Raw genomic sequence first — 112400 nt, 5'->3', positions numbered from 1 at the left:
CACCCCGGGTGAAAAATCTAACACACACCCAAAGCCATGACTGCTGCGCCTCTTGCTTTTCAACCTACCTACAGGACAGATCAACGCCGTATGCACGGCGTCCTACAGCATCTGTGCAGCCTGGAGACTTGGGCCAGGCTCGGTGCTTACTGAAGTCCTCTCTGCATTGAACACTACTGTACCAAAGCTCTAGCAGCCATGCCGGTTACAGAAGACACACCAAACAGCCATTTCCTCAACATTCGGTCATTTATTTTGCATCATTGTCATTAACAGTATAGGACTGTATAAAACACTGTTGCTGCTACGTGAATATAGATACAAGCCAACATGCGCCAAGGCACCAAAAGCTCTATAAAAAAAAAAAAGAAAAAGAAAAAAGGAGAGAAATTAATGCCAGACTTAACTGAAACACCAAAAACCACATATCACATCCATCAGTACTGCAGTCAACTACGTCAAAGTAAAATCTTAAAAATCAGCTGGTTTCTTTTTCAAGCTTCTGTAATTTCAAGTCATTTCAGAAACAGTCTGTCAGCTCACTTGGGGTTCCATGTTCCAAGGCCCTCAACGGAAAATAAAAACATTCTCTATCAAAACGGGTTTGAATATTGTGGCATCAACAGCAAGTGGCTGATAGTTACATATAATCCCTCAAACATTTACATATCAACTACATATTTAAATAGTAGATAAATGTTACTATTGGCCTGGTAAAAAAGAGTGACGTGTAATGTGTGTGTGTGTGTGCGCGCGCGTGTGCGTGCTAAAGGTCAAGAGATAATTCCTTCATGTGACACGAGGTAACTGATGATTATGATTTTAACAACCCTGGCTGTGAACCAACACTCCACCACACTACTTTCAAAATAACTTGGACCATCCAAGACGCTACAAGATCCTAAGAAATCCCCGTCCCGACCAGGCTGTGGAATCTGTTTAGCATAAACAGCATCTGAATTTGTGACAAAACATCTCACGGAGCAAAATAATCCAGATGTGTAACGGATCAGTAGGCACAGTGCAGGCTGGGAGGATATGGATGAGTGCGGAGGGGGAGTGGAGTACAGGAACATGTGTGATATCAGACCAGTCCATTAGTGTGTTTCTTCATTTACGCCAGTCTTATGGCCCCCAGTTGTAGCTCTGATCACGTCCCTAATTGTTGCCTTGTTCTCTCTCGGCCATTCTGGGTTGATCCACTTTGGTCCTGTCCCTTTGCGACGCGTCCAGGGCTAGCTGTATGGCCCAGACACTGAGCGGTCTCATGTAGGCCAGGGAGCGGTAGATGCCCTTCTCGCAATAGGCCTCCGGCGTCTGGAACGCCATGCCCAGTCTCTCCCACACAGTCCGATAGCAGCCCTCCGCTGTGCGTAGGCCTTCCTCTACCATGTCCTGAGAAAAAGACGTCCGCAAGAGTGTGCAGTGTTACAAACCACAGACGTACCCTACTGCCGTCTCTCAGTGTAAGTTCAACCTCATTATTGGTGTCATACAGCACACATTAAAAAGGAACACTTGTACCATTTACATCATATGAAAGAAACATGGTTTGATGGTGAATGTGCCGTAATTATTGTAACTACTGAGTGCAATCTATAACAGCTCCATAAACATGATGAATTCTGATGCACAGCAACATGCTTGCGTCTTCTGGACAAATTCAAATGTTAACTGGGGCAATGCACGCTGTCATTTTAAGTGTCATGTTAAATTATATTTTAATATGCAAGTACACCGACCATTTTCAAATAGGTTCTGATTGAGCACTCAAGTAATTGGGGCCATCCCTTCTGTGAGTCTGGCACTTGGTAAGAATCCTTACCAAGGTAAGAAGCATCCTTATCCGATGAGAGGGTCTAAGGACAGGATGTTGTGTTGCTGTAAAGCCCACTGAGGCAAATTTGAAATTTGTGATATTGGGCTACACAAATAAAACCGACTTAAGAATCTGAGCCAGCCTTGGCACACAGACGGCTGCCGCCACCTAAAAGGCTCCAGCATCTTATACGCACCCACGATTAACACCAGGGCATGCCCTGTGTTCCTACTGTCTACTAGACATGTGCAGGTCGACCCACAACGGGTTTGGGTCGGCTTACTAGAAAACATCACGGGTTCAGAAGGGTGGGTCAAAAAATGACGAAGCAGTGTTCCAAGTAAGTTATAGATAACTTCAAATTAAAAGAAAAAAAAAACGAAATTCGTTTGTAGACCCAGACACCATCAGGCTGAGCTACAACAGGATGTGCCTTGCAATCAGTGTATTATTATGTATAACTGCCGTGGCCCAGGCTTCATTTGGAGGTTTCCAGGTTGGGTTTGAGTGGTTAATTAACGTATATTTTAGCGGGTTGGGCGGGGCAGACTGGCTCTCAAAACAGGTCGGCCGGGTATGGGCACTAAAAAGAAGACCCTACCCATGGATCACCGAAGTCTACCAAATTCACGTTTAGGTCTAATGAAAACCGTAACTGATTGGTGGAGGGTTGTTTAAATGACGGCAGGATACCTGTGACATCCCCGATGTGCTTTGGTTTGACTCGGTGCAGTTATTCATTTACTTATTGGCTTTTTTCTTCTCATTTGGACTTGGCCATTTACCCCACTCTTCCAGACCGTCCCGGTCGCTGCTCCGCCCCCTCTGCCAATCTGGGGAGGGCTGCAGACTACCACATGCCTCCTCCCATACATGTGGAGTCAGCAGCCGCTTCTTTTCACCTGACAGTGAGGAGTTTCACCAGGGGGACATAGCATGTGGGAAGATCACGCTATTCCCCCTCAGTTCCCCCTCCCCCCCAAACAGGTGCCCTGGCTGACCAGAGGAGGCGCTAGTGCAGCGGCCAGGACACATACCCACATCCGGCTTCCCACCCACAGACACAGCCAATTGTGTCTGTAGGGACGCCCGACCAAGCCGGAGGTAACACGGGGATTCAAACTAGCGAGCCCTGTGTTGGTAGGCAACGGAATAGACCGCCACGCTGCCCGGACGCCTTGAGTGCATTTATTATTCAGTTAATGGTTACTGTGATGTTACAGGTTATTAAAATAATTGAGACGCATTATTTTTTTCTATCCATCAATGTTATGTTAATACTCTTTCTTCAGCATACACACTCCATTACTGAATGAATGAATTTGGCGATTTGAATGGCAACATCCCCAATTCAAAGTCATCTGATCATAACAGCAACTGCTCACCATTACCCCAATTAACCCAGCTCTAACACCAGCAGATTAGATTGTCTCACACACACACACACACACACTAACCTCATGAATCATGGTGGCTGCTAAACCATACACCACTCCAATCCACACCTCGTCCGATTGGACACTGGAGTGATCAGGTACTCCTTCAGGACGCATGCCGTTGACTGCCCCCATCTGGCCTCCAGCAAAACTCATCACATTCAAGTCAAATATGGACTTCAGCGCACTACGGATCTTCTCCTTTGGAAAAGCCTTGAAGAGAGACAACGTTCTGATAAAATCCAAGTTCAGAAAAATCCATCATTACTGACCAGTAATGTGCAGGTACAGCGCCCTGAAAGTATTTGCTTTAACTCTTGTTGGTACCCTTCAGTCACAAATCACTCCTGACACTCTTCTCCGCCCACTCCACCCTGCCTGCACTCTCTTCTTCACCTCTCTTCTGCACTCCCCGTTACTTTGGACAGCTGACCCCAAGTATTAAAACCCATCCACCTTCATCACCTCCACTCCTTGCATCCTCACCATTCCCCTGCCCTCCCTCTCATTCACACATAGGTATTCCATCTTGCTCCTACTGACTTTCATTCCTCTTCTCTCCAGTGCATACCTCCACCTCTCCAGGCTCTCCTCAACCTGCACCCTACTCTCGCTACAGATCACAATGTCATCCACAAACATCATAGTCCACGGAGACTCCTGCCTGATCTCATCCGTCAACCTGTCCATCACCATTGCAAACAAGAAAGGGCTCAGAGCTGATCCTTGATGTAATCCAACCTCCACCTTGAACCCACGTGTCATTCCAACCGCACACCTCACCACTGTCTTCATACATATCCTGCACCACTCCTACATACTTCTCTCCAACTCCTGACAAAACCCAGCCCCCGAGGATGCACAAGCCAGGACATTCTTAGTGCTGTTCCATAGCCCGGATAAACGGGGAGGGTTGTGTCAGGAAGGGCATCCGGCGTAAAATCTTTGCCAAATCAAATATGCGGATCATAAATCAGATTTCCTTTGAGAGAGGGAGGATAACTTACCTTGAATTCTCCTTCTCCCAGCCCGGATGCCCTCAAGAACCACTGGCCAGCACACTGATCGGACATGACGCTATTTGAAAGATCTCTTCCACTGCTGTCGTAGTTATAGTACTTGCCTGAAATGAAAGAGAAAACAGGAAAAAATCGCCAATTTTAAATGAAACTAAGGATGAATTAGCATTTCTATTTTTCTGTAAGAATAAAGGCTGAAATGCTTGACAAGCCATTGGATTTGACATTATTGTGAGTTTGCCTCTGTAAAAGGTTGTAAGCAGAGTTTGATTTGATAGTCACATTATCACAACCTCGGGAATGGTCTCCTTGAAATACAATCAGTCTTCTTGGTCAAGTTCAGAACATTTGTGTGAATGTACTTTACTAACCAATTATATTGTCACACTTACCGTTCCACAGCAGTTTGTCAAAGGCAGCGCTGCCTCTGTCGAGGATGTCTCGGTAATGCTGGTGGGCAGCCTCATCGTCTACCAGCTGAGCCATCTTACACATCACACATACTGACGCTAACCACAGTCCCCCACAGTAGGCGCTGGGACACAGAGCAGAGGAGGCAGAACACATCAGCACAACCAGAGCTACTTTATATGACCACATCATACATAAGGTCAAACAGTTGTTCAGGCTGAATGCTCAGCAGTTGCCATATAATTTGTCTTTTTCACATTCACACTACTTATAAAACTTAGTTATGTCCTGTCACCTTTCATTAGAAAAGATTAGACATGGAGGAATTACCTCCATCCATTATCCAAACCGCTTATCCTGCTCTCAGGGTCGCGGGAATGCTAGGGCCTATCCCAGCAGTCATTGGGTGGCAGGCAGGGAGACACCCCGGGCAGGCCGCCTCACACACACACACACACACACACACACACACACACACACACACACACACACACCCACCTAGGGCCAATTTAGTACGGCCGAATCACCTGACCTACATGTCTTTGGACTGTGGGAGGAAACCAACGCAAACACGGGGAGAACATGCAAACTCCACACAGAGGAAGACCCAGGATGACCCCCAAGGTTGGACTACCCCAGGGCTCGAACCCAGGACCTTCTTGCTGTGAGGCGACCGTGCTAACCACTGCGCCACCGTGCCGCCCCTAGAATTAGAAGTTGGAATTTTGGAATTACCTCCAATAAATCCAGTTATAAGCAGAACCAGTTGGGGCAGACAATATTATCAACAGGTAGGGGTCAGAGTGCAGGTGAGAAATTGGCCTTCTGTTAACCTGCTCAGATTGTATAATGGCTTACTTATAATAGGAACTGGACTGAAACTGGAAAAGTCTAAACCACAGAATTCATTCATTCATTCATCAGCCGCTTCTCCGGGGTCGGGTCGCAGTGGCAGCAAGCTAAGCAGGGCACTCCAGACGTCCCCCTCCCCATCAACGCCCTCCAGCTCCTCCTGGGGGATCCCAAGACGTTCCCAGGCCAGATTGGACATGTAGTCCCTCCAGCGAGTTCTGGGTCTACCCCGGGGTCTCCTCCCAGTTGGACGTGCCCAGTAAACCTCCAAAGGAAGACGCCCAGGAGGCATCCTAATCAGATGCCCGAACCACCTCAACTGGCTCCTTTCAACGCGATGGAGCAGCGGCTTTACCCCAGAATTTAATAACTTAAACCATAGATTACTTCGAAGGTTTCGACTTCGGTGGAGCCTTTTAGCAGAGTATTTTACAAAACACTCAACAAAGTGTGAAATCCCTTGATGGAATACATTCAGTTTATTACCACACTAATGCCTTTTGGGCCGTTTAAAAGTAAAGCACTTTTACTTTTAAGGCAGACCGTCGGTTTTAGTTAAAACGGGTTAAGAAGAAAAATGTAAACAGGAAGTGTTCGTTTCAAGGGGCCAAGGCCTGGCCTCTTTACTTTTAATGCACTCTCTGCTTCCTGTGAGGATACAGAGAAACTAAACAACTCTCAGCATCATGGAACAAGCCCACTTCCAGCTTTTCTTTGATGCTCTGGACAAACTAATGTCCTGCTCCTTCCATTTCTCCTTCCTTTTCTTGCAGTTGGCCTGGACATCCTCCTTTCCCCTCATCATCCCTGCAATCCAGTTCAGGCCACAACGTTTTTTGTTTTTTGTTAGTGTCATGTGACTTGCATCTCACCAGAAGTTATCCCCTCTGTCCTTGCTCAGAGCTTTAATAAATCCCTTCCATCTCTCTTATTCCATTTGTTTTCTACCAGTATGACATGAGGTCACAGCCACTTGACTGCTGCACTCCCCAAGTTGGGTGGCCAGGTGTAATTTCCATCATAATGGGATGCAAGATCCTTTCACAGGTATGCTTAGCGTAATTCACTCCAGAAATGAAGAGCGGGTGTGCCTAGCATGCAAAACTTATGTTTTTTTTGTCTTTTGGAATTTTCCCCCCCAATTGTACTTGGCCAATTACCCCACTCTTATGAGCCATCCCGGTCGCTGCTCCACCCCCTCTGCCCATCCAGGGAGGGCTGCAGACTACCACATGCCTCCTCTGATACATGTGGAGTCACCAGCTGCTTCTTTTCACCTGACAGTGAAGAGTTTCACCAGGGGGATGTAGTGCGTGGGAGGATCACACTATTACCCCCAGTTCCCCCTCCCCCCTGAACAGGTGCCCCGACCGACCAGAGGAAGCATTAGTGCAGCGGCCAGGACACATACCTACATCCGGCTTCCCACCCACAGACGCGGCCAATTGTGTCGGCAGGGATGCCCGACCCAGCCGGAGGCAACACGGGGACTTGAACTGGCGATCCCCGTGCTGGTAGGCAACGGAATAGACCACTACACTACCCGGATGCCCCCTGACATGTAAAATTTAAATGTACAAGTACAAATGTCCTTTCTGTCATTCTCCCTAACCAAGGTAATAAGAGTATTGACATTAGTTTATATTGGGGAAGAAGGACCTGCCACCCAGTGGCTGCTGGGATAGGCTCCAGCATCCCCGCGACCCTGAGAGCAGGATAAGCGGATTTGGAAAATGGATGGATGGCTGGATCTTGAAGCCTATTCAATAGGGCGTGAAGTCACTCATGTTGAGCAGTTTTCAGATATTGGCCTTACACATTATTTAAAAAAAAATTAAGATTACTTTTTTAGCATTTTCTGCCTTTCTTTGACGGCGATAGTCAAGAGAGAGGGATGGCATGCAGCAAAGGGCCCGGGCCAGATTCGAACCCAGGCCGCTGCGGTAAGGACTCAGCCTTATGTGGTACGCGCTCTACCAGGTGAGCCACTGGGGCGACCCCGTTATTTAATTTTTTACCATATTTTTTGTCATTTTCCCCACATTTTCCCCACTTGTTAAATAAAATGATTTTCTTCTTCAACTTCCCCGTTCATTCCCTTTCCGATCGGTATTTTTGCTTACCCTCTTTTTAAAATTCTCACCTAGGTCCAGTTACAGTCCAGCCATCATAAGTCTGGTCAGCATAGCCAGAGTTCTCTATCAGACCGTCTCCGTCCAGGTCAAACTTCATTTCTGACTCCATCACCGCCTTGTTAAAAGTTTAAATGAGACGGAAAACATGGGTTCACCACAGCATAAAAACAAAAACCAACAATAGATAATAACCTAGAAAACATAGGATGCATGTCAAAAGAAAACACGAAGATGTCGTATATTTAGCATATATAAATGCTAAATACACGGCTAAATATACTCGGTAGTGTTGTATAGTTACTATTTCATAGTAACTATACATCACTACCGAGTACTTCTTTGCTTTTCGTGTTCAGATTGCCAAACCAGGCCAAGGTAGAGAAAGACAGGCAGAAGATCTTTGCAAGGCAACAAGACCACAAGAAGATGGCTGACACTGATAACAGGTTTCTAAGCAAGCCATTCATAATTACAGATCTCCTGAGGGCAAATCTTCTCTTACCTATACATACAATTGTAAAAGTTATTTATAACTTTATAACATGCAGATGGCTGTCACACCAGCCATCTCCATGTCCTCCCTCACCACATCCATAAACTTCCTCTTTGGCCATCCTCTTCTCCTCTTCCCTGGCAGCTCCATATCCAGCATCCTTCTCTCAATATACCCAGCATCTCTCCTCCACACATGTCCAAGCCATCTCAATCTTGTGTCTCTCGCTTTGTCTCCAAACCGTCCAACCTACTCGTTCCTAATCCTGTCCTTCTTCATCACTCCCAGTGAACATCTTAGCATCTTCAACTCTGCCACCTCCAGCTCCACCTCCTGTCTTTTCATCAGTGCCACTGTCTCCAAACCATATAACATAGCTGGTCTCACTACCATCTTGCAAACCTTCCCTTTAACTCTTACTGGTACCCTTCTGTCGCAACTCACTCCTCATACTCTTCTCCACCCACTCCACCCTGCCTGCACTTTCCGCTTCACCTCTCTTCTGCACTCCCCGTTACTTTGAACAGTTGACCCCAAGTATTTAAGCTCATCCACCTTCGTCACCTCTACTCCTTGCATCCTCATAATTCCACTGTCCTACCTCTCATTCACGCAAATGTATTCCGTCTTGGTCCTGCTGACTTTCATTCCTCTTCTCTCCAGTGCATACCTCCACCTCTCCAGGCTCTCCTCAACCTGCACCCTACTCTCGCTACAGATCACAATGTCATCCACAAACATCATAGTCCATGGAGACTCCTGCCTGATGTCATCCGTCAACCTGTCCATCTAATCTGCTATCAAACAAATATCAAGACCTGGCAGATGGGCCACATATCCTGTAGGTACTGGTTGTCCTGGGTGAGATGGAAGTCCCTGTACACCTGGAGGACAAACTTCAGGTTCAGGTCCTTCCAGTCTGCAGTGTCATGGATGAGGTAGGCATTCACCCGTTGCCACGGTTCATCATCTAGGTGAACATAATATTGTGAGATAATGTGCTGAGGGTAAATTAACTATATTTTACAAATATATTGTGGGACAGTTTAAAATCACACTTTGGCAAAACTACAGTCCAACCACAGAAAAACCATCTTTATTATGGGTGTAGATAGCCTTTGGAAGTATGACTTGAACCCGATTTTACTGCTTCAGAAGTTCCTGAGGTAATTTCTTAATGGGCTGAGTTATTCCACTGAACCGTTGACAATTGCGGATAAGAAAAAAATGTGTATAATCCTACCTGGGTCTCCTATGTCATGAGGAACCACATTTTTGGCCTTGACGGAAGAATACCGCCCACTCATCAGATGGAGCCTCTCTGTTGGGTCATGTTGAACCACACAGCCAGCTGAGAAAGAACATTAAATTAAAATTAAGCCCAGTATTACTCTTTCCCCCCTCTTTACCTACTGAATGTCAGCAGGTTGCCTTGAATAGTATTATCTAAACTCAAAGGTCCAGGAAAAAGGTTAAATAAAGCATTTTTCAAACATTTTTCAAGAGTCTTAAAATGGCTATAGTTTTTTTTTTTTTTTTTTTTGGGCCACTGCAAACTCAGGTGAGAAATGGGCCTCACCACTCGGAACTATATTTTGATGTCATTAAAACTGTCTTACAAAAGTCTTAGATTTAACTCGGCAAAACTTGGAGGAACCCTGTGTCTCCTGACAAAACATGCATGCTTTAACATGCTGCTAAACAGTGAGATAACTGCATTTCACTCACCAATGTCATACTGCAGGCTCAAGGCTAGTTTTGGCCACAGCATGATAAGTGCAAAGGAAGCATAAAAGTGCACATCATAAGTATTGTACATCCTGTACTCCTGACCTAGAAAAGAATTAAGAACAGAGTCAAGTGTGGGTGATATGAATTTAACAGTGTCACATTTACTAATATCCAGAATAATGTCATACTCTATGTGCCATACTCCACAATGAGCAGTCACGCTGAAAAGCAATTCTGACAACTTAATGTATTAATCCATGTCCTGGGCCAATGTTCGAATCTGTCAGTGCTTACATAGAGGACTTCAGGCAACTCTGTCAAGAATCTAGTGGTCTAGCTCATAAGCAGTATCATTTGTTAAATTGATTTTAAGAGGGTGTATACAAGTATGTCACTAGGGTTATGAAGTGGGCATCTTCCCTCATTGTCAAAACCAATTAATTCCACAGCTGTTCTCCCTTTTTACTCTTTACACGTAGGGGAACTGTTTAGTGAGGGTGTGTTAAGTAAGCACATAGAAGCAGTTTATGTGGAAAACTACATAATAAAAGACAGTAAGTCCATGTGTCCAGTCTCTGAGCTGGGTGCCTCCCTTTCCTCTCACCCTCTAGGTAGGCAAAGCGGCCATATTCCTTGATCACAGCAGGCTCAGCTGGCAGCCCCCCCTCCTCACTGCGCACCCCCCCGCTGATGTCGCTGTCCTCCGGTAACTCCGTCCACACCGTTCCTCCATCCGCGACAAAGTACAACTCATTGAAGAGCGCTGACTTGTACCAGGAGGGGAGGGAACTGAAAAAGATACAAGTGGGAGTCAGACCGGAAGGATGGAACGTGCCATTACAGGGCATGTAGAGTTCTGTTCCAAATGACCCCACCATTTGAAGTTATTGATCATTTTATTTTAGCAGCTGTAATTATTTTCAAAGTTAAAGTTGCTATTCAATAATAATTGAAGTTATCAGATATTTTCCGGACTTAGGACACTAATAGTTTTTTACCAGTTTCCAGTCTGGTGTTAGAACACTTGATAGTACCGAGGCAGCTCTAGTTAAGGTCACTAATGACCTACTGCTGACTGCAGACAGAGGCGACTGCTCGATTTTAGTTCTTTTAGACTCAAGTGCTGCCTTTGACACAGTCGATCACAGCATCCTCCATCGCTTAGAGACTTGAGCTGGCATCAAGGGCTCGGCTCTTAGTTTATTACGCTCTTACCTCACCAACAGAACTTTTTCTGTGGTTCTGAGTAACTACTTCCTCGATGGCTAAAGTTGAGTTGTGGTGTCCCTGAAGCCTCAGTTCTTGGCCCCCTTCTCTTTTCTATATACATGCTGCCTCTTGGCCAGACCATTCAAAATCACTACGTGTTTTACCCTTTTCATGCCGACAACACTCACTTATATATGCCACTAAAACCCACAGATCCTAGCGCCCTAGCAAATCTCACAACTTGCTTCTCTGACATTAAATCCCGGATGTCCGAAATGTTTCTTAAAATTTAATGATAACAAGTCTGAGGTCATTCTATTTGGTCCCCCAAATTCCATCAGCCCTTTTGGTACTAATCTTGGTGGTCTGTCAGGCAGTCTTAAGCAGGCTGAAAGGAATCTTGGGGTAATAGTCAATGCTAATCTCGGTTTTGATAATCAAATTAAACATGTTCATTCATGCTTTCTCCAGCTCAAGGTAATCTCCAAAATTAGGTCATTTTTATCAGTTGCTGATCTGCAAAAAGTACATGCTTTTATCTATTCTCGGCTTGACTATTGCAAGACACTTTACTCGGTTATCAGCAAGCGCTCCCTCCACCATCTGCAGTTGGTGCAAAACTCTGCTGCTTGGCTCATTACTGGGACAAAGGGGCATGACCATATCACTCCTGTGCTGGCCTCTCTACACTGGCTCCCTGTTATATTTTGAATTGGATTTAAAATATTATTGCTGACTTTTAAGGCCTTAAACGGTCTTGCTCCTACATACATTTGTGATTTACTGACCTGGTATACACCCTCTCGACCATTACGATCCGCAGATGGAGCCCTGCTGGTTATTCCCAGGTCTCGTTTTGCCACGAAGGACAATTGGGCTTTTGCTGTTAGAGCCCCCACACTATGGACGTCTCTTCCTTTAAATCTCGTCTTAAAACTTTTCTTTTTGTGAAAGCTTTTAAAATGTTTGATATTTGTTTTTATGTATTCATACTGTTTTTTTTTTAGTCTTACTTATTTGGTCTTATTTTTGCCTTGTCTGGTTTTATTTCTTTGTAAAGCACTTTGTAACAATGTTTTAGAAAAGTGCTATATAAATACAATTATTAAAATGGTAATTTTTACAGGATAGGATTAATCCTGATTTTAAATTACTCAGCATTGCGGTAATTTTGTAGATTACAAAGTCATCCAAGCATTTTTTCATTGTCTTACCAGCCAAATTACCTTTTGACAAATGTACTAGCTATTGCAATTACAGAATTCTCTTTATGCTCTAATGTTCTTTTACATTGTTTACCGTCCCCAAAACTCAGTTTCCCCTTAGACTACATAAAAGTACATATTTATGTCCATGCGTGCATATCAAAATCTACATTACTGGACTGGTGGTTTGTGTTAATTTTCCAGATCTGAACATGTTTCAGAGCTATTGCGGAATCTGTTATTCACAAATGCAGAGGGGGATGAAGGTGTACCTGTCCTGTAGCACAGGTCTCTGCCACTCCTCGATGCTTCTCTCCCACTGTTTGTAGTGCGTCAGGGCGTAGTGACTGAGTGACGGCGATGCATCGCCCTTACACCCAAAGTAGCGAGCGTATCTCCTGAAAACACAGAGACGAAAGCTTGCCTTTCACACTGCAGCGACACACATGAAGGACAAACGGCAGGATAAAGAGTCTGTTTGGTTTGTCGTAAATAGTAACGAAGACGGGCCTTTTTAATCACCCGTGGTTGGGGCGAAGAGTCAACCAACTATGTAACACACCCATGGAGCAGGAAGTGGCTAAATGTCTTTCTCAGAGATATATTTCAACAAATATAGCCACAGGAAACAGAATTAAGCTTCATGGTTGAGCAATGACCGCAAACCATCAGAAAATCCTGCTCCGCTGTCACTTGGTAATAACGAAAGTCGATGTGTTGTGGATTACATGTTTGTGGGTTGTGCCGTTGAAAAGTTCCCTTGCCATGTTTGCGCAACATGCTTAAATGCTGCTGTTGTACACACCATGAGTCTTTGCAGTTTGATTACCCTGGTTGTGTTGTATCTAATGTCCCAAGTCTTCTTCTGTTATACATTTCTGTGTTTACATTTTTCCTCAGGTTATTTCATTTATCCAGCTGCAGTGGTTTAGTTTCCCCATGAAAATATCTGAATTGAATATTTCAATAATATCAGCACAATACTGGTGTTAGGTTAGATGCCATCAAAATACAGTGTATGACCTGATTAAATGTGCTACAAAAATACAAGAGATATCACTTTGCGGAGGCACCTGACAAGTTTTTAAAATGCCATCCAAATTTTTCTGATAAACTTCCCTGAGGGCGAAATTTGTCTCGTCTTCCCCTCCCGTCCAAAAAGAAAACGGGAGTGCAGGAGACCGAACAGTACTCCTGGACCCGATAAGGATTTATTGTCTCACTCAGGGACCAATGCAGATGCTACCTAAGTGTCTTGGTACCACTCACAGTTTAGAGGACAGGTGAAAGGTGTCATCCTAGGCCCGTGGCAGTGATATATTACACGTTTTATGTGTTTGTGCGTCACCTGCTTGAGGGATAACCTCTGCTATATATAAAAAAAACTCACATTGTCAACATAAAAACTAGGCGAGTATGTGTACATTCATTCAGCATTATTTGATCACTACAGCAAAGAAAATGGCCACCATTAGTGGAGAATATGTACACTGGTTAAAAGCTGTAAAAATTTTGCCTAAATCTTCCCCCAAAAATCAAATTACTATTTAGGCAATATGTACCAATAAGGCCATATTCACAACAAAATGTAAATTGTACATACAACAAATAAGCATTCAAAATGCAAAATTTTCACAAATTCAAAGAACAATAAAACCAGGAACAATTCTGGTGCTGCAAATTAAAGTGGGTTAAAAACAGGGATGGGTTGGAAAACTGATATCCGCCTCCATGACTACTGCCACAGAAAGACCATGGGGGGGGGGGGTCTAAAGACAGTGCAGGAAGGAAGAGAGAAAGGAAGTGGAGCTCAAGTTTTGAGGCATATGGGAAAAAAATAGTATGTCGAGGGAGAGGAAAGCTACGGCGCTCTACAACACAAACGCGCAATGCACAACAAAAATAACTAGATCACCCGATTTTGTAAATGTTGCGCAAATATTAGATGATTACAACATTCAGCGTAGCTGCAACCAGATGTTCAGCGTTGCCTTTCAGGGGCTGCAAGTGACACTACACAGCAGTTGTTAATAAGATAAGATATACTTTATTGATCCATCCATCCATCCATCCATCCATTATCCAAACCGCTCGTAGGAAATTCATCCTATGCATTTAACCCATCCTGGCCAAAACAAGGAGCAGTGGGCATATAAATTATATAAACTGTGACAATGTCCAGTCAATACTAAATAAAAGTACTGTTAAAAACACAAAATAAGGGTGTCCGGGTGGCATGGCGGTTTATTCTGTTGCCTATCAGAGATCGCCGGTTCGAATCCCCATGTTATCTCCAGCTTGGTCGGGCGTCCTTACAGACACAATTGGCCGTGTCTGCAGGTGGGAAGCCGATTGTGGGTATGTGTTCTAGTCGCTGCGAATCTGTTTGGGAGGGAGGGGGAACTGGGGGGAATAGCGGGATCCTCCCACATGCGACGTCCTCCTGGTGAAACTCCTCACTGTCAGGTGAAAGGAAGCAGCTGGCTACTCCACATGTATCGGAGGAGGCATGTGGTAGTCTGCAGCCCTCCCGGATCAGCTGAGGGGGTGGCGCAGCGACCAGGATGGCTCGCAAGAGTGGTGTAATTGGCCAAGTACAATTGGGGAGAAAAAGGGGGGCCACAAAAAAAACGCTAAAAAGGATCCCATTTGGTTCTATATAGGCTTCTGAGACGGGAATTTGACTATTCCTCAAATCATCTAAATCTCCTTTGCTAGTTTTCTTGTTTGTGAAAGGCTGTGGTAGTGTTGAAAAGTCTACCTTTAACATCTACAGTCATCCTAAAACGAAGTGACACGTGTTTTCCCTTGCAGCCAGCATACCTGAGGTGCTCCCTCTCTTTGGAGCCGAAGGTGATCTTGGGCATGTCCCAGGCCAGGCAGAACTCCAGCGCATCATGGCCCTGAGCTGGCACCGAGCAGCCCACAGCCAGGGCTGCTGCCACCTTCTCCCCTTTAGCTGTGGGCGGACTGGAGCCTAAGGGGTTAAAAGAAAGGGATGAAAGGATGGAGAGGAGATTGAGATGGTTAGAGGATGTGGTTAATTTATCGGTGCGGCTCATCCGTTTCCATCTCTTCCTGTCCTCTGCATCTTCCTCTGTCACACCAGCCACCTGCATGTCCTCCCTCACCACATCCATAAGCCTCCTCTTTGGCCTTCCTCTTCTCCTCTTCCCTGGCAGCTCCATATTCAGCATCCTTCTCCCAGTATACCCAGCATCTCTCCTCAACACGTCCGAGCCATCTCAATCTTGTCCCTCCAATATACTCCTTCCTAATCCTGTCCTTCTTCATCACTCCCAATGAAAATCTTATCATCTTCATCTCTGCCACCTCCAGTTCCACCTCCTGTCTTTTCATCAGGCCACTGTCTCCAGACCATATAACATAGCTGGTCTCTCTACCATCTTGTAAACCTTCCCTTTAACTCTTGCTGGTACCCTTCTGTCACACATCACTCCTGACACTCTTCTCCACCCACTCCACCCTGCCTGCACTCTCTTCTTCACCTCTCTTCTGCACTCCCCGTTACTTTGGACAGTTGACCCCAAGTATTTAAACTCATACGCCTTCGTCACCTCTACTCCTTGCATCCTCACCATTCCACTGTCCTCCCTCTCATTCACACATAGGTATTCGGTCTTGCTCCTATTGACTTTCATTCCTCTTCTCTCCAGTGCATACCTCCACCTCTCCAGGCTCTCCTCAACCTGCACCCTACTTTCACTACAGATCACAATGTCATCCACAAACATCATAGCCCACAGAGACTCCTGCCTGATGTCATCCGTCAATCGGTCCATCACCATTGCAAACAAGAAAGGGCTCAGAGCCGATCCTTGATGTAATCCCACCTCCATCCATGTATCATTCAACCACCTCATATCCCATTTAAAATCCAAAATCAGAAAACCAATAGCAGGCTGTTTTTTGTTGTTTTGATTTTGTTCTGAAGTCGAAAATACAACATGGGGAAAATGGGATATTTGTTGTCTTCGATTTTGTCATTTAACACTTCTGATTTGTCGTGACCAGTCAGCTATTGGCTTTTTTTTTTGCGTGCCTGCACAGGCGTGAGGGTTCAGTAAAGCTGGAAAAATATTGACAGATTTGAACTTCCTGGATCAATACATCCATCAATACCTTTATTTCTGTAGATATGATTCCTTTGTTTTTTTTATAAGGTTCATATGATGTCTGAATTCGTAGCCTTACTTTTTCCCCAGCTCTCTGTCCCCCAGAAAATCATTTTGCTGGTCTGTGGAGCTGCTGGGGTAGTTTACTGGATAGGGTAGGGTAGCGTGATGGATAGCGTAGTTTGTTGGACAGGATTTTTATTGTCTTTCTTCTGTTAACAGGGTGTATCTCTGGTCCCCTGGTTAAAGGGCCATCTAACTACTGAGGCTAACACCGGACACTGACCAGTCGGAGAGTCCAGACGTCCGTCAGTGATGAGGTCACTCCACAGACCCCCACAGGTTCCCTTTGGACTGAATGCTGTTTGGTGACTAACCTCCCTGTTGGGCTGTAAAAAAAATGTGCACACACAAATCACCAACACACACACGCACGCACACACACACACACACACACACACACACACACACACACACACAGAGTTAATTAGCCTAATCCTCATTAACGCCACAAATTTCACAATGTCAGATGAATGTTCTTATATGCTGTCTACATATCCCAGACCATAGTTACACATTATGAGATTACTGCTCGCTGGCACTTGTGCGACTGTACAATCTTTTTCCTCAGTTAACACGAGCACGTAAGTGGATGTAAAACCTGCTCTCGCGCTGCCATGCAGAGGGTGTAGGGATTCACTGCGGTGCAGTGATGAAGCAAGATCCCCGATACAGCCTCCCCTTCTTTCTCCAGGTGGAATGGTTCATTCCAGTGTCCCCCGCTTTTGTCGTCCTTCTGGCCCGACCCGTTGACCATGGTGAACATGATGGAGATGTCTAAGGCATAGTCGTTCTTATTCTCTATGTCCCACACAAACACTGCTACAGGGAGACTCGAATCCTGGGAGAGAGAGAGAGAGAGAAAGAGAGAGCGAGAGAGAGAGAGAGGAGAGAGTGAGAGAGAGAGAGAGAGAGAGAGAGAGAGAGAGAGAGAGAGAGAGAGAGAGAGAGAGGAGAGGGGGAGAGAGAAGAGAGTGAGAGAGGGGAGAGAGAGAGAGAGAGAGAGAGAGAAAGAGAGAGAGAGCGAGAGAGAGAGGAGAGAGAGAGAGAGAGAGAGAGAGAGAGAGAGGAGAGGGGGAGAGAGAAGAGAGTGAGAGAGGGGAGAGAGGAGGGGAGAGAGAGAGTGACAGAGAGAGAGGAGAGAGGGAGAGAGCAAGAGAGAGAGGAGAGAGCGAGAGAGAGGGGAGATTGGGGAGATTGGGGGGGAGAGAGCGACAGAGAGAGAGGGAGAGAGAGAGCGAGATAGAGAGAAAGCGAGAGGGGAGAGAGAGTGATAGAGAGAGAGATAGAGAGGGGAGAGAGAGAGTAGTGCAGACAAAAGTTTTTCCAATGTGTCAATTTCAGTCATTGTGGTACCAAATCAAGTACATACAATTAGAATTTAGTAAAGTAATAATACTCGATGGCAGTGTTTACTTGGTTATGAGTATGAAGGATTTTGTAGTTTTTTTTAGTATGGTTACCAATGTATTGTCTACAGTCTAAAAAATATTTTTTTTACCCCCCCCCCTTTTCTCCCCAATTGTATCCAGCCAATTACCCCACTCTTCCGAGCCATCCTGGTCACTGCTGCTCCACCCCCCTCTGCCAATCCGGGGAGGGCTGCAGACTACCACATGCCTCCTCTGATTTGGAGTCATCAGCTGCTTCTTTTCCCCTGACAGTGAGGAGTTTCGCCAGGGGGACGTAGCACGAGGGAGGATCATGCTATTCCCCCCAGTCCCCCCCCCCCGAACAGGCGCCCTGACCGACCAGAGGAGGCGCTAGTGCAGCGACCAGGACACATACCCACATCCGGCTTCCCACCCTCAGACACAGCCAATTGTGTCTGTAGGGACGCCCGACCAAGCCGGAGGTAACACGGGGATTCGAACCGGAGATCTCCCTAAAAAATTTCTTTAAAGGGCTGTATAAGAAATTATAAAATATAAACATGGGAATTTTTGTCCAGATCAACCACTAACAGGTTCCCTTGTTACCACAACTGACAGCATGGCAAAATGTCCACATTTCTTAAAGCAGGACTGTCACTGGGGCACATGTTTGATCCATTGGAGTGCTTGGCTGCGAGAAATCAAAACATGGTACTAACAAAGCATAATATAGTGTCATGTTATCTTTCCATTTGCCTCAGTTACCTGGTAGTCATGGGGGATGACAGGGGACACCTGTCTGCAGGTAAGGGTGACATTCTGCCCAGGCAGGTGGTAGACAGTCCAGGCACGGGGGTACAGGGCGTGGTAGAAGGCGTACTCTCCGCAGTAGCCCCAGTTCCAGCCTTGCATTGTGGGAGGGCGCTCCACCGACAGGACCTGCTGGTAGACGGTTTGGCCCCCTCGGCGCAGGCACACTGTGAACTAGGAGGGGAGGCAGTGGAGGAAGTTTGCGAATGAAGAGGGGGATTTGAAATGGGCCAAGTTACAGACGAGACGTGCTTGAAGCCAGCAGGCAGACGTCTCAGTGAGATAAGTACGACCGTACACAGAAAGATGTGTTTTAAAAAGCTACGTCCGTCCCACAGTGGAGGCAGGCTTGCTTTTAAACTACACTCTGAACAATGACCTAGATTTGTTTTTTATTTTTTGGAAATTTTCCCTTTTTCTCCCCAATTGTAGCCAATTACCCCACTCTTCCGAGCCATCCCGGTCACTGCTCCACCCCCTCTGCCGATCCGGGGAGGGCTGCAGACTAGCACATGCCTCCTCCGGTACATGTGGAGTCGCCAGCCGCTTCATTTCCCCTGACAGTGAGGAGTTTCACCAGGGGGACTTAACACGTGGGAGGATCACACTATTACCCCCAGTCCCCCCTCTCCCCTGAACAGGGACCCCGACCGACAAGAGGAGGCGCTAGTGCAGCGGCCAGGACACATACCCACATCCGGCTTCCCACCCGCAGACACGGCCAATTGTCTGTAGGGACGCCCAACTAAGCCGGAGGTAACACAGGGATTTGAGCCAGCAATCCCCGTGTTGGTAGGAAACAGAATAGGCCGCTATGCTACCCGGACGCCCTATGACCTAGATTTCTTAGTACGACTTGGCGCTAGGTTTTTATAGCATTTGCCAGCTACAGTGCAAACCTTGACTGAACCGATTGTAGATTAATTTGTTGGACTTTGCATTGTTTAGTGTCATTAAAATAAGTCAAAAGCCTTTTGTGCACTACCCAGGAGCACTGGAATCCACAAAACCAGACTTATTTTTTCCTATTAACGGAAAACCCTTCATTTTCAATCGTCTTCCCCAAAGATGCTACACACCTGGTTGGCTATGACAGTTTTGTAGTGGTACATCCCAGGGTTGAGTTGCCATCTGCAAAACTCCCCCCTCCAACCTCTTGTAATGGTACCTCCCCCAATACCTCCAAGTGGAGCACCTGCAAAGCAGAATACAATCTTTAAAATGTTTATTCATCACACAGCATGAATGAATAACGCTGCTACGTCCTGATCTCCCCCACGTCTCACCCCCAGCCAACTAGTTAGCCCTTCACTCTGCTCCATAGAACAACAGCTACCGGCCGCTCTGCATAGAACTTGTCTTAGACCGATTAGGGAGGGAGCCGAGGTGGCCGAGTGGTCAGATGGACCATCCCATAACTGAAAGTCTTTAAGCTGAGCCCTCGCAAAAGCCCATAATGAGTTCATCAGTATCAATATGTCCTTTAGATAAGAGCCTCAGCTCAGATATCTATACATCGTAACTGAAAGGTAAACCTACCGTATATTTGACGCAATGGTTGTGCACGGAACATATCGATGAACGGAGCCTTCTTTTCCACCTGGGTTTTCTTGTACCACCATTTGAGATATCTGTAGAAACATGCGTAACCATACACTGATCATATCGAGTCTCAAAACCAGAAGGAAACATTACAGTGATGAAAATGAGCAAGAATTATTCAGAGAACATAAAATCCAAAACATCATTCCTAGTGAGCAGCTATAAACACGCACTGGATCATACAACAGGGTGTGCCTGCTGGTGTCAGGAAGGTAGACCTCTCCACAGACACTTTTATTTCCTTCCACTGAGCTGTGAGGTGGTGCCTTGCACAGGTGGGTGAAACTTTCAGTCAAACCAAGACACTCCATTGATTACATGAAGGAGGTGAAAGCCCTCGTTCCCATGCCAAGGAGAACAAGCCCAAACAATGAACAAAAAAGAACAAATGTGTTGCACAGTGGAGACCTTGACACAAGACACACAAATACATTTCAAGTCAAGATATAACATGTTTTGAATCCGATGAGGCTGTGTGATCAGCTTTACAGGGATCAGGACCGCTGATCCCTGTAAAGTTGGGTGAGGCCGCTTTTTGCGTTTGTGGCGGCCCCACCCAGTACCGTCCATGCAGTGTCTTTGTCCACGTCCAAGTTTGTTTTGTCTTCATTTGATGGCTGGGAGAGCTGGCGCTGGATCGGCTGGGAGAGCTTGGTCTTCTACGTCCTGTGGGCCCAGGGACCACGGCCCTGCCTGGAGGTGCGCCCGAAGAGAAAACACCAAGGGTGGTCTGACAGGACGCAGAAGCCGGGTAGGCTAAGCCAACGGCAAGCCCAAGCAGACCGGCAGTTCTGATAACACCGAGGGTGGTCTGGCGGCAGCCTCACCGAGTGTTGACTGTGTTTTTAGTGTCGTCATGTGGCGCGAGGGGAGATGTGTTGAAGGTGTCTGGCTGGGAGAGCTGCGCTAGATCGGCTGGGGGAGCCTGGTCTGTTGCATCCTGTGGGCCCAAAGACCACAGCCCTGCCCGGAGCTGCGCCCGAAGAGGAAACACCGAGGGCGGTCTGACAGGACGCGGAAGCGGGGCAGGCTAGGCTAGGCTAACTGCTAGCCCATGCAGACCGGCAGTTCCGACAGTCACCCTGGCTAGCGTCCACTCTCAGGACAGTGGAATTTTTGAGTTGAGTTGCACTATGTTGTTAACCGTTTGTGTTTTGGGGTTTGTTTGTTTTTTTGTCTCTCTTTTTGGTGGTGTCGTTTTGGGGAAATTTGAAATGTTTGTTTTTGTCTCGTGTTGCACTGCTGTGAGCTGGGGAAACAGAATTTTGTTTCTTTTGTGTACGCAAGGTACATGAGATAAGTGACAATAAATTGTTCCTGATTCCTGATTCTTTTGCTGTGTATGCAGGAAAAAGACAGCGTACTATTCTTCAGGGCCAAGTCACATTTAACATTGTGCAACCATTAAATACAGTTTATCGGTTATGATACTGATGAACATGAGATGTTTAGGGTTTTTTGGCAAATGAGATCATATACCTTATAAATGAGCTGAGATTTTTTTTTTTTCTCCCTCAGACTGTTTCGTACCAGGGTTAGGGTGCCTCTGGAGCAGGGATGGTCTCCGTATCTTGCTCAAGGATCCTTCAACAAGGATGGGATCTAACTTTGTCCTTTGAGTAGATATTGACCCCACTAATCACCAGGACATCCTGAACCCAAGGTTACTCATAGATGGTCATGTGGGAGGGGTTAAAACCAGGGATGCTCCTACGATCACTGGCTATCTACGTTCGTTTATAATGGTCCATCAGCAACACAGAAGCATGTTTGAACACAAATGTTCTTTCCCTGCCTCTCGCATCAGTCTATTCATAGTCCGTTAAATGAAGTCACAACTGTTTCCATGCCTTTAGCACTCCGAACCAAAGCTGGAGCCAACAACGGACAATTCACACACACAGACTGACACAGAAGCAGGGAGAGAACAGGGAATTATGGGATTGCTAGATAAAGGCAGGAATTGTCTCTTGTGTTATGTGGGGCGGGTGTCACAGGTCTAGTAGCATGGCCTAAACAAACGAGTGAGTAGTGCGGGCTGACACACCAACGGTCAAGTTTGAATTACTGAGGAGTTAGTGTAACAAACTTGCCAAAACAACTTGTGAGCCCTTAGAGCTAAACCAGAGGTTGATAGTTCATGTTAAACCCACAACCCCGGTCAGTGTTCATACCAACAGCACGCTATAATAACATGTCTTCTCTGCCATTTGCCCAAACTGCCAATACCACTTTTTTTCCTCTCTCTAGAGGAGCGATCATAATTTGACAGACCACAAAATCTGTTCAGAAAATGTGCACTGCTGATAATGTCTAAGCAATGTAATTTTAGGCATCTAGTTGAACATTCGTAATCAGTGCAGGCAGGGTGGAGTGGGTGGAGAAGAGTGTCAGGAGTGATTTGCGACAGAAGGGTACCAGCAAAAGTTAAAGGGAAGGTTTACAAGATGGTTGTGAGACCAGCTATGTTGTATGGTTTGGAGACAGTGGCACTGATGAAAAGACAGGAGGAGGAGCTGGAGGTGGCAGAGTTGAAGATGCTAAGACTTTCATTGGGAGTGATGAAGAAGAACAGGATTAGGAAGGAGTATATTAGAGGGACAGCTCAGGTTGGACAGTTTGGAGACAAAGCAAGAGAGGCAAGATTGAGATGGCCTGGACATGTGTGGAGGAGAGGTGCTGGGTATACTGGGAGAAGGATGCTGAATATGGAGCTGCCAGGGAAGAGGAAAAGATGAAGACCAAAGAGGAGGTTTATGCATCTGGTTAGAGAGGACATGCAGGTGGCTGGTGTGACAGAGGAAGATGCAGAGGACAGGAAGAGATGGAAACGGATGATCCAACTGTGGCAACCCCTAACAGGAGCTGCAGAAAGTAGGAGTAGTAGTTGAATATTTGTAATCCAGAGTGGCATACAATGAGTTCATCAGCAGAACACTGGATCAGTGTTCGGGCAAACAGGATGCTGTAGGGCGTAACCAATAGGGAGACAGGCTTTCAAACAGAGGAAGCTGGTTCAAGCCAGCATTTAGGTGAGCATCCGTCCTGCTTGAGGTTGGGCGGAAAATTGAAACTTATATTTTCTGACATCACTTATTACTTTTAATTGTCATGCATTTTCTACTCTCTTCATACTGAAAAAAATTACGTAGAAAAGGTGGAATTTGGTTTTTCTATTTTTCTCTTCTTAAAAGGGCTCCCCTAGTTCAGCTACTCTCAGCCGACCCCACCCCCACCCCCGATACTCATGATGTCATCAGACACCATTTACATACAGCCAATCGAGTCAAATCATCAAAAATATGAAACACCACCCGCCCTTACTGCCAACCCCTGCTTGTACTTGTCACGCAAAGGTCAGCTCATGAATATTAATGAGGACCAGGCCACTCCCTCCGTACTTGAAACAAATGTGAACAATCATGGATAAAGGCACTAAAAACATTATTGACGGGCTCCGCGGTGGTGTAGCGGTCTAAGCATCGGCTTTGTGTCGATGCAGTTGCCCACTGGGGACCAGGGTTCGCGCCCCGGTCTCGTCAGAGCCGACTATGGCCGGACTCGATGATGCAGCAATAACTGGCAATGCTGTCTTCGGGAGGGGGGCGGAGTCGGCTTGTGTTCATCACATGAATGCGTCTCTGCATGTGTCGGAAAAAGCAGTGGTTTGGCCTGGAGTCGCCATGTCACGAAAGTGGGGAGGCGTCTCCTTCAAGACTGCCGGCCGGAGAGATGCAGTTGGCGAATGCATACAGTACGAGAGTGGGTGTTTGAACTAAAATAGGGATCGATCGGCCACTAAATTGGGAGAATCAGAAATAAATTTTGAAAAAAAAAAGAAAAAAAGTTATTGACAAACTAAAAAGGTTGTTGCCGAATGTTTTATTATGCCATGTTCCAGATTTCAAGTATACCAGCCAGTGACGACTGAGACATTTCACACCAAATTAAAAATGGCAGTAAACAACAGGTATCATATGGTGTCAGAACACACGCACCTGAAACAGGTAATGTTCTTCTGAGAGGAACACGGTTCGATGCTGTGGATTACAGCATCTTTATCTAGCGTTCAGAGTGATGAAAAGTGATGCTTTAATACTTCCTCATACAGTTAAGGTAGATCATGTTTAACCAAAAAAACAAAAACAAAAAAAATGTATAGCCCACTACTTGCAGATATGGCCAATATTATTATCATGGTAATTATAGGGGATTTAACACGATATTGATGTATACCACAATATCTGCTTACATCTCCAAAAATAGCAAACTTAACAATCCAACTGAAGTGCAGCACATTGAACTCTTTAGTAATTTTAAAGTATAATATCAAACCAAAACTAGTTTTCACATAATACTTCATCGAATCCAAAGGAGTTGAATCAAGTGCAACTGGACTTGGTATACATAGATGTAGATGTCAGTCCAGTTGCACTCGATTCAACTCCTTTGGATAACCATGACCTGGATGAGTGACAACATTCAGACACTTCATGGAATATTTCATACCTCGTTTCGTGAGGAATTTTAGGCAACAGGTTCTCCTTATCTTTAATTTAGACCACAAAACTGCGTAATATGATATTACAATATCTGAACGTCATCGTGATACAATTGAAAGACGATAAATGATAATATTAAAATATTGCCCAGCCCCACAACTACTGCTATGCACGGAAAGTAGTGAGAGCAGTTCTATTGTTTTTGGTGAAATACTGAATCTGCAGTCCAACCAATCCCATCACAGAAACACCACGTCCCAGACGGGCCACACGAGCCTTTAGTTCCAGCTTCAATAGAGGATCTGAAGCTGAATAGAGCCTGTTCGACTGTGCTCTCTGAAGCCATTACAGGTAAACCACTTCTGCGAACCTTTTTGTTCAGAAGTTCAGCCAGAACGTCAATAGTGGGCTTGGCCTGATCATGACCTTTGACTCTAGGCCAAGTCTTTCAGTCCAGGGTGCAAACGGTTCACGGCTGATTCAGTGATAACGTAATTTAAGTTCTGCTTCCTCATTTAATGTCCCAGTTTATCTTCTCTGAATCAGTTCAGAGTCCGGTTGTAGTCTTGAAATAGCTTTTATTTGATGACTTATTTGATGCTGCCATTTTTTTCCCCCACTCTGAAATCCATTTCTGTGATCTATCAATATATCTGCCGATTTGTGATCGGCATATTTGATTTGGATGCTCCGGTTTCCTCCCACAGTCCAAAGACACGTAGGTCAGGTAAATCGGCCATACTAAACTGTCTTTAGGTGTGAATGTGTCGGTCCTGTGACGGTCTGGCGGCCTGTCCAGGGTGTCTCCCCGCCTGCCGCCCAATGACTGCTAGGACTCCAGCATCCCCCAGCCCCAGTTGGGATAAGCGGCTTGGATAATGGATGTTAGAACATAGATAATGGGCTCCAGCTCTCATAGAGTTTACCTTTATTATAAACACACTCTGTGTCTATCGTAACACATCAACACTTGTACCCCAGTAGATGTCCGTTTGTTATGAGACATGGTCTATATGTCATGCTATATGGATGCACCCTCTGTTATAATAATGCATATAGGAATGCACAGTTTGACTGCAGCTTATAGACCCCTTCTACTCTGACATATTGGCTGGGCTTCTATCGTGACATACACTTCATTATCACCGTCTTGCAACTGATAGTACGTTATGTTATTGTGGCATATAGACATTTCTGGTGGTTAGGTAAAGCAGTTTCATATTGGAGATCTTTACATTTCTCTGGCAATGTGGTCAAATGCCCAGCAGCTGCAGGAGGGGGGTCACTGTTGATTCAGCGTAGTGTACAGCCAGGCCTCCAATAACTCAATAACTATGGGACATAACACAATACACAATATCGTAACGCCCTTTTTTTTTTAAACCTGTCATTCTGCCAACATCACTCCCAGTGAGCAAACACCAACACGTCCACCGTAACCATGTTTACTGCGGCGGAGGGGCGGGTCTACCGAGTGGCTGGTAAGAGCTGTAACTTGGGCAAACAAGGTGGGAGGGGGGGGGGAAAAAAGGACCACAACTCATTTGCCCTCCACCATTCTTGGTTACATGACATCTCATAACCGTTCGCTCGTTTCAAGAGAAGCCTCTGGGTCCGAGAAGGGCTGTGGGTAACACATCAGCAGACAGCTTCAAAACCACACATTGTAAGGTCCAGCCAAAGCGGTCAGGGTTTACGCCGCTGCAGCGCCACACTTTGAGGCTGTAATACAAACAAGCGGGGGGAAATGGTATCAGCGATCCGCTAATCCTAAAATAAACGAGCTAGCCTTCAGAAGGCGCACACGTTCAGGTTATTACGCAAGATCCAAAAAAGTAACCAGACTGGTCGGACCGACCGAGCTGCTGCCGTTGGTTTCCGCTTCACGAGAGGCCTAACCACTTATTCCTTACACTTGATCTGTCATCTTTGCAACACATACACCCCCCCCCCACACACGCTTCCAAAAGCAGGCATACGTCATGACAATTCTCTGATGAACAGTTTGGCCAGAGGCAGCCCAACATGGCTGTCTATGATTTCTCACTAACAGCACACTGGATGCAGTGAGCAGCTGCCTACGTGGCTGCTGAATGCACTACTTTACATCTCAGACGTGAACAGGTTGTTGGGGGAAACAAACAAGACTGGGACAATGGACGTTAGATCTGGGCTCGAGTTTAAAGCTGTGGTCCGACGATACAATAGCCAGAGATTTAGACAAAGCCACAACTATGGCAGCTACACAAGCAAATACTGGGATTCCTGTCACGTCAGTGGGACTGAATCACACAGATATCAAGAGCCTTTTGGGGCTGCATTTACTTATGGCTGCCCGGGCTATAGCTTGTCCGGGCTACATTTCACACCCGTTCTCCGGTGGGGGCTGAGAAACATGAGCCGAATGCAAAACTCCCCAGTTGCTGCTCCATAGTAACTATAGGGTTGCTATGAGATGTGTAAACTGCGACTTCGGAACGATGGGAGGAAAGAAACAGGTTATGCACACGGTGTACAAAACATCAGAAATGCCCTCAAAACATCTGGCTGCACCCATTTCACGAAATCCTGCAATAGTCACACAATGATTTTCTAACCGCCCCCACCCCCCTGCAGAAAAGCTTAAGAAGAATCAGCTGCAGACATTAACACGGGGGCATCTCCGCCCTGCCTGCCTGCACTGACTTGAGCAGTCAAGCATCCTAACAGGTCTTCCTTATACTGTGTCTATTCTGGACTGTGACTCTCACCTGATTCCCAGGCCGATGTGTTCCAAGACGTTGGACAGAGAGACGTCTTTTGCTTGAAAAGGCTTTCTCTTCTCCTTGAACTCGTGCGCCAGACAGATCCTCCAGCCCTCTGCGGGCACTTCATAGCCCATTTCCTTGGACACATACCTACTCATGAGGTCTGCCGTTGATCTCTCGCCCCACTCCATTGTTGTTGTTTTTTTTCCAGGCTGGTCGCCAATGGGGTAAATTCAAAAGGAGGAAGGAGATCTATACTTAAAAGTCTGTGAGGGGACAGTCACGGCGACGAGGGAGCGGTAACCATCTATTATGACACAGTTCATCTATTCAGCTCCAGCCATCAGAGTGCAAAAACTGAGGTTGCCAAAGGTTACCTGCAAACCTCCCCCCCCCCCCTGGATCACGAAACCGAGAAGTATACGTGGACAACCGGTTCTTGCCCGACTAGATCCGGATACCTGCGGCGGCAACACCAGCGGAACGAGTGGCAAGCAAGTAAACGATATCTCGTCAAGTGGGAGGTGCCAGTGCCATTACACTACAGTCCGCGCAAGCAACTCGCCGACGGAATTCCGCAGGTACATGGTTTGCATAGATAAGGTGAACACAACCTCTTATAACGCTTCACCATATGGATGCCCGCTTTAGGGAGGCCGGTTCTCTCAAATCCGCCGTGCGCATGGCACGGGCTGGCTGGCTTGCATGCGCGCCAGCGTCAGGTGCGAGCAACAGGAAGTAAGCCGAGGATGGAGATCTCCCGAAATCGACCGGATAACCTGCAAAAAAAAACAAAAAAAAGGGTTCATACTTTACTCGCTTATATGATCCGCGTTACACAATCACGCAGATAAGAAGAGGCAGAAATCCATGTTGCACCTGAAACGGTCATGCAAACGTGTCTCCGAGCAGCCTTCAGCCGAGCATAGTTCCGCAGCCCAGATGACCGCTGCATGAACGCCGCTATCTATTATTGAACGCCAGCTGAAGCTGTGTAACGTAGAGTCGAGAGCTTAAAGCTGCATTTATTTCGGACAAAGGCCGGCGAACGGTAACTCACACTACACGAATGATGGGGGGTGTGCAGCGAACGGAGATAGAAGGCCCCGGAGATGACGGTAAATATCGTACACCCCTGAAAGGACGTGGTTTTTGGGGGGGTCCAGCTCCCCCGCAGCTCCGCTGGCACGGCGCTCGATATGTCAATTGGTTTCGGTCGTCCGCCGCTCTGCGCCGCTAAGCCTCCTACCGGAGCGAACCATCTCCCGCCGAGAAGAGGGGGGGAGTCTGTCATGAACCCTCGTTCGATGTTCCCGCGAGTTAGGGGTACTTTACTCTTCGAATGTCACCTTTAATGTTTATATACGACGATGTGTGGAAGGTATGTCACATAAATGGCCAAAGACAAACATTATCCGTCATTTGTTAAGCGACCCCCCCTTTTACGGATTACCGTTGTTACGGTCCGGCCGGCGTCACGTCTGCCACGGAGCGCTCTCTGGGTGGCCAACCATAAAATGGTTGCGCGTTTCCAACTCTTCACGTAATTCCCCATTTTTCACATTTATTCTTTTATTTCCCACATAACAATCAAACTATATTAGCGTCGCTGCGTGTTTTGCGATCACTTTATGACAATTCGTGACAATTTATCGGCGCTTCGTTCAACCCGGGGTTAGTCATTGGTCGTGCAGCGCAGGACGGCGGCGTCTCGGCGATTATGTGTTGTATTGGACCAAGAGCTCGGGTATCGTTTTTGTCTTTTCCAAAAAAAAAAACAGATTTAGCTTCGCCTCGGCTTGACAACGGAGCGGGGATTTATACTCGGAAGTCGAGGTGTGTACTTACATGTTCGCAAATCGGCTGCTAGCAGGGGGCCAAGCAGACGAGTTGACGTTGACTCATGTCTGCCCCTGCTAAGCCAGCGCCTGCCGCTGTACGTCATAGGTGCGGTGGATGCATGCGCCTTATGCGTTCTATAAGAAAACGAACACGTTTGTTGTGCCAAGTGGCTGCTGTGACGCAACAGCTGAAACTCTAGTCTTGTTCTGTTGCGGCCTGGCTGCGCTGTGATGAATTGTCCACCCACCATAAAGGTTTTCTAGTGGCAGTTGTTGGTATCTTACAGATGATTGAGGTGGTGGCCTCCATGGCCCGAGGCCCTGTCTTCCTGGCCGGGGAGGTTATGGAGTGTCTCATAACCTTCACGAACCCCATGTCCCACCTCTCTACCTCTGCAACTAGGTACGCTTACTATTACACTTTTATGTGCTCTGTTCTTTCTCTCAACGCCTGATCCCATTCACACCTTTTCTAAAATGCGTGAGTCGTTTTTGGCTTGTTTAAGGGCTCTGGCGTTAGCCCTTTAGTGATCTTGTTGACTGCATTTAGACACGAGCGTCCCCCCCCCCCCTTTATGACAGACAGCACCTGAGGCATGACTGTCCTTCTTCTGTTTGTATCACAAGTGAGATGCTGGCGTGGGCAAGTGCCCAGATCCACTGCCAGTTTCATGCCAGTGAGAGCAGAGTGGCCCTGCCAGTCCAGGGCAACAAGCAAGACATCCAGGCTGAGAGTGACACGGTCCTTATCCCAAGCAGAGGTTAGTAGGGTTGATAGGTGGATTGCAGGAATAAAGTGCAATAAAGAGAGAAAAATTAGCAAGTTGAAAGAAATGTCAAGGAAAGGTATGGGACAAAGACATAGAACACAGTTGGATGGGATGATAACAATAGAACTCAATACAACAAACAAATCGGCTTCTGTTCTCTGCATTTAAACAACTAAGCACTCTATATGAGACTTGATTCATGTCATCAGATCACATGGCACGCAAGAGTCAACAAACAGCAAATCAATTTTGTCTGGCCTAGTCTTGCAAATATCCTTGTGATGCAGGTTAGATATACAAAGATTTTCCATCTAGCGAAAGGAATATTGGCTGCATGTGTGGGCCTTGCACCTTAAAATTTGTTTAGCTACCTATTACAGTGGCTAGACTTAAAATAGCATATGTGTCGGACAAACATTTCATTTTGATTTGGTACGATAGACTTTATTTATATCCGGGAGAGAAAATTCATTTTTTCCACATTTGTCCTGGGCAGGGGGTCAGTTGGCAAGGTCGTAATTGGATTAGGTAAGGGTATCTTTCTCAAGGATCCTTGAAAACTCAGGGTCCCCCGGTTGGGAGATGACCTCAGAAACTACAAGGCCTTTCTGCCTACATTTACTTTTTTTTTTTTGTCTGTTGTCATGTTTGAAATACTAAAAGTATGGTAAGGAACACAAGGCAGCTGTAGCATCCTAACAACATTCCTGTGATTTTAAAACTAAGGACACAGAATGAGAGCTGAGTGGTGACTTAGAAAGAATATAAAACCATACAGTGTTTGTTTAAGCACCTTTTTTGGGACAGAACAACATGGAGCCAGGAATTATTTTTCACAGTTTACTTAAGTTGGGCTTTTCGGGGTCAAGACAAAATCAAAATGTCTGTAGTTTTATGTTGACAGAATCATCTATTTATCTTTGAAGTAATGCAAAAGAAGCACTAAGCGACTTTGGAATTTTGGTCACATAGTGCAAACATGGGCGGGCGGAGCAATGTAGACAGTCTGGCTCCATAGTTTATTATGTGTGATTTTCTTCCATGGTAGTATAGCATCTGAAATTTAACAGTAATTTTTTGATGCTTTGTAATACTGAAAAAAATAAATCTCAAATGCGTGCTGTCACTGAAAATGTTTAACATGCAAGAGTCTGCATTTGATGTAAGATGTTGGTTCACGATTATTACTTCATTTTAGTCCTCAGTTCATCAAAGATAATAATCAGAACAAGCTATCTAGCGTGGTGGTCAGGATAATCACTTTAGCTATGGGTGTTGCAGCCATGTTAAACCATGAGTGATTCATTTCCTAAAGCTAGTGTAACTGTGTCTTGTAGTACAAGCTAACAATGCTTGGAGCAAACAGTGAGCATGATGGGTAATATGACAACCCGACCTCCTTAACGCACACGCACCCTTCTCGTCACCAGGAGAACGAGGCCAGTGCATGCTCGACACGCCACCCAAGATACTGTTCTGTGACCTTCGCCTGGATCCTGGAGAAAGCAAAACCTGTACGACACTAATTTCTCCCCCCCCCCCCACCTCCTCCTCTCTCTTGACCACAGTTTTATGCTGCAAGACACTAAACAAAGGACTTAACTTAATGATCAACATGACAGACTAGGTCCATTTAGTATTAGATATTTTAAACGATGAAGTTGCATTGTTCTTTTTTTTTTTTTGAGGGCTGCTATACAGGCGTATGTAGTATTAGAAATTAACTCAATGCTTTTCTGTTTGTGCCTTATCAAAGTCTTATTTAGAAATAAACTCTCGTCCTCAGATTCATATAGTGAGACCGTGCCTGTAGATGGCCCACCTAGCTTCCGTGGTCAGGCAGTCAAGTATGTCTATAAGCTCACAATCGGCTGCCAGAGGGTCAACTCCCCCATCAAACTACTAAGAGTTCCCTTCAGAGTGCTGGTCCTGCAGGGTGAGGTCTATTTCTCAATTTGTCTCCTTTACCAGTCATTTTAAGAAGTAACGTTATTTTGATGTGCTACTTAAGCTTTTAATGGTATGATATTATTTTGATGTCCTACTTAATCCTTAAAAGCCATATGGTTCAAAGAGTAATTAAAATGACTTAATTTACAAGTCAGGAGAATGAGGGGGCCCGTGGACATAAATTCATCTTCCTGCTTTACTTAAGAAGGGCATAGCAAATGGATTTCAAACACATGGCAAGAAGTATAGAAAAATCCTTTCATTCTATGCCCATCATATTTCATATGATGTTCAAGGGTGAGACAGCTGCCTGTCTGGCTTTATAGGCATGCTGGAGCAGCCATTTCCCCAGGACGAAGAGGTCTCCCCCTCCAACCCTTTCCTGGAGGAAGAGGAGGGGAACCGAAGGGATACCAGGCCCCTGGAGAGAGCTCTGGACATGTTGATGGCCACCACCTCCAGGCGCTGCCCTCGTGAGTTCAGTTCCTTGTCTGGGACTCTTCTTCTGAAGTACTTGTCAAAATCAGACCTATACGCAACATAAATGTTCAAATGTTCACCTCAACATTGCGTTATACCTTAAGATCAGTCAGACCTCACATTGAGACACACTAAAACAATTTACATAACCACAGCAAACTGGTACTAAAATGTGAAGCTGTAATGAAACAAAGCAATGGAAAGAGCAATAGAGGAAGGACCACCAACAAGGTGGAAAATAAACAATGCAGGAACACATGACTCCAAACAAATCTTTACCAAAGTGTGAATATAGCCTCGGTAGACCAGGAAAATAGCTGCTGCAGGCCTCGACACACCTGTTTATCTTAAATAAATGAATAAATAAATTTGTTTATCGTAGCAGTTACGTGGATTATGACAGAGCTTCTGATGCCGGACCATGAGACCCATTGTTCTCCTCCTGCTCTGATTCTTTACCATTCGAGGCTCTGTTAATTTTCTCACCTGCATTGGCACATCTATGACCTTTGAACCTTTTTCTCCTGCAGATATGTTCAACATCACCAACATGCGGGGGAAAGTCGCAAAGTTCTGCATTTTTAAGATTGTGTACAGGCTAGGGGAGGACATCATTGGCACTTTTAACTTCTCAGAAGGCGAAATTCCCTGCCTACAGGTTTGTGTGTGCATGTGTGCGCTGTTTGCAGTCATAGCTTTTGTTTCTGAAGCATTTGTTTATCGCATTGCGTGTCATTTGAAGAGCAGTATTCCAGGGTCAGTTGTTTTATATTCCACCAGTGTGAGGGAGGACACCTGTATCTCTCTGTATGTGTCACAGTACTCCGTGAGCCTCCAGAGCGAAGAGGAGATCCAGCAGCCATACCAGCGGCGTCCCGGCCAGGCAGTCAGCGTGACGGGACACGGCCGGCACATGGAGTCCTGCCTCCACACGGCCTCCAGCCACTTCTCCCTCCCTATACCCCTCAACGTCACGCCGGGGTTCAGCACAGACATAGGTCAGTGCCCACTGGTCTCTTTCAGGGGAACCTCTAACCTCAGGGATCAAGATTATCAAAACCTTTCGGCATGGAAGGTGAAAGACTGACCCCTCATAGAAGCAGTGGGTTCAAGATAGAAGTTAGCATAGTTCATGTTGGTTTTTATTTATTGTTTATTTTTAGGATTTCACAAGTAAAAATTAACCTTTGATTCTGTATAGTTTGCATGCTTATTGGCAGGCCTTACTAATAACCTTTCATAAAATCGCTCATAAATGGAGGCGTTAACCAATTTAGACAGTTTAGGTGCCCAAAGTTTGCCTGCAGGCCTGACTTTGGACTCAGATAAATATTTGTTGCTGAGCCCCTTGTCGATTACTGTCAGATCATTCTGCAACAAGAAATATCTTTCAAAATGGAATGGTTTTCTAAATGTTATGTTGGTACTAGCAGAGGTACCCGGTGTTGCCTGGGGAAAATGTTTTCACCAGAACAACCAACACGATGGGATCTTTACGATATAGTCGATGATGAAATATAGGATAATTTATGCTATGATACATGTGATAAACGAATGTCAAATAAACGAATCTTATTAACGAAAATGATCAAATGTCATAAGTTTCGCTCCATTCATCAAGCTTCTTTGCCAGTGTGTGTATTAATCACTCAGTGCTCAAGCGCCTCAGGGTAAACCACGTTGCGTGCCTTCAGGCTAGCATTGACAATGTTAGGCGTAGTGCCTCCTTTGACCACTAAAAAAGATTTGTCGGAAGTCTCCACAAAGCATCATTGGAATGCCTCTTTTTGCAAATAAATGTAAAAAAATTACTTGGTTTTTGAAATATTTTTCGAACTGTGCAATCCTTGGAAAGTGCTGATTTTAAACATACCTTTCTTTTTGTTCTACAATGAGTATTTCTGGAGTTTTAAGCGAACATACAAACATATGCTCTTGCTTTATATATATATATAGATTATCAAAGACTACTGTTTATGATGGTAGCCTTTATCAGAGAGTAAAGTAAAACTTTGAAATTGTATTTAATCAGGAGTTGATGTGTAATAGACTTGACCTGGATGTACAATCTGACTCTGCTTTCACAGTTTCTCTGAGATGGCGCCTGCACTTTGAGTTTGTCACTACCCGGGAGCCCATGGAGCCGCCCGTCGTACTGCAGACCCACTCAGAGGTTACGGTTTGGACAGGGGCAGAGCATGTTGATGTTGATACCTTCAGCTGGGACCTGCCAATCAAAGTCCTGCCCACCAATCCAGCCTTGGCATCCTACGTGTCCCAGTTTACAGGGACCAACAGCATCAGCATTTGACGGCCTGTTGAGGAAACGTCATGTTTCTGAACTTATGCATAGATGTATGTGTTTGCCCTGACGTGTGTGTGTGTGTGTGTGTGTGTGTGTGTGTGTGTGTGTGTGTGTGTGTGTGTGTGTGTGTGTGTGTGTGTGTGTGTGTGTGTGTGTGTGCGTCTGATTGAGGCGAGAGAAGACAGAGAGCATTTCTACCATAAAAGAAATGTTAGCTAACAAGAGATGTGTGCATTTCGATAACAAAGAAGTGTATTTTCTTTTTGAAGATGCAGCATTATCGGCAGACTGTATGTAAAGTATGCAACTATTTTTTTTTTCTGTTGATTTAGCATTTGACATGCATTTTGCAGTGCATCCTAACTCAATACATTCTTCCTTTTTTGGGAGCCTGAGTAATGTTACCTTTTGTAAAGCACGGCTAGCTACGTTGTTGTGCCTTTTTAAATATTTATTCCAGCGGTTGAGCCTCGTATCCCGAAGCCCTCAGCACGTCAGTTCTTATCTAAAAACTCTTTCTTATGCAAGACATTTATAACTGTGTAACTGTAAAAAAAAATTTCCCCCCCGGCATGAAAAACGGCTATACCGAAATGTGAATCATGAATTAAATGGCGAGTATTCATATTCGAGGGAAAAAAAAGTGACTGCCGTTTTTTTTTGTTTTTTTTAAATCACCCACAAAAAAACAACAACACAACCTCTGTTTTCACACAAACATTTTAATCTGAAGATTAAATGAGTTGCAGTATAGAGCAGAACGAACAAGAGAAATCGGTATATATTAATATGCGAATATGTGCTGATATTTACAGTTGTGCATTGGCTGGTTAGCAGGATGTGTATGTGGTGCTGGCTTGATATGAAGACCTTGGCTATAGTAAAGAAGGAGTGGCGCAGCTCGCTGCGTTCTCCAGAACTCTCTGAGGAAACGTTTTTTGTGGAGACTTTTTTGAAATAACTTTTAGATCCTGCGTGTTAAACGTAGAGCCAAGGTGTTTGCCGATGAGCCTCTTACGTTACTAAATGATGTACTCGAGAGGAAAACTATGGGATTCTGCTTTCAGTTAACAGATTAGGGCATGCAAAGACTGTCGCGTAACAATGGATATTCGTCATATCTCCAAAAGGATGTTCAGACTTGAAATCAAACGGATTCGCTCGTTTCTGGGCTGTGTCATCCTTGCCTCAAATAATTTCCAGAGGTAAATAACGCACTTCCACTTCAGCAGCCTTGTCATACATTGCAGCATCATACGGTATGCAGTTTTATGCTTTTTCAGAGAGCCTCTAACTTCATTACCCCTCCACAGATAAATGTCATCTTTTGCGGCTTGTTGCCGATCCCAGCTGTTAAGTTTTGATATTGTCGTGCTCTATATGTAAAGATGGTTATTGGTATTCATCGTAACTCGAGTGTTTGGATGCACAGGTAAAATGGACTGATAAGTGTGTTGCCCACTGTTGTCTCCCTGTGGCCCCCGCTAGCGGGCTACCCCTCCAGATGATGCTGCAGCTTCAGCGACCCGTGGCTGGGGTCGTTGTTGCCCTCCCCGGGAGAACAGGGCAGACGAGGGTCGGCCGTCTGGACCAGGGAGACCTTGCAGGTCACGGCCTCCACCCGCACCTCGCACCACGGTGGGAAGTCCACCGGCCGATGCACCCTGGACCGAGGGGGAAGACGGAGAGGGGAGCCTGAGGTTAAGCTCTGTTACAACACTTCATTACCACAAGTACTCATCAAACGGTCAGACGTGTGGGGGCAGAACTAGTTGGTCTATATTTCAGTAATAAAGGTGTTAGTGAAGTTGGCAAGCAACAAATAGAGAGACGGGGGGTTAGTTTATTTTTGAAGGAGAATTTAATTACTCCAGCAGCAACACATGCAACACACAAAACTACAAACACCCGTCCAATAAACCCATATATGCCCAGTAAGCATGGAACGATAGAAGTTCTCTGCTCTGCGTGCAGTATTAGTCTGAAATTTTGCAGAAACCCACATTGGCGTAGCATCATATACTGATGCGTTGACATACTAAGTGTTTTAAGTCCAGTTATGACTAAAGATGATGTCCTTAACACCGTCTTGGCTTCGAAATATGCTCTGAACCTTCGCTGCAAGTCAATCTAACAAGGCAAAAATCAGCGCTGAAACTCGATGTACTCACGTCTCGCAGCATCCGACACCAATGGGGTGCAGACAGGTGCACTGCAGACAGGCGTTGTCCATCCAGGTTTCTCCCAGCGAGTACTGCCTCCCCTCGTACACGCACAACGCTGCCATGCAACACATCCGTCAGCAGGCAACTCTTGACACACTACACCTCCCGGCTCTCACGAGATTAAATATATATGTATTCTGAGCAAAATCTGATGCCTTTAGCAGCCGAATCCTCACCGTCCGGGCTCAGAAACCGAATGAATAAATCTAAAATCTGACTGGAAGTACACACAGTGCATGTAGTTCTGCACAATTAAGAAAATGTTGGATTTTGCACAATATCAATATATGTATCACAATATCTGCGTACATATGTAGAAATGCCATGTTTAAGAAGCCAACTGAGGTTCATCACATTGACCTGTTTGGTAATGTAAAGTAGAACATTAAACCAAAACGAGTTTTCAGGATATAATCCCTATGTTTCAGAAAAGTTGGACTATAGATTCTCGTGATTAATTTCGACAACAAAATTGCATATCATAAATATGTCAGTGTTAAAATTTGATCCAAGTACAGTACCACTAGAAGATGATCGTAGATCATCGCCCAGACTTACGTGCAGTAATACGACAGAGAGCGAGTAGCAGTGACCCTTGCGCTCTTTACTATTGGTCACTTGTATTGTTTGATACACGTTTTTGGTAAAGTTTTTGCAATTGTAATAACAAAATACCTAAAGCATTTACTCTGAACAACAGCAACTGAACTCAAGCACAAATATAAAATGCAGTTAATTGCCGAGAGGGGTTCCTTTGTAGGCCTAGCATGGTGCTGGTAAGGACCATGTAAGGACTACTGGAGCATGCCGTGGCTGACCTCTGGAGTTGAAGTGGCACTCGGTGGGCGCCGCTGAGCCGCCGGCGGTCCACAGCAGAGCCCCCGTCAGGATGGCAAGTGTCCAGTTCACCCTGGTGGATTCCATCATCCTCTGTTTCTGGTCAGCCTCTGGTCCCTCCTCACCAAACTCACCTCCATTTATACCTCCGGAGGTTTACGAGCCGGCGCGGGGGTGTGGTCAGCCCTGGGCGTCGGGGATGCCACTGGGAACGAGGGAGGTGAAAAAGGGGGGGGGGGGGAGGAGTGTTTTGGCGCTCCGGAGATCACCTCGCCATGCTTCACTGGGCATGAACCTCGAAAAGCGATAGAAACAGTGACACATCGGTGTAGTGACTAAGAGAGCAGGGTGAGAGGGAGGTGAGGAGGAAGGGCAGAGAGAGAAGGAATGAGAGAGGTGAGGTCCAAGGAGAGGAGGAGAGGGAGGTATGGATTTGTCCAATATGATTCATTCAAGCCTTGTTGGCCCTCGCACGACTTCGGGTGCCAGGTTGCTGTTTAGTGAACGAAGCAGTGACTAATACGGACATAAAACATGGCACAGAACCTTGAACACAAGCGTCGCTCGATACGTTGAACACCGCGGAGCCCGGAAGAACGAACTGCAGGGTGTTGGAGGGTATGGTGAGCTTTTACTCTTTCCTGGATGAGGTACCAGATCAGCTGGCTAGTTTTATGAACACCTTAAGTCTGTGACCACATGCCGACACACACACACACACGTCCAGCAACACACACGTATTCACATAAACACATTCATGCAACGCACACGTTCACATAAACACCCACACGCATACAAATACACGCGTCGCTTTTGCAACAGCACCACATGCCTCCCCTGATGCCTGTCTACCTCGGTGGAATGAGTTGAGCTCATGTTGGTGATGTCACATCCTCATCTCCGTTCTGTGACCTCATGTGGGCTCTGCCCAGCCGGCCTGTCCCAGAGGAAAGGACAGAGACCCGCGATGTTTGGGAAAAAAACAGTCCTTTAGAGGAAGATAGGACTTGTCTTTTATAGTTGTGTTCTGCAGCTGTGTGTGCGTGTGTGTGTGTGCATGTGTATGTGTTTTAGATGGAAATACACTCAATGAGACAAAGTTGTACTTTTCCATGTGTTTTTATGATATTGAGAATTATGGTTCTGCATGTTGGCATGCAGATGTGTGTGTGTGTGTGTGTGTGTGTGTGATACAGAGCAATGGAGAGACAAATATTCTTCTTTATGTGTGTGTGCTTGCGTAGTCCCCCTCATATGAGCATGCATGTGAGTGTCAAGTTTGTTACCACCAGCGATAGAAAGAGCTGACCCTTGACCTTTGTTAGCTCCCACCTCACCCCCCTGCAAACGGGGTAATGGGGTAGCCTGTTTGAAAAAGAAAAAAAGGATTTGCTGGGAGGGTCGGAGGTAGCATGGTTACATTCCCTGGCCCAGAACAAAACATTAGCTCATCTCCTTCCACTTTCGTTATCTGAGTTCTGAGGCACAAGATCATAGGAAAATTCCTCTCAAGCCTCTCTGAGTGGGCCCCGGGGCCTCACAATGTCCTGTTTTGCCTGCCTGTTCTTGGGTTCTGGGGTACCCCCCCCCCACAGTAGTCGGAGAGTGTTGATACTGCTCCGCCGTCGGCCAAGGGTGCTACCGCATTCATTTTCTCGGTTATATGACTCACAGTTGCCTCTCTCGCTCTATCTGGACAACATCTCCATGAAGACTTCTTTCATTTCGAGGTCTCCTGTCTACAGCGTTCTTCACTAATCCTCTTACCCTATTACTAACACCGGATGCCTGCCAAAATACACTTCGGCTAATGACAGGGGTCACTTTGCCAGTTTCAGTTTGGACGTCGAAGGGGTCATTTTTGCTTCCTTCCTCCCTGGAACCGTTTTTCATAACTGGGTTGCATAGCTCTGTTGGCCTCATGTTGAGACACCGAGCAAAAAGACTCCCGAGATTCCAATGACCAGTGTTCTTCCATGTGTTCAGACAGGGTGGTCAGAGCCTCCTCAGAGCCTATGGGTCCTATACAATCACAATGATGATGGGTTCACACCCCGATTTGATGAGTTAACGACTTGGGAGGCGCTCTTTAAAACAAAAGGATGAGGATTTTCCTCTCACACGCCTATTGTCCTTCATGGATGTGCAGTTAATTGGAGACAAGTGGATTTTAATTGGGGAAACTCTGTTTGGGAGTCGAGGCATTGCCATCATGGAATCCTTGTTCATATCATCTCTAAGCATCTGATAAAGGAAAATGGCTGTGTTGTGGTCCGGCAAAGTTTTATTTCTCAAACTTGTTTTGAGCTGCCTGGGTTGCTCTTAGAATAATGTCTAAATAAGGCCGTAAGGACTCGCTGCAAATTTTAAAGAGTTCTGGCTGAAAACCTGAAAGACATTAGTCCTGGATGAAGTCTCAACATTTCTTGCAAATATGCCAATGTCCTCATTTCCTAGTAAATCTTCAAACATTGCGCCACTGCTGATTGAACTCTGCTGTCATTGTGTGGTCCCAAATACTTTGATTGATTGATTGATTAACTTTATTGATCTCCTGAAGGGGGAATTTCTTACAGTGTCCAAGCACTTGTATTGCTAGACACACACATTCACGTCACTCCACAGCCTTTACCAACATGTCCTATTACCAAGCCTTTAACATTTTATAGTGCTCTGAAATATTTTTCCACCATTTGATCCCCTACTAATAAATACTGATGAATGAGAGTAAAGGAGACATTTAATCAAAGCTTTTCTGTAAATTGGCATACCTGTCATGGGTCTACATGTGAACTTTGACCTTCCACCTTCCTTTGCCAACATACAGCTTGTGCCTGCGTTACGATGCAACCAACCTTGTCTTTAACTGTTTTTCTAGATGACTGGTGCATTATATGTACTTCGTTCATGTTCATATTGGACATCACAGCTCAGGACGCCTCTGTGTTGCAGAAATCACAATGTTATTCTCCGGCCTTGTCAAAACCACTTCTTTTCCTTTGCTTTCTGCTGTAAGTAAATTAATCTTGAGTAAATATGAGAAAGTACAGCAACTCTGTCTCTGGCAGAGACAATCTTATCGGTTCTGAAAAAGAAAACAACATATTAGAAATATAGCACCAACGTACAAAATATTGTATCCACAACAAGTTGCAGTGTAAACCCCAGTGTAGTACAACCAGACAACGTGTGATTTGTGGGCTTCTGAGCAGCATATCCTGCCATCGTCCTAAATTGTGTTACAATCTGACCAAAATTAAGATAAGGTTGCTGCGTATTTATCCAACCTCATTATATATGATACGTTTTTTGAAAAAGGTCAAACGAGAAACCCACTTTCTTGCTATTTCAATTTCATTTAGTTATGTAAATAGGCCTAATTATACAAAAAAACACATCAAAGGAAAAAACTTAATGTAGGTTAAAATTAGTGCAGCTTTTAGTTACATGTACCCCTAGATTCACGTTTATGTGCGTTTCTGCACGTTTGCTTTTCTCCACATTGATTTTATTGTGATAACATGAGCTCCGGAAGTTGATCCTCTCTTACATCGTGACATATGCAGAAAAAGGAGTGGAATATAATATCACTTTAGATTATTGTACTTGATTGTTTATGTTTGATTTTAATATTGTTACAGAATGGAAAGTATTGGGGGGGAGGGTGTGGAATAAAAATTGTGACGCTATATTTGCGTTGTCCCTTTAAGAGGCAAGCTCGAAACTCCGCCCACTCTCGACTTCCGCCTTTCTCTGGCCAGACTCGCTCAATCGATCTGCGATACGACGATCGACGGCGCAGTTTCTCGGCCCCGGCGCGTCCATCTGCGGCTTGTCACGTCTGGCGTGGCACGAGCGCCGGAATATGCTGTGTTGTTATGCCGCTATCGAAAATACAATCGCGTCCGCTCAGGCAGCCAAGAAATAATGTCGTCTCTACCACCGTTCACATCCACAGCTTAGTTTCTAAACTCCGTCAACTGGCTGACTGTCGCGCCGTAGTGTCAGCGCGGTAGTTTGGGGACTGGACGCCGAAAGGCGGCACAGGGTGGCGGTTTTTGTCGCGCTGATCCGAGGCCTTTGCCGCAAACCCCCCCCCCTCCCTTCCCGCGCGTGCGCCCCCGGAGAGTCTCGCGTTTCATGTTTCAATAGTCGTTTTTATTGATCATTCCTGCTTGTCGGAAGATGGACACGGACAAGTTCAATTACGTTTACAGTTGTGACTTGGACATAAATGTTCAACTCAAAATGTAAGTTTTTTTACTCCACGTTCAGCTTCGTCACGAGGAGGAGGGGGGGGGGACGTGTCTCGAGATGACTTGTCTGCACAGTGGGAGGATGCTCGTCCCAGCTGTGCGGCTCCGTTAGACGCCTCTCGTGGTTTTAGTCACGTAGCATATCTGCAGTTTTTGCAGTGTCTGAAAAGTGTTGGGTTTTTTGATAGCAATTGTTTATTGTGTGTCTGCTCGTACGTGCATGGTCACGACATCAGACTGCCGTCACCCCACGTAACTGGACGGGTGAGGCGACTCGTTTCGGAAGAACACTCGTCCCGTTTGTTGACAGCGTGCGCGCGGCTCATCCAGATCCACTTATAGACTACCAACTAATGACTAGGATAGACATAACCGTCCGTCACATACTGTAACACTGATCCCTTCGTCTCCTAGACGCAGCGTTTCTCAACCCAGTCCTCCAAGGAACCCCTATCCTGCAGATTTTCTTTGCAACCCTGAATAGGTACCTGTTTGTAGTAACTCAGCAGTGACTGTCAGAGTTTGCACACCTTGCATAATTAAGTGCTGTGAGATGATTGGTCGAGTAAGTACAAGCAGACCTACGTATGCAGGGTTACAATGAAAATCTGCAGGATAGGGGGGGTCCTTGAGGACTGGGTTGAGAAACTGTCCTAGAGAACAGCAAGCGTCAACCGTTGTCAGTTATCAGAAATGACGTGAGGCGGCCCACGTCGTCGTTCTGGCGATGCATTCAAAACGACTTCCGTTGTAACCAGTTCCTCCTCGTGTACACCATAAAAAGGGTAAATGGTGCACATCCACATTTCATTTCCTCTCTGTACCCCAACCCCCCTCCCCCCCCTGTTGTTTATGCTCCCCTGCAGAGGCAGTTTGGAGGGCAAGAGGGAACAGAAGAGCTACAAGGCGTTGCTCGAAGACCCGATGCTGCGTTTTTCTGGCCTCTACCAGGAGAACTGCTCGGACCTCTACGTTACGTGTCAGGTGTTTGCCGAGGGCAAGCCCCTCGCTCTGCCCGTACGCACCTCCTACAAGGCATTCAGCACCCGCTGGAAGTGAGTCCCGAGCTTTCGCTGCCCTCTGTGTGTTGTGTGCAAACGCGACCGGGGCCAAAACATTCATTCCCCGGGTCCAGGTACACGATTCCGGGTTTGGATTTGGCTTTGCAATTGAAGAACTGAAAGCTGAAGACCTCATCAGGCCTTTCATCTCGTTTCCGTGCCCCTACCCTCTCCCCAACACCTCTCTTGCGCTCTCCCTCTCTTGTATAGCTGGAACGAGTGGCTCCGGCTGCCAGTGAAGTACCCGGACCTTCCCCAGAGTGCCCAGGTGGCCCTCACTGTGTGGGACGTCTATGGGCCGGGCAGAGCCGTCCCTGTTGGGGGAACCACTGTCACTCTCTTTGGCAAATATGGGTGAGGCTGCCCCAGCAGTGAAAAGCTTTCGGCTGCTTATTCACAATGAAAAAGAAAAGTGAAGTCTCCACTTTTCCTTAGCTCTGAGTGGTACCTACTTAACTGTCCATACTTGTGGGGAAATTGCCTTTGGGCTCACTTCAAGCACAATTAAAGAAAATCCTTCACAGCATTTCATATCTTAATCCTTGGACACTTTTGTAGAAGGCAGTGGAAGTAATCAAAACTTATTCTGATATAGAAGTTGCAGATTTACTGATAGCATGTTTAAAACATGTTCATGACATTGACCCATGATGATACCCCCATAATTGAAGACGTCTCATCTTTGAAACAAAACTCTTTTCACTGAACTCCTCTCGCCTATTCTAGGATGTTCCGGCAAGGAATGCATGACCTGAAGGTGTGGCCTGGGGTGGAGGGGGATGGAGCTGAGCCCACAACCACACCAGGCCGCACCAGCAGCAGTCTGGCTGAAGACCAGATGGGCAGACTGGCCAAGGTGAGGCATTCCTGTGAGCGGAAGGAGGGAATGTTTTCGTGCTGGTGGTAGTGGTGGGGGGTTTGGTCTGGGATGTGTGTCAGAAAGCAAGTGAGAGAGAGAGATACATTCAGTGTTTGTGAATTTGTTTGTGTGTGGGGGGGGAAAAAGAGGCAGACACATAGTTACGAAAGTGTGCATGACTTTGTCAATAAGAGTGTCACAGAGAAAGAAGGGGGGGGGGATTCATAGTTTTTGTTTGTGAAAGCGAGAGAGGGATCCTCTCATACAGAGCCCTGTCTAAACCATCGTCTGTTCCAGGGCCCTGACCTGGAGGTACTCAGTGATGTGAGTACAAGAGGAGCAGTAGGCACTGGGAATGTGGAATGCGTGTGTTTCTGTATACGTGTGTGTGTGTGTGTGTGTGTGTGCGTGCGTGCGTGTATGCGTGTGTGTGTGTGTGCGCGCACATGTGTGTTTGTGTGCCCACCAGACTTTGGTCACACAATATTTTCAAATAACAGTTTTGAGTTTTAACTCTGAAGCGTACCAGAGGGGTGGGGATTACATCATGAGGCAAATTCAGAACACTGTCAGCTCGATTGTTCATTATGGAGAAGTAGTTATGATTGACTTTTGAAACTTTCCCACAATTACCTAAATCTTTTTTGGTCGTACCCTCCTGTCCTATGTGGCAAACTCCACCAAACTGGACATTAACAAGTTTAAAGCAAACCATACAAAGCTTTTGCAAACGCTTTTTGACTCAGGTCTGGTGAGGTTTTACTTTCAAAACTGTCAGCATGTATGTCTGTGTTTTCAAAGCTACAGTACACACATTGGGTTCCAGTAGTTTCCTGCTGATGTTTGCTGTGTAAGAATTTATGTTATGTGTGCCTGTATGCATGGACTTGCAATACTTGTTGCATTAGGGGGGGTGATTTCGAACTGATGTTGATTTGTCCCTGGAGTTTGAATAGCTTGGGTTTTTTTTCTGTCATTTAATTCCAAAAACTGACACACTGGTTCTGCAATGTCTTTCAACAAGAGCCGTTTCGATTTCTGCCTGGGTGTAATTTTGCTGCACCAATTCATGTGGTTTGATACTGTGTGAATACTAACTACAACCAGCCGCATTACAGGCTGCTTGTTGATGGCCAGATCTGTGCTTGTGTGCCCTGACATCCACGCTGACTGACTGGTTGACTGGATTGGCTGCTGGGTGTTTGATCCAAGACACTGGATTGGCTGCTGGCACTGGTTGAGCAGTGATTGGTGAAGCTGTTTGAACGTCAACCATCATGCTGTCAACCATTCTGCTGAAACAGCGTCTCACTTGTTGCCTTCTTTTTCACTGAATGTTTTTTCTTTACTTTTCTCATTTCTAATCTTTCCCTTCGCCTTTCCCACGTCTGTGTCTTGTGTCTTTCCATCTGTCTGTCTGTCTTTCTCTCATTCTCCATGCAGCTGACGAAGGCCCATAGACAGGGCCACATGGTGAAGGTTGACTGGCTGGACCGTCTGACCTTCAGAGAGATTGAGATGATAAACGAGGTGCGTTCTTATATATGGAGACTGTTTCCTCACAGGTCCTCTGAATACACCCTTTGGATTTAACTTGTGAGGGACAAAACTCTGTGGACCTGAACGTAGACAGGAAGCGGCACTGAATCTAATGTCAGAATCACACCCAACTGACGCTACAGGTTCACAAGGAAGCTTGACCTGGTTAAGATTAAGGACAAAACGCAACAGAACAGACACAGAATGCAGCCAGCACTATATGACAGTAGACTGAAGTATAAAGATATTAACACTATATTCAGTCATCATCAGCCGCTTCTCCGGGGTCGGGTCGCAGTGGCAGCAAGCTAAGTAGGGCACTCCAGACGTCCCTCTCCCCAGCAACGCCCTCCAGCTCCTCCTGGGAGATTCCAAGGCATTCCCAGGCCAGATTGGACATGTAGTCCCTCCAGTGAGTTCTGGATCTACCCCGGGGTCTCTTCCCAGTTGGCCGTGCCCGGTAAACCTCCAAAGGAAGACACCCAGGAGGCATCCTAATCAGATGCTCGAAGCGCCTCCATTAACACTAAATGTTCAAACCTAAAGCATTGCTCCATTGTAGCAGCACCTTCATCGACAGTTAGAGTAACGATGGAGCTAATGATAGTCTGATGAAGTAGTCTAGTCATCTTTAGGGCCCTGACACACCATGCCGATGGTTGGCCGATGTCAGGCCATTGGTGAGCTTCTGTGACCCTCGTTTTTGCGGTGTGTCCCATACCGTCGGCATTAGTCGGACCCCTGATGGCAGCTTTTCAGCCGATTCAGCATGTTGAATCGGCGGAGCCCGTCATTGAGAGAGATCACTCTGATTTGCTGTTCAGCTTAGTGAATCAGTGCTAAGCTAGCGAATCAGGGCCGTCGGCTGTAGTCTTTGCGGTGTGTTCAAGTGCTACTTTTTGGCCCAGACAGCAGGCGACGTGAGGCAGCGACGCAACAGTCGACCTTCGTCGCTGCTAGTCGGTTTGGCATGAACGGGGCCTTAGACCTTGTCCCTGAGCTGGGTGAACGGAGGACCTCCAGCAACAGTCTTACACAGCTAACTAGGACAAGAACACCTTGGTTTTCAGTGTGTGCTGTGTTCAACTGACTTTGTTCGCCTATTTGGAAAACTGGTGTCCAACATGTGTGAAAAAGTAAAAAATCTTTTGTGCGCTTGTTTAAAAAAAAAGTATTGGAACATGAGTACATATCATTTTGCACGTCACACAGCATTACCTTACAAAAATGCAGCATTTTTTAACACACACGGAGTCTGGCCAAATATCAGATGAGTTTAATCCAAGAACAGGAGAAGGGAAATATGGATTAATCTGTGCCAGGCTAGTCCGCTGATCCGGGCAGAATATATTTACTTACTCAGGAGAATTTTTTCCAAAGCAATACCAGGGCTATTTTTGTGTGTCTAATTTTGTTCTGTTTGTATTTTCACAGAGCGAGAAACGCAGTTCCAACTTCATGTACCTGATGGTGGAGTTTCCACGTGTCAAAACCAACGACAGGGAGTACAGCATTGTGTATTATGAGAAGGTACTTCCAGTTTGTAGGTACTCGTATAGGTACTGTGACACATGACATATCTCAACAGAGTTCTGCCTAGATACCGCTGGGTATGACGACACCTGATTGGTTTATTGTTTTTAACCCCGACCCCCAACCAGGACGGAGATGACGCATCACCCGTCCTCACCAGCTGTGACATCGTCAAAGTCCCTGATCCCCAGATGTGCATGGTGAGAGGAAACACGCACACATAATTATTCATTTCAATATTGGATTTATTATTGTATCCAACTGAAAAAAAAATACTGGTGATTTACTGACAGAATGAAGTATTGCTGTCCATTTATGTAATACTAACATTAGCACATTTACAATTTTATAGCTTCTTTACCTTCACACTTTTAGTTAAAAATGTATGTTACTGAGCGTCTGGGTGACTTGGCAGTCTATTCCGTTGCCTACCAACACAGGGATCACCAGTTCGAATCCCCATGTTACCTCTGGCTTGGTTGGGCGTCCCTACAGCCACAATTGGCCGTGTCTGCGGGTGGGAAGCCGGATGTGGGTATGTGTCCTGGTCGCTGCACTAGCGCCTCCTCTGGTCCGTCGGGGCGCCTGTTTGGGGGGCCTGTTCGGGGGGGGGAGGGAACTGGGGGGAATAGCGTGATCCTCTCACATGCTACATCCCCCTGGTGAAACTCCTCACTGTCAGGTGAAAAGAAGCGGCTGGTGACTCCACATGTATCGGAGGAGGCATGTGGTGGTCTGCAGCCCTCCCCGGATCGGCAGAGGGGGTGGAACAGCAACCGGGACGGCTCGGAAGAGTGGGGTAATTGGCCAGATGCAACTGGGGAGAAAAGGGGGGGGGGATCCCCCCCAAAAAAATAAGTTTGTTACTTTTCCTTGCAAAAATGTTTGCTACGTTTGCTACTCTGCAGGAGAACCTAGTGGAGAGCAAGCATCACAAGCTAGCTCGTAGCCTTCGTAGTGGGCCCTCGGACCATGACCTGAAGCCCAACGCCGCAACACGAGATCAACTCAACGTGAGGAAATATTCATTTTTCTTATTCAGGATACCTGTGTGGTTGAATCCTTAAATTTGGGAGAACCAACATGAATCTGTGCCCTTTGGCCATCATGGTTAAGAACAAACATCAGGGAACACCATGACTCCTGGGCAGTATTTATTGAGGCCAATGACCCACAAAGACCACTTATTACCCCGAGTTGAAAATGTGTTTTATTTGTAGATGCCATGTCGTCTTTCTTTTTGAAGTTTCAGATGGATTATGTAAACACTCATATTGAAACCACCACTTGCATCCGGTGTTAAACACAGTCTGTCATCACTGAGGCTGGTGTAAAAGTCTATTAACACTGGTTTTGATTTGTGTGTGATTTACTTGCCAACAGATTATTGTGAGTTATCCTCCAACCAAACAGCTGAGCTCTGAAGAACAGGACCTGGTGTGGAAGTTCAGATACTACTTGACCACACAGGAGAAGGTGGGTGGTTGGTTCTATTCCTGTTCTGTTTATTTCTCTTCTGTTTGGTTTATTTCTGTTCTAATCCATCATATTCTTTTTTTTTTCTGCTATGTTCTTGTGTGGTGGTTCTCTGTGCTGGTTTGTCTATTCTGTTCTGGTCCAGTCTGCCTGATTTCTGCTTATCTCTAATCTCTTGGTTTTTGTCCTGCTCTGTGTCTGTCAGTTGTTATATTGCTTGTTGTATTTTAGTTTGTTGATCTCTGTTCTGCCAATCTCTCCTGTGTTTTCACACTGAAAACTCCTTCTCTTCCTCCTCATCGCCTCAGGCTCTGACGAAGTTCCTTAAGTGTGTGAACTGGGATCTGCCCCAGGAGGCCAAACAGGCCCTGGAGCTCCTCGGTAAGTGGAGGCCCATGGACGTGGAGGACTCCCTGGAGCTGCTGTCCTCCCAGTTCACCAACCCCACCGTCAGACGCTATGCGGTGGCGCGTCTGCAGCAGGCGGATGACGAGGTAGGTGTTGGCGGGGGTTTGGTCGAGTTGAGAGCGTTGGTGTGTGTGTGTGTGTTGGTTGAAGGTAAGGACTGTGTGTGTATACATATTTTGTTTAAAAACTCTTGATCTGAGGAATGTGCTGGCCAGCTTTGTTAATTCAACTACCAGCCCATTACATCTGACTGGCCTTTTTAATTTATTTATTCTAATCCATTCCACAGTGTTGTATACTTTTCACAAGTGTGTGTGTGTGTGTGTATGTATGTGTGCTAATGTATATAGGAAGTTGCTACTTCAGGTATGTTGTCTACATGATGAGAGACATAATTCTATGTGAACATGCATATGAAGAGTTCCCAGAAAGTTGAATCAGTTCATCTGGACACAACATTTAGTGGGAGAAACCTTTTACTACTCATCGAGGTGACTGCGTTTACATGCACAGTTAAGTCCGTAGCTCGATTAGGCCATGTAATTGGACTACTGTCGTTGTCCCGGTATACAAGAACCAGGGGAGAATCGATTTATTGACAGAAGTATGTTCGACCCCGGTACAGTAGGTGGCGATATGCCCCCTTTCAGCTGGTTGCCATTGGACCTTCTTCCGGTTGACCTATTGCGTGACATGCCGAACAAGCGATAAACAAGTTAGCAGGCCTGTTTGAGGCGCTTCCACCGAACACGGATTTGCTCGGTTTATTTATATATTTTTCTAAATCCCGCTTCGCCCAACTTTTCCGCCGCTTTCTTAAATAGTTCGCCATTCCGCGTTCTCCTTCCATCCATGTACTTTAGGATGTTCAACTCCTTCAGCTGACACAACATAAAGGTTGTCTCCTCGTCTGTCCAGAAATGCGTGGTTCTCGCTTTAGCACTCGCCATGTTGATACCGTTGATACTACGCTGTTCCACTTCCGGGTGAAAGACCGCCGCGGGGACTTATGGATCATGCGCAGAACGCCTAGGCCAATTCGGGGCCGATTGAAGCGTATACATGCTAGAGTAAATCCATCCCTAGCCACATTATCTAGGTGCGTTAGTCCGACTTCGAGAAATTCGATTTATTACGATTTCAGTCGGACTAACACGTTTACGTGTATTTTAAAACTCCAGTTTTAGTCGGACTAACACAATAAGTCGACTTTTTCTAACATAATGTGAACGTACTGACTGACTTTGTCAGTCTCAACTGACTGCAGGTATCCCCACCCTTATAAACAATACAATTGCTTAATGACCGAAACCAACGACCAGTTTCATATGCAAATATGGGTGTGACTATTAACTAGAGTTACAATGGCCATGTGTACTATTCACAGAGGATTTGGGAATGTTTGCAATCACAGCATTGCAAGATGGTGACAGATGTACCCTTAGCCTCTTAGCCCTCCCGGTTCAGGGATGGTCGTTCCCTCTTCACATAGATGGCCTCTTTGACTCCCCATTCAAACCAGTGTTCCTCTCTGTCAAGGATGTGCACATACTCATCCCTGAAAGAGTGGCCGCTGGCCTGTAGGTGGTGCTGTGGAGTCCTGGCCTGCCGCGTTAGCTCTCCTGCGTTGTGCCACCCTCTTCCCCGATGTACAAGTCACAGCTATCCTCCTGGCACTTAACAGCGTACACTATATTGCTCTGTTTGTGCCGGGGGACCCGGTCCTTGCAGTGGACCAACTTCTGGCGCAGCGTGTTTTGGGGTTTGAAAACAACTGAGACGCAGTGTTTGGAAAATACGCGTCTCTGCTTTTCCGACACTCCCGACACATACGGAATCACCCCTGGTTTACACTTAGACAGCTGTTGTCCTTCTCTCTTCGATCGGCTGGTGCACTGTTTGGGCGTCTTCCTGGTTTTGACAAACAAACACCCAGTTAGGATAACCACACTTAACCAGGACCTGTTTAATGTGTGATTTTTTACCTTCCCCGGCCGCTGTATCAGTGGGGACGTTGTCAGCTCGGTGGTACAGCATCCTGATGACTCCTAGTTTGTGCTCCAGTGGATGATGAGAGTCAAACCCTAAGTACTGATCAGTATGTGGTGGTTGTGTTGGTTTAAACCAACACAGGAGAGCTAACACGTCAGGCCAGAACTCCACAGTGTACACCATCTACAGGCCAATGGCCACTCTTTCAAGGATGAAGGTTTTGCACATCCTTGATAGGGAGGAACAGTGGTTTGAACGGGGGAGTCAAAGAGGCCATCGATGTGAAGAGGGAAACACCATCCCTGAAGGGGGGGGGGGCTAAGAGTACATCTGTTACCATGTCTGTGAATGTTCTCATTCATCCAGGTCATAGTTATCCAAAGGAATTGAATCAAGTGCAACTGGACTTGGTTATATATCCGTGAAGACGTTTCGCCTCTCATCCAAGAGGCTTCATAGAGGCTAAATATCTGAGTTTCATCACCAGCCAGTCAGACTAGCTTGGTCTTGTCAGAAAGGCACGAACTGATGAAGCCTCTCGAATGAGAGGCGAAACGTCTTCACGGATATATAACCAAGTCCAGTTGCACTTGATTCAATTCCTTTGGATCTGTCACCATCTTACAATGCTTTGATTGCTGCTATTCCCAAATCCCCTATGAAAGGTACACATGGCCATTGTAACTTTAGTTAATGGTCACGGTAATTTGCATATGAAACTGGTCGTTGGTTTCGGTCGTTGTGCTACTGTATTGTTCATAAGGGTAGGGATACCTGCAGTCAGTGGAGGCTGAAGAGGTCGCTTAGATGATGATGAAACGTCTCTCAGTAAACGTGTCCAGATGAACTGATTCGACCTTCTGGGATTCTGGGATTTCCTTACCTCAATTATTCAAGGTATCCTTAATTGTTATGTCTCATTATACAAGTACAAGAGAGTAAAATTCCTGTGTTTCGGCTCCTCAACACTGCAGCAACAGTACCATTAAAATGACAACAATACAACAACAAGAAAAAAATCAGTAATAATAAATAAATGGTGTGCGGTGTATGTAAGGTACGGTGTGTGTAGGCCCTGCCTTAATAAGTGTGCATGTGTGTGTGTGTGTGTGTGTGTGTGTATATGTGTGTGCGTGTGCGTGTGTGTGTGTGTGCGTGTGTGTGTGCGTGAACTGATGATCCGCTGAAGACCATAGGTCAGTGCTAGTTAGTCCAGCACCAGGCTTAGTGTCTTTAAAGTTCTTTGTTCAAAAGCCTGGTTGCTTGGTGTAAAAAGCTGTTCCAGACAGAGCCTGCTGGTCCGGGCTTTGAGGCTGCGGTTCTGCTTGCTTGACGGTAGCAGCTGGAACAGCCCATAGGTGGGGTCTTGGATAATCCTACGGGCTATGCTGACACAACGTCCGTCATATATGTACTGGATGGAGGGAAACTCACATCCACTGAGCATGCATCAAGACATGAAGAGTTCCAGTAATGGAATACTTCGCATTTCATAAACGTTGGTCACGGGGCGTCCAGGTAGCATAGCAGTCTATTCCGTTGCCTGCCAACACGGGGATCGCCAGTTCGAATCCCTGTGTAACCTCCGGCTTGGTCGGGCGTCCCTACAGACACAATTGGCCGTGTCTGTGGGTGGGAAGCCGGATGTGGGTATGTGTCCTGGTCGCTGCACTAGTGTCTCCTCTGGTCAGTCGGGGCACCTGTTCAGGGGGGGAGGGGGAACTGGGGGGGGGAATAGCGTGATCCTCCCATGCACTACGTCCCCCTGGTGAAACTCCTCACTGTCAGGTGAAAAGAAGCGGCTGGTGACTCCACATGTATGGGAGGAGGCATGTGGTAGTCTGCAGCCCTCCCCGGATTGGCAGAGGTGGTGGAGCAGCGACCGGGACGGCTCGGAAGAGTGGGGTAATTGGCTGAATGCAATTGGGGTGAAAAAGAGGGGAAAAAAGCCACAAAAAAAGAGGCAAAATGAAAACAAACGTTGGTCACCATCATGAACATCTGCATGTAAATAAATCTTCTTTCTGATACTAAACTTCAGACAACAGCTAAGCAATGAATCTCCAGACCATTAGGGGATTTTCCATAGGAAGAACTACACGAACTCCCAGGCTGGCACGGACTACAAGTGAAACTACCCCGTAGTCGGCCCTCTTGAGTGTTGTGTTTCCATAGCGATGTAGGAACCACCGGGCTCCTGAGTTGACATCATGAGCCCGGTGGTCCCTACATCCAAAGATGTAACCCTATTCTTCTGTCTGTCGGCCCGAACACCCCGTGAACAGTCTCTGCATTGGGGCGGATGGAGGGAGAAGACAGTTGTACAGACGGGAGACAGGAGTCCTGATGGCGGTTGAGGCAGAGCAGGTTTTCTGCATTTATTAGCTTCCTCACACAGCACCACTCGCAGCATACAGAGGCAGCTTGTAACACAAAACAGACATTTTGTCCATTTTTCGGCTGATTTCTCCATTTCGCTCGATCGAAATTCTCTAGTGTTGCACTTGCTACCACACAGGTTGGTTGCTGGCTTATAAAAATGGCGCTGGTTGAACATCGAAGTAGTAGGCTGGTTGCTTCCGACGTTCAACCAATCGGCATTGAGCCCCGCCCAGCAGGTTTTCAGGGCCGCTCAGAAGTACCTACCCCAGACCAGGGACTACAGACGTTCCCGTAGAAGTCCCAATAAGAGTTCCGGTCAGGGGTAGTTCCTCTAGTGGAAACACGAGCAAAGCTGCCGGCCCCCTCATTTAGTAGGACTATCCCAAAAAAACCATGACATGGCGCCCGCCGTTTCATGTCTGCAGGGTAGCAGCTGAATGTGGTAGAAGGAGGCAGGTGACAGGAAATGTGGAAAAAAATTGTTGGAGCTAAAAAGTTCCTGAAGAGCTTTATCAACAAGTACTACAACATCAGGAGCTAAAACCCAGATCCAGCTGTTTTTGTTTGTCTGTCTGTTAGTTTGCTTTTGTGTGTGTGTGTGGGGGGGGGTTAGGCACTGATGTTACAGTACTGGTGGCACTGGTTTTATTCTGAACGGGTCTCTGGGATTCTGAACATTCAAACACCAGAGCAGTTACCACATATCACCACAGGTGACATGGATCCAGGTCATAACTTTAACATCTGTCCTTAACTGAAAGAGTGTGTTATGGTCATATCTCGAGAGTCAGAAGATAACCACCACCGCTGCTTCCTGTCCTTCCTTTCTCCTCTTTGTAGGACCTGCTGATGTACCTTCTCCAGCTGGTCCAGGCCTTGAAGTATGAGAGCTTCACTGACATCCAGGGGGGCCTGGAGCCAGGCAGCAAGAGGGACAGCCAGGGCCTTGGAGAGACTTCCACAATGGAGAACCTGGACAGGTCAGTACCTGGGACGGTAATTTTACCTCCAACCCGCCTGCACCTAAATTATGACTGTGGCTGGTGAGATGGCAACCTCCACCAAACACGCAGGGGAACCAACCACTTAGTTATTTGTTTTTCTTTCTGAAATTCATTTTGGCTGTTGAAATACTTGAACTGGCTGGCAATGGAGGCTAGAGTCCAAAGCTTTTGCTCAACAAGTCAAGACATGGAATGGTCCGGAACCTTTGCTGCTTCTATATTCGTTGTACCTTCACTGGTGTCAGCCAGAAATCTGCTCATTCGCTGGAGTTGCGTTAAAAATAACTTAATGACCATTTTATCAGGGAGCATTGATGGGGCTTGAGTGATTTCACTGGCAGATATTTTTGGACATGTTTTGGAGTTCTGCCTTGGCTTCTGAACAGGCAAACTGTTGCCTAATGCTTCATGTGCATGTTGATCTGACCCTGAAATAAGAGAAGACCACAGTCTCACAACTGATACGTTTCTTCATCGGTCCGTTACGTAGTGAGCGCACCGTCTTGTCAGTATGTGTATTGTTCTCCTCACTTGGTGAGCTGCCCTGTGTCTTGCTGGCATTTCAGCTGATGTATGTTCTCTTTGCACAGCTCCCAGATCCTGACGGGTCCATCTGTGGCCTCGCCTGCTACCCAGAAAGGCAAAGATGGGGCAGATAATGAGAATTTAGAGGTAAAGGACATATTAATACTATTTTTATTACTCATGTTGCAACAGATAGGCAGGGATAAGTGTGAATATCATGCTAACACAGGAAACATTCAGTCATCCCCGGTCATCCAGACTTGTCATGTCGGTCATGATGTTGAACATGACCCACAAATGTTGTATTCTGTCAATTCTATAAACACAACATCCATTGCACGTTGTCTGTCTCGGGAGCGAGATCCCTCCTCTGTTGCTCTCCCTGAGGTTTCTTCCTGTTTTTTCTCCCTGTTGAAGGTTGGTTTTTTTTTTTAGGGATTTGTTCCTTATCCGATGTGAGGGTCTAAGGACAGGATGTTTGGTTGCTGTAAAAGCCCCTGGGACGAATTTGTAATTTGTGATATTGGGCTATACAAATAAAATCAACTTGACTTGATCACGTTGACATTTCTCAAGTTTGGTTACTGTCCAGCATGCTGAATAACGGGCTCGGAAACAGACTGTTAACGTTGTCACTGTAGTTGTGTAGCTGTAAATCATGAGTAGCAAGATGTCCTGCTGGTATCGGTAAGATGTGTTTGACGGCCTTTTTCCATATGATTGTTTTGTAGCAAGACCTGTGCACGTTTCTCATCTCCCGCGCCTGCAAAAACTCCACACTTGCCAACTACCTGTACTGGTGAGTACACTTCCTCATGGTTTTTTTTAGATTTGTTTTTCTCTCCAGTTGTACTTGGCCAATTGCCCCACTCTTCCAAGCCGTCCCGGTTGCTGCTCCACCCTCTCTGCTGGTCCGGGGAGGGCTGCAGACTACCACATGCCTCCTCCGATACATGTGGAATCACCAGCCGCTTCTTTTCACCTGACAGTGATGAGTTTTGCTAGGGGAATGTAGCGCGTGTCAGGATCACGCTATCCCCCCCCCCCCCCGAACTGGTGCCCCGATTGACCAGAGGAGGCGGTAGTGCAGCAACCAGGATACATACCCACATTCGGCGTCCCACCCGCAGGATACAGCCAATTGGGTCTGTAGGGACGCCCGACCAAGCTGGAGGTAACATGGGGATTCAAACTGGCGATCCCCGTGTTGGTAGGCAATGGAATAGACCGGCGCGCTACCCGGACACCCCAGTGCCTCATAATTTTGTCTGAGTGTAAATGTGTTTGCATGTGTCTGTCATAGTGACTGTGTTTTGTGTGTTTCAGGTATGTGATAGTGGAGTGTGAAGATCAGGACACGCAGCAGAGAGACCCTAAGACCAACGAGATGTACCTCAACGTCATGAGGAGGTTCAGCCAAGCGCTGCTGAAGGTCAGACCGCGGCCCTGGCCCTCATGTTACCTTCAACAGCATTTCCCTCCAAAATGCAGTACATCCATTTGGTTTAAAATAGGCCAAAAAAAAAAGAGGAAAAAGATAGTGGATGTTTAATGATCATCTTTTTCATAAAACTGATTTAATCATCCAACAGGTTGCCATGCTTGGTAAGTATTTTAAGTCATGGTCCAAAGTGAGTTTGACACTGATAACCAAATAACCACAATCTCACAGGAGGCAGATTTGGACAAATCTTCGGAATCAAATTCTTTATTCGGTACTTATATATATAAACATACTCATTTAATATATTCTGTTCAACTTGTCTTCCTATTTCTATCTATCTTTTACTTCTCCGTTATCTGTCTGTCTCTCCTTTTCTTTCTTCATCTTTTGTCTTTTTCTTTCTCTTTCTTCATCTTCTATTTTTCTTTCATCATCTTTTTTCTTCATCTTCTCTCATTCTTCTTCATCTCTCCATCTTTCTCTTTTTCTTTCATCTTCTCTCTCACTTTTTTCTTCATCCTCTCTCTCTTTTTCTTTCTTTGTCATTCTCTCTCTCTCTCTCTCTCTCTCTCTCTCTCTCTCTCGCTACACCAGGGTGATAAGAGTGTGAGGGTGATGCGGTCGCTCCTGGCTTCCCAGCAGACCTTTGTGGACAGACTGGTCCAGCTGATGAAGGCTGTGCAGAGAGAGAGCGGCAATCGCAAGAAAAAGGTACAAGAATAATCCCAATGCTGCCAAACGCCATCGTTCCAGACACGTTCCAGGGTCTCTCTTCAGTCATTTAAACTCACACACACTCTCTCACACACACACACTCTCACACACAGACGGAGCGTCTACAGGCGCTGTTGGCGGATAATGAGAAAGTGAGTCTGTCAGAGATCGAGCCCATCCCTCTGCCACTGGAGCCGCAGATCAGGATCAGAGGCATCGAACCCGAGACAGCCACGCTCTTCAAGGTACTGGAGAATCTACACTGGCCCATATCGCCAGTTTGTTGTTGTGGTTAGAGATGGGCTTAAGTAGGCTTATTTCACAACCCTTACTATAACACAAAAGTTTGGACAGAATGTTCTCACCTAGAGTGTCAATGTGGTATTTCCACTCAGTTCAACTTCAAGTACTCTGTCAATGTTTTTCATCCAACCAGACCGAATCAGCTGGTACCCAGATGTTTCATATTTCAGTGCCTAACCAGCTGCAGTTTATCTCCAGGTCTGATGTGGGTTTTTTTAAACCTATCTCTGAGAATGTCCTTCTGTGTGAGTCAGAGTGCCCTGATGCCAGCCAAGCTGATTTTCAAGGCAGAGGACGGGGCCATGTACCCAGTCATCTTCAAACATGGAGACGACCTGAGACAAGACCAGCTTATCCTCCAGATCATCTCGCTCATGGACAAGGTCAGTACGGACTTCAGTCACCATGATGACAGGAAGGGAGTTGACAGAAGCCAACAACTAAAAAAAAAAAAAAAAACCTTTGTTAAGGTCGGGTAGGTTGACTGCTCCGCTAAATCATAGTTGCGTGTCATTTTGTTCACCAAAATCATTTTTACATGAAGAAGTAGAATCTACCATCCGCAGTGAACAGAGGACAACAGATTTTCTTTTCCTGCCATGATATTACCCGAAATCCAACACCTTTTTATATATATTTATATTGCGATAAGAAAAATTACAGGAAGTTTCACCAGATGACTTTAATAACTATTTGAAAAGAATTAATCATTCTAGAATGATTGGGGTGATTTTGTAGGGGCGTGCATCTGTATAGGAAATAATTTAAAAAAGCTGAATTGTATAGATTTTGGTTTTTTTTTCAAGAGTAGTGTATAAATACCTAACCATCATGAGAGCTGAAAACTTCTGTGTGTTCCCTACTGTGGCACAGTGGTTACTGCTGTCACCTCACAGCAAGAAGGTCCTGGGTTCGAACCCCGGGGTTGTCCAACCTTGTGGGTCATCCCAGGTCGTCCTCTGTGTGGAGTTTGCATGTTCTCCCCGTGTCTGTGGTGGGTTTTCTCCGGGTGCTCCGGTTTCCCCCACCATCAAAAAGACATGCATGTTAGTGTTAATACTCCTGTCTGTGTCCCTGAGCAAGGCATGGCGAGACCAACTGGAGCTGGTCCCCGGGTGCTGTCCGGCGGCTGCCCACTGCTCCTAGCAACACAGCTAGGATGGGTTAAATGCAGAGAGAAATTTCCCCACCGGGATCAATAAAGTATCTCAAACTCAAAGCAGGCAGAGAAAGCACGGTCCAAAATTCACAATATGTAGTCTACACTTCACCAAAGTAAAAACAATTAATGACAGAGGAAAAAAACCCTCCGGTCTTAAAGATAATTTGAAGTTTTAAAAATCCATACAACTGACATTGCTTTTCTTTTTGCAACCAAATCTTTCAGTGTTTTTCTCCTCTTCCTCACTATTTTCAGGTTGTGGTCGATGACAAGCGGGGCTTATGGTTATTTGATAAATTGATCAAGGTTGATTGTGATTGGTGGTTCGCTGTGCATGCAGAACCTGCATGTCACTCACGAGCAGCAAACTCCCGTGTGTCCAAGAACCCTTAAACTGGAGTGAATCATATCAGACAGACTTCTCTGGTAGATTAGTCCTGGAAAATAAGAACCGTGCGAGATTTCCTTCTGCATCAAGCAGCAAAAAGTTGCACCACGAGGTGTTTTGAGTTCAATTGCCTTCCTTCACATCTCACATCCCGCTGTGTGACTACTGCGCATACACACACTGCGATAGCGACGCTTAAACGACATATCGTGCAGCCCCGTTTTGAACCCGCTACAACCTCAGTGATATTTAAGGAACTGGCACCTCCCCATTTTCTCAGACACAGCTGCTTTGTGACTTGTTACGAAAAACTCGTGGGTTTAACATGCGTCTCTTCTTTGCACCCACAGCTGTTGAGAAAAGAGAACTTGGACTTGAAGCTGACGCCTTACAAAGTGCTGGCCACCAGCACCAAGCACGGTGAGGGGCGCCGACGGCCCAGTACTCTCTGACAGCAGCTACGTGAATATTCAAACTGTTGCTGACGGAGATTCAGGGCTACCATTAGACTTTGCATGTTGACGCCATTTTTCATCACAGAAGTCAGATACCACCTTTAGTGCTGTCAGGAATTCAAAACCCTGAAACTGAAGTGGTCAGGTTCACATTGAGTGGCAGTATAGATCGTGACAGTGAACATATAGGAAATATAACAGGATGGAAAGCAAAAAAAAAAAAAAAAGGTAAAAGAGCAGAGAATTTTAGGTTTAGTAGGGAGATTTAACAGTGATCTTATAGAATCTCATCTACACATTACAGTAGCTGTAAGAGCGATTTATTTGTGCTTCATCTGTTTAACCAAGAAATCATAAAACCTGCCCAAAAGCACCCAACTTCGCAGGGTACGATAAACCAAGCACTTAAAAATCTGTTAAACAGGGGCGTCGGGGTAGTGTGGCAGTCTACTCCGTTGCCTACCAACACTGGGATCGCTGGTTCGAATTCCTGTCTTGCCTCTGGCTTGGTCGGGCGTCCCTACAGACACAATTGGCCGTGTCTGCGGGTGGGAAGCCGGATGTAGGTGTGTGTCCTGGTCACTGCACTAGCGCCTCCTCTGGTTGATTGGGGTGGAGGGGGAACCGGGGGAAATAGCGTGATCCTCCCACGCACTACATCCCCCTGGTGAAACTCCTCACTGTCAGGTGAAAAGAAGTGGCTGGCGACTCCACATGTATCGGAGGCGGCATGCGGTAGTCTGCAGCCCTTCCCAGATCAGCAGAGGGGGCGGAGCAGAGACCGGGATGGCTCGGAAGAGTGGGGTAATTGGCCAAGTACAATTGGGGAGAAAAAGGGGGGATAAAAATCTGTAAAAGCAAACTCTGTCCAAGTTAGTCTTCTTGTGATTGAGGATCACTTTTACATGGTGGACCTGGCCAAGACAGTCGGAGCGCTTTTTTTTTTAGACATTACGGCAATAAAACAATTCAAGAGTCCTGATCAATTTCAAAACTTTAGTAGTGTGATCCATTTTTTTTTTCAGATGTCACAATGCTTCCTGCTGCATTGCCTAGCTTAGTCCAAGTATCAGCATTGCTCTGAGAAACTGTCCTTCTCTTGTAGGTTTTATGCAGTTTGTTCAGTCTGTTCCTGTGGCCGAGGTTCTGGCGACAGAAGGGAACATCCAGGTATGTAATCAGAAGCAGAACCAGAATACTTTATTAATGTTGTGTCTTCATGATTAGTATTAATTCCCCTTTAATAAACCAAGCCCTTCCCTTTCCCCCGGTGTTGTCATTCAGTACCGGTCAAGACAGTGAACATCATCATCACTGCCTGGGAAATGAAACATGGAGCAGGATAGTTGAGGCGATATTCCGTCAAAAAACAAACTAGTGTTGGGCCGCGTTAACACATGAGTTACAATTACGATCACAAACATGAACCTTTAAGTTTTACAGCCTGTGGTTGAACTGGGACTGGAACCAAAATGGCGATTGACGTGGATCCAAATCTAAATTCAATCCCAGATTACTACCAATCCCTACGGATTATCACAGAGGAACCAAAACCACAACCTGGAAAATCCAGCTGAAATATTATAAGCGGCAGATGAAGCACATTCAGCTTCCTGCCTCCATGACACGTTAGGAAGGAAGGAAGTCGTACATCATGACCGTTCCTTTGTTTCCTCGTCTTACAGAGCTTCTTCAGAAAACACGCCCCCAGTGACAAAGGGCCCTATGGCATCAGCTCGGAGGTGATGGACACCTATGTTAAGAGCTGTGGTGAGTCCTCCATGCAAAGACCCCGCCAACCTCAGTCCATCCAACACATCAACGCTTTAATCTGGAAGTGCTTTACAACAGAATGACCACATGTTCACACAGTTAGCCATGAGAAGTCTAACCCCCAGCTTGTGCAGTCCATACAACATCAGCCCACTGAGCCATACAGAACCTCAGTATACTTTATTTGGACACCGTGATCAAGATATTAAAACCACAAATGAAAGTGTCACAGCATGGGGGCGTCCAGGTGGAGTGGCGGTCTATTCCGTTGCCTACCAACCCGGGGATCGCCGGTTCGAATCCCCGTGTTACCTCCGGCTTGGTCGGGCGTCCCTACAAACACAATTGGCCGTGTCTGCAGGTGGGAAGCCGGGTGTGGGTATGTGTCCTGGTCGCTGCACTAGCGTCTCCTCTGGTCAGTCGGGGCACCTGTTGAGGGGAGAGGGGGAACTGGGGGGAATGGCGTGATCCATGCGCTGCGTCCCCCTGGCGACTCCACATGTATCGGAGGAGGCATGTGGTAGTCTGCAGCCCTCCTCGGATTGGCGGAGGGGGTGGAGCAGCAACCGGGACGGCTCGGAAGAGTGGGGTAATTGGCCAAGTACAACTGGGGTAAAAAAAAAAGGGGGGGGGTCACAGCATACAAACTGTTGTATATTTGACTTAGCTTGGTACTGTTTGTTCACAAGATGGCAAGCACAGTAACGTAAGCAAAGTTAATTCACCCAAAAATGGCAAATACTCACATTTTCCAGTTCTAACGAGGCAACATAACAACCAGTCATGTGACATGGCAGACCAACAATATCAGCCAGCAATGCTGTGCGCACTTTGACATCAGTAAGATGTGATTTGCCTGAATGAACAAGATGAATTGTTTTTGCGTTAAGTTCTCTGACAACACTTCCCTCTCTGCACCCCAACAGCTGGTTACTGCGTCATCACCTACATCCTGGGAGTCGGAGACAGACACTTAGACAATCTGCTGCTGACTAAAACTGGTGAGTTAATTCTGCTTCAGCCATTTTTACATGCTTTTCCAGTCGGCGTCTTCGTCAGAGAAGACTTCCTCTGTGCATTGTGAGAAACAATACAAGTTAGACTGCAAACAATCCAAGAGTAACTTGAATCAACCAGTTTCTATTTTCCCCCAAAGAAAATGTTGGAATGGACACAATCTTTGTGGTTCTATCGTGCAGGTTTGTCCATTAAATTTCTGGGTATTTTTTCCCATTTTGATGCATCCAATTCTGTTCTCTTAATGTCCCGCCATTGCGAGCCCCATACAGTGGTGAGGAAGGGTGAAAATTAGGGCGTCCGGGTAGCGTGGCGGTCTATTCCGTTGCCTACCAACACGGGGATCGCCGGATCAAATCCCCGTGTTACCTCCAGCTTAGTCGGGTGGCCCTACACACACAATTGGCCGTGTCTGTGGGTGGGAATCCGGGCGTGGGTGTGTGTCCTGGTCACTGCACTAGTGCCTCCTCTGGTCAGTCGAGGCCCCTGTTTTTTGGGGGGGGGGGGGACTGGGGGGGCGGGATAGCGTGATCCTCCCACGCACTACATCCCCCTTGGTGAAACTCCTCACTGTCAGGTGGAAAGAAGCGGCTGGGGGCTCCACATGTATCAGAGGAGGCATGTGGTAGTCTGCAGCCCTCCCCGGATCGGCAGAGGGGGTAGAGCAGCGACCAGGATGGCTCGGCAGAGTGGGATAATTAGCTGGATACAATTGGGGAGAAACGGGAGGGGGACTGTAGCAACACCGGGGCTTGATCCGTGAACCAATGCCTTGAGACCCTAACACATTGGTATTACGTGCAAGGCTCAGTGTTTTCGGTTTTTATTTTTCAAAGCCACCCAGCATGCCAACTTTCGCCACAAGAGGACACTTGCACATGACCTCACACGAACAGGAACTTTTGTAAAATCAGTTTAAAAATCTGGGTATTTTTCGGTGAAAATCGGTAAAAAGCGAAAACGCTGAGCCTTGATTATGTGCCATGGAGGTCTGTGTGTTTGCAGGTTTTCTTTCCAACCCAACACCACAGCAGCTGTTTTCACTGTTTGTTAGACAGACAGGAGGACTGATCAGTGATGACTAACCCCCGCCCCACCAGAACACTTCTCACTAGGGATGGGTACGAAACGCGATATTAAACAGTCACTGGTGCCAAATGATTAAAGACCGTAGTATTGATAAGCTCCGACGGTTCTTCTATCGGTTTTGGAGAACTTAAGAAAATAAATGTTCCTCTTTATTTAGGCTACACAAACGTCTTGCACCTTTTATCTCACCAACTCCGTTTCTACTTTGCAGTAAGATTAAGACATTTGTCTATGATGCAGTTTCGCTATTCCCAATCCAGAGGAGATCTCTCTCTAGGAGCCTGTCGTATGAGTGAGCTGAGGGGCGGGGCCAGTTCTCTCCGCCCCTCTCAGACGTGTGCATGCACACACGCACAGAGACCCACAGATTCTGCTCTCAGTGACAATGGCGGAGAGAGAACTAAACGGTCAAAAAGTGTGGTTGTACTTCACTAGAGTCGATGCTACAATGCTCGTTGCCACAAGTACAAGTCTTGCATGTAAGGACGGAAACACAAGCAAGCTTTCCAAACATTAGCGAAAGTGCCACAAATACAGGCGGGAAAATGCACAGTTTTCGACTGCCTAGTTGCCCCATCCGCCTCAGGTATGTTATGTGTGCTAGCAGCCTACAGCCCACACGCAGCTAATTAAATTATACACACATGGATTATGATTAAAAGTAACACTCTGTTCAGACATGACAAAATAAAGCAATGTTAATTCTGTTAATTTTAATTAAAAAAAATTTTTTGTTCATTTTTGTTTTTTTTTTCTCTTAAAAAAAATAACAAAAAGAACCGACAAGAGTACCGTTAAAGTACCGGATAGAAAGCAGTATCGCTAAGAGTAGTAGTACCGTTAAAATCTTAATGATACCCATCCCTACTTCTCACTTACCTCAGTCTGTTAACAAACGTTAGCCGAAAATTGACTTAACAGAATTGCCGGTTGAAGATCATAATGACATATTGGCTCACCTCTCATCACAATTATTTACCAGCACATCAAGAAGGCTCATTGTAACATCATGGAAACCTAGACTGCATCCTCAAGTTGTCTATCCATTCCATTAACCACCCCCTTCTGTCTTGTATCAGGGAAACTGTTCCACATCGACTTTGGCTACATCCTGGGTCGGGACCCCAAGCCCCTTCCGCCGCCCATGAAGCTGAGTAAAGAGATGGTGGAGGGGATGGGGGGCATGCAGAGCGAGCAGTACCAGGAGTTCAGGAAGCAGTGCTACACCGCCTTCCTCCACCTCAGGCGGTAGGAGGCAGCACACAAACACACACACACACACACACTCTACAGGTATCATTCATGCAGGAAGTGATTATTCTGACTTCCTGACTGCATGAATCAAACCCCACTTTCAAACCAGAGTGCTCATCAAAATCTACTAACTAGACCGAGACAAGTCACATGCACTTGATTCTGATGGCTAATGAGATTTTAAATATGCACCATATAAGCAACGATCATCTTTAACATTACTGCACTCTCTTTACTTCCTGTAGGTACTCTAATCTGATCCTGAATCTGTTCTCTCTCATGGTGGATGCCAACATTCCCGACATCGCCTTGGAGCCTGACAAGACTGTTAAGAAGGTACATGCTTGTTTTTCTCGACACAGAATAAGAAATGGTCCTTGAGGAGCTGTCACTTGACCTTAAAAAGAATTTCTTTGCATTCATTCCCTCATCAGATTTCTAATTACACAGTTTGACTTTGCCTTTCCACCCCAACAAGCTAAGATTCATGGGTAAACACTGTAGTCAACTGCACCTCCTAACAAGTGTTACTGACAAAAACTCACTATATGGCCCAAAGTATGTGGACACTGCTTCTAATGAGTGGATGTGGCTACTTTAGCCACATCGGTTATTGGGAGATGTATAAAATCAAGCACCCAGCCATGCAATCTCTACAAACACTGGTAGTAGAATGGGTCATACTGAAGAGCTCGGTGACTTTCAACATGGCACTGTCATAAGGTGCCACCTATCCAACAATTTCTGCCCTGCTAGATCTGCCCCGGTCAAGTTTAAGTCTGTTATTGTGAAGCGGAGATGTTTTAGAGCAACAACAGCTCAGCCGTGAAGTGGTAGGACACACAAAACCACAGAACGGGACTGGCGAGTGCTGAAGCATAGCGTGTAAAATCATCTGTTCTTGGTTGGAGCACTCACTCCTGAGTTCCAAACTGCCTCTGAAAGCAACATCAGCACAAGAATTGTTCGTCAGGAGTTTCATGAAATGGATTTCCATGGCCGAACAGCTGCACACAAGCCTAAGATCACCGTGCGCAATTCCAAGCTTCGGCTAGAGTGGTGTAAAGCACACCGCTATTGGACTCTGGAGCAGTGGAAACATGAATCACACCTCACTATCTGGCAGTCTGACAGACCAATCTGGGTTTGGCTGATGCCAGAAGAACACTACCTGCCCGAATGCATAGTGCCACCTGTAAGGTTTGGTGGAGGAGGAATAATGGTCTGGGGCCATTTTTCATGGTTTAGGCTAGGCTCCTTATTTCCAGTGAAGGGAACTCTTAATGCTACTGCACACAATGACATGCTCGAGCATTGTTGGATTCCAACTTTGTGGCAACAGTTTGGGGAAGGCCCTTTCCTGTTGCAGCATGACAATGCCCTCGTACACAAAGCGAGGTCCATACAGATATGGTTCGGTTTGCTGAGTTTGGTGTGGAAGAACTTGACTGGCCTGCACAGAGCCCTGACGTCAACCCCATCTGCTTTTGCTTCTGGTGTGGGAAGATGGCGGCGCAAATTCACGTTTGTGGCGGCCCCACCCAGTGCTGTCCATGCAGTGTCTTTGTCCAAGTCTAAGTTGGACAAAGACAATGCATTGTCTAAGTCTGTCTTCGTTTGATGACTGGGAGAGCTGGTGCTGGATCAGCTGGGAGAGCTTGGTCTGCTGCATCCTGTTGGCCCAGGAACACAGCCCTGCCTGGAGCTGTGCCCAGAGGTAACACCGAGAGCGGTCTGACAGGAAGCGGGACAGGCTAAGCTAACTGCTAGCCCATGCAGACCAGCAATTCCGATAACACCGAGGGCGGTCTGGCGGCGACCTCGCCTAGCCTTGACTGTGTTTTTAATGTCGTCCTGTGGAGTGTGGGGAGGTGTGTCGAAAGTGTCTGGCTGGGAGGGCTGGTGTAGGGTCGGCTGGGGGAGCTTGGTCTGCTGCGTCCTGTGGGCCCAGGGACCACGGCCCTGGCCGGAGCTGCGCCCGAACGGGGCACCGAGGGGTGGTCTGGCGGGATGCAGAGGCGGGGCAGGGTGTGTTCTTGTGGTTTTAGGGTGTGTGTTTTTGTCTTTGTGTTGCACTGCTGTGGGAAACGACGTTTTGTTTCCTTTCATGTGCGCAGGTGCATGAAATGAAACGACAAATAGTGTTTCTGATTCTGATCCAACACCTTTGGGATGAATTGGACCTCCGACTGTGAGCCAGGCCTTCTCCTCAACATCAGTGCCTGAACTCACTGATGCTCTTGAGGCTGAATGGGAGCGAATCCCCAGCAGCCATGCTCTAAAATCTAGTGGGAAGCCTTCCCAGAAGAGTGGAGGCTGTTATAGCAGCAAAGGGGGACCAACTCCATATTAATGGCCATGGTCTTGGAATGAGATGTTCAACAAGCACATCTGGGAGTGATGTTCGGTATCCACATACTTTTGCCATGTAGTGTAGATGAATATAGGTGATATGAAAAGGCTTTGTACTGGCTCATTAACATCACTCATTTGTGTGAGTCGGTTTAAATAGTGTTTTCTTTAACCTGGTTGGAGCAGCTGATGGGGTTAAAATATTTCACTTGGGGGCGTCCAGGTAGCGTAGTGGTCTATTCCGTTGCCTACCAACATTGGGGGTCGCCAGTTCGAATCCCCATGTTACCTCCGGCTTAGTCGGGCATCCCTACAGACACAATTGGCCGTGTCTGCGGGTGGGAAGCGAGATGTGGGTATGTGACCTGGTCGCTGCACTAGCGCCTCCTCTGGTCGGTTGGGGCGCCTGTTCAGGGGATAGGGGGAACTGGGGGGGAAAGAGTGATCCTCCCACGCGCTACGTCCCCCTGGTGAAACTCCTCACTGTCAACTGAAAAGAAGCGGCTGGCGACTCCACATGTATCGGAGGAGGCATGTGGTAGTCCGCAGCCCTCCCCGGATGGGCAGAGGGGGTGGAGCAGCGACCGGGACGGCTCGGAAGAGTGGGGTAATTGGCCGGATACAATTGGTGAGAGAAAGGGGGGAAAAAAATATTCAGTTGGTTCCAGATAAGTTGTCAGTCACGTCAGAAATATGCCATCTTGACAAAGATATTTAATATATTTACACTTAACTTTCTGGTAATCCACCCATCTGATACCAAACACAGAAATAACCACAATAACAAAAAAGAATCCAATTACACGATCGATAGTAACACTGCTCCCCAGGGAGTGTTCAATATTCAAATAACAGAACGAGGCTGATTTGTGATTTTGTCCCTCCAGGTGCAGGACAAGTTTCGACTGGACCTGTCGGACGAGGAGGCTGTACATTACATGCAGAGTCTGATTGACGAGAGTGTGGGGGCGCTGTTTGCCGCCGTGGTGGAACAGATACACAAGTTTGCCCAGGTATGTGTAGTCTAAATCAGTGGTTCTCAATCAGGTCCTCAGGAACCTATTTTCTATTACACCAGGTTACAGTCACCTGTTGTTGCAGTTACTTCAGCCTCCAGTTAGGCAGGCTGACTAGAGAAGCCAGCAGGACGGGACAGGTCGCACCCGAGCACCTGACCGAGAACCACTGCTCAGGTTCATCTCAGCACCGTCACGGCGTGTCATAAATTGATATCTCTATCTTGTGAGAAAAAAATACTAGGTCAACAATTAGACATCCCCAAACATATATAAATTTAGAATAACCCATAACTCAGTACTTTCATTTCAGGAAGTAAAGAATAAATATAAACTTAAAACACAGAATTTTTTTATTTAACAATATTTATACAAATATATTCATACTTATTTATATATTTATACAAATATTTGCAATTGAAAAACTGGATAACAGAAATCTTTGACCTTGGAAATAAGAGTTTAAAGTGAGATAGGAGAAATTCTAAATAAAAAGGATACAAAAAGACAATTAGCAGGTGCTGTATGTATTCTTACCAAAGCTGAGGACAATGAAGAATTGATATAAAACATATTAGGAATAAAGATCTTGGTACGGTAGATGCAAAAAAAAAAAAAGTTCACAACTTTAATACCAGATTGCCACTAATGAAAAATGTACGTCTATTTCAGTATAAATTAATGACAAAACATATTATAGTCGAGAGAATTGATAAGTTTGACACCAGACGGATGTTTAAATGGGGCCTGCAGAGGGACTTCATACACGCCTTGTGGTATTGTGAGAAAATGAGAAAGACTTGGGGGAACACTGAAAGATGCATTTCAAGAACTTGAACTCGTAGTTTCATTTTCACCAATGATTTGTCTCTTTCAAAATGTCGGGAAAATAAGATACCCGACTGGATGGCAAGTTTATAGACACTAACTGGAAAAATAAAGAAGCACCTACACTTCAGAAATGGAAAACATTAGTTAAATATTACCTGAATGTTGGAAGGAAAATGTCGGAGGACCACAATAAAGACTAACAGTTGCACAAGACATGGAGCCACAACATCACCCAGCATGCATAAATGTTAAGCAACCCCGTGTTTCGTCTTTATCCTGTCCTGTGTGTGTGTGTGTGGGGGGGGGGGGTGCAATATTACCTGTGATGACAAGTGTATGTGACTGTATACCTGTGGATGAGTAACTCAAACGGTTAAATCATGAAATTTGATTTATTGATGAAATGACATTACCATAATATACTCTCATAAAAAAAAGAAAAAACGCTATATATATATATTTCCCATCTCTCTTCACTGTCCTGTCTTATAGCGACTAAAATGCCCAAAAACATGTGTCATGGAGGGCCGTGTATGTGTGTGTGTGTGCACTGGTTTTCACTCAAAATCATCACCATCTGATTTCACTGATACACCTTCAACCAGACTGAAGATAAAACATTGAAGTCAGCTGGTGTCGTGCCGGGTTTGAATGAAAACCTGAGTACTCCATTACACATGGTTGAGTATCACTGGTCTGAACCAGGACCGACACTTCCTGTACTGTTAGCTGCTGCTTTCCAGACATGTGTGCTAGGAGGTCATTACCTTGTAACAGATGTAAGCTAGGAGGTCATTACCTTGTAACAGACATGTATGCTAGGAGGTCATTACCTTGTAACAGATGTATGCTAGGAGGTCATTACCTTGTAACAGATGTAAGCTAGGAGGTCATTACCTTGTAACAGGCATGTGTGCTAGGAGGTCATTACCTTGTAACAGACAGGTATGCTAGGAGGTCATTACCTTGTAACAGATGTATGCTAGGAGGTCATTACCTTGTAACAGATGTATGCTAGGAGGTCATTACCTTGTAACAGATGTAAGCTAGGAGGTCATTACCTTGTAACATACAGGTATGCTAGGAGGTCATTACCTTGTAACAGACATGTGTGCTAGGAGGTCATTACCTTGTAACAGACATGTAGCTAGGAGGTCATTACCTTGTAACAGACGTGTATGCTAGGAGGTCATTACCTTGTAACAGACATGTAGCTAGGAGGTCATTACCTTGTAACAGACGTGTGCTAGGAGGTTATTACCTTGTAACAGACGTGTGCTAGGAGGTCATTACCTTGTAACAGACATGTAGCTAGGAGGTCATTACCTTGTAACAGACATGTATGCTAGGAGGTCATTACCTTGTAACAGACGTGTGCTAGGAGGTCATTACCTTGTAACAGACGTGTGCTAGGAGGTCATTACCTTGTAACAGACAGGTATGCTAGGAGGTCATTACCTTGTAACAGATGTGTGCTAGGAGGTCATTACCTTGTAACAGACGTGTGCTAGGTCATTACCTTGTAACAGACGTGTGCTAGGTCATTACCTTGTAACAGACATGTAGCTAGGAGGTCATTACCTTGTAACAGACATGTGTGCTAGGAGGTCATTACCTTGTAACAGACATGTAGCTAGGAGGTCATTACCTTGTACTAGTAATATCAGTAGCCAACGCTGCACCTCGGTCTCCGTGAGCCGGTTCAAACTTTACCTTCTGTCTCTCCTCAGTACTGGCGGAGATGAGCAGGACGGAGACGGCCAAGACCAAGCTAGACTGTAAGACACGGACAGACACACACACACACACACACACACACACACACACACACACACACACACACACACACACACACACACACGGAGGGAGGGCGATTTCCGTGGATACACAGGGTACCATGGCTGTCCTGTGTCCTCAGAGATGGACATTGATAAGAAGCCAGAGACAGAAAGCAACCTCCACTGACACTGTTAAACAGAGGCCAAGAATGCACTGCCAACTTTCACTGCAAGACGGCGAAACAAGGACTCGAACGCCTGTGTTTTCTCATGTATATATCATGTACATTAATTACCAAATGAATGATTAAAATGTTCAACTGCACTTGTCCGGGTATCTTCTGTTTGTTTTTGTTTTTTTGCACCTGTGCGTTCCTGACACACGAGCTGGGTTTTTTTTTTTTTTTTCAGTTTTCCCCGATCGCCACAAAGCGTTTATGGCGCTCAGCGTGTTTATTAACCGAGCGTTACGGTCCGTCTGCATCTGGTGCCGCGCCATTCGCTGGGGGTCGAGACAAACCGAACCGAGAGGCCGGTGAGTCACCGCGTCACTGACTCAGCGTTTCCTCAACACATTCAGCCCGGTTTTTGCCCCATAAGCAAAAACTGCATTTATTTATTCTAGAAGATAACGCCGTCTTTTCTGACGGTCTGTTCTGGTGCCGTAAAGCAGCATCTAGCAAACTGTCAGAAACACCCTGAAAGTAGAACACAGCAACTGTCACACACAAGGCTTCCGACATCAGTTATTTAAATGAGTTTTATTTTTTAATAGAAAAAAGGTTTATCTAGTTGACATCTGAAAAGACTTTGTGGTGAACTAAGTGATTTAGTAGCAAAGCAGTTTACTCCTGAATTCACAAAGGCCAGTGGACCCGTTTGGTCAAAATACTAGTAACGTTGTTTTCAGAGTAGTGGATCATACCTATGGTCTTTTGTTTGCGTTGTAGATTTGACTTTAGGCTCATTTCGTCACAAAACTTGAGTCTTGTTTCAAAACCCAACCCCCCCCCCCCTCTTTTTTTCTCCCCAATTGTATCCGGCCCATTACCCCACTCTTCCGAGCCGTCCCGGTCGCTGCTCCACCCCCTCTGCCGATCCGGGGAGGGCTGCAGACGACCACATGCCTCCTTGGATACATATGGAGTTGCCAGCTGCTTCTTTTCACCTGACAGTGAGGAGTTTCACCAGGGGGACGTAGAGCGTGGGAGGATCACGCTATTCCCCCCAGTTCCCCCTCCCAGACCAGACCAGACCAGACCAGAGGAGGCGCTAGTGCAGCGACCAGGACACATACCCACATCCAGCTTCCCACCCGCAGACACGGCCAATTGTGTCTGTAGGGACGCCCGACCAAGCCGGAGGTAACACGGGGATTCGAACCGGCGGTCCCCGTGTTGGTAGGCCACAGAATAGACCGCCGCGCTACCCGGACGCCCCCCAAAAGCCAAATTCTTGCAAGTAAGATTTTAAAATGTTCATTTTGGGCCCGTTTGTTCTACTTTGTAATCCGCATGAAAATGTACATTTAAACATGGCTGCACACAGAACAGAAGGAACGATCTTAAAAAGATCAACTTCAAGGTCAAGCATCAAGTGATCAGTACCCCACAGTACACTCTGTGCAAAAGAGCCTGCCAACACACACACACACACACACGCTCGCACAATGGACGACGCAAGACTGGGTCCATCTCAGCAGGGATTTCCCAGAAAATGTAGCGCAAATACAACAAAACCAACAACAACATGGGATTATGTTGAAATGGAGATTTGTGGATGCTGGAGGGAACAGCTCTCCGTCACACAGTCAGGTGGTAACACATGCCACATGACTCACTAACCCTACAAACTAAACCCATCATTCCTCCCAACGCTGCGGTTATGGCCTGGACGGGGTGGGGGTGGGGGGCTTTGGATAACCCCTGAGGTCCCTGTGGGGTAGAAATGGCTCTCGCTATTAAACTGTTTGTGTCTTTTCTGCCTCTCCAAACACCTACAGCCCCCCCCCCCCCTGTTAACCCCCAGGCTCTCTAATGGGGCATAAAAAGTGCACCACCAGCAAGACGGGGAGCAACATGTTCCCCCCTTTGCCTTCACGCAAGAAGCAGAATCGGGTGCCGGTCACGGGTAAGTGACAGTGGACCGCCAGCGGTGCGACTGTGAGTCACAACTTATCAAGTCAAAGAAAAGAACAAAATAACCTCCTCTCACCGCCCCGAGGATGGATGGGCTGGACAGAGCACAGTGTTGGTGAGTGTCCCGTTTTAACTATTTGGACTTGGCCCGCTGAGCAGCGCTGAATCCCAGCACTACAATGCGTAAAAACACCGAAAAATAGAAATAGTTCCTCGCGGAGCTGCGAAATAGAAAATAAACAGTTTCTCCTCCATTACAAGTCCTCACTCGTCAAGTCTGTTGACCTCCTGCAGGCGGTGCTGACTCATATTCCACTCCCCTGGAGATCTGAAGGGCCGTCGATGTGATGCGCTGGAGAACGGTCGGAAACGTGTTGGACACTGAAGACCCGATCAGCCGTCAGGGGGAAGCTGTTCTGCAGGGGCGACATTTTTTAGTTTGGGGGGGGGGGTGAAAACACGGCAGGGGATACAAACACCTGCAAAAAGCTGAAGTACCGACAACAATGACACATAGAAACGGAAAGAGCCTCCAGCTACAAAGTAAACATGCAGAAATACTCCCGCCTAAGTGTGGCTGGAAATGAAGAACCACGTGGTAGCAAATATTTGCTGATATTGTAACCGGTTATTTTCTTGCCCGGTGCGGGATTCGATACGAGATGTACTGCGCCACAAGGCGACGTCACTAACCGCTCGGCTAAAGGGTCAGACCCGTTAGCTAGGGGGCTAACGTGTCTTATTAGTAGTTTACAGTCGTCACCCTCCCCGGAAGCTCGCCCTCGCGCTTTGTTATTACCGCGCTCCGAAGAGACTTCTGAGGATCTGCACACTTCCGGTTCCCACCGCTGCCACCAATGTAACCGGTTATTTTCTTGCCCGGTGCGGGATTCGATACGAGGTGTATTGCACCACAAGGCGACATCACTAACCGCTCGGCTAAAGGGTCAGATCCGTTAGTTAGGGGACTAACGGGTCTTATTAGTAGTTTACAATATGAAACAAGTTTTACAGAAGTGACTACCCCCAACAACAGCTCGGTCATGTGACTGCATGGACTCAAATTTACCTCCAACATCAGGAACAACAAATTATCCAGACACCGGCTGACCTCCTCTGCCCTAACACGTTCAAAAACGTCAGAGTCTAGCGAGAGTTGGGCTATTTCAAGATGCTGGTGGATTTGTGAATCCAGGGGGCAGCCGGGAAGCGAACCCGCGTCTCCCGCACCACGGGCGACTACGCTAACCAGTCAACTAAAAGGTCCGAGTCGTTAGCCAAGGGCTAGCCAGTCTACACATCGGTGGTCGTCACATTATTTTCTCCCAGTCTGCGGGGGTCACCTCAGCTACCTACACCGGAACAGGAACTTGTATTTGGTACTACATCCTGTGGCGGTACCGGTCCCGCCCACGGCGAGCTTCTTTTTATGCACTCGGGCGCGCTGAGCCAAGTTGAAAGTGCTTCAGTATCTGAACAAAATGGCGGGGGGGGGACATTCTATTGAATGCTAAATATTGTTAATTTATGCTCATATTAAGCTGTTCAGTTACACTTTATTCATTTGAGAATTATATTTCATTTGTACTGAATGAAAAAACTAGTGCTTTGTCTCATCTGGCTGTGGCTGGGTGTTAGCATTAGCGGTCAGACACTAGCTTTAGCTACATGACGACGATGGAGAAAATGTCGAATTTGGGTGCGCAAAACCAACGGGAATGAGAAGAGGAAGGTAAAAAAACAAAAAACAAAGCTATTTTACAGAATCTTGCATCCCTCTGACAAGCTTTCTTCCCCCCCTCAAACATAAAAAGGAAAAGAGGGACAGTCAATTTTGGATGAGCATGCTAGCCTAAACGAGCATGGATTTCTCTAAACAAAAAAGTGTATAGAGTAGGGGTCCCTACTCCACGATACCCTTCCCCTGCAAAACACCTTCCTCTGCCGGCTCAGGCAGCATTTAATACCCAGTATCTTTCTAACTTTACCTCACTAAATGGAGCCATGCTGTCTCAATTACTTAGGCTTGTGCACTGATGCCGACTCAGCAGAAGTGCACAGTGGGGTTGTCCGGTGGTCCGCTGGGTCAAAAAAGAGCATATCAGGTGTCCGTGACGTCATGAGCTTGACTGTGGTTCTGTCCGTCCTCCTCATCTTCCTGTGCAACCAACCAGTAAACCATAAGGGCCCACGACAGACCCACAATCCAACAACTCATTTGTCCTGTTGTTACTGATCACCTAAAGATAATTAATCGTTTCTCTCAGTACCAAAAACATGGATGTCAAAGTGTAGAACCAGATGTTAACCGCCCCCGCTCCCAGTCACAGCGGGTCAGGATTTATTTGTCTAGCTCAAGGGCACTTTGGCAGAAGCAAAATTTAGCCGCTAAGCTAAAGCTGTGAATGTTCACTGGGCTTGCTACTGATTCAGCGTGTTGCTGTGGTTCTAGCACATGAATTTAGCACGGTAAATAAAATTTGAGCCGAACTACGTGTGTATGATACGGTTTTAACACATGCCCTCCAGCCAGTCAGACACCAGTATTCTCCATGAACGTGGTACGAATACCTATATCTAGCCTAATCTTCTCAATGATGGTCTTATTTGCTCATGTTTGCCATATGGAGGCATCGAAATTAAACTTAGAACGATAAATAATAACGTCCTCCTGGGTCAAACAGGAGGGTGCAGCAGCCCGGTCCTCTTGTCCTGGGGCCGATAATGACCGGCTGCAGTCCTCATCAGGAGTTGCATTTGTATTCAGTATATTAGTTTTCAGTCACCCCATGGGCGCCCTCAGAGGAATGAGATGCAGGCAGGATACCAATGCCAGAGTTCAGGCCTCGCTCCACCTCCTCCTCCTCCTCCTCCCTGCTGTCCCAGTGCACACTGCTTACATGGAGTCGCACCGGAGCGAGTTGCTGCTGTACCCATCCCCCTGGTGTGAGCCCTGGTCCTGTTGGCTGGGGCTGCTGGAGGAGTCATCAAGGAGTTCAAGGTGGATGTCAGATGGGTCGGCTGGGACCGCGGACAGAGGAACCAAAGACACTGGGTCCTGGGGGGGTGCCTGATTAAAAATATAGATAGCATGACACAAAAAAAAAATCAAGGACATCAACTGTGTTACTCATTTCGGGAGTGTAAGCAACAGGTCAGGCAGAAACAGTTGACGAGGAAGAAGAAAAAAAATTAATACCACAGTTTTGGGTTGATTTTCATTGGTCAGTGCACATTTTCTCTTCTTGAACAGGAAGAGGAGGATGAGTGGAAAGATGAACAAAGAACAAAGTCCGACTCCCATAAAGACGAGCAGAATCCCTGAGGAGAACAAACACACATTTGTGATCAATCGATTGATTGATTTTGAACATGTGAGAACCAATAATCAATCATTAGTAATACTAATTATCAATTCTTATTTACTATTCTTGCTAATTGTACTTACTTACAATTTACAATTTCATTTAGCAGATGCTTTTATCCAAAGTGACACATCTGAGAGCTGATACAACACAAGAAAGGATCTAGGCAGGAGAGAACATGACAAGTAAGTGCCGTAAAGCTAAGTTTGAGTCCGATAGATAGGATGTAGGTGCCAACAGGCAGTGTACAGAGGCAATGCATAGAAGCAGATTTTTTTCCCCCATCAGTCCATCAAGTGCAGAGCAAAGTGAAAGAGCTGGGCCTTTAGTCTTAAAGATTGAGAGGGACTCTGCCAATCGAACAGACTTTGGTAACTTGTTCCACCATGGTGGAACTACAGATGAGAAGAGTCTAGCTAGAAACTTAGTGCCCTGTTGTGGTGGCAATACCAGGCGCCTTTCATTGGCAGAGCGCAGACCTGAATTGGGGAGTTCGGGTAGACTGGAGTTGTTTTAGTTGCTCAAAGAAGGTTGAATCAGTTCATCTGGATACAACGTTTATTGACAGATATGTTTCATCACTCAACTAAGTGACATCTTCAGTCTAAACCAGGGATGGGTAACCATGTGCCAAGGAGAGCCATATGTATGCAGGTTTTAATTCCAGCTGGACTCGACACCAGGTGATTTCACTGATTAGCAACCCTTCAACCAAAGACGAAGAATGTATCACCAGGTGTGGAGTCGGGTTGGAATGAAAACCTGCATACATATGGCTCTCCATGGCACATGGTTAGTCACCGCTGGTCTAAACTGACTGCAGGTATCCCCACTCCTCATAAGCAATACAGTACAATACAGTTGCATAATGACCGAAACCAATGACTAGTTTCATGTCAATATGGCTGGGACATTAACTAGAGTTTCAATGGCCATGTGTACTACTCACAGAGGATTTGGGAATGTTGCAATCGCAGCATTCTAAGATGGTGACAGATGTATAATGACCGAAACCAATGACCAGTTTCATGTGCAAATATGGGTGTGACCATTAACTACAGTTTCGATGGCCATGTGTACTATTCACAGAGGGTTTGGGAATAGTTGCAATCACAGCATTGTAAGATGGTGACAAATGTACTCTTAGAACCCCCCCCCCCCAGTTCAGGGATGGTCGTTCCCTCTTAACATAGATGGCCTCTTTGACTCCCCGTTCAAACCAGCATTCCTCCCTATCAAGGATGTGCACATCCTCATCCTTGAAAGAGTGGCCACTGGCCTGTAGATGGGTGTAGACTGCAGAGTCCTGGCCTGATGTGTTGGCTCTCCTGTGTTGTGCCATTTTTTTGGCCAGCGTCTGTTTAGTTTCCCCAATGTATAAGTCACAGCAATCCTCCTCGCACTTAACTTAATAAGTGTTGTATCCAGATGAACTGATTCAACCTTCTTTGATTTTCTTACCTGGATTATTGAGCATGCATCAAGAGATGTTTTAGTTGCTGTTTTGTAAGCGAGTGTCAGGGTTTTGAATTTGATGCAGGCAGCGACTGGGAGCCAGTGAAGGGATATGAACAGTGGGGTGACGGGCTCTTTTGGGCTGGTTAAAGACCAGACGTGCTGCTGCATTTTGGATTATCTGCACAGGTTTGAACGTACATGCAGGGAGGCCTGCCAGTAAGGAGTTGCAGTAGTCAATGCAGGATATAATGAGAGCCTGTACCAGGAGTTGTGCTGCATGCTCAGACAGGTAGGGTATGATCTTCCTTACGTTGTATAGGGCAACTCGACACAACCAAGCAATTGAGGCCTCGTGAACCTTTGTGGACATGAGTTGGGTTGATTCGAGCTAGATACTGATCTCTTGTTGTAAAGAGGGACTGGCTGGTATGACAAGGCTTGGTCTTAGAGAGGTTAAGTTTAATTCGTTCTTTCATCCATGCCAATATATCGGCAAGGCATTATGAGATCTGAGCCAAGACTGTGTAATCCTCCAGTGTGAACAACAGGAAGAGCTGGGTATCATCAGCATAGCAATGGTATGAGAAACCACGGGGGCACCGAGTGAGGTGGCGTATATTGAAAATAGAAGGGGACCAAGCACTGACCCTTGAGGAATCCCGCGGATAAACCGTGCAGTTTGGACACTTCAGCCCTCCAAGATACTCTAAAATATCTCCCTGAGAGGTAGGACATGAACCAGCGGAGGGCAGTTCCTGAGATACCAAGATCAGTGAGTGTGGAGAGGAGGATTTGGTGGTTAACCATGTCAAAGGCAGCTGACAGATCAAGCAACAATAGAGCTGAGGACTGACCAGCAGCTCTAGCTGAACGCAGTGATTCCATTACCGACAGGAGTGCAGTCTTGGTAGAGTGCCCTCGCTTAAAGCCAGACTGGTTTGGGCAGTACAGGTTATTCTCAGAAAGGAATTCAGAGACTTGGTTAAAGACTGTGAGCTCAAGTATTTTTTACAAGAAGGGCAGGAGTGAAACAGATCTGTAGTTTTCAACCTGGGCTGGGTTGAGTGTAGGTGTTTGAGCAGCGGGGTGACCCAAGCTTGCTTAAATGCGGTGGGAAACACACCCATTCTTAGTGCAGAGTTGATAATGTGTGTGACTTGCTCGTAGCACTTATTGTTTTCACTCATTTATATAAAAAAAAGGATCTCTTTCTCGCATTTTTACTTTAGCACTGGTTTTGCTCTTAGATGTTTGTTTAGTGAGAAGATGCACTTATGACCTCTGATGACTAGTAGTTTTCCTGATTTCCTACGTTAAATGCACTTATTGTAAGTCGCTTTGGATAAAAGCGTCGGCTAAACGACTGTAATGTAAATGTAATGTGACTGCGGGGTCAAGTGTGGTGGAATTGGTCTGTAGAAGGTTGGATGGTATTGGGTCCAGTGGAAAAGTAGTGGGGCGAGAGTCCAGCAGAAGTTTGGAGACTTCCTCCTCAGTCAGAGGGGAAAATGAGGAGAGTGCGGCTCTGTTAGCTGGCAGCTGCAGACTGAGATGGTCAGGCTCAGATGAACTGGTTACTGATGGCAGAGACCTTATCAGTAAGAAAAACGGGGTTAATATGTCTGCAGTGAGCAGAGTGGAAGGTGGAAGAGGAGGCAGATTGAGGAGTGAGTTAAAAGCAGAGAATATTCTCCGAGCATCTGTGGTACCACAGATCTTGTTCCGATAGTAAGTGGTCTGAGCAGCTTTTAAGGAGAATGATGCAAGGAGACTTACTGTTACTGAGGTCAGTAGGCTCTCTATATTTACGCCATTTTCTCTCTGCTGCTCTGAGTTCCACCCTTTGCTCTCTGATGACTTCAGTAAACCATGGACTCAGGGGTGGGGGAGGGGGGTTGTGAGCAGGTTTGGATGTCAGCTGCTTGGGTTTTGTTAGTATGGATATTCATGTCTCCCATGACAATCAGTTTTGTGTCATCATCAGGAATGGCTGAAAGTAACATGTCTAGTTCAATTACAAAGTTCCTCAGTTGACACCCTGGTGGGCAGTATATGACAACCATAAATAGTTTAATAGGAGCAGTAACCCGGATTGTATGGTATTCAAAGGAGGAAAAACAGGTTATTTTGTAATAATAATTATTACAATTTTAATCATTGTATAAATGCTAATGGTGATTATAATTATTTGTAAGTGTAATCAGCAATACTAATAGTTCATGAATAATATTTTTTAAATAATGATTAATTTGATACACTGATCCTGATTAATAGGTCTTTCTAAAGCCAGTAAATACTATGGTACTTTAATAAATGTGCGGCCTTGTTGAGGAACTTTCCTCGGTTGGAATGTTTCTTGTTTACTGTGTGCTATGTGTACTGAACGTTGTGTTCAGTGTTGAAATACAGTGTAGTCATAACGTCAAGGTGTGATATGCTAAGAGTTAATAATTAAGTATGCATGAGCAGCAGCTGCTGGAAAGCCTCTTAGTTCTGACAACGAGTCTGCTCAGTGTCCAGATTCTTACCCGTCACTGGACAATCTGTCAGTAAGAAGCTAACTCATCCCAGACAGAGCAGGACGGGTCAGCACCGCAGGTGGCAACACCCTCATTTCCAAAAGGACAAATGAAGTTTGGCTAATCTGGGGGTTTGCTCCATTTAGAATGCTGTTGTCAAGGAGCCAAACAGAAGTAATCCATCTCATCCACTTATTCTCTCACCCCATCGTCTTAGAGGAGGTTAAATTGTGACTGGTGATGGTTGAGCTATAAGGGCACTTTTAATGGGCTTTTTGCTTTTCCTCGGTGCACTAACGGTCAAATTATGATTTAGCTGACAAGTTGAATCGTACCCGTCTCTTTATCTTCCTCTCACCTGACTCGGGAGCTGTCTGGACACACTGAGGCCGTGATTTGGGAGATGCCGCCATGATGAAGGACGGAAAGGAGAAGTTTGCGACTGCACAGTAGTTCTGACCAGGGGCCAAACCGGAGAACTCCACATAGGACAAAATCTCTTGGGTCCAAACTGTACGGCTCTGCAAAACCCAAAAAAACAACCACCAGGTCATTCCCCCACTAATTTCATTAAAGATGCAGTTTTTTTTCCTTTCCCCTTTTTTCTCCCCAATTGTATCCGGTGAATTACCCCTCCCTTCCGAGCTGTTCTGGTTGCTGCTCCACCCCCTCTGCCGATCCGGGGAGGGCTGCAGACTACCACATGCCTCCTCCGATACATGTGGAGTCGCCAGCCGCTTGTTTTTACCTGACAGTGAGGAGTTTCACCAGGGGGACATAGCACGTGGGAGGATCACTCTATTCCCCCCAGTTCCCCCTCCCCCCCGAACAGGTGCCCCGGCCAACCAGAGAAGGCGCCAGTGCAGCGACCAGGACACACACCCACATTCGGCTTCCCACCCACAGACACGGCCAATTGTGTCTGTTGGGACGCCCGACCAAGGTAACACAGGGATGTTAGTAGACAATGGCACAGACCAGTGTTTCCCAACCCAGTCCTCAAGGACCCCCTATCCTGCAGATTTTCATTGTAACCCTGCATAGGTAGCCCTGCTTGTATTTACTCAACCAATCATCTCACAGCACTTAATTATGCAAGTTGTGCAAAATCTGACATAATTCATTGCTGATTGGTTGAATAACTACAAACAGGTACCTATTCAGGGTTGCAAAGAAAATCTGCAGGATAGGGGTTCCTTGAGGACAGGGGTTCCTTGAGGACTGGGTTGGGAAACACTGGCATAGACCAAAGATGCACAGTTTTTGACTGGGTCCAGACCTTTGAATCCGCCCACTCCACCGAGTTGACTGATTCTTCTGATCTGGCATCATGACATGAAACAGCATTTGAAAAAGCAATTATCCAGTAAGCGCCGCAGGGGGACTAATGCCATTGTCAAGGCATGTCTTCTCAATATCACAGTTTGTTTTTACTTCGCTCCACTCTTAAAACCCCGGCAAAACCAGTATGTTGGCATGGCTACACATCAGTGTCGACTTAAAGAGACGTTAGATTCGGGCGGATAAGTTGGTCTCTAGTGATCGGTTAGGGAAACTCGAATCTCCCTCCCCCACAGAAATGGATTAGAGTGGAGGCAATGTCAGACTGAAGATGGAAGTGGAGTTGACACTTCTGTCTGATATCAGGCAAGCACAGCTTCTATCATGGACGCTTCATGAGATACATCATGGGACCGTTGGCTGTTTGCAAATCAGCTGCGATGAATGAGCTTTCTGTTTTCAGCGAGAGAAATGGAAGAACATCAGAGAACCAGTGTGAGGAGAAACAGTGGCAAACTGCCAACGGAAAGTACGCCGAATTACAGCATCAAACACGCTCATTCAAATCATTTGCATCAAATGCTCAGCTGCAGGTGCGGGATCTCCTCTTTCTTTCATCACATTTACAAGCTGCTCACTTTGCAGATAGTAAACTCTCATCTGCGTTCCATGCAAAAAAGTCCAGGTTTTAACAAGTCACTGGCATCGAGAGCGATTTGCATTTACAAGCAACTTTTCTCCACACAATACTCTGATAGGACCTGCTCAGATATCTTATGTAGGGACGTTGGAAAGCTGTATAACTGATATTTTAGATACAGATTCATTACGTGGACACAGTTATGCCAACAGGTCTTAATGAGGAATTGTCACCGACTTGTTTCATGTGAATCTTGCTGGCTCCTTATGGAGTTGTGTTAGGTATTGTGTTTGGACTTGTTGGCTGTATATTTGATGGACCACATGAACTTTGTTTGTCCAAGGTGTTGGAAGTACACCATGTACACTGACCATATACTTATATGGAGAGTAAAAGTTGCAGGTTCAAATTCCTTAATCAGTGCAGTTATCTCATCCTGAACAAAGAGATTACTTCGATGGCATGGCAGGGGTCAACATAATTGGATAAGTGTGGGATTCACACTTATGATACAGATTAAGATGTTTGAAACACAGATTTCCAAAGCATATGTATCCCAGAATTCCTTCTCTCTCAGCCATCCTAGTCTACAGGGAACTCTCCTGCACGCCCTGGTTAAGATTGGCATCTCTGCATTGTGGTAAGGCTGGGTGTGTCTTGTGGGAGAGAAGCGGAGCCGGGTTCTCTTACTGCAGTAGAGACGCTCATTTCCTCGACATCGGAACTAAGCAGCCATCACAGGTACGGAACCTTGCAAGATAATGCAATACGTCTCCAGTTACTAGTGCACAATAAAATTCATTCATCTTCAGCCACTTCTCCGGGGTCGGGTCACGGTCGCAGCAAGTTAAGTAGGGCACTCTAGATGCTCATCTCCCCAGCAACTCCCTCCAGCTCCTCCTGGGGGATCCCAAGGCGTTCCCAGGCCAGATTGGACATGTAGTCCCTCCAGCGCGTTCTGGGTCTACCCCGGGGTCTCCTCCCAGTTGGCCGGGCCCAGTAAACCTTCCCTTGGAGGTTTACTGGGCCCGAACCACCTCAACTGACTCCTTTCAATGCGAAGGAGCAGCGGCTCTACTCCGAGCTCCCTCCGGATGTCCGAGCTCCTCGCCCTATCTCTAAGGCTGAGCCCAGACACCCTACGGAGGAAACTCATTTCAGCCGCTTGTATCTGCCATCTCACCCTTTCGGTCACTACCCAAAGCTCATGACCATAGGTGAGGGCTGGAATGAAGATTGACCAGTAAATTGAGAGCTTTGCCTTCCAGCTCAGCTCCTTCTTCACCACAATGGTGCAGTACAACGTCCGCATTACTGCTGATGCTGCACCAACCCGCCTGTCAATCTCCTGCTCCATCCTACCCTCACTCGTGAACAAGACCCTGAGATACTTGAACTCTTTCACTTGCTTGCTTGCTGGTTGTCCATCGTGCCCGATGATGACCATCTTCTTCTATTTGTGGGTCCTTTGAGGACTCAGATAGCAGAAGATACCTGCGCAGAGATGGTTTTTAAAATGGCATGGGGGGTGCGCTTCTCCCAACGCCACATGACTTGATTGTAGAGGAGATGGTTCCGATGGCAAGGGGGATCCCTAGACGACCGGCACCTCCACTCAACTGCAGGGGGCTGCCGGAAATCCAGTTTTTCGGAAACCGCCTCGAAGCGTGCCGCCACAGCTTGCTTTTCTGTTGGGGTAAGCTCCCTTAGCCTTATGTCTTCCAGACTCATCCACAAGGCAGCGGGGCAGTGGTTGATAGGTGCCAGGGCGTGTCCACCATGGTGGGCCTGCACACCATATCTCTGGGGCCCACTGCTGCTCCGAGATCCCCTGCCAAGTTAGCCTGGGGCCGCAAGACCCCAGTTACCACGTGTGGCCACGGGGAGGCCTGGCAGGAGTCTTGGTGAAGGAGAGGCTATGTACTGGCAAGGGAAGGCTTACACGCTAGGATGCTTCCCTATTCGCCACAAAGGCTAGCCAGCGGCAGCAAGCTAAGGGCAGGAGGGACACAAGCGGGTTGGAAGAACACATGCACCTTCCCTCCAACTACACACTGCTGCACTAGACGCATCACAACACCCTGTGTGTATGTACACACACACACACACACATCTTTCACTTGAGGCAACAACTCACCCCCAACCCGGAGGGAGCAGTCCACCATTTTCCGGTAGAGAACCATAAAATTATTCTTTCAATATATATATAAATATATATTCTTTAGCATGAGGTCAACTGAGATACAATCCTGTGGAACATGCAATACAGGCGAAAATAAACAAGTAGCAGCTAAGCTATTACCGATACTGCTAGCCAAAATCACGGCAAGAACACTACTTTTTCACCAAAGATAACACAATGTGCTTCTCAAACTCACAATCTCTATTGAAAACATCTTAATAGACTAGCGCCGTCAACAAATTAGGGGTGTGGGTAGTTTTAGTTCTCATATTTTTAATAGACGCTACAGACTGCCGCATAGGGCAAGAGCACCACCCAGCGGCCAACTCTAGACAACTGCCCTACACGTACGTAAAAGTAACTTATTACCAAATTAAATTGAATACATACTGTTTGTATCAACACAGTATGGTTGTGTACGGCATTTGATTTAAATAAAAAAGGCGAAAACTAGACTAGGGGTACCTGGTGGTCGGAGTCATTGAGCTGGTTGTAAAGAGTCACGGTGGTCCAGGGGTCGATCAGCTCCGAGACCGGACAGCACCTCCCCTGAGAGCACCTCCTGCTGGCGGCGCAGGGGAACTGCACCTGGGCCGCCAGCCGGTCGCCATCCAGAGAGACGGAGACGGAGGGAGGGCTGAAGGCTGTTAAAAGATCGGAGAGGAGGAGAATGTGTTTACCATCTTGCATCTCAACACCGGTAGAGCTAAATACACGTAAACCTTCCCGCTGCTTAGTGTATGAGTATTATGCAGTGTATGTAGGGGTGCAGATAGGAGGCCGGATCATCATATCCCACAATAACGGCTTAAAAATGTGTTCTCAGTGTCCGGACAGACGCCAACATCAGAGGACACGTTTTTGCGAGACCGAAATAAGTGCATATGGACACGTATTAGTTGCCACTGGGGCCGCAATCCCGTCTTCTGGCCACTGGGGGCGCAACAAAAAGGGCGGACAGCGACCGGTCTGGTCCAACATGTCGCGCCGATGATGACGTGCTGACGACAGACGTTGATTGATGGACAGGGGGCGCTACAGCCTACATAGAAATGTAGGCTATTTAGGAAAAAAACAGAGTTTACTTGGTCAAAAGTGCAATAGTTGCATTTCAGAGAAACTAGGGATCGACTTGTTGTAGAACAAATGTTGCAGAAAAAAAGATTTTTGAAAATGTTTTAGCAAAATAAATGAGAGTAATGAAGCAGGGCAGGTAGTAATAACGCAGTGTTGTTCAGACGCCTAAAACTGCACCAAATATCACAGTTACACAACAACAACAACAACACCAGCTAATCTCCACCGGTGGAAACTAAGACACACGATGGGATTGCAAGGAAATGATAAATTGTCAGTATCTCTATCGGCCAAATTGACCATAATAATTGGTAATCAGCGAAAAAAAAAACGTCAGTAACGTGCATCTGTAGCCGAGCCCAATTTCTTATTTTATTTGTTTCTTTATTTTCCCTGAAAAAAAAAATGTTTTTTCAATTGTTGTGAACGTCCCCAAAATTAGTTCCTACCTGTAAAAAGGTTCCACCCTAGCGGGTTTAAACGCACACCTTTTTGTTCCACAGGGGCGCTGTTCTGGTGTGACACCTCTGGGCCTAGCGTCAGTGAGCACGCATGCGCGGAGCTGGTGAGTCACGTTTGCTAACGCTCTCCCCGTTATCGTACATGTTTGCTTCTTTTTTTGTTTAAAGCTATATTGTGGCGATACACACAGTATTATGACGTGCTAACGAACCTTTCGGTCTATCCGCCACGGTATAAATGACTTGTAATTTCATGTTTAAACTATTATTCGTGTGTGTTTGGCTAATCTAATTAGCCTCGTGCTAGCTTCCGGATGGATTTTAATGGCGTCTCGTAGGTGATGCGGTGCTGTGTAGTGTTTCATGTGAAGTCTTACATTATTATTACTATTATTATTATTATCATTATTATTTATTCATTTTTTGTAGTATGGAGAGATGCAGAGGACAAGATACGTGACTGATGCCCGTGGTGTGTCTGTTTCCGGTGCTGCTGGTATGACGTATTTATTTTAGCCTGTTTCTTATATTTTTACACTATAAAATAAAATGGGTTGATGTAGGTAAAATATTATGATAAATGTGTTTTATCCTGTTTTCTTTGCACCTTTTTTGATTTACTATAGTTTAGATACCGTTTTATACCGTGCATTCATATTTTATACTGTTTTTATGTTTATTATATGTTTGTTTTTTTTACGTTTTTATACTGTGAGCTGTATGGAGAGGTGCAGAGGGCAAGCTGTGTGGCTGATGCCTGTGTGTGTTTTTTTGTTTTGTTTTTCTTATGAAGAAAAATAAGCCCCACAGATCTCCAGCTCCGGTGTACGTGTCTCACTCAACTACACAACGCAGAGGCAGAAAGCAGTTGTCGGTCAGTTACACATCCTTACTAAATGACTCGTTTCTTAAACACACGTGTGCTCTAACACATTCTCTAAACTGATGTGTTAATGTTTACAAAACTATTTTTAACAAGTATCCTGTTTATTTTGGTGGTATTGAATGATAATAGGTAAGGCTTTGTCCCTGTTGTGGAACTGAAGGCTTAGTGTAATTGGATGTAGTTGGAAGTCATTATAGGGAGACTGCAGGCTGCCACTGACTCAGGTCGCTGTAGTCGAACTTGCGTGGCTCGGTCCAGACGGTGGCCCCGGGCCCGAGCCGGACCCCAACACGGATCATGTTGTACACCTCAAAGTCTGAGAACACCAGAGTGACGTCACAGCGGCGCGATGAGATCCGCACACACCACTCCACGTCCCGCCAGGGCCCCCTAGTGGCCACACAGGAAAACACGTCACAGTCTCCTGTGTGGGAGCTCCAGAGTAATATTCAACCACCGTGGACTCTCACGTGTAGTTCCCATTTTATGGCAAGCCATTTTAACTTTTGATCATTTTCTTGATATCACAAATCCAATTTTTATCAACTGAAATGGAGAGCATAAATTGAATTACAACTGGGGTTTTTTTATTACGTAAAACTGAATAAAAGATTGTAATTCAATGTCTGGTATGAAAAAAGGATATACTACCTAGTGTAAATTGAATGTGTGATACCAAAAAAATGAGAGTAAAGGTTAAAATGCCTTACCATACCATATGCCCTCTGAATTTTAATACACTGACATACATTTTTTTCTCCATTACACACACACAAGCTTACTTCCACTTAGATCAGTAGCGTCATTATACAGCAACAATGGATCTATATTTAGTAAAAGTGTGCGTGCGAACACACACATGCTGGGAGACTTACCCCTGTGTCTTGGTCTGTACAGTGTAGGTGGCATTAGGACTGGCGTGGGGACAATCCCACCGCAGGAGGCATCCTAAGTCCAGTGATTCCACCGCCGTGTGGCAGACTGATCCAGTCGACCCTGCGAGGTTCGCACGAAACCCAAACACCAAGAATAGCTCACGCACTGCGATGCTCGCTGACCCGATAAACCTGTCTGTAAACCCCTGAATGCACACAGACTCCAACACACGCGCTCACTTCAGCGTGTGGCGCTGCAGCAGCCTGCCCCGTTGCTACCAAACTGGAGGAAATTATTAATTACTGGAGACCAGTGGTTCTCAATCAGGTCCTCAGACACCGCCGGTACTGCTGATTCTCTGTTCTACCCAGTCGGACTGGGCAATAATCCGATATTATCGTCTTTCAATGGTTCGTATCGGGATGCCATTCCAATATTGTCATATCGTGAGGCACACTTTTGTCGTCTAAATGGATTATAATGAGAATCTATTCATAGCGTGTCTCATCTGAAATATAAAAAACAATCAAACAGGATGAGAAGCGGTTGACATGCATATTTAACGAGTCAATAAATGAATAATGAGAGGAACGCATGTTAAAAAAGGAAACACGCCATCATGACAGAAGCTGCAGTCAAATCCAACAGAACATTTAGCAGCTGTTAGAGCAAGTATAAAGTTATTCTGCATAAATGCACATTTTTAGAGATGTGTTTTCAGCACGGCTGCTGTTCCCCGAGCATTATCTGAAAACTAGCTTTGGCGTGATATTATACTTTCCTTTACCAAACAGTTCAACATGCCGAAACCGAGTCGGAGCCTCAAACATGGTATTTTTGCACATGTGAGCAGATTTTGTGCCATATATGAATTACTATGTGAACGTTTTGGTGTGATACTACTTTCCATATCGCCCACTACTACTGACAAGTAGTTCATGACAGGTGGCTGTAATGAACTAATCGTCAGAATACAGAACCGGCAGTACTGGTGGTGCCTGAGGACCTGATTGAGAACCACTGTTTAGATTAACTTTTAAAAAAAAAAATCATTCTCTTTCGCAGGACTCACCAGTGATGAGCACGGCAGCCGTGACACACAGACTCATCCCCACCTTCAGCATCGCCGTGATGAAGAGGAGAGCTGGATGACATCCCAACATGAAGGTGACTATTTAGACCATGAGTGGGAGCGACGAAAACCCTACCAAACCGCAGGCAAGAAGAGCTGGAAGGTAAACAGCATCTCGCTGCCGAGAAGGAAGACCGGATGAGGGGATGAGGTGAGTGTACGAGGTGGAGATAAGCATTTAATTGAAGGCTGGTTAGATTGTAAGAGAGAGGAAAGGTTGTAATCTACTTATGGGGAACGGGACGGGGGGGGACTGACAAACAGATGAACAACTACAGGCCGATTCTGCACATGAATGAGAAGTTTCTGTAGAAGTGAGTCATTCGACCATGTTACATTCAGGTATATTTACATGAGTAATTGTAGAGTTTGAGTTATACATTGAAAATAAACATTCCTTTCTCAACAGATGGTAATCAAAAATATCGACCCGTTTTACTCTACAACCATTTAGTGATGTGAACAAACCTTTTACAGCATCAGAGAACATTAGAAACTCAGATTTAGTTGGTGTTTAGTGGTAAGGCCTGTATTAACAGACCTGTCAATCAATCTGGGAGTGACGGCAGCTTCCTGTGCTGCGGTTCATGTTTCCGTAGCGAGACAACCCTTTGGTGTACGGATTGTTATGGATCGTTCTGTTTTGGGAACCTCAGAATTGCATCTCTGCTCTTCGCAGATGATATGGTTTTGTTTGCCACATCAGAACGCCACCTCCAGCATGCACTGGGGCGGTTTGCTGCTGAGTGTGAAATGGCCGTGATGAGAGTGAGCACCTCCAAAACTGAGGCCATGGTTCTCTACCGGAAAATGGTGGATTGCTCCCTCTGGGTTGGGGATGAATTGTTGCCTCAAGTGAAGTAGTTCAAGTATCTCGGGGTCTTGTTCACGAGTGAGGGAAGGATGGAGCAGGAGATTGACAGGCGGATTGGTGCAGCATCAGCAGTAATGTGGACGTTGTACTGGACCGTTGTGGTGAAGAGGGAGCTGAGCTGGAAGGCAAAGCTCTCAATTTACCAGTCAATCTTTGTTCCAACCCTCACCTATGGTCATGAGCTTTGGGTAGTGACCGAAAGGGTGAGATAGCGGATACAAGCAGCTGAAATGAGTTTCCTCCGTAGGGTGTCTGGGCTCAGCCTTAGAGATAGGGTGAGGAGCTCGGACATCCGGAGGGAGCTCGGAGTAGAGCCACTGCTCCTTCGCGTTGAAAGGAGCCAGTTGAGGTGGTTCGGGCATCTGATTAGGATGCCTCCTGGGCGCCTTCCTTTGGAGGCTTTCCAGGCACGGCCAACTGGGAGGAGACCCCGGGGTAGACCCAGAACTCGCTGGAGGGACTACATGACTAATCTGGCCTGGGAACACCTTGGGATCCCCCAGGAGGAGCTGGGGAGAGGGATGTCGGGAGTGCCCTACTTAGCTTGCTGCCACCGCGACCCGAACCCGGAGAAGCGGCTGAGGATGAGATAAGATGAGAGCAGTTTTCAGAGCAACTTTTTTGAAATTCACCTGCACATGTTTTGGCAACAAGTAGTACATGGAAAGTTAAGGCAAACTTGTGGGTCGAAACCCTAAAAACAAGCAAATCTACCAGACATCTAAAACGGGATTATGAAAATGAGACATTCAAACATCACTGCATTCTGTTATCTTTTTATTCAATGCCATCTTTAAATAATAAGAATCTGTACATCTCTTTGTTGACGCCAGTCTTCGACCCTCATTTTGCAAAAGTAATAACCACAGACATCCGTTTCCTTATTAATAAGAGTAATGCAGCTGAAGTGCTTTACCAGGCAACCAGAAGGCCAATGGAGGGATCATAACAGCAACAACATTAAAAAAAAAATGTTATGGTGTACAGGACACACTATTACACACAGATCTTTCTGGAACAGTCTCAGACATGCATCTACCACCTCATTCTCATGCAAACACACACACACACACACACACACACACCTCCCTCGTGCACACAGTGCGCTGTACACTTCTCGACAATCAAATTACAAAGCATATCCGTCTAGTCATTCAAAACGGCATCGTATCAAAATCATCGCAATAGTAATACTAGGCATAACATTCCTCATCGTAGCATCGTCGGTCAAAAAAGACTCTTTAAAGCAGGACACATACAGGGTCCAGGTCAACGTATGGACAACAAAAACAAACAAACAAACAAAAAAATAGGATTTCATGCTGCAAATAGTGTGAAATCAGCCAGGCCCACGCGCACACACACACACAGACACACACACACGCGCGCGCACACTGACATCATGGCCGACATCCATGTCGTAACACCCCCAGCCCAGCAGAGGGCGTCATTCTCCTTGCAGAGTCGTCAGCTCTGTATCGTCTACGGAGTTGGTCCCCACCATTTCACCACAAATAAAGGGGTCAGAAAACAGCTCCTATAAATCACATACTGACAGAACACGGGTGTGTGTGTGTTTTAAGTAAACTGATGCGAGCTCAGACATGTGGAGGTCTGCGGCCTCCATCAAGCTCCCACCACGAAGTGTGTGTGTGTGCCGCCCACACCCAGAATCAAACAAAAATAAACACACCCAGGAAATCAGTGGGGTATTGCTGGATTGGTAATCTGTGCAAATTTTCAGGTAGACCCACTCATTTCCAGGGCAGATGTGTTGGTGCGGCTTACACGCAACTTCCTCTCTGGTCCATTTCCGGGTGCGTTGGGTGCATTTCATGTCTACATCTATGTCTGCGCCCCCGGTAAGGAGAGTCCCAGCTCCTGGCTGGCAGTGGGGGTCGGTGATGGCTGCAGGCCTTTGGGTCCTGGGCAGAGCAGGCTGCGGGAGGCCGTGTGGTCGACGTTCAGGTTTTTGTAGGGGTTTCTGCGGGGTGGGGCAGCGCGCAAACATACCGACGGGAAACGGAGGCCCGCCAGACAGCAGCCGGGACAGGAGATGACCTCCTCCTGGTCCAGGGAGTGGCCGCTGCCGGATCCGAACGGAGACGGCCCGGCGGGGTCCCCGGGGGTGTGATGGTACCCGTTATCGGCGGCATTGTTGACAGCACCCCAGGTTAAGGGTCGGCTGATGACCACGTTGTTATTGTCTAGGGGGGAGAGGGGAGGGAGGCAGGGGGGGGCGTTAGAGATGGTGGCTCCCCAGCCGTTGGAGAAAGGCAGTGTGGCAGGTTGGGTGGGGGAAGGTGAGAGTTTAGAGTAAGGAGATGGCGTTTCTAACGTCTCTGGGGAGCTGGTGCAGTCCATGGGCTCCTCTTGCTCATCCTCCTCCTCATTGTTGCCATTCTCTTGGTCCAGGAAATCAAGTGACATAGCTTCGAGGGTAAACGGGATACCTGATTCTTCCGCTGGGCTATCCATGCTCTTCCTCTCGTCCTCGCCTAAGACGAGTCTGTCCTTCTCACCTCTGCCATTTACGGTGTCTGTCTGGGACGGCGGTCGGTGGTCCTCCTCGGATAGGACAGTGGCGGGGGCGGATGTCACGTTTGGCGGCGGAGTGCACGGAAGTGACAGGCAGCGTCTGTGCCTCCTGGGTGGGTCCCCGCTGTCCGCCTCTGACGCTGCCGAGCTGCCACAGGGGTCTGGCGGCGGGGGGAGGGTGAAGGTCAGGGAGATGACCGACTTGCTGGGCGTGTCGAACAGTTTGATCTTTCCCCCTTTCAGGTCTTCGCGCTGGGAGAAGGGGTTGAAGCGGGTGGGAGGAGCCAGAGTGGTGGCAGGGAGCATGGCCAGGGGATGGAGCATGTCTGATTTGCTGCGGGAAAGGCGAGGGTCGGCCGGGAGACACAAGGACCGTCTACGCAGGGGACCAATCACCGGAGAAGCTGCTGAACGAAAAGAAAGGAAAAACAAAAACCACCCATTAGACCACGCTGCATGGCTGAGACATGGCTGCTTTGAGCATGTGAACTACACGTAAGACGCCAGGCACGGTGCAGAGAAAAACAGTTTGCCTCCGTGTGACGTCAGCAGAAGAGTTTATATAACATTAAAACACATGCAATATTCAGGACGCTGTACTCTCCCTGCAATAAAAAAAGGAAACTTGCAGCTCAGCAGCGTGACAGGATGTTTGGATCCCTACGAGTCTCAGCAGAGAGACCAGATGACACACCGACATTTTCACTTCCTTTGTTATAAATTTATAGAGCTTTTTGTCACTATTCCATCATTTATACTTCGTTTTTGTTAAACATCTTTGTCATTTTTATCGTTTGTTTTTTTTTTTTTGGACTTTACTCCCTTTTTCTCCCCAATTGCACCCGGCCAATTACCCCACTCCTCTGACCCGTCCCGGTCATTGCTCCACCCCCTCTGCCGATCCGGGGAGGGCTACAGACTACCACGTGCCTCTTTTCACCTGGCAGTGAGGAGTTTCGCCAGGGGGACGTAGCACGTGGGAGGAGCACGCTATTCCCCTCAGCCCCCCCCGAACAGGCGCCCTGACCGACCAGAGGAGGGGCTAGTGCAGCAACCAGGACACATACCCACATCCAGCTTCCCACCTGCAGACACGGTCAATTATGTCTGTAGGGACCAAGCTGGAGGTAACTTGGGATTTGAACCAGCGATCCCCGTGTTGGTAGGCAACGGAATAGACCGCTATGCTACCCGGACGCCCCGCAAACGTGACAAAATAATTTGACTTGAAAAACATACACGCATCTTTAAACACACCACCCGGGATTACCCTTCTTTTGAGAGGCATTGCTAATTGCCCTGAACGACAGCCAGCAATTGAGCTAAGCTAGGCTAAACTCGTACGTTCAAACTGCACAGAAGTAAAAAGGTATCCATGAGTTTGATCCAAGTAGGACACATAGTACAAAACCCAGAAACCAAACTCTCCCTTTAAACCACAACATGACAGCGGAAACCTCCACTTGTGTGCACCTTAAAGTGTACACACACACACGCACACACACACGGACACTGAATGACTCACCCTTGACCGCTGGCTCATCTTTCTGCGTCCTCTCGACTTCCCTTTTCTCCAGCTCAGCTACGATCTCGGAGAAGGATGGACGGAGCGCCGCGTTCATCTGGTGGAGGAGAGAGAGACAGAGGGAAACCAGTCAGATAGAAAGAGGAATGGCGCTCAGCTCAAAATCAGACATTTTCTGTAGAGAAATCACGTAAATAAACTGTGTGACAGAGTGGTCTTTGCATTTTTTTCAATGCACAGAAACACATGAAGTCATTTTAAAGTTACATGCAGGCAGGCGAGTACGAAGAAATCTAGTTTAGATGTTAAAGGAGGGATGGAAAACACACACCACACACAATGCTTTATTAAATTATGCCAACCAAGCTAACAGAGGAGGCCTCAACGGTAACGTCTTGCATCCCAAAAAGACTCTACTATACATCCACTTCCCATTCTGAACAGATCTAACCCGGCCTACAGGACATGGATGGTCTACCAACTACGTAGACATCCATTTAGCACCCAAGAGTTTAGACCAGTGGTTCTCAATCAGGTCCTCAGGTACCACCGGTACTGCTGGTTCTGTTCTGCCAGGTAGGTCATGGCATCCACCTGTTGTTCCAGGTGTAAAAGCTCCCTGATTGGAGGCTGAATAACTGGAACAGGTGAATGTGACCCCTTCATCAGGTGGACGGAGGAAGCTCGTATTTCCAATGTCGGAAGTCCTATGTGCAACCTGACTGGCGTTCAAGTGTTTTGGTCAGAAATATCGGGTGACCAAAGCAACTGGATCTCATCTCATCTCATCATTAGCCGCTTCTCCGGGGTCGGGTCGCAGTGGCAGCAAGCCAAGTAGGGCACTCCAGATGTCCCTCTCCCCAGCAACGCCCTCCAGCTCCTCCTGGGGGATCCCAAGGCGTTCCCAGGCTAGATTGGACATGTAGTCCCTCCAGCAAGTTCTGGGTCTACCCCGTGGTCTCCTTCCAGTTGGCCGTGCCCGGAAAACCGCCAAAAGAAGGCGCCCAGGAGGCATCCTAATCAGATGCCCGAACCACCTCAACTGGTTCCTTTCGACACAAAAGAGCAGTGGCTCTACTCCGAGCTCCCTGCGGATGTCCAAGCTCCTCACCCTATCTCTAAGGCTGAGCCCAGACACCCTACGGAGGAAACTCATCCCGTTTACCCGTAGATGTTAAACATACAGCTACAAAAAATGTGTGAGTTGTTTTCTACCTAAGCTGCTGAGTGAACAGCAGAGAGGAAACACCTGCAGTATATTTTCTCTTTCATTTTTCTAATTTACAAATTATTATTCAGGCCAAATTTGTTTATTGGCCAGTTTGTTTATTTCTTTCCAGGGTTCTCCCCAAGCAATTTAAATACACATAGAATAATTAAAAATATCATCTTTCTAACATCAGCTGCTTACTTCCTTCCTACTCACTCCGCTATTTTTGCGGTCATGAAACATCACAACTCAGGAAAACAAATATCATCAATATTCCCCAATTTCCCCACTGGTGATCACTACTTTGAAGAGGCGTTCATGTGCTGGAGCACTTGGAAGAGTCTATAATGAACTACCTGGGATAACAGAAACCCAACAGTACTTACCGGTGGTACCTGAGGACCTGATGGAGAACCACTGCTCAACAACCTCACTCGGTATCAGTCGCTAAACAGGCAGGCTAACTACCTATCTAACCAAATGAATCAACAAATGCATTATGGATGGAGGGGAAGGAAGGTAGAAAATGGGTTACATGCAATTTGTGCAATTTGTGTGTCTTACATTGCAGCAGGTGACGGCTAATTCCAGGAAGTCAGGAGGACAGTCTCCCACCATGTGGTGAAAGGTCTCCACATCCAGACCAAAGTCCTACCAAAAAAAAAAAAAGATAAACAAAAAACAGTAAGGTTGTAGCCTCGGGGAGCTAGCTGCCTCTCGGGGAGCTAGCTGCCATAGGTTTACACTGAACCTGCAATGTACGTAGCTTTCGCTGCCAGGCGTCGGGGCGTGTAGATTCACTGGGAATGACCGGGAAGCTATTGGACTAAAATTCTAACACTGTTTATTACAAAGAACTAAAATACCCTTGCATAAATTTAAGCGTAAGTAGAAGCCATATCATCCAGTGCTCTTTTTTGGGGGGGAGGGGATTAACCCCCGTTTTTTTCCCCTCCCCAATTGTACTTGGCCAGTTACCCCGCTCTTCTGAGCTGTCCCGGTCGCTGCTGGATATATAACCACTGTTAAAGTCCAGACTACAATCCTTTTACTGGTTTTGAGTGTCGCATCCTGCAAATAGATGTTGGATATATCATTTTGGAAGGAAATTATATGTATATATTTTTAAAAAAATTTATTTCCCACCTTTTCCTCCCCACTTGTATCTGGCCAATTACCTCACTCTTCTGAGCCGTCCCGGTCACTGCTCCACCCCCTCTGCTGATCCGGGGAGGGCTGCAGACTACCACGTCTCCTCCGATACATGTGGAGTCGCCAGCCGCTTCTTTTCACCGGACACTGAGGAGTTTCACCAGGGGCGACATAGTGTGTGGGAGGATCACGCTATTCCCCCCAGTTCCCCCTCCCCCCTGAACAGGTGCCCCAACTGACCAGAGGAGGCGCTAGTGCAGCAACCAGGATACATACCCACATCCAGCTTCCCATGAACTGGACAGATCTGCTCAGTATGTGGATGTAGTATAGATATGTAACGGGCGTCCGGGTGGCGTAGCGGTCTATTCTGTTGCCTACCAACACGGGGATCGCTGGTTCGAATCCCCGTGTTACCTCCGGCTTGGTCAGGCATCCCTATAGAAACAATTAGCTGTGTCTGCAGGTGGGAAGCTGGATGTGGACATGTGCCCTGGTCGCTGCACCAGCGCCTCCTCTGGTCAGTCGGGGCGCCTGTTCAGGGAAGAGGGGGAACTGGGGGGAATAGCGTGATCCTCCCACACACTGTCCCCTCTGGTGAAACTCCTCACTGTCAGGTGAAAAGAAGCGGCTGGCGACTCCACATGTATTGGAGGAGACATGTGGTAGTCTGCAGCCCTCCCCGGATCAGCAGAGGGGGTGGAGCAGCGACCGGGACGGCTCAGAAGAGTGGGGTAATTGGCCTGATAGAAGTGGGGAGGAAAAGGTGGGAAATAAATAAAAATATATATATATATAATTTCCTTCCGAAATGATATATCCAACATGTATTTGCAGGATGCGACACTCAAAACCAGTAAAAGGATTGTAGTCTGGACTTTAACAGTGGTTATATATCCATAGGTTAAGTTAGTCCTTCTATTAACTCATAACCAGATAGGAATTAGTATTTTACATACTGAGCAGCGAACATCGGCCCTGAAATTATTAATAGCTTTTTTTTCAAAGATGACTTGATGCAGCAGGACCCTTGATGAAAGGATGACTAACATGTGATGAATTGATGAAAGGCTGACGTGACTGTAGCTATGGAAGTAATGAAAGGGTTTTCACCGGCACCTCAGTGCGTGGCAGGATATCGGGGTCAGCCTGTATCCTCGCTATAGTTTCACAAAGGATGATCCCAAATGCAAACACGTCCACCTGATGGGGGGGGGGAGACCCAGAGAGAGAGATACAGAGAGAGAGAGAGAGAGAGATACAGAAAGATATATCCTGGTAAATTCGAGAAACAAAATGAGGTAAAACATACATGCATCATCTCCGTCATCTCCATTCCCATCCATAGCAAGAAATTCCATTTATCAAAAATGAATTTTTTTTTGTTTTTTTGTTATTCGACTGTGTTAACTTTCACATGTTTTGGCCATCTTATAATATCCTAACAAAGCTCCAGTATTATAATATCCTAATAAATCTGCAGTATTATAATTTATAATATCCTAATAAAGCTGCAGTATTATAATATCCTAATAAATCTGCTGTATTATAATTTATAATAGCTAATAAATCTGCAGTATTATAATATCCTAATAAAGCTGCAGTATTATAATATGCTAATAAATCTGCAGTATTACAGTAAATGCTTGTGTATACTGTCCACTCATCTGTACAACGCTTATTAGCAAGTGACAGGGAAAAAACCCTAGCAGGATTCAATGCAAGGCTGCTGTGTGTGTGTGGTCTTGGCAGGTTTAGTTAATTTGCACTGGCCTTCTCATGTTTGCCTTTTTAAAATTGGATTCGCATCAGGAGTGATGCATATACTTCACTAATCTAAACAGAGTATTACAAAACGGTTGGCAGTCGAGTTAGTAGTAATTTCCCTCTCCGTGTCTGCCTACTACACAGCTAGACTCCATACTGGCATGAATCATTATAATTTATCAAATTGTCTGTGTATGTCAGCATGTACTTCCTCTAGCTTTGTCTTTGTACTTGTCAACATGGCCATTCATGATGTATGCGGAATTCTCGCAGGGAAAGCAAACACACAGCTACAGGTCGTGGGAATAAATCTGTCATTACCTTCTCATTATAAAGCTCTCCTCGCAGCACTTCTGGAGCCATCCAGTAGGGGGAGCCCACCACAGCCAGGGGCTCCTGGTCTGCTGCGTCACTGTAGGGACGACGACAGAGAGACAGACAGAGAGAGAGAGAGAGAGATATGAAGGAAAGCGACACTTGAAATCAGGCACAAACACTTTGGGTCTCGTGCTCTGGTCGGACTTATAAGCATAATTTTCTGGCTTAGTGACAAATGACTATTATTCTATTAGAGAATTGCGATTCATAAATATCCCAATGGATTAAGTATGCCTTCAATAACATAAATTGTGAAGTCATTTTCATGTCACCACTGACTAAATTTATTTCTGAATGGTTTTTAATGCATTGCCAAAGTTTCCGTTTTGTAAATTAGAAAAATGGCCACTTTCCAGGCCTGCAGAGGAACCCCGCTGTTCGTAGATGAGTCAGAAGACAAAACAGATGGAATAACAGCCATGCGACCAGGCAGTATGCTTCACTTCATTAACACACAACCCAATCAGAGAGGGTGCATGGGGTGAAACACAGAGGTCTGTGCACGTGAGCGTGCGCGTCAGCTGTATCTTAATTACTGCAGTGTTTTTCAGGGATACCATAAGAGATGCCGTTGTGCAACTGCAAATTTTAGAAAGAGGAAGGAACACAAGAATGTGCAAGGAAAATGTGCGCGCACACACACACACACACACATGCACACAACTGCTGGCAGATACTTCCTCTCTGTGCTATTTTCATCTGCTACTGTGGGTTGTGATACTGCAGAAATACAGCAAGAGAAGTAATAGCACCATGGAGAGACAGGGAGGCAGTCCCTCAGGATAAACGTCATTTGGAGAAGTGAGGGAACCATCAGCAAAGGAGGGAAAAAGAGGGAGGGGGAGCGAGGTGAGACAGCGAGACAGACAGACAAGAGAGCAAGACAGAGAGAGAGCGTAACAGACAGACAGACAGAGAAAGGGAGAGAGAGCTGAGAGACACAGATAGACGAGAGAGGTGAGACAGACAGACAGAAAAGACAGAAAGACGAGAGAGAGAGATGAGAGACAGACAGACGAGAGAGGGAGAGGTCAGACAGACAGAAAAGTGAGACAGACGACAGAGAGGTGAGACAGCCAGGAGAGAGAGAGAGAGAGAGAGAGATGGACGACTAGAATAGTTTGACCTTATTTGGAGCTCTTTCCCTAAACCCCTCTTCATCTCCTCTCCCTCCAATCATGCCACAAGCACAGGGGTAGCAGTCCAACAGAAACACACACACACACACACAGAAAAGGGTTGACATTACGGTGAGTTCTCCACCTCTATAAGTGTAAATACCTTACTCGGTGCTCACTGAAAAGGAAAACATGCCATTCAAAGTGTTTCGGAAACGAGTTCAATGGCCACTGTTGGAACACAACAGCTGAAGTCGGATGACAAACACACACTCCCATGTTACACTGCTGGAGGAACGACAAACGCACACTCCCATGTTACACTGCTGGAGGAACGACAAACACACACTCCCATGTTACACTGCTGGAGGAACGACAAACACACACTCCCATGTTACACTGCTGGAGGAACGACAAACACACACTCCCATGTTACACTGCTGGAGGAACGACAAACACACACAGTGAACCACAGACGTGCACACACTGCATGTGCAGGTAGGCAAACATGAGAGGGGCTGGGCACAAACAGAGTAAGAGGAAACAGTATAGTCTCACACACACACACACACACACATACACACACACACACACACAGGGGCAGGCCAGGTTACAGCAGCAGCTGTCTCCTCTCAGCGTGTTTACTAAATGACTGGAGACACATTTCCTAAAGAGACCAACAGGAGAATAACGTGCTAATGGGATGTGTGTGTGTGCGTGTGTGTGTGTGTGTGTGTGTGTCGGGAGGTGGGGAGTGAGGTTGCATTTCCTTGACGTCACGCTCGCCATCTCAGCCTCTTCATCAGTTATCAGTCCAGGCGGTCAAGCGATATGTCCATAAAACAGAGAGGCAGCGCGTGTAAGTGGAGGGGAGGCGTGGAGGGTTAAATGGCCTCGTTGTCGTCATCACACACGGTGTGGGTGTGTGATTGTTGTCGTCATGATACACAGTGTGTGTGTGATTTCATCTGAGAAGCAGCCAACCAACCGCCGCAATTCTGGCCAGTTGTTTATAGCCGGCACAGCAGGCTGTGAATTTATGATGATGAATAAAATACACTGTGTAAATGTCACAGCATGATAAACACACACACACACACACACACACACACACACACACACACACACACACACGAAGGAAGACAAGACATCTCACAGGTGGCTCAGGACAGAGCAGATGAAATGTTGACAAGTGAACGTCTGTCCAACGTCCCCCTAGAAACAAGGCTCATTAATCATAGTTCCACGTTATTTTGGGGGAAACTTTGTTTTGACCCCCCCCCACACACACACACACACACAACATAGATGCATACATACACACACAACATAGATACAAACACACACATACATGCATACAAACACATACATACACACATGCATACACACACACAACATAGATAAGACACACACAACATAGATACCTACATGCATACAAACACACACACAAACACAACATAGATACATACAATCACACACAGTCACATTCCTCACAGAGGGGCAGAGCAACACAGACAGCAGTATTGAAGACTGATGAGTGAGAGAACGACAGATGGAGGAAGAGGAGGAGTCTTGTTGTCACATCTTATCTAACCTACATGTGCAGATAGCAGCTTGATGAACAGACCTACACACTGACCTGTACTCCGGGATCTTCTCCGCCAGACCGAAGTCCCCGACCACCGCCGAACACACACCGCTCTCCCAGCGCACCAGGCAGTTCTGCAGAGTTCACACACACCGCTTTATTACAGGCTACACAAACGCTGCACAAAAACACTGGTGGAAAAAAACAAACTTCAGCCAGTGGACCAGAGTGATAGGGGTACATACATACGCCTGTCCTCATACTGAGTTACATGAAGCCTACCTTGTGTGTGTGTGTGTGTGTGTGTGTAACTGCCATGTGGTGGTGTTTTGTTGGAAGATACATCTGTGGGTAACACTTTAGTATGGGGAACGTAGTCACCAGTAATTAGGTGCTAATTAGCATGCAAATTAGCAACATATTGGCTCTTAATTGGTCATTATTACGTACTCATTAATGCCTTATTCTGCATTGCCTTATTATACAACCAGTAAGCCATTAACTATGAGTTTTCCCTCTATAACCTCAGAATTATTGCTTATTAGTAGTACCATCTCAATATGCTTTGCTTAGTATGGACTTTATAAGGTGGTAGTACAACAAGAAGAGTTATTCTCCCTTACTAACACTTAATGAATATGGTCTGTTCTTACATAACAAAACACAAAACTACAAGTGTTAATAGTGTTAAATTACTGTAAATTAAGTTTTTGTTACTTAGAATATGTTCCCCATACTAAAGTGTTACCCATCTGTGTATATACAAGTGAAGCAAGTGTGTGTGTCTGTGTGTGGTTGTGCAGGTCAGTGTGCATCCATGCTTGTAATTCATATGCATGACTACCTTGGAGGCGAGGTCCCTGTGGAGGACGCATCGCTGCAAAGTTGTTGAGCGTTAGTGTGTGTGTGGGTGCTTAGATGTGTGTGCTTGCATGCATCTGTGCGTGTGCATGGTGTGTACAGTTACTTCTGAGGGCATCAGTGCGTGTGCATGGTGTGTACAGTTACCTTGGAGGTGAGGTCCCTGTGGAAGATGCCCTTGCTGTGGAGATACTGCAGTCCCCTGGCGATGTCCAGGGCCAGGCCCAGCCGAGTGCTCCAGGACAGGTACACCTCGCTGTCCAACAGCTGCTCCAAGTTGCCACCGTTAATGTACTGCAGTTAACAGGAGGGGCACAAAAACAGGTTTTCGATTAGAAAGTAAAGGCGAGGGATATTCTCGATGTCATGGTAACTGTAGATCATCTGAATCATCTGTTGTTGTCGGGTTGTCATGGCTATCAGTTACTGGGACAGCAACAGGAAGTGTCAACCGCCGTTCTGTGACTGAGGCGACATTAGACATTCAGCAACAGTCACGTCACCAAAAACTGGTTAATGGCAAAAGACAAAACTGGTTTTACCATATCAATGTATAACATACTTCATGTGTGTCTGTGATATGCATCATGTCTGTCCATAATATGTACAGGTGCTGTCCATTAGCCACCCAGTTCCCCTTAGAACCCTTATATAGTACAGAACTGCAGTCATATTGTGTTTGCACATATACAATCATATATTATGTCTCTATTATTATTATTTTAAATTATTATTTTATTTTTTACATTATTGTTATTATTATTATTTCTATTTATCATACAATCTTATATTATTTCTCCATTATTATTATTAATTATTATTTTTATTTATTATTTATCCAGTATCCCCGCAACCCTGAGCAGGATAAGCAGTTTGGATAATGGATATTATATTATACTCATTGTGGAAGAGGTCTGTGTGATGGGTTGGGTTGGAAAACTAGGTTTGGGTTCACCAACCGCTGTAAAAAATACTTCTTTTTTTTCCTGTTTGTATACCATGTAATGCTGCTTTTTCCCCCAATTAGATATTGTTTGAAAAAATCAAACACTATTCCAGCTGACTTCCAGCCTCTTCTTTCATTCTCTCTCGTTGCATTACTGGACTCTGTGCTCTGTTGTTGTAGTTGTTTATATTGATTGACTTTTTTTGTGTGTATGTGGAGAGATGTGTTTGGTGCTCTGTCTATTGTCTATTGTATGCGTGACCCTGTGCTGTTACACAACGCTCGGGGCCCCATTCATTCCTGTGCCATGTGTGTCAGTGTGGACTTTGTTAGTTGTCAATACGTCCCCGCACCAATGCCACAAACACAAACGTCCCGCAAAACAACTGCAGTCATCAGCCAATGAAGTGATTATGGTTTCCATTCTGAAACACGGCGTTTTGTGGTTTCCACTACAAGACACTTCCGCTCCATCAGCAGATTAAACTGAGAGTGTGTTACCTCTGTGAGGGCGTGGAGCTGTCCCTCGTGCACACACACTCCTATGAACCTGCAGGGAAAGCAGACAAACACACTTTTTCAATGAAGAGATACAACTGAGGAAACAAAGATGAGTCCCGGTGTCATTTCATGCTTCACCGAAGGTCCCTAATTCGAACTGATATGTTGATATGTAACGGGCATCTGGGTGGCATAGTGGTCTATTCCATTACCTACTAACACGGGGATCACCGGTTCGAATCCGCGTGTTACCTCCAGCTTGGTCAGGCGTCCCTACAGACACAGTTGGCTGTGTCTGCGGGTGGGAAGCCAGATGTGGGTATGTGTCCTGGTCACTGCACTAGCACCTCCTCTGGTCAGTCGGGGTGCCTGTTCAGGGAGGAGGGGGAACTGGGAGGGAATAGCGTGATCCTCCCACGCACTACGTCCCCCTGGTGAACCTCCTCAATGTCAGGTGAAAAGAAGCGGCTGGCGACTCCACATGTATCGGAGGGGGCATGTGGTAGTCTGCAGCCCTCCCCGGATCGGTAGAGCTCGGATGAGTGGGTAATTGGCCAGGTACAATTGGGGAGAAAAAGGGTGGAAAAAAAATATATAGATATGTTGATATAAAACCAGGTGTGTTGTGGGATCGTGGTTCTGGCAATACGGAGATATAACTTAAATGTTAAATGTGTAACTGTGTTGTTCGTGATCCGCTGTTGTCCATGTATGTATTGTGCTGCAGAGTTTAACGTGTACCGAAACCAAATTCCACCGGCCTTGGTTGTGTTGCTAATACAACAATCTAATCTAATCTAATGTTGACATTCCCTGGACTTAAAGGTGTGTTGTCTGATTGTGGTAATCTGGTGATATAACTTAAATGTTGACATTCCCTGGTTAAAGGCTGCATTACAGTCAAGTGAGAGTTTTCCGAACTTATTCCACTGTTTTAGTGACATGAACAATGAACGTCTCTACCTGCTTGGTCATCACGTCCACATTACTAATGATCATTTATCAACATTTACTGCTGTGTAAATATCTTGTGAAAGCACTGATAGTCACCCACATAATATAGCCACATTATCAATAGAGACAGTCAATCAAAAATATTGATAAGATTTTGGCAACACCACCTCGTCATAATTAAGACATGCTAAAGAGAAATTATGACCACGGAAGGAAACTATAAACAGGATTAATTCAACTATAACAGCCTGCAGATCATCAATTTTACCACAGATCTAATATTTGTTTACCATTGATTCGTTTTTTCAGAGTCAGACAAACTAATGGAAACCTGTTTATTTCCCCGTGCGGTTTAAAGGTAGGTTGAGCTAAGCTAGGCTAGCTAAGCCAGCTAGGTTTAGCCTAGCTTAAGCTAAGCTAGGCTATCTAAGCCAGCTAGGTTTAGCCTAGCTAAGCTCAACTGCTGGGCGTCTGACGAGCACCGCTTCCCACAGGAGAAACACACCTTCCCCGGAGCGAATCCTTAATACCGTTTACCTGTTAGCCAAGCGTTATTTTATTCTTCATCAATGTTTCCACAAGCATACACAAAATCCTAAAAATGTAATTATAGTTCACTCTCATTCAGTCTTGTTGGGAGACTTGGAAAGCGAATGGAAAGTCAAGCTAGTCCAGCTAGGAGGAAGCGTAAACTTAGCAAGTTTGGTATCATCTCTTTTCATTGTTTGTAGTGAAAATCACCAATTTTATACATACACGAATTACAACATTTAGTTTTTTTAGACTAGCCATCCGTTGTTTTGTTTTTGTTTTTTTGGTGAAGTTTAAAGGCTTTCCCTTCTTTTGAGAGATGCTTATGATCCCAGTTGACGTCCAGCAATTGAGCTAAGCTAGGCTAAACTCGTCGCTCAGCGTACCTTGTAGTAAACAGGTATCCATGAGTTTGTCCGACTCCATGCAAGTAGGACACGTCGTTACCCTGGAAACCAAACTACCCCGCTAAATTCATGGGAAAACAAACAAACAAACAAACAAACAAACAACCCAATGTGTGTTTTCGTCCATACTGACCTGAGTATGTTGGGGTGTGATAGTCTGTTCATGAGCTGGACCTCCCTGAGCATATTGGCTCTGTTGCTGGCCATGGTGTTCATCTTCAGAGCCATCACCTGGCCTGACACCCGGTGCTGCACCTGAACACACACACACACACACACACACACAATTTATTCCTTTTGGATTTTCACCTCTGATTTAAGTACCACAAAGAGAAGGTCAACATTGTTTAGTAATTCTTGAAGATACAAAAACAGGCGAGCCAGGGGCGTGGCCACGTGGGGGCCGAGGGGAGGGGCACGCCCCCCCCGCCACCCTTCCCCTGTCCCGAGTGGGTAAAAAAAAAACACCTGCACAGAAACAGTCAAATGGAAGCTGAAATACATGCATTAATATCATTAGCCTATTATTATTAAGTCTTGTCCTTTGCCACCAACGTTATGAGCCCAATGGGCTCATATTTGTGTAAAAGCAAGAGTGTGTAAGTGCAGCATGGCAAGTCCAAGTGACGTAGTTTATTTAGTTGTGTGTGTTCAGGATATGGAAGTGTTGGCCTCATCGTGTACATTTTCCCTGCATGCAATTGAAATTGCAATTGAAATACTAAACGGCATTTCTGTCTTCGGTCTTTACACGTTGCAGCACTTAAACCATACCCATTGCATTAACACCCGTGCATGGGACATGTAGATTAGATGAATGATACCATCCCATACCCTTTGGCTATACACAGTCCACGGCCTTGTTAAAAGGGCTATCATCATCTTCGAAAAGTAGTTTTAAAATAGTAGTTTTGACAAGTGCCACCCTGATTAAATGGCTGACCCCAGCTGCCCCCCCCAGTAAAAAAGTCCTGGCTACGCCCCTGAGGCGAGCAGAGACACACTGACTACAGACAGGATGAGACTGTGGAGCAGCGATCAGTCGGACATGTTGCATTGTCTTTACAGTCTTCGTAGAGAAGCATGTCATGGCATGGACCGTCATCATTAAGGTCATGTGTGGCGCCAGTGGGAATCGGGACAACCTGCGAAACCCTCAGGGTGCCGACGTCACGTCATGTCAGGCTACGCCCACTAGAGTACACAGCAGCAGCTATAGCATGTAGGCACATTAGCTTTACACCAACAATTAGCATCTAGAAAACTTGAAAACCATTAGCAAGTTTTAAAACTACGAACAACTCAGGACATCTTTATTCAGAGAGTGAGAGAGACAGAGAGAGAACATATAATAATTAATATATGTCTGTTTGTTTGTTTGTGTGTTTGTTTGTTTTCGACTGTCTTGTCTGTATTGTTCTTATGACATTATGTATTTTGTATCACATGTTATTAATGCTTTGGCAATAGGAGAATGCTTGTCATGCCAATAAAGCAAATTTGAAATTTCAAAATGTATTTTGAGAGAGACAGAGACAGACAGACAGAGACAGAGATTTTGATTTCTAAAAAGTAACTTTTATTTTTTTTAAAAATACAATCATATTGAAAACACAAGCAAATAAATAGATAATTGAAACTAAAAATAAATCACATCAATTCTCCAGAAAAAAACCAAGTTGTTGTCTTTTACTGAGCACAGCACATCCCCATGAGCCCAGATAACACTGAATTGCTGGATATCTTTAATTTCTCTGTAACAATTGAAATCAATCATCATCCTGGCTTTTGCCATCCTAGTAAACAACAGCTTTACATCAGTGTCTACCGAGTTGTCCATCTTCCTCTTTCTGCCGACATAAATAGCCAATTTTTCCTTGTCCCAAGATAAAATTCATTAGTTGACATTTTCCTTTTACAGCGAGAGAGAGAGAGAGAGAGAGGCCGACAGACAGAATGATAGAGAGAGAAAGAGAATGATAGTGACAGAATGGTAGAGAGAATGATGGAGAGTATGGTAGTTACAGAGAGAATGATAGAGAGAAATGATAGACAGAATGAGAGAGTGATAGAGCAAGAGAGAGAGAGCGAGAGAGAGAAAGAGGGAGACAGAGAGAGAGCGACGGGGGGGGGGGAGAAAATGTCTACTGTATGCACAATGTCACATTTGTCAGCACTGTGTGTTAAACTGTTAATGTAGGAGCGGCTAGCAAGGCAGCAGGGTAAGAGAATGATGGTGATGGTAGAGTGACATAAAGACATAGGGAGGGAGAGAGAGAGAGAGGTAGGTGGGATTCTGGTGGTGCGAGTCTTTAGCTAAAAAGCTCTGAGGTGAACTCAATGTTATGCTGGTCTGGATCTGAGCCAGCCACCAGATCAAGGGAGAAACTGGAAATCCACTAAGCCTATTAGAAACTGGACTAGACTAATGCCAACTCCTCTCCCTCTCTCTCCCTCTCTTCCTCTCTCACACACAAACACACCTGACCTCTTAATCAGATCACGTCCGCCTCCTTCATCTTAACAGCCAGTCAATGAGAGTCAATCTTCCCCGTACCATGCCTCATACTCCACCGAAGAAGACCTCAAGCCCTCAGGCTGTCGGTGGTTTATCTCTCACACACACACATTTTACAGCTGTTTCCATTTGCAGGAGGAATCTCACTCGCAAATTTGGACACATGCTGCAAGTGTGTGTAAAAGTGTGCGTGGTTGTACTGGAGTAGTCTTTACCTCACCCGCTATACGTTAAACGCTCAGCGTAACGGAGCACGGAGGAGGACGAGGAGTTTTATCTTCTCTGATATTATTTATTACAGCTTCCTCCTGCTCCTCCCGCATTACCAGGGATTTATCTGGCAGCAGGAGCACAGTGGTTAGATAGATCATAAATACCCCCACAGGGGTTAGATATATTATAGACACTACCCACACAGCAGCATGGACTGCATAGAGAGTGTGTGCATAATTTGAGAATTCACCCGTTATGTGTGTACGTCTCATGCACAAAACCATGCACAGCCTCCGATTTGCCAAAACTTTTGCATGTGTTGTGCCACACACACACACACACACACACATGCATGTGAAGGTGCACGTGGGCCGTGCTGCACATGTGAGGTGTGTGCTGATGCAGCAGGTCTGTGTTTATCTGATGTGCTGCTGGATATCAGACAAACACTCTCGATCATTACACACTGACTCACTACAAGTGCACGAAGGATTACGGCTGAAGCAGGGAGGGAGATTTTCTATGAGGTGTGTGTGTTTCACGGGTCACCAAATGAAAATGTTTTTTTTTTTAATTCCCAGCAGTCAGGGTGTCTGTGTGCCAGGTTCACAGGGTGTGTGCACGGACCTGTCACTCAAACGTGGATATAAACGACTACAGAATAATTACACTACGGAGCAGCTACGCACAGATATGTACACGCAGAGTCAACGTGCAGCACCAGTGATGATGTAGCAGAGCTGAGGAGGAGGACAGAGGACAGAGGACAGAGTCCTCTCGGCGAGCATGCACACGGACACACCCTGAAGCTCTCCAGCAAATCCACTTCGTCTTATAGAGTGCTGCTGTCAGCAGAGAAAAGGTCACAGGCTCGCTCGCTCGCTCTCTCGCTCTCTTTCCTGTCTTCATGAACATGTGCAGTGATGTGCACCATTAGCCAGAGGGGGGGGGGGTGATGAGATGGACAGAGAGATGCAGCCGATGTGTCTATGAGATTGAAAAAAGGCAATGCATGACAGGTCGAAACTGTGTTGCATAAGTGAGTCTGACCGTGACACTGAAACACACACGCGGTATGACATTGGAGGCTCCATGAGCCTGCAGCAGTGCAGGACGTCATCATTACAGCTAAAACCCAACTTTAACTGAGCTCTGCAGAGCAATTCAGTTCAACTCAATTTATTGTCATTAAAAGCAACATGCAGGCACATGTGTAAAAACAAAATGAGGGCTGCGGCTTCGCCAAACAGTGCAAGACAGGCATAGACAAGCATCCATCCACTATCCAAGCCACTTATCCCAACCGGGGTCGTGGGATGCTGAAGCCTATCCCAGTAGTCACTGGGTGGCAGGTGGGGAAACACTCTGGACACGCCGCCAGACAGTGGCGCAGTGGTTAATGCGGTCGCCTCACAGTAAGAAGGTCCTGGGTTCGAGCCCCGGGGTAGTCCAACCTTGGGGGTCATCCCGTGTCGTCCTCTGTGTGGAGTTTGCATGTTCTCCTCCCCGTGTCTGCGTGGGTTTCCTCCGGGTGCTCCGGTTTCCTCCCACAGTCCAAAGACATGTAGGTCAGCTGAATCAGCCGTACTAAATTGTCCCATAGCAAACACAGTATAAGATATATACAGATGAAGACTAAAAGCTAAAGATAAGTAAAAAAAGAGCACGAGTATAAACATATCTACAGACATTCAGTGGGTAGCCAGGTTCAGGTGGGCAACAGCTTGGGGAAAGAAGCTGTTTTTGAGCCTGGTAGTGCGGGCTCTGAGGCTCCTATAGCACCTCCCAGGGTGCAGGGGGGGAGAAAAGTCCATGGTCGGGGTGGGTGGGATCTCTGCTGATGCTGAGACCCCTTCGAAGGCAGCGTTTGTGATAAATGTCTTATGGCTGGGAGCTGGGTACCGGTGATATGCTGGGCCGCCTTGACGACCCGCTGCAGAGCTTTCTGGTCTACTGAGGTGCAGCTGCCGTACCACACTGAGATGCAGCTGGTCAGGATGCTCTCTATGGTGCAGTGGTAGAAGTGGGTGAGAATTTTTGTGGGATGGATGGGCGCTCCTCAGCCTCCTCAGGAAATGCAGGCGTTATTGGGCCTTTTTCACAAGGGTCTGGGTGTTTGATGTCCAGGAGAGGTCCTCGCTGACGTGGACTCCAAGGAATTTAAAGCTGGAGACACGCTCCACTTCCACCCCATTAATGTGTATGGGGGAGTGGCTGCAGCTTCTAGACCTCCTGAAGTCCACAATCAGCTCCTTCATCTGATGCACACTGAGGACAAGATTGTTGGTGGTGCACCATGATGTGAGGTGCTGAATCTCGTCCCTGTGGTGTCATCCACAAACTTAACTATACATCTGAAGGTGAGTGGGCAGGCAGTCATGGGCAAAGAGGGAGAAAAGAAGGGGGCTCAGAACACAGCCTTGAGGGGCACCTGTGCTGAGGGTCAGGGTGCAGGAGGTGTGTGCTGGTCTGGAAGACCAGGGTCCAGTTAAAGAGGGAGGGGTTAAGACCAAGGGAGAGGAGTTTTGGTGGTTAACAAACGGCGCAGTTTGTCAATGGTTTTATTTTACAGCCACCTCGGCTTCCAGTTCACATTTGGGGTTTCACTCTGAAGACCCACCAGGCCGCGTCAGATACTTCTCAGACGTTTCAACTTCTGAACTTCTTGAGTCAGTGTTTCACAATCTAACTGCTGAACTTTGAAATGTTTATTTGAAATCAGTTATTCTGCGATTAATAACCTACAAGTTATAATATTTGATTAAAAACAGCTTTTTTTTATAACAGATGTATCCTGTTTTGAATGAAACATTTTCAGTTATTGTGGTTCCTCTGGCCTGCACACACCAAAGCACAGAAACAGGACACGCATTTAACGTGGCGTTAATGTCAGCAGGTCATCAGAATCACAATCAGAATACTTTATTCATCCCCGAGGGGAAATTGGGTCATGTCCCTAACATGAAGCAGATAGCAGGAAAGCGTGGGCGTCTGGATAGCGTAGTGGTCTATTCCGCTGCCTACCAACATGGGGATCCCGGGTTGGAATCCCTGTGTTACCTCCGACTTGGTCGGGGGTCCCTACAGACACAATTGGCCGTGTCTGCGGGTGGGAAGCCGGATGTGGGTAGGTATCCTGGTCGCTGCACTAGCGCCTCCTCTGGTCGGTCGGGGCGCCTGTTCGGGGGGGAGGGGGAACTGGGGGGGGGGGGGGTAGCGTGATCCTCCCACACGATAGTCCCCCTGGCGAAACGCCTCACTGTCAGGTGAAAAGAAGCGGCTGGCGACTCCGCATGTATTCATGGGTTTCAGTCACGTGGTTTTTGTTGCTATGACCGCCATCTTGAGGACCGCGGTCCCCGGGAAGTTTGAAAGACTGTCCAGAATCGCTCACTTAACCACGGAGGAGAAGCAGCGTTATCTGCAAAAAAAACTAAGTTTTTAAAATTGGATCCTTATCTTCTATCCAAAGACCAATTAACCCCACTTCAGTCTGCTATAGATCTTCCTAATTTTACGTTTCACGACGTTTACGTGTATCTCGTCCACAATCCCTCGCCATACTCAGGTGAAGCCCCGAAAGCCTCCAAAAGCACTGAAGCCTACCGCTACGTCACCGCAGGATGGGTGAAGGACGTCAAAATGAATCATGTAAAAACGAAAAAACTGCTCGTCTGTACAGGAATGCTAAGTGACAGTCTGTTGATAAATGTCATATTAGCATCAGTGCACAGGACACAGCTATGAAGCTAGCTAGCCTTGCAACAAGACTGTGTTGTTACAAGGCTATGAAGCTAACGCGCTAGCCAGCTAGCTAACGCTAACGTCAGCTACTTACCCGAAACAACGTGCTCACTGCATAGCCCGGAGTGTTCTGTGGGGATCCAGGGGTCCCTTTCGATCCATTTATTTCGACGATCGTGGTTTTTAGGGATTCTGTAAAATCGTAATCCATTTGTTTGTGACTTTTTGTGGTCACAACCCGCAGCACAACAGATCGAAGGCTTCTCGGCATCCGTCGGTCCTCAAGATGGCGGCGTGACGCGCCACTCAAATGACGTCAAACCCACGAATAGCTTGTTTGCATATGACGCGCGAACTGTTAGGTGGAGGGCAGGAAGTGACTTTCTACACGGGAAGCGCCGTCGCAAACGCTCAACACGCCGGTTGCTCACATCGATTAAACCGAGAAACTACGAGGAGTGTTTACCGAGTACCCAAAAATCGTTGTTCGTGAGGGGTGGAAATACAAGAAATTGACCGAAAACGGGGGTCCGCGGACCCCTAGTGGTCCATGGTGTAATTGCAAGGGGTCCGTGAAAATAAAATATATTTAAAAAAAAGATCCTACGACATTTATAGAAATAGGATTATTTTACTCAAATGTGACTGAGATCTTTATCCACCTAAACTATAAAGGGTAACAGGACTTTTTTCTCTAATTACATCTGTTTCACAAGTGTCATTTATTGTATTTTAATAAGAGATCTCGCTCCCGTTTGCATTGTTAAAAGTTACTGCATAAAAATTCTGTTGTTACACATATCTGAAAGTTACTGAATACATATTCTGTTTTGTTACATATATCTGAAAGTTACTGAATACATATTCTGTTTAGTTACATATATCTGAAAGTTACTGAATACATATTCTGTTTTGCTACATATATCTGAAAGTTACTGAATACATATTCTGTTTTGTTACATATATCTGAAAGTTACTGAATACATATTCTGTTTAGTTAC

At 46.3% G+C, this 112400-nt stretch overlaps 5 protein-coding genes across 8 annotated transcripts; 2 read left to right on the top strand and 3 right to left on the bottom strand.

The window, feature by feature from the left end:
• Positions 1-239: 239 nt before the first annotated feature.
• gba2 (glucosidase, beta (bile acid) 2) lies at positions 240-28050 on the bottom strand. The gene is made up of 17 exons (XM_056300435.1): positions 27544-28050; positions 20229-20320; positions 19769-19884; positions 18645-18863; positions 17108-17347; positions 16733-16835; positions 15134-15287; positions 12583-12708; positions 10501-10685; positions 9894-9998; positions 9409-9516; positions 8984-9135; positions 7681-7787; positions 4667-4809; positions 4263-4378; positions 3277-3468; positions 240-1395 (listed from the first exon to the last, which is right to left on the bottom strand). Exons 1-17 carry the CDS (start codon positions 27729-27731, stop codon positions 1159-1161), a joined length of 2583 nt encoding a protein of 860 aa, XP_056156410.1. The 5' UTR covers positions 27732-28050; the 3' UTR covers positions 240-1158.
• A 1135-nt stretch (positions 28051-29185) lies between these two features.
• On the top strand, positions 29186-34999 carry rgp1 (GP1 homolog, RAB6A GEF complex partner 1). The gene is made up of 9 exons (XM_056300628.1): positions 29186-29376; positions 29669-29784; positions 30009-30142; positions 31582-31665; positions 31938-32087; positions 32428-32574; positions 33112-33239; positions 33402-33579; positions 34669-34999. Exons 2-9 carry the CDS (start codon positions 29669-29671, stop codon positions 34890-34892), a joined length of 1161 nt encoding a protein of 386 aa, XP_056156603.1. The 5' UTR covers positions 29186-29376; the 3' UTR covers positions 34893-34999.
• A 1379-nt stretch (positions 35000-36378) lies between these two features.
• msmp1 (microseminoprotein, prostate associated 1) lies at positions 36379-38035 on the bottom strand. The gene is made up of 3 exons (XM_056300218.1): positions 37930-38035; positions 37058-37166; positions 36379-36550 (listed from the first exon to the last, which is right to left on the bottom strand). The coding sequence occupies exons 1-3, from the start codon at positions 38033-38035 to the stop codon at positions 36379-36381; spliced, it is 387 nt and encodes a 128-aa protein (XP_056156193.1).
• Positions 38036-41738: 3703 nt separating this feature from the next.
• pik3c3 (phosphatidylinositol 3-kinase, catalytic subunit type 3) lies at positions 41739-70609 on the top strand. 4 transcript variants are annotated; one of them, XM_056300275.1, is made up of 26 exons: positions 41739-42198; positions 43071-43259; positions 43476-43619; positions 43992-44121; positions 44422-44448; positions 45568-45654; positions 47098-47193; positions 47325-47396; positions 48105-48209; positions 48580-48672; positions 48981-49166; positions 54295-54434; positions 55049-55130; positions 55715-55782; positions 56310-56415; positions 57022-57138; positions 57255-57386; positions 57699-57827; positions 59345-59414; positions 60555-60619; positions 61135-61219; positions 62149-62223; positions 64408-64576; positions 64828-64918; positions 67822-67947; positions 70512-70609. In XM_056300275.1, exons 1-26 carry the CDS (start codon positions 42134-42136, stop codon positions 70524-70526), a joined length of 2664 nt encoding a protein of 887 aa, XP_056156250.1. In that variant the 5' UTR covers positions 41739-42133; the 3' UTR covers positions 70527-70609. The 4 variants fall into 4 exon arrangements, with proteins under 4 accessions (XP_056156250.1, XP_056156252.1, XP_056156251.1 ...); XM_056300277.1 differs by lacking the exon at positions 44422-44448; XM_056300276.1 differs by lacking the exons at positions 41739-42198; positions 44422-44448 and having other exon boundaries at positions 42840-43259.
• Positions 70610-90214: 19605 nt separating this feature from the next.
• tesk1b (testis associated actin remodelling kinase 1b) lies at positions 90215-105152 on the bottom strand. Its single transcript, XM_056300216.1, has 9 exons — positions 105058-105152; positions 103033-103081; positions 101733-101879; positions 100776-100858; positions 97962-98052; positions 96987-97076; positions 95286-95372; positions 93512-93608; positions 90215-92393 (listed from the first exon to the last, which is right to left on the bottom strand). Exons 1-9 carry the CDS (start codon positions 105150-105152, stop codon positions 91294-91296), a joined length of 1839 nt encoding a protein of 612 aa, XP_056156191.1. The 3' UTR covers positions 90215-91293.
• Between the last annotated feature and the right edge of the window lie 7248 nt (positions 105153-112400).

Source organism: Lampris incognitus, chromosome 20, assembly GCF_029633865.1.
Source record: "Lampris incognitus isolate fLamInc1 chromosome 20, fLamInc1.hap2, whole genome shotgun sequence".
Taxonomy (NCBI): domain Eukaryota; kingdom Metazoa; phylum Chordata; class Actinopteri; order Lampriformes; family Lampridae; genus Lampris; species Lampris incognitus.
The sequence above is the reverse complement of the archived record's forward strand: the minus strand, read 5'-3'. Positions and strand labels throughout refer to the sequence as shown.

Bases quoted from the DNA above. Each gene is read 5' to 3' on its own strand.
- gba2 (XM_056300435.1), bottom strand. From the start codon at position 27,731: ATGGAGTGGGGCGAGAGATCAACGGCAGACCTCATGAGTAGGTATGTG. The intron at 9,999-10,500 runs GTGAGAGGAAAG...ATTCTTTTCTAG, and splicing joins CCGCTTTGCCTACCTAGAGG to GTCAGGAGTACAGGATGTAC. The intron at 1,396-3,276 runs GTTAGTGTGTGT...TCTTTTTCTCAG, and splicing joins CAGCCACCATGATTCATGAG to GACATGGTAGAGGAAGGCCT.
- rgp1 (XM_056300628.1), top strand. From the start codon at position 29,669: ATGATTGAGGTGGTGGCCTCCATGGCCCGAGGCCCTGTCTTCCTGGCC. The intron at 32,088-32,427 runs GTGAGGTCTATT...CTGGCTTTATAG, and splicing joins CAGAGTGCTGGTCCTGCAGG to GCATGCTGGAGCAGCCATTT. The intron at 32,575-33,111 runs GTGAGTTCAGTT...TTTCTCCTGCAG, and splicing joins CACCTCCAGGCGCTGCCCTC to ATATGTTCAACATCACCAAC.
- msmp1 (XM_056300218.1), bottom strand. From the start codon at position 38,035: ATGGAATCCACCAGGGTGAACTGGACACTTGCCATCCTGACGGGGGCT. The intron at 37,167-37,929 runs GTCAGCCACGGC...GTTGCATGGCAG, and splicing joins GTGCCACTTCAACTCCAGAG to CGTTGTGCGTGTACGAGGGG. The intron at 36,551-37,057 runs GTGAGTACATCG...CCCTCGGTCCAG, and splicing joins GGTGTCGGATGCTGCGAGAC to GGTGCATCGGCCGGTGGACT.
- pik3c3 (XM_056300275.1), top strand. From the start codon at position 42,134: ATGGACACGGACAAGTTCAATTACGTTTACAGTTGTGACTTGGACATA. The intron at 55,131-55,714 runs GTAAAGGACATA...ATTGTTTTGTAG, and splicing joins CAGATAATGAGAATTTAGAG to CAAGACCTGTGCACGTTTCT. The intron at 61,220-62,148 runs GTGAGTCCTCCA...GCACCCCAACAG, and splicing joins CACCTATGTTAAGAGCTGTG to CTGGTTACTGCGTCATCACC.
- tesk1b (XM_056300216.1), bottom strand. From the start codon at position 105,152: ATGGCTCTGAAGATGAACACCATGGCCAGCAACAGAGCCAATATGCTC. The intron at 98,053-100,775 runs GTCAGTGTGTAG...TCGTCCCTACAG, and splicing joins GAGAAGATCCCGGAGTACAG to TGACGCAGCAGACCAGGAGC. The intron at 95,373-96,986 runs GTGAAAACCCTT...TTTTTTTGGTAG, and splicing joins TGCCACGCACTGAGGTGCCG to GACTTTGGTCTGGATGTGGA.